The sequence below is a fragment of the Orcinus orca genome, chromosome 3, assembly GCF_937001465.1.
Source record: "Orcinus orca chromosome 3, mOrcOrc1.1, whole genome shotgun sequence".
In the NCBI taxonomy this organism is placed as follows: domain Eukaryota; kingdom Metazoa; phylum Chordata; class Mammalia; order Artiodactyla; family Delphinidae; genus Orcinus; species Orcinus orca.
In genome coordinates, this window is record NC_064561.1 from 108,583,461 (window position 1) to 108,727,639 (window position 144,179).

At 39.3% G+C, this 144,179-nt stretch overlaps 2 protein-coding genes and 1 pseudogene across 2 annotated transcripts; 1 reads left to right on the plus strand and 2 right to left on the minus strand.

Moving 5' to 3' along the window:
• Positions 1 to 340: 340 nt before the first annotated feature.
• On the minus strand, positions 341 to 49,565 carry FAM81B (family with sequence similarity 81 member B). The gene is made up of 9 exons (XM_004263525.2): positions 49,462 to 49,565; positions 46,522 to 46,586; positions 33,595 to 33,838; positions 27,846 to 27,964; positions 17,808 to 17,937; positions 11,796 to 11,902; positions 4,123 to 4,258; positions 2,320 to 2,515; positions 341 to 634 (listed from the first exon to the last, which is right to left on the minus strand). The coding sequence occupies exons 2-9, from the start codon at positions 46,563 to 46,565 to the stop codon at positions 501 to 503; spliced, it is 1,110 nt and encodes a 369-aa protein (XP_004263573.2). The 5' UTR covers positions 46,566 to 46,586; positions 49,462 to 49,565; the 3' UTR covers positions 341 to 500.
• Positions 49,566 to 61,441: 11,876 nt separating this feature from the next.
• LOC101281120 (mitochondrial import inner membrane translocase subunit Tim17-A-like) lies at positions 61,442 to 67,327 on the plus strand. Its single transcript, XM_012535396.1, is given in 4 exon segments — positions 61,442 to 61,652; positions 62,025 to 62,121; positions 64,321 to 64,456; positions 66,824 to 67,327. Coding segments are annotated over 4 exon segments (948 nt in total).
• Positions 67,328 to 107,621: 40,294 nt separating this feature from the next.
• On the minus strand, positions 107,622 to 108,132 carry LOC117195594 (60S ribosomal protein L13a-like; annotated as a pseudogene).
• Positions 108,133 to 144,179: the final 36,047 nt, after the last annotated feature.

The following is a 144,179-nucleotide window of genomic DNA, read 5'->3' on the forward strand; positions in this document are numbered from 1 at the left end:
TCCCTCACAGTTTAAGAACTATTTTGCACTAGTTGCTAATGCTTATAAATGGTTTCATATAAAATCAGATTTCTGGTTTCTTTTGAAAACTAAAATTTTTGGCAATAATGGATTTTATGCATGTAAATAATGGACTGGAACTGCATAGTTGCTATTATTTTTAGACAGGTAAGTGGTCTCCAATTTTCCACAGTTTCCGCCATTCTTTAATATATTACACCAGGCCTGCTTCACTCGTTTATGTACAACATTCAGATTTGTGGGCAAATAAAAATATAAAATGCATGTATGGAAAGAAATTCCTTAATTTTTTCACTAATAAATTAATGAAGACATAATAAAGCTTCTTTGCTTTATTGGGTTTCCTGGTGCATTCATCTCCTTAAAAAGGTGGTAAGAAATAGAAGCAGTAAACATCCCAGAGATATTAGCTTTCTTCTTCCCAACTTTTGCCAACAAACCACTCCACTGGCTGGTGTAAAGGAAGATGACTGGAAAGTTTATACTTCCTGGAGTTCCACTATCTTACGCTGCAATTTCTTTAGGTCTTTCTGTACTTTATATTTCTCTAAATCCATCTTTGTTTTCTGGATTCGTTGGAGGGAGTTGAGTGAGTCATGAATCGATTTAAATCCTAGAAGAGGATATGAAAATAGGTATACTGAAACTAAACAATGCATTGGAACTTTTAAACATTTTAACAAAAGTTGCTAATCAGCAGTCCTGCCATAATTGATCATTGTTTAATTCAAAGCATATTAAATTCCATTAAGACCAGTCTAAAAATGTACAATAATTTATTTCTTGTATGTCATGAAGATGCATTAGCAACAGTGTTTCAACTTATATCTGGCTTCATTGTGAAAATTCAATTCCTGTCCTTCCCCTCCATCCCAATATATTGCATAATGAAATAATTCTATATTTCAAGAGAGAAATTTTAAATATCTTCTTTCTATACACTTTGACAAGAAATTTGGATGATCTTTTTATTCTTGTTACCAAATTGAAGGTAAAGGCCACATGAGATTTTAAACCTGAAAGCAACCTGTTTGAAGGACCTAAGGAATGGTCCCTCGCTGGCTGCTGCCCTGCCCCTGGCGCCAGCACTTTGTATCTCTCTTATGCAAGTCTAGCCACTCATGACCACAGCCTACCAGACCTCAAGCTTCGTAGGGTACAGCCCATATCTTATTCACTGGAGGCTTTCACAGGGTCATTTCTCAACACATTTTTATTAAAGGCATAAAAGAGCAAACTATTAGTTGGGAGTCCTCATTTGCTAAACTCACAGTAAAACGCAGAAACATGTAGATTGCAAATTGATCTTCAGTTCATCCTGGGGTTGTACTAGAATGAGTAAATTCAACTTCTGGTAGCTAAGTAACAAGCAGGGCCCTGAAAGAATGGTTAAGTTAAGTTTGGGGCAGGATTCCTGGCCAGATAATTCATTCTTTTGATTTGGTGGTGGAAGTTGGTGGGGAAGGGTGGCGAGGGTCTGATTTCTAGGCAGGAAATATTCCTTATATGCTTGGAACATCTGGCAGATTGAGACCATATCTTTCTAAGACACCTCCAAGGCATCTCCATACAGGACCATTTCCATGAATTTTTCTGAGATCTAGAGGACAGAGAATGAGTTGGGGCTGCCTCTCGTAAAGGAACCTTCTGATTCGTGGTAATTCTCTCAGAATTGTGGCCCGGGACACATGGTTGCTCCACAGCACTTGTCCCCCCCACCCTCTCCAACCCCCGTCCTTCCCTTTGACAAATTAGATGAGCCTTTCAAATTAATCCTCTTTGATGTTAGCTCAGCTTGACACTGCTGCCATTAGCTTCTTTAAGAAGAAAAGCAGTCATTATACTGGACTTTGTTCATTCATCTCTCTTTCTTACTTCTAAAGGTCAGGTCTCCAGTTTGACAACTATCCAGGCTCATTACCTGCAGTTCAATGAGGGACATTTGATTTAGGCTCCTAATTTCATGATATACCTACAGATCAGGTCTTGATGATCTCCAAGGACTTTCCAAGTCTAACAGTTTTATGATTCTATGATCTTGGTTAAAAAAAATCTCACAGCAATGGCAAGCCTGTGACACTGCCAAGTGTGAATGAGAAAGGGAATCTACATATTCACCCACCTTCTGGTGGTATGCTCACATTCTATGAGATATTTAGGAAAGGTGGATTAAATACAAAGGATGTCGCTTCGCTAATGACAAGATTGCTCCCTGGCCATTAGCTCAAAGTAGAAAACCCTGAGGGACTGGATAGGAAAGGACTGACGTTCTTTACTTAATCAAAGGTATCTGCTCACCTGATTGATATTCATTCTGCATTTTCTCTAATTCACCCCAGATGTGCTTTTCCAGTTGGTTCATCTTTTTGGACAGTTCATTTTCTATATGCTTTACTTTGTTTAGATCTGCTTCCTGTTTCTGCCTGTTAATGAAATTCTCTAATTTGCTTGAAAGCTTCAGTAATTTTTCTTCCATTTTTTTTTCAGACATATCCTACAAAAGATATCATGTGATAAAGCTTCAGAACACCTTTGTGGATTTGACTTTCAGCTTAGAGAATGCTTTTTAACAAGTTTGGATTTCTGTGCTAAACATGAGAATTCAAACCAAGTTCCCTTGTATCTAAAGCTATTCACAAGCGGAAGTTTGGCCTTTGTTTGGCCTTGTTAGTTTCTGGAATTCTACATGCTATGGGAGAAAAGAAAGGGCTGTGGTATTTATGAAATGCCTGAGGATTTGGAATTTTAGCGTTTAAAGAAGTGTAGCCAAGGAAGGCGTTTTAGATACTGCTTGACCAGAGCTCCTTGGATGTGCTGGTGTGTTAGATGTCATTCCCTCAAGCTGCCTATCTCTACGTGGACAGGCTTCAGGTAGAAGTGCTTCTCTTAACCCTGCTGTCTATTAGAATCACCTGGCCCATAACTCCCCTACCAGCACCTCCCCACCTCCACAATTCTGATTTAATTGGTCTGCGATGGAGCCCGGGGAATCGATGGCATTTAAAAGCTCCCCAGGTGATTCTGATGGGCAGCAGGTTGGGGTCTGTAGAGGCGGCCTGACGCTAATTAGCTTCTTTGCTCCTCCTGGCTCCTGTGCGGGCAATTTACCAGCAGGGCCTGAGACTGACTTGGCCCCTTTGATCCTCTTTGGTCCCACCTGTCTGAAGAACGGTGGATTCCGGTCTCTCTCTTCCTTGGGATGGGCGGCTTCTGCCTGCAGATGACCCTGTGGTCACCTAGGTCTGCCTAGAACTGGTGGAGGAGTCTGCCTAAATCCGGAGCAGGACCAACAGGCCCACTTGGCTGCAGATCTGACCACACATCCTTCAACAGCCTGTCAGTGAGAAAGCTGTAACGTTTACCTCCCTCTCTTGGACTCCTGCTTCTATCAGTTTGAACAAACTCAGGTGGGGTAACTGGAGCGTCGTTTACTGGCTGCCTAAAGCCCCTCTACTGAAGTTCCAGAAACATCTGAATCATCTGCAAGACTGGCAGCCACTGGTGAGACTCAGGGCCCTGTGCTGTCCTGCCATCAGGGCTCAGCAGCGTGCTGGCTGTGCTGGCTGGCGTGGGAGAAGGGAGCCTGCGACGGGTCTCCTGTATGTCCCGGTCACCTCACCCCAAAGCGTGGGGGCGTCTCTACAAGGTCTGACCTGGAAAAGGAGTTTTGATAAACCTTTGATCTACCAGTGGATCTCCGGAGAGGTAAAACGACTTGTTTAAGGCAGTTTTCAGGCTTTATTGTATCGAAGCATCACCCAGGGAGCTTGTCCAGGAGCACAGATTCCCAGGGAAGGCCCTGGAGGGTCTGATGCTTCAGCTCTGGGTTGGGACCAGGAATCTGTACTTTTAAAAACTCTCTTTGGGTTATTCTGGTACAGGCAGAGCCCGTTCTGAGAAGTGTGGGTTCACAGAGCTGGGGAGTAGCAAACAGGACCAGAAGACAGGCCTCTGGATTCCTATTCCAGTGCTAAGAAATCAGTGACTGGCGCAGGGAGGGTCACTGTGAATTTTTAAGTGTGGCTTTCGAGACTGACTCGTGGCTCACATCTAGACAGTGGCTGTGCGGCTGTTAACTTCATGAGCAACACAACCCCTTACCAGTTTCTCCTGCAGGAGCTTCAGACACTGATTTATGTGGCCAAGGTGGTCTTGTTCACATCTGATGGACTGGTTTTCTGCCCATTTTTGATGGTTCTCCATTTCCTTATATAGGCTCGTTGAAAGGGCGTTAAATCTAGGGGGGAAAGTGGTTTGTTCTATCTTAATAAGTAAATTTAAACCTAAACCCAAAATTTATTGAAAAGTCTGCAGTTTTTTCGGATGAGGGTCCATGTGCCCAGCAAGCACTTATGGGGTGAAGGGGGGGTGAGGGAGGACATGCTGTGTCCCTGCCCCAAGCTGGTGTTCAGCCCACCTGCTGACGACACCCATCTGCACCGCCCAAAATGCAAGTCCACACAGTGGCAGGAGCACGCGCACGCAGAAAGGCCTGTGTCATCCACGCAGGCTTCCTCTCGGGGCCCAGGGCGCAGTGAGTGTGTGCAGAAAAATTACTTCGACAAGTCACTTAGCATGGTGTTACTCTATGGTAGAGGTTAGCACGCTTTTTCTGTAAGGGTTAGATAGTAAATAGTTGAGGCTTTTCAGGCCATGTAGTCTCTTTTGCAACCCCTCCACTGCCAGTGTAGTGGGAAAGCAGCCACAGATGACACAAATTAGCCTGGCTGTTTATAAAGAAACAATGAGCATGGCTGTGGTCTGATCAAACTTTATGTACACTGAAATTTAAATTTCATATAATATTCACATGTCATGAGGTATAATTTTCTTTTCTTTAAAAAAATGATTAGAAAGTGTAAAAGCCATTCTTAGCTACGGGAAGACTGGCTAAGGGCGGTAGTTTGCCGAATCTTTGCTCTACAAGGGCCACTATGAGGTTGGGGAGGAGCTAGGCCAGAGAGGACTTGCGTTGTCTAGTAAAGGAGAGAACAGTCAGAGGGAGAAGCGGGGAGGGGAGAAAGAAGAGAGCCCCAGAAGGAATCTGGGGAAGCAGTGTGTCCAAGGGAGACACTTCTTGGCTGTCATCTCTGCTTTAGGCAAAATCTTCAGTAAAGTCCCCATGGTCACCAATGGATCTCTGTGAGTGGATTCTTTTGGGGGTGTTGGGGGGACTTAAAGAGATGCTGAGTTACTCATGTGAGGCAAAATCAGAAATAACAAGAGGTGTGCAGGAAGGACTTGCTGGCATCAAGTTGATGCAGCCTAGGCGTGTTAAATAACAGAGAACGAAGGATTCTCAACAACAGAGGTAGATGGTATTACAGAGGTTAAAATGATTGGAATCATGTACCAGCAATTTGAAAATTCACTGTGGAGAGGTTGAGAGTGTGAGAGGGGAATCCTCATCTGCAATGACAGAAATACGGGATTGAGAAGAGGTGGGAGGGGGACTGGCAGGTAGTTTCTGTGTATGTTTTCTGCTTGGGACCTGCTCTTGGTAAGAAGTTAATTTCAGACTCCCTTTTAGACTCGGCTAAATATTAGATTGGCAGGAACAATGCATGTTGTTTGTTGTTGAAAATATTCAGGACTCCCTTACAATGCGGGGTGACTTGAAATAATTTACTCTAATGATCAGGAAAAGTTACATGCAGCTAATTTAACTTGTGATATTTATCACTGGAAATTGCCTAAGGCATGCTGGACATATACTGCATGGATACACTTCTTTAGCTCTCCTGAAAAAGTGTTTGGACTAATAGTTGGAAAAGACAAGTGATGTGAGGCCACTTCCATTTTTATTTAGACTCTGGGTCACTCTGCAGTGTCTGCAGTCATTTCTGATTGTCACAAATAGGAGGTGCTACTGACCTGTGGTGGGTAGAGGCCAGGATTCTGCTAAACATCCTACAGTGCACAGGGCAGCTCCACTACTAAGAATTATCCAGCCCAAATGCTAATAGTGCCAAGGTTGAGAAACTGGGATTTGGATGATGAAAGTAAGGAATGGAAAGGTAGTTACTTTTCCAATACTTATATTTGTTGTAGTATGATAGTTAAATTCCGATCTTCATTTTTCACCTAGAAGGCATACCTGATGCAGATGAGTATCTCAACATTGAAGAAGATGAAGTTGGTTACTCTTCCTGTTCTTAGTCTCATCATGACTTTTAAACACTTGTGCTGCTGGCTGACAACAGGTGTTGGATCTCAGACAAATAAGCCCCCAGCTGATAGGTGGACAACCTCTTTTTAGCCAACTGTTACCTCTATCTGGAACATTCTTCTTTGGAATATACAATGGCTCCTGCCCTAATTTCATTCAGATTTATAGTCAAGCACCACCTTATCACAGAAGCTTTTCTTGTTTTTGACAACATTAAAAAAAAAAAATGTGTCCAACCTGACACTCCCTATTCCTTTACCCTTCTTTATTTTTCTCCAAAATGCTCATCATCATGTGATATATATTATATATAAATCTTCTCCACTAGCACATGAAAGCAAGGATTTTGCTTTGTTCATGGCTGTGTCTAATGCCTGGAATATAGAAAGTGCTCAGTGAGGTAGAGGTTGAATAAATGATTTATTATTTTTCATTGAATACCTTTTATTAGGACCATTCACAAATAACAAATCATAGACTTGTCAAGCTATTTAGAGACCTAATCTTTGATTTTCATCTTCCCTGGTCTCTGGTGGAAGAATTAATTAATAGTGATGGTTAAGGGGGACAGTAAATCTCCAGATCTCTAAGAGGTGGCTTTACAATCAAGAATCCGTCCTTCAGTGCTCACCTTCCCTGTGTAGATAAATGAGGGCATTTACTCTCATCACTGATAAAAATTAAAATCCCTCTGAAAATCAAGGAACCGTTAAGTGTACCCAGGGAATGTCTCTAGAGGGACATGGCAGAAATTGAAACTCTGAAATTAAAATAAACCATAAAGACTGAATTACTTCTTATGATCCTTATTACAAGGTTTTGCCTGCAATTGGAGACTCACTTTGCTGATGACAATCAGAAGTCAGATTCTGTCTGCTGGTAGGTTATTAAAATATGAAAGCATTATTTAAAAAGCATTCTCCTTGAAAGGTATAAAGCATAAAAACAGAGGTTTATGTAAATCTTTGTCTCTCTTTATACTTTTTCCTAACATAGTGGACATGATTTACTAGGTAAGAATGATTTTTCTGTTAATTATAACATACAGTTATTGTGTTAATTGTATGTTAATTTTAACATAGAGTTAAAATCTCAATAGGATGAATTTATCTAGTATGACGCTCACATTTTAGTTCCCAAATCTCCTATACAAGTGGTTATGGGATCACTTCAGTCAGATATAGTTAGATACAGATAGGTAGCTAGGTAGATAGATGGCTAGGTAGATAGATTGATAGATAGCTTTTTCTTTCCTTTTTCCTCTAAACACAAGTCAGACTTTTAAATTATAACCAGAGACCTCACTATGATAAATGTGAGATAGAGGCTGGTTTTTTTAAAAAAAATTTCATACTAATGGTATCAGGTTAAAATGTACACCAAGTTCAATTATAAGGGAGAAAGTTACAGAAAACTAAAAGAAAATTTAACAGGGCTCTATAGACATAACCGGAGCCCAGGGTAGAGAGCTGTGGCGAGAGTGAATGGTGAGGGCAGTGTATGGGGCTTGGAATATTCCAGTGACCTCCCTGGTTCTGGATGACATACATAAATGAGGACATAGCTCCATCCTGGGCTAGTTTTACCAGTTCACTTATGTCTCAAACCCAGTTGTCTTGCATTCAGCAATCTGTTGCATGAACTTTTTTAGAAGACATGAACATTTTGAATTCTTGGAAACTGTTACTATTACCAGGCTCTCAAGAATTCAGATGGTGGCTCTCACCAAATGGGAATATAAAAAGATTTAGTGCTCTTTGATGGGCTGTAAACACAGAAAATGTTTTCATTTTTTGTAATCATATCTGAAAAAGGGCTTTAGACTTGGTACTATTGCTTCTTTAGAGATTGAGTCTAAGAGTCTTAGTTTCATGTCAGAAGCAAGAAATAAATTTCAAGAAACTTTTTTCTACTAAGTTTATACCAATATATCTTAAATTAATTTCTTCTCAATGTTCTGTGATTTCTAATTAGTGAGACTAATTAAAAAGCAATTCCAACTCCACTCTGATACAAAGACTTTTGTTAATTGTTCATTCTAAATTGTACTTGAGTTTAAATATCAGTACCTTTATAGCCTCATACCATCATAGTTTTGAGCACATGTGATTTTTCCCTTCCCTAAATTTCTGTAGCACAGTTAGTTTACTACAGTAGGTGGAATTATGAGATGGAGACATCACAAACTGACAAAAATAACCTGAGATTTGGAGTCAGAGACTTTCTAGCTGTGTGACTTTGGGTAAATTGTTTAATTTCCATGACTATAAGTTTCCTTGTCTTTAAAGATAAGACCCAGACTGCAGAGCTGGGTGTACCTGCACATCTTGAGCACTTAGGGATCGGTAGGCATTTAAAAATGGCAATGAATATTTATTATTTCTGCCTACTGATATATCTCATTTAACACCATCTCAAATTTTACTTTACCTGTTATGAGCGTGTCACTTATTTATGTGTTTTCTCCCCCACTGTATATGGCCATGATTATGTCTTTGGATATTCCAAAACACAACTTACATATTATAGGTGCTCTAAACATACGTTCATTCACTGGCTTCTATTTGTGTCTGAATGTGCTGGGTGTGAAGGATACAAAGATAAATGAGACAGGTCCTTGCTCTGGTCCACTTTCTACTGTGGTAGCATTTTCAAAGCTGTGTGGTAAGGTTTGACTCTATGCATTTGCTTCATTCACCGAATGCTTTTTCTTATAAATCACTATCAACTGAACAGCGTCAGCAACAAGAGCTATCCAGGGAGTGACTGGTCGGTGCTGACCTGCCCACCCCTTGCTGAAAGACAGCCGTAGTTCATGATGGCTGAGACTCTTGCTCTATAAGCACTCAGTTTTCAGCTTAGGACATTACTTAGCTGAACATCTGACTAAGGCCCTTCTGGAAAGAGAAGGCTCAGTGCAGGGGTCCAGTTGCACAGCCTGTGCATTTTCTTTGTCAAGTCTAGTGATCAGTGCCAAAGTCCCAAAGATTCACTAGAAAACCCCAAGAGAGTATTGTGGCTTTTAAGTTCAATATAAAATATGTTCAGTTGACCATTAAACTTGAATTTGTTAAAGTTTCTAAATGGGAAAATTGCTCAGTTAAACTTACACTTTAATGTTATCAAAAGAGTTTAATCCCTTTGTTCAGAAACAGTTGTTTCTTAAAAAAGTAAAGCAAATTCTATACCCCATCCACTTTGCTTTGAGAAGTGCTCTGACTGAAAAGAAGGAAAAAAAAAAAAGAGCCCTACCTGCCTTACTTTCTCTTTGAGCAAAATACTTTGCAATACATAGCTCAGTCAAAGGGTTAATATCCCTAATGTGAAGGAATCCTACCAATTGATAAGAAAGTGATGAAGATAAATGGTAAGAATGGGCAATTCACAGAAAAGGAAATTCAAAGGGTGAAGGGAATGCAAATGAAAACAAGAGATGCTATTTTTTATCCTTTAATTGGCAAATATTAAGACTATCCATTGTGGATGAGAATGTACAGAAAGGTCTTCTCATGCATTGCTGGTGTGAGTAAATTGCTACAACATTTTTAGAAAGAAATTTATAAAAATTAATAAAAACATAAACTCAGACCTAAGAATCTTGCCTGTAGAAATAAAAGCACCTATATCTAAGGAAATTTAAGGATATGCACACAATAATTTTTGTTTGTGGTAGCTATAAACTGGAAAGAATTTATTCATCAATAAGATAAATGAGTGAATTAATTATGACATATCTGTAAGTTAAAATATTATGCAGCTGTAAAAAATAATGCTAGAAAAATATTCACTGATCTAGAGAGAGATATCCAAGATGTCCTGGAAAAACACAAATTATTGAGTAATGTGTATAGGATTTATTTTAAAAACCCATGCTCTCTCTTTGTATATAATGTATGTTATATATATTATATATGTATATACATAAAATCTCCCTTTTCTGTTACATATTTATATTAATGAGGGGGAAAGTGAGGAAGGATACACCCCTGGTGTTAGCATTGGTTACATTACGAAGCTTGAATGGTGACCTCTATTTTCAACTTTGCCTTATTTTATTTGTTATAATGAATGCATATTACTTTCTAATTTAAAAGAGTCAATTGTGTAATTGAATTACTAGAGCTTATAAGTGTTTGCCTGGGGAAAAAAATCTCGTTTATAAATTCACTACTACCTACTGTAATACTAATGAAATTTTAAGACTTCATTATTTAAAGTGAGAGAAAGATTCCAGTTTATACTGTTACAAAAGTGTCCAGATGCAGATTTAACTATTTAGATGATTCATCTGTAAGCCGATTTCCCACTGGACTGCAGGTGGGAAAAGTATGCAGCACCTGCAGTGAAGCAGTCAGCCCTAGATCTCAAACATTTCCTTTTCCCCTCTTTTCCATTTGTTAATATTCTTGATCCCTTTAAGCCAGTCTTCCACTCCAGATTATAAGTCCCTTTCCTCCCCCAGTAAAATCCCTTCTTAAATTATACTTCTAGAAAAAGTTTACTTTTCTGTTTCTCCTTTGGACACTTTTCTCTATCTTAATTCTAAGCTAAAGGGATTAGATCAATCATGACACAGATATTTACTGAGCACCCTCATTGTGCTAGAATTTAAGAACCTGCTTTTTTAGAATATGAAGAAAGTAGGTATTTTCTGTTTACCCAAGACACCTACTTCTCTGAGTTTTAGTGATGACTACTGTTGTTCATCAATTTCTAAGACACACGTTTTTCCTAACTTAACATCTCGGAAATTGGGAGGTGTCATAAAATGATAGCATGCTATGGTTTAATTGTTAGCTTCATGCCTTCGAGGTACAAGAATGTAATGGTATATCTTATAGTCAATGGCACTTAGACTTAATGAGATACGGTAGAGATGGGGAAAAATGGAGAAAGAGTATGCTCAGAATACGATTTGACCAAGGCATTAAGCTCAAGTGATGTGGGACAGAGAGGAAAAGAACAAGAATAGAAGGAGCAGTAAGGTGGTATCATCTAAGTGCCTAGAATTTCCCTTTGCCTGAACCATGGTGTCAGGAAATGGTGGTCATTTAAATAAGAAAGGAGGATTTGAGGATAAGGAGGCCAGTAATCTGAATGTTTGTGGCATCTTGTCTCCTTAGTTGCTCTCTCCATTGTACAGGGGAAAACTCAGTGTAATGTGGGATAGAGACCAGTATTAAAATAGGGATACTGTAAAGAACTAAGGAAAGGGTCTTAGAAGAAATCATTAAAAAAAACACTTGTGAATCAAAGTTTTTAAAAAATTATTTGATAATCTTGTGGAATCAGTGTATGTTCAATAGTGCTTTACATTGAGGCATTTTAATGTACGATTGATAAGTTAAAATTATACTCTATCAGAAAGTATCATTTTAGTTGAGATATTATACAAAAAAAAAGAATGACAAATTAATATATATATTTTAAAATTAAGAATATTGTATAAATTACTTTAGTGTAAAATATTCTCTGCATCAGTTTGTTGCTTTAATTCTTGGACAGGTTCAAATTCCTGGGATAGGATTTTATTTAATGCCAATGCTTTCATTAAGCAAAACCCTTTGGAATGCATTAAACAATTAAAAATCTTCCATTCACTTACTTGAACTCCAAAAGGTTCATTTCTTGGTGATAATCCCTCTGGACCATCTTTAAATTTGAGATTTGCTCAGAACTGGAAGCCTCTATCTTTCCTAAGAGCTGCATTACCTAATGAATGTACAAAAGGCAGATTTTTGTGTGTGAACAAAACCACTAGCACTTACGTTAATTATACTTTATTCCTAAAGGAGCCCAGAATAAAAGTCCAGCTTTGAGCCTAAAGCATGTCTGCATTTGAAAATTATTTTTTTCAAAGGAACGATTCAACAGTTATAGCACTATCTTCAGGGAAAGAACAATAGGGGAGTGTTCCATTCTGCTGTCTATAATATTCTTTCTGATAATAGATTATCTGATGATGTGACAAAAACATGCTATTGACATTAGCTTATCAGTTTGTTAATTTGATTATTTCTTTACTTTCTGTCTCCCCAGTTACAATGTAAGCCACTCTAGCCTGTACCACCACTGTATCCTCAGTGCACATTAGATGACCAATGGTAGATGCTCACTAAATGCTATTGAATAAATGCTTAAGTGCACAAGTGTGCTCTGCAAAGAAAACACCTGAGTGGCCTAAGATCAGACCTCAGGAATTTCCAGGTAGGATTCTGACAGGAGCACAAGTAAATCCCAAGTGAAATGACTTATGGCATTTTAAACATAGGAAAAAACAAGCTCATGTTTGGAAGTTAGGGTAAGAGCACCTTCCACATTGCCGGAAGCATTGAAGAAGTTCTTTAGGTAAAAGGACTGGATTGGGAAATAGATGCATGATTATGCAGCCCATAATCATGTCAAAAGTAATCGCTGTCAAGGGGAATGAAACTACATGATTGCTTTTGGCCAAACTCAAGTGCTGAAAGAGATGGTCATGTGGGGGTGAGTGGGTACTTAAAATCCAAGTTCTCTTAGAAAAGAAAGAGGTGAATAATAGAAGGATTTGAATAGGTAAATGTTGGGTGGGCAACCAACAGCACACGATTGGTTATTTATACGAGATACACGTAAAACAGGCTACTTATAGAAAGTACACTGAAAAGCAGAATTGTTAACAATGAAGCATGGGCAAATTAAGCATGGCCAAAGCAAAGGAAAAGAAAGCAGGCAAGCAACATCATTAGATAAAATGTTATTCAAGGCAAAATACGTAAAAGGGAACAAAGATGATCATTTTATAGGTAAAAATCATTCTTTTTAAAATACACAGTGAAAAATAGTTTTGAAACTTTACCTTATATATTGAGCAGTTGTAGAATTACAAGGATAAACTAACAGAGACAATGTATTACAGATTTTAAATGACTTCTCTTGACTTACTGGTCAAATAAGTAAAATATAAATAAGTATATAAAAAGATAAGACAAATATAGTTTATTTATACATTTACATGCCAAACAATCAAACTTGCAAACAGAAAACACTCATTCTTTCCCAGTGCCCACTGAGCATTTGCAACTAAGTACACATGTGACTACAAAGAAACTCTCAAATTATTCCAAAAAGCAGGAAAAGCAACTAACTACACTGCATTTACACTAGAAATTAATAAGAAAAGTATAAAGAAACAAGAATCTAAACATTTGAGTAAAAAAAACTTTAAAAATTCTATTGTTTAATTCCCCAGTGTTTCACATGAAAATGCCTCTCAGGTCACCTACAATAAAGAGCATATTATGGCCAAGGGCCTTGACTGCTGTGCTCAAAACCCATCACCATCCCTTTCCCACCAAATCATCAGGCCCTGACACTTTCAGAAGTAAAGCTACCAAATCCTTAATGAATAGATAATTATAATGCTCTTTAAACTGTTACAGAGCATAGAAAAAGAAGAGAAATTTCCAAATTATCTTAATCAAATCCGTGCAACATTGATTCCAAAATCTGAAAAAGATTGCACAAAAAATGCCCCTGGAGACTAATCTCATTTGTAAATATTGATGCCAAATTCTTAAATAAAATATCAGCAAACAGTGTTCAGCAGCCCAGTGGAAAACACATCATAATCAAGTGCAACTGATTCTTTTTTTAAAGTAAGGATGGTTTAATAATAGGAAATTTAGGGCTTCCCTGGTGGCGCAGTGGTTGAGAGTCCGCCTGCCGATGCAGGGGACACGGGTTCGTGCCCCGGTCCGGGAAGATCCCACATGCCGCGGAGCGGCTGGGCCCGTGAGCCATGGCCGCTGAGCGTGCGCGTCCAGAGCCTGTGCTCCGCAACGGGAGAGGCCACAACAGTGAGAGGCCCCCATACCGCAAAAAAAAAAAAAAAAAAAGGAAATTTATTAATACAAATAATTATGCTAGTATAGGAGAAAACTGACATTATTTGCACAAATGCTACAAAGTTATTTAACATAATTCATAATTACTTTTTAAAATTGAGATATGATTGACATTTAACATTGTGTTAGCTTTAGTTGTAGAGCATGATTTGATATATGTATATACTATAAAATGAGCACCACAATAACTTAACATCCATCACCTTACAATTTTTTTTCTTGTGATGAGAACTTTGAAGATCCACTCTCTTAGCAACTTTCAAATACACAATACAGTATTGTTAACTATAGTCATTATGCTGTACATTATATCTACAAGACTAATTTATTTTTATAATCTTTCTTGATTTTCACAACCTTAGTAAAATAGGAACAATTGCATATTAAACAGACTTATTGAGAAAACTTACTTCCTCCACCACAGGAGAGACACTAGGAACATTTCTGTTAAAGTCAGGAACAAGACCAGGATGCCCACTATCGCTGCATTACTATTTAATATTGCACCAGAGTTATTATTCAAAACAATTAGAAAAAAGAAATTATGTGTATAAAATGGAAAAAGATGAGGTCAAATTATTATTGTTTAAAAATCATATGATTGTGTGCCTGGAAAAACCAAAACCAACTGAAAAATTATTATAATCAAGAGAATTCACTGAAGTATAAAATTAATACAGCCTTTATAACACACAACTAACAACTAGTTAGAAGATATAATGAAACCCCCATTACAGTAAACTAAAAAAAAAGATGATGAAATCTCAAAATACATTTAAGGTGTTGCCTAACCCACATGAGGAAAATTTGAAACCACTCCTGAAGGATATAAAAGTGAACCTGAACAAACAGGAAGTATGCTGTCTGTGTTCTTGGATAAAACACTCAGCATTATGACTATATCAGTTCTAAAATTAATTTATAAATTTAACATGATTTCAATAAAAATTAAGGCAGAGTTATTTGTTGATTTATTTGCTGGAACTAGACAGGCTGATTTTAAAATCATATGCAAAAACAAACAATTATCACCAGGAAAAGGCAAAAAGGAAAGCAGTGGAAGGGACTAGCCCTACTGGATAGTAAAAATACTACAAGGTCTCAGTAATTAAAATAATAATTAAGACACATCCTATTCTAGGGAAAACTCCAAACTCCAAGAATTTAAATATAAACAATAAAGCCATGAAAGTGCTTGAAGAAAATATGAGCAATTCTTTCAAGCCTTTGTGTGGGGAAGCTCAGTCTAAATGTGACTTAAAATTCCAGAAGCCACATACACAAAAAAAGACTGATAAATTTGGCTACAAATAGAGAACATATGCATATCAAAAGTCAAAAGACAACACACTGGAAAAATGTATTTGCAGCTCATATCATCTCCCTAACATATAAAGAGCTCCTAGAAATTGAAAAGAAAAATAACCCAATAGAGAAATGAATAAAAGCTATGAACAGACAGCTCACTGGAAAAGAAATACAAATAGTTCTTGAATATATGAAAAGATGTAATAAGAAAGGCTAATTAAAATACAGAGATGCTATCTTTTTCCTTTAAAAAAGGGCAAAATTCAAAAGTCAAACACTCATTGATGAGGCAATGGGGATATAGGACATTTTATATATTGTCGGTGGATATGCAATATGGTAAAAGCCCTGCAGAGAGCAAGATCTTTCAAAATAACAAACACAGGTACCTTTGGCCCAGCAATCCCACTTCTGCGTATTTATTCTACAGACATACCTACAGACACACTAAATAACATAAGTGCAGCAATCCCACTTCTGGGTATTTATTCTACAGACATAACTACAGACACACTAAATAACATAAGTGCAAGTTTATACATTGCAGCAATGTTTGAAAGAGCAAATTAGTGAAAAGAATCCAAATGTTCATCTATGAGAGACTGGTTAAATGAGGCATCATACACAAAGGGAGAGTACACAGCTGTGAAAAAGAATGAGGAAACTATGTATTGATAGGGTGGATCTCTAGGATATGTTTGTTTAGTTAAAAAAACAAACAGGTGCATAGTAATACACATATGTTTTGTGTAAAAAGGAAAAAAATATATATTTGTTTTTGCTTCTATCTTTTTAAAGGCATACTGAAAGGATTCACAACAGACTAATAAAAAATGTTACCTGTGAGGGGCATGAATGTTTGTGATAACTGGTGACAGAAGTGCGAGTGAAAATTCTTGGGGTGTATTTTCTCGTATAGTTTTGATTTTGAATCATATGTATGTATAATCTTAGAAAAACTAAGGAGAGGGAACTAGAGTCTAATATCACCTTTGAAGTTAGATGCAAAATTAAATACTGAATTATTACAAAGACTGTATAGCTTTCATTATAGAAATTCCAGAATGTTTCAGCATTGGGAAATGCTCTGACATAGCACATTAGAAGGCCGAAGAAATAAATAAGCTAACAAACAGAAAGCCAAACCAAAACACAACCATGCTGAGTTAGGCATTTGTTAATGTCCAAAAGGTGTTTTATAAAATTAAATGTTCAGTTCTAATAAAAACTAAGTAAAGTAGGATTGATGGATACTTCCTTAATTGTTGGATACTTACTTAATACTTCCTTAATAAGTCTGATAAAAATATATCAAACCAGTAGCCAACAGCAAACAACAAAGACATTTCCAGTGTAATCAGGAACAAGATAAGCTGCCTTCTTTGACCTCTTTTATGTAACAGTGTTCCAGAAGTTCTGGTCAAGGCCTTAAGAAAAAAGTCATGAAGTTTTACCAGAAAACTAGAGATAAACTGTTATGATTTGTTGTTGATATGATTATCTTGAAAAACTGAGGGAATCGACCCAAAAACTATTAGGACTAATGAGATGGGTTTGTAGGAGGATGGACAAGCCTGGTAGGGCTGGAGTGAACTGTGTGCCCCTGTGCACCTTCCACTCTTGATAAACTGGCTCCATGAACAAATAAACAGCAAGAGTTCATCTCCCCCAATTCCCAAAGGATTTCCACTTTGTTCTGCCCAAATGACTTCAGAGGAGATGTGTTTGCCTCACATAAAGTACGTGACAAAGTGGGGCATGGAAGAGTTTGCATTGGCTCCTTTCAGTAAACCATTGCCTGGGAAGGTGAAAAAGGGGGAGAGACATTTCAGGCAAAAAGAGCACAGAGAACATGGATGCAGTGCAGTATCTTGGAGTGAGTGGGACCTACCTACAGGTAGCTCAGTGTCACTGGGTCTAAAGGGTGAGCCAGGAAGCCTGAGGGTGAGCTGTAGAGAAAAGCAGGGGCCAGTGTAGAGATGGCCTTTAAAATCCAGGCCAAAGGACTTGTGTATTATTTTGTAAGAGACGTAACCCATTGCAGGGATATAACGTGATCAACTGACATTAATGCTGAACCTTTAATGGTATTATAATAGCTTCCATAGGAAATTCCTTTGCTTATTCTCTCTAGTTACACAGCCTTTGAGAAGAACCCAGAGAGTAAGGAAATAATGGCAACAGTGGAATCAAGTAGCATATGCTTACAAGGGCCGGCCGTTCTGGAACATCGGAGGCACTCATCCAATATTTGTTGATTACCCTGGCAGTACTCATGGTGTATATACATGAGCTGTCGTATTTAAACCTTTTGGAGGAAAAGAGTTCTTTTGAACAATTACCTCTTGACTGAGCTTTTTGATAAGCTATAATGATCTTACTTCCGGCAGTAACACATAAGAGTTCCAAATATTTTCAGTTACCTTCATATCCAAGTTTTTAGAAACAGTTTCTAGGGCGGACATGAGCTCTTGAATTGTTTTCTCAAGTCGCCGGTGCTCATGCCTGATGAAGTGAATGTCTCCAGAAAGCTTCATGATGCTGGAATCACATCTAGTGGCAAGATGAAAATTGATTGTGAGATTGATAGGCTTATACAATTTTTAATACTATAGTAGAATCCGTGCATTCATTTGATGGCAAAAGTTCTAAAGTTCTTTGAATAGTGAGTTGGCAGATGTAGGAGCATATACAGAAATCTCCCTCATCTTCCTCTTTTTTTCCAGAGGGAGAGAAACCAGGTTGGATAATGATACACTGAGATGGAGTAGATGAAGACTTTGGGGGAAATTGGGTAAAATTTTAGATTTTTGGCCTCATACATTAATTCAGTCATAGGAGTTCCAACAGATTTTGATGTTTTGGGCATAACTCCCTGCTGCCCATGGTTAGGGCATTGTGTTCTGAGTCCTCTTTCCTCCCTTTAGCCTCTTCCCTTGGCTCCCAGACTGTCAGTTCTCCTTTGGCTAAAAGAAGTGTCCCAACACACCAAAGTCTTCCATCCCATCGTCAAAGGACAACGTCCTTTCTCTTAGCCCCAGTGAAAACTCGCGCTCCTTGAGTGGTGTCAATCAAGTGTTGTCTTAGGTTAGGACAAAAATAATCCACACTAACGTGTGTATTGAGCTTTGGCCCATTAGGTGGCATTTGGTATTTCCAGGAAGGAACCCTGATGAAATGGGGTTGGAGTTCAGATTAACAATCTTCCCAGCATGTCAGGGAACCCCACCCACTATCCCAACTCACGGCTTCCCTTGGGAGAGAACAGGCTACATACTGTATTACCAGTTTCAATACACTCATATTTGCATGAAGGATAGGGCGGAGAGCGCTGTCGTGTTGTCTTTTGTATATGAGTCACTAGAGATCACTTTGAAGTTTGTCATCCTATAAAATAACTGTTTTGACTATCATCGAGTAATATTTATGAGGAATTATATTTTCATATTGTCATGCTAAGTGCTATAAATATTGTTTTATGACTGTCAACATTTTTTAGGCTCTAGAAGTGAATTTCTTAAGATTTTTGGTGCCAAAGTTGAGCCAAAGGTGAGCTAAGGATGGTAATTTTCCTGAGAAACCTCTTGAAAGGGATACCAGATAAATGGTGAGGGGTGGGGACACTGCTGGGAGGAAAAATTAGGAAGTATTCTGATAAAAAAAGGGAGCACCAAAGTCATGGGCGAAAGCCATTTCACACGTTTGTATATATAAACTGTTATTGTCAGAACAACCTCTACTGTTGGTTAGAATATTCTTACGTGAGTTCACATTAAGACACCCAAAGGCTACGCGGGAGTAGTTGCTGCTGCCCCCTCTCCCTGCCGCCTCTCACCCAGCGCCACCTGCTCCCATGCTCAGGGACCGCTGGTCTGTGCGTTGTAGGCTAGTGGTTGAGGATTTAGTCAGATAGATGCGTCTTTGAGTCTGGCTTTGTTTGTGATCTGGGACAATTTTCTTAACATCTGTAAGTTTCAGTTTTCCTTATCTGAGAAAAGGGGGTAACGATGCTGAGGTCACTGCATGTAGCTGCACAGTTTGTCCCCTGCACAACTCCAGGGCGTGCCAGACATATGGTGAGGGGGACCATGTGAACAATGTCTCCCGGAGTGCTGTGTGCTCAGCTTTCCAAACCATAAGCGGCTGTCTTGAAGGGTGGACCTGCCTAGGGTTATTGAAGGATGAAGGAGGTAATGAATGCAAAATGTTTAGCCAGTGGCTGGCACAGAGGAAGAACCCACACAGGATCAGCAGCTACTGTTTATTTCCTCAAATAAATAAACAGTTGAGAGTTGCCACCTTTTCATTCTCACCCCACCTCACCAGCTTAACCCCACACGTTGAAGTCAAGGGTTAGTGGTTTTTCAAAGCTGCACTCCATATTTCAAAAGGAAGTTTCTCTCTCTCTCCTTTGAAGTGATTTTATTGTTTCTTTTAAAATAACACATGCTCGTTATAAAAAAATTACACATAATACAAAAAGAAAAGAACAAAGAAGAGAGTTAACATCATCCCAAATTCCACTTTTCAGAGATAGTCATTGCTAATATTTGGTTATTATTTCATTCACCATTATACAAAATACACATATTATATAGATATGATGTGTGGTTATATGTATATATATGTATATATATTACACATGGAGAGAGGAAGAAAGAAATATAATAAATTAATTTTAGAATATTAGGATTATAGGTACCAGTTTTAGTTAAAAACCTTACATTGAATTTTTTTTTTTTTTTTTTTCCGGTACACGGGCCTCTCTCACTGTTGTGGCCTCTCCGGTTGCGGAGCACAGGCTCTGGACGCGCAGGCTCAGCGGCCATGGCTCACGGGCCCAGCCGCTCCACGGCATGTGGGATCTTCCCGGACCGGGGCATGAACCCGCATCCCCTGCATCGGCAGGTGGACTCTCAACCACTGCGCCACCAGGGAAGCCCCCTTACATTGAATTTTAATTTAACCTAAGGAAAGGAAACTGTAGTGAAAAATTGCTGAACTTTAAATATATATATATATCTCCTCACTACAAGAGCTATTTCTAAAGAATGAAGTTATAAAAAGCTAACATAGATTGGAATCATTATACTTTTTACAACTGCCATTTCAACTTTAGAAATTATCTATTGGCCATATGCCAAAAAGTGAGCAACTAAATGTTTATATCCTTGCTCTTTCAACAGTTTTTGTTAATACTTTTCTATTTTAAAAATAACAGTTTTTATGACATTTACAGTGCGTTCTGCAACTAAATTTCCCACTCTTATTGAATCTTCATTCTATATTTAGAGTCTATGTTCAATGACAGTCCTTTAAAACTATGATTTCTTATCTGAAATCCTTATTTTGATTTTTTTTTGGCTGCGTTGGTTCTTTGTTGCTGCCCGTGGGCTTTCTCTAGTTGCAGTGAGCGGGGGCTACTCTTTGTTGAGGTGCTCAGGCTTCTCATTGCAGTGGCTTCTCTTGTTGAGGAGTGTGGGCTCTAGGTGCATGGACTTCAGTAGTTGTGGCATGCAGGCTCAGTAGTTGTAGCGCATGGGCTTAGTTGCTCCACAGCATGTGGGATCTTCCCAGACTCGAACCTCTGTCCCGTGCATTGGCAGGCGGATTCTTAACCACTGCGCCACCAGAGATGTCCCCCCTTATTTTGATTTAATTCTTTGGTTGGCCAGATTTTGTCATCCAGATTTCAAAAGAAGGATCCAGGAAGTATTGGAATCTTTACATTCATGAATACTTGAGAATGTCTGTTCTCTTATACTTGAAAAGTAATTTGGTTAAGAAGACATTATTGGGTCACTTTTTGTTTTGTTCAGAACATGATAGACATTGCTCCATTCTTACCTGGCACGGTTTGAGGTGGAGAAGTCTGAGATGACTATGTTTTTTCATTATTCTTTTATGTAATCTGTTTTGTCTACCTAGATGTCTAATGATTCTTTTTGGTTTTTCTTTTTCCTTCTATTGATTCTTTATCCTTGACATTCAGTAACTTCAACCAGGTATCTTGGTTTAATTGTTCTTATGTACATTTTTCTGGGGTTGCAGTTTTCCTTTTGATCTACAGATTCAAATCTCTTGTTTCAAGAAAGCTTTCTCTCTTATAAGCATAAATATTTTTTTCTTCTGAAGAATTTGTTCTTTTTCTTCTTTAGGAGCTCCTCTTATGTCTCTGTTGAATGAGGTCTGTGTTGTCTTCCCTGTACATCATTTCTCTAACCATTTTTATATAGAAAAGCATTTTTGTTTTGTACAGTTTGTTCATGCCTTTTTTAAAAAAATAACTTATTTTCACTTGTATGTATCCTCTTTTGGGGACTTCTAAAGTAGATTGAACCCCTGTAATATTTTAATGTTTTCTTTCACCTATCCCTGAGCAATTCCAGTTCATCTATCTCCTTTTGTTATTTGATAATCTCTTTTGGGGGGGGAACCCTTTTATCTCTTATTTTTATCAAAGTAAAACATGTTTATAGTTTAAAAGTCAATAATAACAAGAAGGCTAATAACACACTGCAGTGGTTCTTGCCTCTGCCTCTCCCTACTTCTCTCAGTTCCTCTCCCAGGAGGCAAGAGCCCACCTTCACCCACACTCTCAGAGGTGCCTGGCCCAGCCCTCCTAAGCCTGTGAGAGGTCTGTGGTGTAAAACCAGGTCATTCTCAGCTTATCCCACAGCTTTAAAACTGGTCTCATTACATCTGCTCAGTCAGTTTCCACATGTCTGTCTTCTAGGTTCCAGTGTTTCTAGGCTGATATCCCCTGTCTTTGTGCGTTTATGTTTTAAAGAGAAAACTCTTTTTTACTGTAGACTTAGTGGGGCTTTTGGAAGGAGCAAAATGACATGCGACAGTTCAATCAGCAATCTTCTTTTATCTCTTTTGTTTACTCTTAATTTCTTTGAAACCAGGAGAACTTTAATTTGAACTCTTCCTCTGTTTTTCTGGGTAATTCCTGTCATGAGATATATTCATCAGTCTTACACTTTTATCTACCTACGTACCTATCTATCGATCTATCGATCGATCGACGGTGGTGGTGGTTTTCACGCACAGGCCAGATTCTTCCTAAGTCCCACTTTCACATCTTCCTGAGATTCTGGCCACTGGCCTATGAGTGAGAGTATATATATATATATATTTTTTTTTTATTAAATAATTTTTATTGGAGTAGAGTTGATTTCCACTGTTGTGTTAATTTCAGGTGTACAGCAAAGTGAGTCAGTTATACATATACATATCTCCACTCTTTTTTAGATTCTTTTTCCGTATAGGTCATTACAGAGTATTGATTAGAGTTCCCTGTGCTATACCGTAGGTCCTTATTATCTATTTTATATACAGTTGTGTGTATATGTCAGTCCCAATCTCCCAGTTTATCCCTCCCTGCCCCCCTTACTGCCAGGTAACCATGAGTTTGTTTTCTACATCTGTAACTCTATTTCTGTTTTGTAGATAAATTCATTTGTAACCTTTTTTTAGATTCCACATATAAGCAATATCATATGATATTTGTTTTTCTCTGCCTGACTTACTTCACTCAGCATGACAATCCCTAGGTCCATCCATGTTGCTGTAAATGGCCTTGTTTCATTCCTTTTTTATGGCCGAATAACATTCCATTGTATATATGTGAGTTAGTGTGTGTTTGGTGGAGAGTAGATCACTTCCTCTACTCAGCCTTATCGTTATCAAATCTGTTGTTTCTTTAGGCCCAGGGAAGAGGGCACATCTCCCCGTTTTCTCCTCAAAAACCAGATTGGTGTATCTCACAGCAAATCATCATGATAGATTCTTTCATGTGATGTTATCGCCTCCTCTCCTTCCTCAGCCCGTTGCGCCCCAGCTGGTTTCTCTCAGGCATGAAGTGGCAAGAAGGGAGGCCCCAGAAGATAAATAGCACGATTGCATCTTCAGCTCTACCCACTCTGCTCTTCTGTGTTGCTGACCTGAATCTCTCAAGGGACGTTTCCTATCTCTCCTGTGACTCACCCCATCCCCTAGGTAACATTGCTATATTCAAAATATTTGGTCTATGCCTTTCTGAATTATGCCTCTTGATTTGGAGGAAATCATTATGTTTAAGGTCTAAGGAGAACACTATCAGTCCAAATATCTCAGTATTTGCTAAGTGTGCTCTGTTTGAAGTTCGTGGTTATGGCAACTTCCATGTTCTAGTAAAGATGAAGTTTTTTGTTTCCTTCCTTTTATTTTTACTGGCATTGAGATGTCTCAAGTGGAGTAAAAATATCTTTAACGAGAAGTCCCCACTCTTTTCAAAAGTTGACAGTATCCAAATAATATCATTATTGTTTCTCCAAAGGACATGACTTATGCTTTTAATCCCACATCAACACAACATTTTTTTTTCATCTGCAGATCTGCCTTGGGGTCCCAAATAGTCAAGTGCGGATAGAGGGCTGGCCTCCTCTGGCTGCTTCTACAGATTGTAAGCCGTCTGTGTGGCTGCCTTTTACATACCTGCCTTTTTCTTTCTTTGCACATGAGACTAATCTATCAAATACAGTACAGAGTGTCAAAAACAGGCCAGACAACTTCGAGAACCTCATCTCATTGGAAGTATTTGCTTTTAAACTGCCACTATATTGGAGTGGAAAATAAGATATAAAATTCAAAGTACATTGTTGTTATTCAAATATTGAGTTTGATTTATGAAGCAGTAAAAGGTTTGCTAGGAATTATGTTAAAATAATCAACTTAGGACTTCCCTGGTGGCGCAGTGGTTGAGAGTCCGCCTGCCGATGCAGGGGACACGGGTTCGTGCCCTGGTCTGGGAAGATCCCACATGCCGCGGAGCAGCTAGGCCCATGAGCCATGGCTGCTGAACCTGCGCGTCCGGAGCCTGTGCTCCGCAACGGGAGAGGCCACAACAGTGAGAGGCCCACGTACTGCAAAAAAAAAAAAAAAAAATCAACTTTGTTTCACTTATGCCAAAATGCTAACTGGAATTAAGGTCAATATATGTGGGAAAAAAGTAATTAATCTGCCTCAGCTGGTCCATGGGTCGTTTGCCTGCAAAAATACGGAAAAGAAAAAATGGAAGTGTGAATTTAAATCTCATGGGTTTTAGCCAGAATCTGTCTCAAATCACTAGATTTAAGAAAGTTTCATAAAAGGGAGACATTTGAAGGAAAAATAAGACCTTGTCCTAAAATCACTGCTTCATATTAAAGGGGAAGGTAAGTAAGCAATCAGAGAGCAAGTTGGAGGAAGAGGGGGCTGTTGATTTTTCCCTCCTCCCTCAGATGCACCAAATAACCAGCAAAATGTGGATCAAGTCCCTCTGAGTAAAATTCAGAAACTGGTTTAGAGACTTCTACACATCAGGCAACTAATACCCACATCAAACTGGGTGGAAAAAGTTGAGACACACATGCCATAAGCCCCATCCCTGGTGCAGCACCTTACTGTTGGGAGGAAACCCCCAAATCCGATTCTCCATGGGGAGCAAAGGGTGTGGACCATACATCTAGCTGCCACCCAAGAGACTGGCTCCCAAATCACCAAGCCCTGAGACCCGATGGGGCTCATCTGTGAGTCCCTTGGGATCACAGAAAACAAAGAGGGGGTTTTAAATGGTCACATGATTTAAAAAAATGGGCAAAAACCTGAACAGATATTTGTCCATAGATGATGTACAAATGGCCAACAGGTACATGAAAAAGAGCTCTATATTACTAATCAGGGAAATGCAAATCAAAACCATATCACCTCATACCTGTTAAGATGAGAATTATCAAACAAATAAAAGATAACAAGTATTGGTGCAGATGTGGAGAAAAGGGAATCCTTCTACACTGTTAACAGGAATGTAAATTGGTATAGCCATTATACAAAACAGAATGGAGGTTCTTTTAAAAATTAAAAATAGAACTGTTATATCATCCAGAAATCCCCCCTCTGGATACATATCCAAAGGAAATGAAATGAATACCTGGAAGAAATATGTACTTTCATGTTCATTGCAGCAATATTCATAATAACCAGGATATGGAAACAACCTAAGTGTCTTTGGATGAATAGATAAAGAAATTGTGATACACACACACACACACACACTCTGAAATTTTCAGCCTCAGAAAAGGAGACATTGCCATTTGCAACAACATGGATGAACCTGGAGGACATTATGCTCAGTAAAAAAAGCCAGACACAGGAGGAAAAAACTGCATCATTTCATTTATATGTGGAACCTAAAAAAGTCAAATACATAGAAACAGAGAGGAGAACAGTGGTTATTAGGGGTGAGGAGGTGGGGGAAATGGGGAGACGTCGATCAAGGGCACAAAGTGGCCGTTCTGTAGGCTGCATAAGTCTAGAGACCTAATGCACCGTGTGATGACTACAGTGAATAATGCTGTATTGAAGAATGGAAATATGCTAAGAGAGTAGATTTCAGGTGCTCTCATCAGACACACATAAACGTAACTCTGTGAGGAGAAGATATGCTAATTAGCTTGACTATAGTAATCATTTTAGTATGTATAGGTATATCAAATCATCGTGTACACCTTAAATACATACAACATTTTGTAAAAAGGAAACAAAAAAAAGAAACTGGAGCAGAACAAAAATAGTTGCACATCTTTTCCTTGATATTATTCCATTCATCTCTTGACTTCATCTGAATCTGTTTGTGACTTTGTCTTGTATGTAAGAGAGGATTTACAAGAATGAAATAGTAGGGTCTTAAGTGGTTTGCAGAAAAAAAAAATAGTTGAAGTGTCATCAGCACCAAGTTGAACCAAATTCCATTCAAGAGATTTTTGGTGTTTATCTTCTTTGTAAAATCATGGCACATCTAAGTAGGGTGATGGGTTTGCTGGGGTTTGTTTTATTATCTTGCTTCATAGCTTACCCAAATATTATAAAAATTCTTTTCCATGTATCAAATATTATAGAATCAAATATACAATTTTATATATTTTAAAATATGTATACATATAATATATAATTATATATGTATGTTTATGTTTGTGTATACACACACACACACACATATGTACTAATCCTGTAGATTCTGTTTTCTGAATGTCTGTTACGTGCTCTGGACTTGCACGGCCAGTGCTTTAGTTTAGACATTTCTCACCTTGATTGCTACAATAGCTTCCTTTCACCTTCATGCCTTCTTTCTGTACCCCACCAATTTGGCTACTACTAGACGGTCACTAAATGTCATCCCCTTACTTAAAATCTTCCCATGGCTATTTATAACTTTCTACATAAAGTTTAAACTTTTTACCTTGGCCAAAGATCCTCATCACCCAACTCTGGACCATTTCTCTAGCTTCATCTCCCAATCTCCCATCTCTCCCTAAGTGCAAATCCAAAATAACATAACTAAAATACTCTTCTCACAGGTAGCCCCTGAACATGTCACAGTAATTTACCCCTCAGTTCTTTTGCACATATCTTGCCTCCTATGTGAAGTGCCTTTCCTTTCCTTCCCTGTCTAGTTAACTGCTACAAACCTTTCAAAATTCATGTCAAGTGTCACCTCCTCCAGGAAACCATCTTTATGACCCCATCTGATTTGGATATTCCCATAGCACCCCAGGCTTTCATTATAGTGGTCACCTCATTGATTTATGTTTTCCCAGGTAGACTTTGAATTTACAGGAAAGGGACCATGTTGCTGAAACTCTGAATACTAGCACACTGCCTGGCATATAGAAGTGTTTAATACTTTTTTTGTCGTTGTTGTTGAATGGACGGATACCCTAGAAGAGGTTTGTCTTAGGTGTTAATCACCTAATTATTATTGGTCATTAATTATAATTATTGGTCATTAACACTTGAGAGCAGATTAATGAGATGAAGGTGGGGGTATTTCAGGAGAGAGGAGAGAGGTGCTGGCAGAAGATGTAAAGGTGGAAAGGTGTCCACGCTCAGCCACTCACAAGTCATCTTTCATGTGTCAACCAGAGCGGTCCTGCCATTGTCAATGCCTACAAATTTTTGCTGAACTGTACACCATGAATTCTTCCAACTTACAAGTCTCATACAAAGGATATCATTCAAAATTTTATTCACTTGACCATTAAATCCCTTTTGCTAGGCTTCTATATGTAATTATTGTATATTTTAAATGTTTTAATCCCTAGATTTGATACATCTGGGGATTTTGTGGTTTTTGAGGTTTCAAGGGTATGTCTTTGTATAGATGTTGGCATTTGGACAGCTGAGGGCTGTAAAGACAAGACTTGTCATTTGCAGATGAAACCAAATGGGGCATTCTGTATGAGAGGTCCTTTATAGAACCCTTGGATCTCACAGGGAGCATGAGGCTTTCAAATTTCATGATACACTTTCTCAGTTACTATCTCATCATTTAGCTTAAAGGTAGTATCTTGTTTTCTACAATATGGGACTTGTTTAGGGATGAGAACTCAGTGGCCAGCAACTGACCACTAAGCATTAGTTAACACGCTGCTTCTCACCTGGCTACTCTTCCTCGAAGATCTCCAACTCCTTGAAGGTGTTTGGTGTTTAGGTCCTGTACTGCAAAATTAATTCCTGTGGCTGCCACGTCTCGAGCTTTTATTTGTTCCTCCAACATCTGCAATATTTGAGTTAAAATTCCCATTAATTTCCCATCAGACATGGTAAGAAAATATCATTTAAAGTAGAGGTTACAAAATTGGGTGCATTTCCTAGTTAGGCTGATAGTGTAAGTGAGTGAGAGGGTCCTGTATCAGAGAGAAGGCATCTTTGCTTTATTTGAGGGAGATAGTGATGGCATTGAGTCCTGCCGATTGTTGCCAGGTGGGCATGATGGTTCAACGATGTCTCAACAGAAGCCAGAAATCCAGATTTTATGTTAAGTTTCTCATTTTAAAATATTGACATCTTATTTAAATTCTTTTACAGACACCATATGGGCCAAACAAAACATATTTATTGTGTTATTATGGCCATGGCCATCATCGACATAAAAGCTTTTCACAAAAACCTCTTTCAGAATTGGTGGTACAGTTTAGAAGAAGGAACTTTTCATATGGCATCAAGCAAGGCCCTTTACAGATTGAATCAGAACCACAATGAAGCTAATACAATTAACACAAGCAAATCTGAATCAAACTGTTTCACATACATGGAGTGAAAAACATTTATTGTTTTAGATTTTTTAGAGAACATGAGAAATGTATGGCTTGAGTGTGTTCAGATTTTGCCGAGTATCCTTTATCATGCCTTCATTATGTCTTGGTGTTCTGAAATGAAGCTGACTGTCCTATACCACCAGGTCGGTGTTCCCCCAAACAGTGGGTTTTAATTTTTGGCACTCATACATAAAAATTAAAAAATTTTGCTTGTCTATAGAAAAAATTTATATCTTGCTTGACATTCAAACAGATTTCAAAGTAAAGACATAAAAATTAATTTATGTTTACTCAGAAAACCGTTTAGAGGATGGAAAACACAAACAACTTTTTGATTTACCAAAACATTAAAGGTTAATTGCTATATTTTACCAAGGCCTGAACCATGTTAAATTTGTGATTATGAATTTTTGGAGGAAAAGAAGGAATTTTATAGGAAATGAATTATAGAAATTTCAAAGACTATATACAGAATCTTACCCATTTGTAAACTGGCAGATTGAGACAATCCAAGAACAAATATAGCTTTAACTGGAGACATAAAAGTGTCAAGAACACTAGCTAGAGGTGTTTTTGTTTTAGCTTGTTTGTTGGCTTTTGCATGCCTATAGGTGTTTTAGTTCATTCGGGCCACTATGAAAAAATACCACAGACTGAGCAGCTTATAAACAACAGAGATTTATTTCTCACTATTCTGGAGGCTGGAAGTGCAAGATCGGGGTGCCCGCATGGTTGGGTTCCGGGGAGAGCCTTCTTCTGGGCTGCAGACTGCTCACTTCCTGCTGCATCTTCACATAGTGGAAGGAGCCAGGGAGCTCTGTGAGATCTCTTTTATGAAGGCACTAATCCCATTTATGAGGACTCCACTCTCATGACCCAAATACCTCCCTAAGCCCTCCTGATACCATCACATTGGGCAGTAGGATTTCACATATGAGTTTTGAATGCGGACACAAATGTTCAGACCATAACAGTAGGTGTTGTTTTGCTTTGTTTTGTAAGGAATAGTGATAAAAAGGAACTTGCCCTATTAAATAGTAAAGCATTTTGTAAAAACGAGGATAAGTAATTGAGTGTAGCTAAATAGCTGAGTGTAGCTAAATAGCTGTGTGTAGCTAAATCAATCATTGTAATTTAATGAAGATCTTTGTAAATGTAAGAAAGAAATATGCTATATATGAGACTCAAAATCCCTGGGGAAGGAATTTCACAAATGCTGTTGAGATTTTTGGTTACTTATTCAGAAAACAGTTTAGATCCTTACCTTACACCATACATGAATATAGATTTTAGAAAAAAATAGATTTAGAATATTAAAAAAGTTAAGCCATAAAACTAACAGATAATAGAGATTATTTCATCTTTGAAATTTCTAAAGGAAATTTCTATTCTTGAAAGTAATGAGGGAAGTCACAAACCAAAATATTGGAACATTTAACTTTATCTAAAACTTGTAAAAAACAATATAAATATAATTAAGATATAAACAACCAACTGGAAAAACATTTATAATAAATGTTACTGCCAAGGGTTTCAATGGTGTGTTGCAATCATTTATACACCTGTCCTTGAGAGCCGATTGTGCATGTACATCTCTTCCCATCTTTGTGTTTAGTAACATCAGTTGGTTTTCTAAATCAATCATAGTGAGAGTATTTACACCATGGAAATAGGCAAACACTATAAACCAGGTATTTTATCCCTCAGAAAAAAAACTGATTGCTGATTGTTAAATATTTACCAAAGCATCACTGCTTATTATTCTTTTTTTAAAATAAATTTATTTATTTATTTTTGGCTACATTGGGTCTTTGTTGCTGTGCACGGGCTTTCTCTAGTTGTAGTGAGTGGGGGGCTACCTTTGTTGAGGTGCACGGGCTTCTTGTTGCAGTGGCTTCTCTTGTTGCAGAGCACAGGCTCTAGAGCGCAGGCTCAGTAGTTGTGGCACATGGGCTTAGTTGCTCCGCGGCATGTGGGATCTTCCCAGACCAGGGCTTGATCCCATGTCCCCTGCATTGGCAGGCGGATTCTTAACAACTGTGCCACCAGAGAAGTCCCACTGCTTATTTTTCTTAATAAAAAAAACTCATAAATAAAAACTAAAAAGCACTAAAATCCAAAAATACAAATTGGCAAAAGACATTAGATAGATTATTGACAGAGAAAATGTAAATTGTTATAGTCACTTTTAAAAAGTGAAAAAAAGGGAAAGATCTCATTTCTATCTCATCAAATTAGCAATAATTAAAACAATAAATCTCAATGCTGGGATAGGTGCAGTGAAAAAATCACTCTCATATAAGGCTAATGGAAGTGTAAATAGACCAATGTGGCAATATGTGTAAAGAGCTTTTATAGTGTTCTTACCCTGCTAATTCCATTTCCAAGAACGTATACAATAGGAATAATCCAAATGTGGACACATTTATGCACAACGATATTTCAATATTAGGAGAATAATTAAGCAAACCATAATGTACACACCATGCAAAGAGCTTTTAATGACATACAAAAGTGTTTATGATATAATTTTATATTAAAAATTGTGCTTACAAATGTAGTCTCAGCTTCCTAAAGGGAATGCCTGGAAAGACCAGAGGGAGATGCATCTAGGTATTTGTAGAGAATGCCATTTGGTGGTGAAATTGTGAGAACTTTTTCCTAGGTTTTAAAATTGTTTCCTAAACTTCCAAATAATTACAGTGAACAAGTATTGCTTTTATAAGTTGGAGGAAAAAGATGCAATTAAGCAATGTTGTACATGAAATGCTCTTTTCCTGAATTAAAAATAAATTAATTTTCAAACTTTAATTAGCTGCCAGCTTAAAAAATAAATATTTTGATTTAAAAAGGAACAAGCAACTTAACACAACATTGTAAAGCAACTATACTCCAACAAAAATTAATTTAAAAAAAAATAAAATAAAAAGGAACAAGAAACTTAACTGCTACAATTATTGTTGATTAAACAAAAAAATCTTTTTTTCATTTCTTTTAAAAACCAAGTCAAGCTTCTGCTCACACTTGGATCTAACTTGCTGGCTAATTTACAAATGGGCTGATCTGATTAAAGAGTTTAGGTTTTTAAAAAATACTTGGATAGCATCCATTTCTCTATAAATGCTTATTACTTTATAGTCTTAGTTATTTACTAATGGTAGTTTAATACTTTCTTCTTCATAATGTTTTAACTTCATATCTATAGTCTTTAAATACTTCCTAATTCCGTTTTCTGCACAATCAGACCAGTCCTTGTCATTTTCCCTATATATGCCAAACCCTTAACAGGATTGCAAATATTTTGAGATTTTTATGGTATTTGGAAAATGCTTTGGCTTTGTCTTTTTTCAGAGCTAATCTAAGGTAGTTATTATAGGAAAAGAAGCTCTTAGCAAGATTTCAGATATCTGGAAACTTTCTTCCCCTTAAAGCTAATAGTATTTTATTGGGGTATAATTAATATGTATTAAAATATATAAATCAAAATATATCTCTGGATGGATTTTGACAAATATAATCAACTATGTAACAAACACTGAAATCAAAATATAGAACATTCTAGAAGCATTTTGATATTTCTGAGAATGCTGTTCTCTTTTCAATTACCAAGAAGTTTTGACTCCTAAATTAGGATCTTATTTTAGTCCTGGTGCTGTATTTGATTTTCTCATCATCTCAGAGGCACTGAGCCATGTGTCTCTTGTCACTTTCATGAAAGTTCATTATGCCTGGAAACACCTTTGACCACTTTGAGAAGTAACATTGACTCTTTAGGTCCTGCTGTCAATTCAATATGTGCTAAATACCAAAAAAGTGCCTTTTAAAAGCTCACCAAGATTTTTTAACTTTCCACAGTCCCTCAAATGCAGTATGGCATTATGGGGTCTACAGATAGAAAATAAATTAACAAATATCCTTAGCCTTAAATGTATAGTCGTGAGTAAATCATTGCTGGGTCAATCTCATGGTTTTTGTTTTTTTGTCTAATCCACTATTCTATCTGATAGGAGAAAAGGACATTATTGTGTGAGGGCACTGTTGTCAATTCTCACAATTCCACACGTTTTGGGCCAGATTTTTAAACTGTATTCTCTGGAACTTTTGCCTGAAAGTTGCTACCCCAGAGTCATAATGCTCATTAGTACTTTAAAAACTCTGAAAGACCTGTAATAAGAATCTACTTGTCTTGGTTTAACCCAAGCATTTCATTTTTTGATCAGAAGCTCTATTTTTCCTTTAGCACCTTAAACATCATTCATTCATTCATTTATCTGTTCAAGAAATATTTACAGATTGCTGACTGCCTCTCATACACTGTCATCAGTTTGATGTGGGATTTAGCAGTGAACAAAATGAAGTCCCTGTCCTCACAGAGATTATATTTTAGAAGGGAAACACACTAAACAAATAAAGACCATGGTCATTTGCAATAAGTGCTATAGATAAAAATAATGTAGGGTTTAAGGGAGGTTGTGACTGTTGGGGTGAGGAGGGGGTATTTTATGGCATGTCAAGGAACCACCCTCTGATATGATGATTTTTGAGCAGGGACTGAAGGAATGAAGAATACTTTATAGAAGCATCTAGGGGAAGATGATCCACCCAGAATACACAGCAAGTGCAAAGGCCCTGAAGCCTGAGCATGTTTGGGGTGTTCTAAGAAGAGCTGGGAGCCCAGTGTGGCCAGAGTGAAGGAGAAAGGGGTAGGAGATGGGGTCAGAGTGTGATGGGCCTATGAACTAGCATTCCCACCGCCTAATGAAGACCTCTGTTTGAAATGATTATATTAATAGAATCTTGGAGATTAAGATGAAAATAAGCACCTTAGCACAATGTCTGACATTTAATGTTAGACAGTTGCCTTTTCTGTCACAGAGACATTCAACAAACATTTTCTGAACGTAGAATTTCCTTCTACTTTTTGGCAGAAATGAGAAGTTGAAATATTGACTATTTCCCTCTGAGGCAACTAAACTAAAATCATTTAAACTTAAGTAATAGTGACTCATTTCTCTAGTTGAAAAATGACGCTGGTGCTTGATAAACTTTGTCAAGCAATGATGCCAACATATGGGAAATAAAGAACTACCTCAATGTTCTGGCTGAGTGTTTTGACGATGCTGGTGATGGTCTGGATGTGGTTTTCCAGAAGCTTCCTGGCAAGTGACTCCTCCTTTTGAAAGCCATGCGTCCCCTGAAGACAGGCAGAGATATCCTCCTTGATGTGGAAAGCTTGTTCAAGGAGGAAAGCTATGGTGCGACCCTGGTTGTTCAGTCTGTCTTCTAGCTGACTTCTCTGGGTGTTTGGAATGGCAGGAAGAAAAGAATGACCCCTGGTCCGGAAAAGGAAACAACACCGCGGGTGTTACAAGGATGAACTGGACGAGCCAGAACCAGATCTTGCATCCGCACTCCTACTCCTGTATATATAAAATCCATATATATAAAATCCTATATTTTCTCCCCTGTGAGAAGTCTGTCTGTTAGGCCTTTAAACTCTGTGTAGTTAGAATCTCGGTTTATGTCTCATCTGAGAACTGGATCTGACTTATGCCCTGATCTTGTATCATGTATTTTTCCTGTTTCCCAAGCAGGAATTGTTCTACATTTTACCCGCTATTCTAACAAGCCAAGTTGGAGCTACGTAAATTTCATGCCTGATGATTCTATACTGAGGAGAGAGCTGCTTTCTAATTACTGGAAGAAATAATAGCTCAAAGGCAAAGATTAACAAAAGAGTCAGAAGGTCAACAAAAAGTAAAAAAAAATAAATTAGAAAAGGAAAATACAAAGACTAGGGCTATTTAGTATTCGGGCAAAGAAACATATAAAATCCCAATAGCTCCTACTGGCATTAGCAAATTACTCCTTCCCTTCACAGATGAACTTCTTGGAGAACAAGTTACTTTTGTTGTGTCTTTTTCTTTATTTAATTTACTTTGCTTATTTTTGTGACCTAATCTCGAAGTCATACACCATAACTTTTGCTTTAGTCCATTCCCTAGAAGCAAGTCTCTAAGTTGTGCCTATATTCAAAGCAAGGGGAGTTAGTCTCCACTTCTTGAAAAATGGAGTGTCAGAGAATTTGTGGTCATTTAAAAACCACCACACTGTCACAGTCATCTGACTGGCTTCTCAGGAATATCAAAATGCTTCTAGCATGTTTTATATTTTGATTTGGGTGGTTGTTAATAATTGATTATATTTGTCAAAATCCATCCAGATACATACTTTGTATATTTTAGGACATATTAATTATACCCCAATAAAATACTCTTAGTATTAAGAGGAAAAAAGTTTCTGGATCTCTAGAAATCTTGCTAAGAGCTTCTTTTCCTATAATAATTGATTATCCTAGATTGGCTCTGAAAAAAGACAAAGCCAAAACATTTTCCAAATACTATAAGATCTCACTACATCCACATGTCCCAGGGGTGGGAAAGCAACTGCTCTTCTAGTGTTGCTTCTTCCCGAGGAGCAAAAGGAGAAGACCTGACAGGAGAGGTTATTCTGTAGGATGGGGAGTGGCTGACTACAGTTTTACTGTGTCTGGGGCTTATCCACACCCCACCTCTCAAGCTCATTGGAGCTGACAACACTTCATTGGCGACCAGGCTCTGACTGAAATCTTCAGGGAAAGATGAACTCACAGGCCAAAATATCAGGACATTTGAGGAGCACAGTCTTTTTAAAAGCAAATTAGCCAACAAATAAACAATCTATTGGATTATCAATTCCTACGAAAGAGAATTACTGAAATATATGCAATGAGAAATTTTTTAAAGAGCTAATAAAGGTGTTAAAATGGAAGATATGGGAAGATATTAGCAAAATGAAAACAACTAGAAAACATAAACAAGTAGAAATATTAGGCATGAAAAATATAATAGTTGAAATAAAGAAACATAAAAGATGGGATAGCTATGACACAATAAATAGCTGCAGAATGAATTAGTGATTTAGGAGAGAAGATTGAGAAAATTTACCAGACAGAAGAAGGAGCGGTCACACAACTTGGAGATGCCAAGAGTCAGAATTCAAAACTCACGTCTGTCTGACTCCAAAATCAAATGTTAACCTTTACTCCCATATATTCCTGTCATTCTACGAGATAATAAGCAGAAGCAGGAGACACGCTTTGATTAACGCTACTGATGTGGCCTAATAGAGTGACAGCAGAAATGACAAACAGAAGGGTCCTCAGGCTTCAAAGCTTCTCTTTCCAGAGTTCTTTCTTCTCTTCTCAGTCCTGGCCACCGTTATCCCCTCCACTTTCGCCTCCTAACAAAGAGTGCATCTTCCACACAACAGCTAGAGTGATCTTTCTAAAAGTGTGACGATAGAACTTGCCTACTGAAAACCCTCTGATGGCTCCTCCATTCTCCGGAAATAAAATCCTGGCTCTCCTTTCCAGCCTCATCTCCTCCCACTCTTCCCTACACAGACCAATGTCTTTCTGCTCCTCAAACACGTCAAGCAGTTCCTAGCTCAGAGCCTCGGGATCTGCTGTTCCTTCTGCTTAGAGTGCAGTCTCTTCATGGCTGCCTGCTTCCCATCCTTTAAGTATCAACTTCAATATCCCCTCCTCAGGCAAACCTTCCGCTCAGTCACTTTCTATCATAATACCCCATTTCACCTTCTCCATAACATTTGTCATTACCTAAAATCATCATATTTACTTGTTTGTGTTTATTTTCTGCCCTTCATCACTAGAATGAAAGTTCCCTGCAGGCAGGCACTTTATCTAACTTGTTCTGCACCGTTTCCCCAACACTGAGAAGAGTGCCTGACACATAGCAGGTGGTCAATAAATATTTGTTGACTGACTGCTGTAGCTGGACTGTTTCCTTAAGTCTCAGTTGTTAGAAAATTGGAGGAAAAAATGGTTCCACAAAGCTCCAAGTTGTTAGAGCCTGAAAGTTTTCAGTTTCCTTTCTCGAGCAGTATAAAATAGCTTCAGCCTGGGTGAGATTCATCTTTCCTGTCACCTGCACATCTGAGGAACAGAGATGGCTTAGCTAAGTGTTTCAGTAGTAAGATTCCATCCACCACTCATTTGGCTCAAAAATGTTCTTCTGGAAAACTACCAAATGGAGCCTCATATATATAAAATCCATTTTTCTCAAACCCCAGCATGCTGACAGTGCTACCCTGGATGGGATGTATGAGTCACAGGCAGAAGGGAAGAGGATGTCAGGCCCTGCTGATGGTGACACGTAGCCTAGCAGTGGATTGCAGATTTACTCATTGTTTTCCTCGAGCTGGTGCTTCTTTCTGGACTCCAGACAATCTGCGGCCTGGATTTGCCGGTGAGAGAGGTCTTCATTTGTTCTGTACAGACCCTTGTAAATCATGCTGAATTCCTCTCCAAGTTTAGAATTTGTTCTCTCTTAGGTGTTCTCATTGTGGCAGACACAGTTGGTTAACTTCTTCTTTTTTTTTTTTTTTTTAAATTTTTTAATTTATTTTTGGCTGTGTTGGGTCTTCGTTTCTGTGCGAGGGCTTTCTCTAGTTGTGGCAAGCGGAGGCCACTCTTCATCGCGGTGCACGGGCCTCTCACTATCGTGGCCTCTCTTGTTGCGGAGCACAGGCTCCAGACGCGCAGGCTCAGTAGTTGTGGCTCACAGGCCTAGTTGCTCCGCGGCATGTGGGATCTTCCCAGACCAGGGCTCGAACCCCTGTCCCCTGCATTGGCAGGCGGACTCTCAACCACTGCGCCACCAGGGAAGCCCTGGTTAACTTCTTAATAGCCATCCCTGCTTCTGCCTGACTCGGTACGTCCTCCTGTCCCCCATGTCCTTCAGGGTGGGGTGGGGCGCAAGCTAACCATGGTGGTCCCATTCTTCTGGGCTGAGATGCAGTTGGTTTAGGTAGGAGCACGTGAAGCAATACTGGCCAATGAGATGCAAAGGGAAACCTACTGTGGGGCTTCTGGGTAAGGTTGCTTTGCCTTTAAGAAGACATACCCAAGGAGAACCTTCTCTCTTTTTTGCTGGATGTAGTCATGTCTGTGTGTGATGCCTGGAACTGCTGAATCTACCTGTGATCATGAGGGGAAAGAGGATGGCTGGGAAGAAGGATAGAAAACACCTGGGTGTTTGATGATGTTGTTAAGCCTCCAAATTAACCAAATTCTAGATTTTTGATGTGAACTAATGAACGACCTTACATTTAAGCTGTTTTGGTTGGAGTTTTCATGGGTAGCTGAAAGCACTGTATCTGTATCTAGTAACTTACCAATAAAAATGTCAGTTGAAATAGAAATGGATCAGTAAATATTTACTAAATGTCTACTCTAGTCCATGTACAATATATAAAGGTCCTGTCCCTCCAGTAACTTAGTCTGATTCAGTGTTTCTTGTGAAGAAACTTGCATTAGTATCATGGGGGTGGAGAAGGGAGGGAAGTCGCTAAAATGCAGATTCCGTGGCACAACTATAGACTTACTAAATCATAATTTTGGGGGTGAGGGGAAGAACAAGAATATGTATTTTAAATAAGCACTTAGATGAATCTAATATATTCTTAGGACTAAACATCACTGATTTATTTAAGACTGGTCATATGAGTCATGACCAGTCTTGAAGGCATAAAGGTAAAGAACATATAATGAGGTGCTGAGGTGTGAAATGTGGACTCTGAGATTTCAAATCATGCAGATATTCAGAGGCAGCTTGGCAAGTTGGAAGGCAAGGTAGACCAAGGGTAGAATACAGGTTCCACCACTTACCAACCAAATATTTCTGTTCATTCATTTTAGACAGAGGTAATGGGGCCACTTTGCCACATGGCCGTTAAGTTCTGAGATCACATGTAGAAGCAGGTGGTAGGGAGCAGTGAGACCAGTGAGACCTGCACTGCCATCCAGGCTCACACGGGGCCTATGTGCACTCAGTCTTCGGGTGTGTTGTTGGCTGGTATCAGGATTGTATCCAGAAAGAGCATTGTATCCAGAAAGATCTGAGGAAACAGACCTAAGCCAGTAGATGGGCCAGTGGAACAGGGCTGCCACCTCTGCTCAGATGCCAGCCTGTGGTCCTGCCTTCAGAGTTGGCCTCAATGTTGTTGCTCTTTGGCACATGGAAGGAAGCCTTGCAGGGCAGCACCTAGCGCTATGTGAATGTATTTGCCTGCAACCATGGGACATTAAATGGCACATAAATGATGGACTGTAGTTACTTATTTTCTTTTAGCTCTTAACATTTATTTTTAAAAGTTATTTTATATTTAAGTGGAGAATGTTCCTTTTTGAAATGTCTTTTCATGTCTGAGATTTAGTAATGGACTATTATTATTGTTGTTTATTAATGACGCTTAATGAAGCAACAAATCATGCTCTGTTTAGTTCTATTTGCATGATTCCTACAGGATGAAGATAGAGCTTATATATATGTTTCCTATTTTTTGCTGTAAGGAAATAGAATATTATTTTCCAATTGACTTTTCTAAATCAGTGACTGGAATAACATTCAACACACGAACATTCTCAGTCTTCTAAGAGAGATTCCTAGTAATACTGTTGTTCAAAACATCAGATCATCCACAAGTTTAAAAACTGAGGCTTTTCATTAGTAGCGAGATGTGGCTACCATGAATTTTAAAAATTCACTGCTTTATTAGCATATCATAGCAGTGGGACTTATATATCTAAATTTAACTGTGAAAGAAAGATATAACGAATATTCCAGACTCGTGCAGATGGAGTTACTAACCACAGGAGGAAGTATTCCTAGGGGGCCTTTTCAGAGGGATATTTGGACTTTATATAAATCATTGATTATGTAGCTGACAACTGAATCTGAACAGATTTTCCACAAACTGAGTTCTATTTCTCTGCAACTCAATGTGACTTACACCAGCTGTGCTGTTGCTGGCAGATGCATTGGTACATAGTAACTCTCACTTCTCTGCCCGTTCTGTTCTTGCGACTAGAGCACTAAATTTACTTAGATTTTAATAACCATTTCGGCAACCTGTATTATTCAAGAGACAAAAATTTGAAAATTTAAGCCCCTTTCTAGAACACAAAAGGGCATAACTGAAGAGAATTTTCATTTCCGTGAGATATATTCTATGACTAGTTACATTCTCAGTGCATAGAGTCCTGCAAAAAAAAAAAAAAATTAGAAAGTGGCATTTCAGAGAATATTTTGCTGCCTCACAAAAATAATCTGTGAGTGTGTGCGTAGAGTGGTGGAACTGAAAATGTCTTTTCTATTGTTTCTCCATTGCTTGTTCCTAAGCGTTACCCTGGCAGATGGTTTTGGTGGCTCTAGAAGGCTCCATTGCTGAGTTTTACACAGGGCTGAATGCTGTAGGTGGCTGAGGGAGGCATCTCCTGTTTTAAATAACACATAACAGGAAGAAGCAGCCCAGCGGGGCTGGGTCAGCATGGGGTCTTCGTGGAGGAGCTAGGAAAGGGAAGGTCTCCAAATAATGACCTGGCCGAGAAGAGACTGGCTGTGGATCTTTTCCAGAGGCAAGTTATGTAATATGTGAGGCAAACTCCCCGTGTTCAGTAACATTTTCAATACAATTACAGAATTAGTAATGTACCTATTGTGATTGGCTTTCTGGTAGAGGCATTCGGGTTGGCAGGTGTTCCTGAGTCCCTGTGTGAATGGGGGCTCGGTGGACACCTGGGTGACACAGGGGCAACATGTAAATGGCAGCAGCAAGTTGTTTTGAGGGTGTTTGGAGTTCTTACAGCGTTTTCTAGGGCTCTTGAGATGCTTACCTATATTACCTTGCTAATGTTGGGCTCTGAGAGTTATTTATGTGAGTCTCTAGGGGAAAGAACGCTCTACTTGGAGTTGGAAGACTGGGGGCTCGAGCTCTGCCTCTGCCACTTAGTACCCTTAACCCGTATTAAGCTGTCCAGAAGCGAGCTCCTTATTTGTCCTGTGGAGATGACTCCTGCCCTACTTATTTGGCTGAAGGTTTTCAATTTACATAATGTATCTGAAGTGCTTTGTAATGTCTACAAGGGTCACGTACGTGTGTTCTTCTTCTAATTATTAGTAATGATTCGATGGTGCCATGGGCTGAATTGTGTCCCCACAAAAAGATATGTTGAAGTCCTAACCCCCCCTCCCAGCCCCGTACCACAGAATGTGACCTTAGAGGTCATTGCGGATGTGATTAGTCATACCTACTGAGGTCTTACAGGGTTGGTGGGCCCCTAATCCAGTATGACTGATATCCTTGTAAGAAGATGGCTGTGTGATGGCAGAGACACAAGGAGGAGACCACGTGAAGGTGGAGGCAGAGACTGGAGTGAGGCAGTTACAAATCAAGGAACACCAGGCCTGCTGGCTGTCACCAGAAGCTAAGAGAGACCAATGGGACATGTTCTCCCCAGAGCCCTCAGAAGGAATCAACCTGCAGACACCTTGATTTCAGACTTCTAACCTCCAGGATTGTGAGATAATACTGTTTGAAGCCACCCAGTTTGAGGTACTGTATTGTGGCAGCCCTAGGAAACTAATACAAATGGTAAATTATTTGAGGGGAGCTTCTAGCCCAAGAGAAATGTAAGGAATCTATTATTATTACTGTTTTATCTCTCCATGATGCTTATAGTCAACATAGCACTTTCATAAACATGATTTCATTTCATCCCCACAACTTGTCCTTGGCATAAGTAAAATTTTTCTCAATTTAGGTGGAAACTAAAGCTTAAAGATGATCAGTAATCCAGCTGGGAAACATTTCAACCTGCCCCCTTGACTCTTTTTCCCTACACCACAGCACATTTGTTTAGACCAGTTAGTAATTCTGCCTGTTATATTTGAATTTTTCTCAGAGAGATAAGATATATTGATTCCTCTGCATATATTTATATAAATATAAATATATATTCAAGGTATATATATTTATAGGTATAAAGTTATGTACATATAACTGGCATATATATTTACACATGTATATTCCTCTGCATATATAAATATGTATTCAAGATGCATATGTTTATATATAATGTTATATATAACTTGTATATATAAATATATTCCTCTGCATTTACATATATATATATACACACACACACACACACACACACATATATATATATATATATATATATATATATATATATATAAAACTTGCTTCCAACATCATGTAATTTTTCACCCCAGTTACCTTTGCTTGGCTCACATCTCTCCGTGGAGCACTAAGTGTCCTCTTTGTGGCCCAAAGGTTGGAGGGGCTCCCTCTCTGCTCTAGTGAACTGAGACTAGCCTCGGCCTCACCTCAGCACAGTTCTCACACTTGAGCAGAAACTCTCAGGTGTGGGAAGAATTCAGTCCCTCCTGGAGTGGGAGGAACTAAGCTTCATGTGGGCAGCTCCTGCCTGGACTGATATGGGAGTGCTGTGGGTAATGCCCAGTTCCTGTAGCTGTGTCCACCCCCAGCACAGTGAGATGATGCCAGAGAGAGAGTAAAAGACTGCACTGTGGCTGATGGTAGTGCCTCCCAGGCTGCCTACATCCCACACAGGGACACCCATGGAGGAAGATCAGATATGGCTGCCTTCACATCTTCCATGCTGCGAGGGATGGGCTGGAGGTGACGATGTCCCAGGCTCTATGTGTGTGTGTGTTGAGAAGATAGCTGGCAGGGGGTGTGGATAGAGAGTGGTTAAGAAAATAGGCTTTGGAATAACGTAGACACAGATTTCTGTGTTAGAATCTTGGTCTGTCATTGCACTGTGTGACCTTGGGCAAGTATTTGACTTCTCTGTGAACCCCAGTGACTTCATCTTTAAAATAGTGACACTCTCCACCTCTTAGGGTTATTGTGAGGATTAAATGAGATGATTAACACGGAGTAAGAGCTGGAAACGTTAACACTGAATGCGGTCAGTGGGGCTAGAGAACTGTGCAGGGTGGGAGGGGGTCTGTCAGGTAATAAGTAACTTGCTAACATCCCAGAGTGCCCCATGTATCTTTTTTTTAGAAGCTATGCAGACTATTTTGAGCTTTCTCACCTGGAAGCTAGTTGCCCTTGAAGATGGATACGATACTGCAAAATAAAACCCAAGAGATCTCCAACCTAACACGACCTACCATAAAAAGCTCAACCAACAGTGTTTGGTCTTCCTTTCCTGTGTACTCTAATGTGAAATATGTGTCTTCATGTAGCAACAAAAGCAATGCATCACAGTATAATAAAATGGCTGCCACGGTACTAAGACAAAAACCTTGAAAATGAATACTTCCCAGACCCTGAATGCCCTATTCTACTTACAAGTAGAGATCATTACTAATTTATTATTTTGCCCGTTTGACTCACTGATAGTTTTACACATCCAAATTTTGCATACTATTCTTTGGCTGTCAGCCAGACCCGCATCTTCCCAAAATGTACTCCTGAGAGAATTCCTGAGATGTATATTGGCTGTAGCCCAGCCTGGACAACTCTTCAGTACAAAACAATTTCATTTTCTTGGCCCAGATAGCATTACAGTTCGGGTTTATACTTCCCTCCTTTTTATTCCAGTCCTTTTTGCCCCTGTGTTGTTTCTGCCTCACCACAGGAGTGTTCCTGCCTTAGAAACTTAGCTTTCCCCTGTATGTCCCCATGGCCCACTTTCTCATCTCCTGGTTTGTGCTCAAATGCTAACTTCTCAATGAACTCTGCCCTGGCCAGACCACCTAACAATGTGTATCCCCTCCTCTTACTAGAACAAAAGCTCCATGAGGACAGGGTCTTTGTTTTGTTCACTGAAAACCCTCCAAGTGCCTGGCATAGTGCCTGGCATGTAGTAGATTGTCAATAAATATTTGTTAAGTGAATAAATGGTTATAACCAGTTTTTGAAGACCAAAGAATCTAAGAGAGGGAAGAGACCTTAGAAATTATTTGATTCGGTGGTGAGAAACTTATTTTTTTCAGGAGAGTCAACTGAAGGAGAATAAAAAGTAATTTATGGGCAGTATTTGTTTTCTACACCATATGAAATCCTGTGGGGGAATAACATATGTTCTTAAATCTTAACCACTTACTTTATTACATAAAAGAGTGTTTATGAGTTTAAACTGTGGGCAGAGTTGAGAAATAGAAAGTAGTGGTGGCTCTGATCTGCATTCTGGAAATGAATTCTGGGTCTTACCTTGAACAAAGCAGCCCTTGGGACTCAGGCACCTAAAACCCCACTCCATTTTATAGAGGAGGCAGAGATTGCCTGGAGAAGCAAAGACATTTTAGTTTTCTCAAGGTCACATAGCTGATTACAGGCAGATTCAAGAGTGGACCTAGGTGCCTAGCCTCCATGCCATGCTCCTTCTACCAGCAGAAGAAAAAGAAGAAAAAGAAAAAGCCTCTGGCGCTTTTCTGCTTAATTAAGCTTAAGTGAGCATTGACTACACCATCATGAACTCAGCAGACATCTGTTCATTGTGAATCTATAAACACATGTGGAAATCAGAATTATTTACTGCCTTTAATATAATGTCACCATAATTGTCCTAGAAATGATTGCAAGCATTCTGCCTGCCCCTGCTGCATGGATTATTAATATGACCTAACATTTAGCAAGTGTGGGTGATGCTCCAGCTGCCTGAGGCTGAGAAGGGCTCTGTACGTGCTCAGTCTGCCTTTCTTTTTAATGTGCTCATCTCTAGACAAACCTTGTTCATAGACTAGGCATCATCTCTTTTGTTGCTGAATTTTTACTCTTTTCAGTTGTTTTTATTATTTGTTTTTAGTATTGCCTATAAGTATGCCCACATAGATCTATAAGGCAGAACCTCTGAGAGTATGCAACATACATTCAGGCTGTTTAATGAATCGATAATGACTTTTACTTGTGTGAGTACCCCACTTGCATATCAATACATTTGTTGCCATTCGATACATACTATGACTGTGAGGAAGAAGTTATTTTTAAAATTATTGTTTTTTATGTTTATTTTGTTGGATTCGATATGTCAATTCAAAATATCTGCACTGATGATTGAAATGCCCAAATGCCATTTTGCTTTTCCAGTTAATCAGCTACCCAGGAGTCTGCTGCTCTAAGCAGAGCCCTAAAGATTCAATTGCTCCACCATTATTCTCCATTAAATCTGTCAACTACAGTTCCTTAGGAATTGATATTCAATGCATCATGATAGGCTACTGTAGGGGTATCAGAAAGCATTAAGGACAGAGAGTCCCTGCCTTTAGGGAGTTTGCAGCCTGCTCTGGGATTAGAGGAGTGAGACCAAAGGAAAACCAGCCATCTTAGGCAGTACATAGAAAGTTCTTAGATATATGACTTGGACAAAAAGAGAAGGGATGTGGGAGGGATCACGGCGGAAATGAATGTTGGGGTCATCATGCTTTTGCTCTGAACTATAGACTACTTCTTTCCCTTTGTCTTAATTTTAGTTTCTCTGGAATCCAAGAAATGGCAAAAATTTCCTTGGATTTCGTTTTAAGCTTGTTGCCATCTTCCAGGAATTTTCTCTCATTTCCTATGATGTAAGTCACCATCCTGAGCTAAAGAAATCCACTTGGGTTCATACTGGAATTTGACAGATCAGAAGAACCATTTCTATTTTGTTTGTCATGTGGAGAGTCAGGTGGGAATAGGTCTTTGTGTTCTCCTTGGATGGCAAGGTTAGCCAATACATCTTTATAATAATTATTTTTGTGCATACCACATTCATTGTACTTAACTAAGAAAAAATGCCATTGATCCAAATGTCTCATTTCTAAACATTAAAAAAATCTTTCAGGCTTCCCTGGTGGTGCAGTGGTTGAGAGTCCGCCTGCCGATGCAGGGGACGCGGGTTCGTGCCCCGGTCTGGGAAGATCCCATATGCCGCAGAGCGGTTAGGCTCGTGAGCCATGGCCACTGAGCCTGTGCGTCCAGAGCCTGTGCTCCGCAACGGGAGAGGCCACAACAGTGAGAGGCCCACGTACCGCAAAACAAAAACAAAAAAAAACCTTTCCCCTTGTTTGGTTCCATTCTCTAAATTACAGCCTCATTGTCACATAAGCAAATACAAATCATGGGTAGCATGAAAAGAGGGGCTGAAATACTGTGGTTGAACTTTTTGGAATGCCTTAAGTTCAGCTGGCTAAGGAACAGGGAAATTCTTAATTGTGAACATACTGTAATATTAGTGATTTTTAAAACTTTGTCATCTTCATTGTTAAAAGTAATTTTAAAAATGAAAATCCATTTTCTTTTCATGTTGAATCATTTTCTTTGTTTGGTCAATTTTTTTCACTGTGGTCATGATGTATATTTTAGAATCAGAATTATTTTAAAGATACAGTGAGTGGGTCTTAGAGAGTTTCTAGTTCAGCCTCTTCATCTGGCAAATGAGAGAACAAGCCCAGAGACATATGGGACTGCGTGAAGTCATGCAGAAAATTACTGGAAAGCCTGAGACTAACTCCCAAGTGCCCTGAGAACATTAATGCGCACATCAGACCGAATCCCCCTCTGACATACTCAAATAGAAACTCAAACTAATATGCCTTGCCCTGTATCCTTCCTTTACAAATTGGAATTCTAGGATCTTTTGGACAGTGTGCATGTTATCAATTGTATGCTATATTTCCAAGTCCCCGGAGCTCTCCCCCTTTTGTAGACCTTCCCTGGATAAGCTCCAGGTGTGACACTGTAAATAGCAGAAACAAAAACGTTCTGATGATTAGTTTAATATATTTCAAAATTTCCTGAGTTTTCATCATGAAATGTTAACATATTTATTTGATTTATTTTGAAAGTCACAGTTAACTATATCTGATCTTGTCATATGTCATTCATTGCCTATGTTGTGTTATTCATAAATCTATAGGAACCTATGGAGGTTACTTAAAGAGGAAACAGTAAAATTGGCTTCTTCTGTTAATCAGAGAGGAATAAGAGAGGTTCGTCTTCTTGAGATGTTTTAATGCAGTCCTTCTGAAAACAGAGAACTAGTTTAGATGAACTCAAAGATCTCATTCAGGCACTTTAATTTCTAACGTAATCATCAAGTATAGTAAATAGTTAAAACTGTTGTAATTCACAGACTTACTTGTCAACGTATTCAACTAGATCTGTAGAATTCTTGGTTGACATTTTGGCTGGAGATAATCTTACCTAAAACAAAGGTCATGGGTTTAAAATGTATCATTAGCTACTTTACAGGGAAATCTTATCCATCTTATAATGTTTTAACTGAAAACAAAATATGTGCTATAGATCATAGATCACCAGCCCAGTTAATCTTGCACATACCCCTATTTGTACTGCTCAAGGCTAAAATCAAAATCAAGTTCTGGGAAGATTCTAGAGTGTTGCATTTCATAGATTTGGTATCATAGTTAAGAAAAATTTTCAGGAAAAGTCAAAGCCATAGATTATTCTTGGATAATTTTTTAATGAAATAGCAAATGATTATTGGCGGAGTTACTAAAGATGTCCTCATAGAGTGAATTATTCCTGACATGATGAATTCTGAGGGGAATCAGCTAATTTTTGAAAACAAAGCCAAAACCTAGAAAAGTAGTCTATTCAAATAATTTTGTTTTCTAAGAAATCTGGATGTCAGTTTCTTATAGTCAATGAGAAATAAAAGTACAGAGCACAGTTACATACATAACTTCTAGTGTTAAACATAGTTGGCCGTATGAACACAACTAATTCAATAAAATGGTACTGGAAAGTTCTACTTGCATGAAAATTCATAATTTTGTAGCATTTCTAGGAGGAAAGAGGTTACAAAATGTACTCACTATTTTGCTTATGCTGAAAATGTTTTAACCTCTAATGTTCTCTTATTTAAGTTTAAAAAACAAGACAGATTTACCTGCATTTTAATAGCCTCTCGCTGAATTGGATTCAATAGGGAGAGTATGAGTTGTATTCCACCTCAGTTAAAAACTTAAGCAAAATATGTTTCTAGGATATTTTTTCTTGGTTTACGTTATTATATACTAGAATGATGAGCAGAATATGTTAAGACCCACTACAGAAATCATTCCTTTTGCAAATGCCTTAGGAACGACCACATTTTGCTTCTTAATTTAGGGCCAAAGAAGCTTAATTGGAACCCCTCTCCTCCAATAAAAGTTAAAGAAAACAAGTAAGGTAAGTTTCTTATCAAAGAAGCTAATATAGGACACCTGACAATAATCAGGCTCTCCTGACCAGCCCACTCCATGGTGGGAATCAGAAAAAGCTTGAGGTTGCTCAGATGGAGCCAGTGAGCTGCTGTGACTGTGCTTTAGATCCTCTCTCCCCAGTGCTGAGTGGGCTTTGCAATGGGTCTGATGCTCTGAAGCCAGGTCTTCCCTTAGAGAGTAGATTTACTAATACACTGGGCACCCAGGTGTCCACGTTATGGAAACCATCCTAACTCCCTAGAGAATGGGATTGGTCCTCTGCCCTGGTTCCTGTTTTCACTCTGGATTCCAGCTGCCCTGGGCTCCTCACCTACTTAATGGCAGCTCTTTCCTTCTCATCTCTCCGCTGCTACAGTCTGGCCTGTGGGAGATTGTGGGCTGGTCCCTGGCCTTGTATGTTTGGAACCTAGTAGTCCTTTGTGAGTACTTGTGGAATGAAAGGGTGTGATGAATACTGTGTCCAAGGGCACTACGTTACTGGCCTGTTGTCTTCTTTTCTCCTTCCGAGGTGAAGCAATTGGATATGCCTGTTTTATTTATTTGTTTTATTTTTATTTTGTTCATTTTTAAGTCTTATTTGGAAGACTATAAATAGCATCCTCTTAAAAGCACACCTACAACTCACATACGTGTAAAGTAACAAATGCGAAACCTGACAATGCAAGGAAGTTTGGAAAAATATAGAAAAAGTAAAAGGTACAGAAAAAAAATTCTCGTCAATTCTAAAGCAAAAGCTGTTAACATTGTGGCATATTTATTTACTCTTCGTGCAATTTTTTGATGTATCTAAGACTAAATTTTTATATTTTTGCTGACTGAATATGTCAGCTCTTCCATCCCTATTCTTACAGACTAAGCATAATTATATCAAATTTGTTTCACAAACAACTTTAAGATTATTATGGAACATTTTACATGTATTAGTTTTCATCTGTTTCATAATAATGCATTATGGCTTAATGGACTATAAAATACTTTCACATATATGATGTGATTTCATTCTTGAAACAGCCCTTTAAGGTGGGAATCATTACCTTTAACTTATGGATAACAATAGTTACCTTAAGTAACTGAAATCTTTATTACAGAAAGAACTTAAGATAATTATTTTTATAGGTGAGGAATCTGAGGATCAGAGAAGGAACTTACTTAAAATCATATAGATTATGATAATAATCAGACTATGTCCTTCCTACCTGCTAAGTCCTTTATCTTAGTGGCTCATTCAAACTCCACATCTTTATCTGATAGGCCAAATTAGCCCATTTCACCGGAGAGGAAACAGGAGAGTTTAAGTAATTGTCCAAGTCACACAGCCAATATGTGGTACAGCCAATAGATAACAAAAATCAATCCTTGACATTGTGCTAGCTTTCCAGTCCTCTTCCCATCACAAGAGGCTGCATCTGCTGGTCAGGTGTTTGAGAATTACAATGCAAAGTCTAAAAACCCTGCTTATTTGAATGTTCTTTTTCATTAATGGGGAAGATATGACAAGTCCATACCAATAAAAATTCTAGTTAGCTATTCTCTGTTTTATGTTAGAGATAATGTCTCCACTTGGAGTTTATCATCTTTCCTTTTAAATCTTCACAAAAATAATTGTCAAATTCTTGTTAATTTTTATCTCCACATGTTAAAAGTCAGTGCAATGAACGTATCGACACATTTTTCTTTGCAGCTTGTGCTGGCATCAGTCACTTTTGCAAAGCAGGACAAACAGGAGACGTGGGAGAGTGAAAAGAAAAGCAACTCTTCCAGGACTCCTTAGATCTCTCTAAGCAACATTAAACTTTGAAGAAGCTGAGCAAAATATTCTATTTTGAATATGAATATCTAAAAGTACTTGCTTTCTTTTCTTGGTCACTGGCTGAGCCAACAAGGGGGCCATCAGGTTCATCTGGCTCTTCCTCGGCAGTGGCAGTCGGGGAGGAACTTTTGTGTACATCCGTATCTAGGCAACCAGAACGCTGAGTCAGATTCGGAAGTATGGCAAGTGAATTTTTGCAGTGGTGGCAATTTTCTACTTTTTTAAATTGAGGGCAGTTTCTATACATACAGTGAAATTTAAAGGGAGGCTTCCAATTTCTTTTAAACTTCTTCCCTTCTCCCCACCCCAGTTCTCTCCCAGGTCCCCATCACACCTACAGAAAGAGCTTATCACCTCAGGTACTGCCATGAGACAGTCAGGAAACTGTTAAGATGCACTCATTTAGATCAAGCTGTTCTAAAATAATAGGAAATGATTCCTCACCCTGTTGTGCCGAAGCCATCTGAGGATCTTCTTTGGGATTTGCTACCTTGTTTGTATGTAAGAAGAAATACAAGTAAGATAGCAAAGTATGAGAAATTTAGAGTCCTTGAGTAATCCATGAGATAAATACCTGAACTCCTGATGCCTGATTTCCTGACTTTATTTTTTTGTTGATTGGATTTTTTTTGAAAGGGCACAGATATTTTTAATTTTCTCTCCCAGAAAGCCAAAGTACTAAGGAGTCTTGATCGCATCCAGACTAAAGTCTTCATGTTTCTGGGGCATCTTCCTGGGGTGGCCCAGCAACACTGTGACTGCAGGAAGGATCTGTGATGTCAGTGGGGTTGGTTCTCACTCTTTAAGTCGTTGAGTCCCTGGATTTAGGAGCTTCAAGTATTTTCCTTAATGCTCAGTGTTGTAAAAATCACTGGGTCCTTCAACACCTCTTTGTCTCAATGGATGGGAAGTGGTTATTTTTAAACTGATATTTCACACCCTTCCCCTGATCTCACCTTCACCGTTTGGTAAGAGACCACTTTCCATCAAATTAGACAAAGAAGATGAGATGCTGCCATACTCTGGAATCTTCCTCTAAGTATACTAGTTAAGGCAGCTAACTTTTCTAGGCCACCAGGGAGAGCATCACGAAGAATGCAGCCATGACAGGTGGGTGGGTGAACTTGGGCTTTGTAGACAAAATTTTGTTCAGTGATTTGGCTTGTTTAAAAAAGATGTGGATTGTTTTAGCTCTGAAATATTTTCGTGAGTTTTAAAATTAGAATTTGCGTACTTTGCTAATACCACTTGACCCTCACATACAGAAATGATGTTATTGGCTGAGTCACTTTTCAAATGATGGTGCTGAGTTTGCCTTGCTCCGAGGACATGCAGGAGGTACAGGATGCTGCATGACAAATTTTGATCCCACAGATAAAAGAACACATGATTTTTGGCTTCGATGGTGTGTCTTCAAGTGTTAAGCTAAGTACCTAAAACTTAGAGATACAATATTTCACGGTCTGCAAGCAGTCTAAAACGCTCATGACACCACTGTAATTGTCATTTTATAGAGTGCCAAGTGAGACGGACACACCAGTGACTGAGCGCAGGTGGATATGGGTGCTAAGGGAATTGGTTAGGACCCTGACTTCTCAGCCTTCTGGCTATTTACTTTGGGCAAAATTACCTCCCTTCTTCAAGCCTCAGTTTTCTCATCTGTTAGGGGGAGCTAATAATATCGATCTCATAAGGTGGTTGAGAGGATTCAATGCGATGATACACTTAGAGTACCCAGCTGAGTGCCAGGCTAGGTATCCACTAAATGGTAGCTATTATCAGTGATTATATCACAAGGTGGCAATTATCCAAGAAATGGATAGAGTCTGTGAGAAAGGAAAACTGGATTTGACCTTTTGCTAAACAACTTCTTATGATTCTTTCTTTCCTTAACTTGAGCTTCTAATCCATAGGATTTGGCTAGAAAAATGGGCCCCAGTGAAATGAGAGTCTAACTTGTTTGTTCTCTAAATGGCTGCTTGGCTTTTTACAAAATTTTTTTAATGTATTTATTTTTATTTATTTTATCTTTGGCTGCGTTGGGTCCTCGTTGATGCGCACGGGCTTTCTTCAGTTGCGGCGAGCGGGGGCTACGCTTCGTTGCGGTGCGTGGGCTTCTCATTGCCGTGGATTCTCTTGTCGTGGAGCACAGGCTCTAGGCACACGGGCTTCAGTAGCTGCAGCACATGGGCTCAGTAGTTGTGGCACATGGACTTAGTTTCTTCACAGCATGTGGGATCTTCCCAGGCCAGGGCTCAAACCCATGTTCCCTGCATTGGCAGGAGGATCCTTAACCACTGCGCCACCAGGGAAGACCTGGCTTCTTGGCTTTTAATAGGACAGTGCACGTAAAATATATGTACCACTGAATTCCCACCTGCCGAATGTGTATGAAAATCCTTCCTGGAAGTCAATGGTCTTCAAAGAGCCCTCCTAATCCAGGGCTACCAAGAGTATAGCCTAAAGCAAAGAAGCCAATGATGTTCAATTTCCACCTTAAAAACTTAAAATGACATTATTTTCTGATATTACTGTAAATATAGGCATAAAGGAATAATCTTGAGATGGTGGTCAGTGAAGTGGGTTTGTTAGTGCTGAGGGTCAGCGGAGACAGTATTGCTGTGTGCTGTTGTGCACTACACAACCCTAGGGGGCACCATGCACACAATAACAGTGCAGATTTTCATGTTTGTTAGGCCTAACAAAATTTTCAATTTGTTGCCTGAAAAATTTTCAAGTGTAGGTCAAGAAAATATTCTAATACGGTAAGTATACTTGGCCAGTTTTCTCATGAGTGGAAGTAAAGGAAGGGTCTTGAGAAAGGGGTGCCTATTTCTAACTCACACAAGAGTGTCAATGGGTCAGTGGCAGCCCTGACTCTGGGTGTCTGCTGAATGCTGTGTCCTCAGCTAAACTAGCCTCACCAGCGCTGGGCCACAGTAGCCAGTACTCATTGGTAATGTCCTCCTTGACTTCCTTTTCTTTTCATGTCACCTCTCACCTGTTGTCCTAAGTGCCCTCAGGCCATCTTTCCTGGAAAGACCTCATTTGGACCTGAGGACCCCTTAGGGCCCTTCACCTTTCCTTGGGCTATTCTAATTTTACCCAGTCTAGTCTTCTAGTAATCTCTGAAGTGTTTAGCACTTGACATTTTAGAAGATATTCTTCATGTTCCATCTCATGGTTCTTATGAGGAAGCCAGTTCAGGTGTGAATATCCTGATTTCACAGGCAAAAATACAAGGAGGTTCAGATAGGTTAAGTGACTTATATTAAGTGAATGATGAAACTGATTGACCAGACCCCAAGTCTTCTGATCATTCCTTGGGCACCATCCATCCTGGGATGCATTATACTAAATTATGCTAAGGTGTGAGTGTTTACTTCTAGTCTAAAGGGGAGTTCAATGCTAAGTGGATCCTTAATGCTCCCTGGCAATTATATGTCATTTCCTTAGTCCATCACTCTCCCATTCTCCTAAATTACTCTCATATTTTTTCCTCTGAACTCAAACTGTCAGCTGACGACCTTTTTTTTCTATTTCACCATGAATATAGAAGTAAATAGGAGGGAATTTTGGTAAGCCCACCCAATGCGTTTATAGACCTGTGTGCATTTGGGTCCATAAATTCTGACTCCACTTGTTCAATGGATGAACAATCTGTGCCCTCATTCAGGTCCATCCCCCAATTGTCCTGAGTCCCACTTTCTCTCACCTATTCAAGGACCCTTCTTCCCTCTACTAGATAACTCCCATTGGCATTAAACATACTTTTTTTTTTTTTGGTCTTCCACCCACCTAAAAACACATAACTTTCATTTGATTCTATATACTCTTCTAGCTACCATTCACTTTTTCCCTTTTCTGCACAGGAAAAGATCCTGAAATGTTGTTTTGCTCTTTCCAATTTCTTTCTTTGCTGTGGTCTGAATTGTGTCCTCCCCCCCACCCACCCACCCCCACCAATTTCATATGTTGAAGCCCTAACCCCCAAGTGTGACTGTATTTGGAGATAGTGTCTTTAGGATATAACTAAGGTTAAATGAAGTCATGGGTTGGGGTCCTAATCTGATAGGATTGGTGGCCTTATAAGAAGAGAAAGTGATCTCAATCTTTTTCTTTCCCTTTCTCTCTCTCTCTCTCTCTGCACACACACACAATGATGAAAGTGTGAGGACACAGTGAGAATGCAGCTTTCTGCAAGCCAGCAAGAGGGTTCTCACCAGGAAGCAAATCTCTTAGCGCCTTGATCTTGGACTTCCTAGCCTTCAGAACTGTGAGAAAGAAACTTCTGCTGTTTAAGCCACACAGCCTATGGTATTCTGTTACAGCAGCATGAACAGACAAAGACACTACTCTTGAATCACTAAAATCAGGCTTTCTGCCCCTTGCACCTTCCATTAAAATTGCTCTTGTCAAGGTCCCTGGTGACCTCTCTGTGGCTAAATCCAGGGCTCAATTCTCAATTCTGGCCCCATCAGCAGCATTCGACAGAGTTGAGAGCTATCTTCTACTTGAAGCTCATTCTTTACTTGGCTCTCAGGGCTATGAGTCTCCCATGACCCTGCTCTGCCTTTTCAGGGGTTTCTCATTCATCTCTCTGACTCTGAGCCAGGTGATCAACCATCTCAGTTTGCTTAGAGCTTTCCTGAAAGTCCCGTGTCCTGGGAACCCTCAGCCCTGGGCAAAGCAGAACAGTCGGTCACCCTACCTCTGAGGGATGAAGTGTCCCAGAGCTCAGTCCTTGTACCTCTAGACTCACTACCTTCATGATCTCACCCAATCTCATGGCTATCAGCTGATGATTCCCCCAAATCCCTGTTTCCCCAAACATGACCCCTCCACATCCAAGCTTCCCCATTGCAGTAAATGGCAGTAGGCTTTTTCCAGTTGCTCAGGCCCCCAAACTTGGAATTCTCCTTCACTCCTCTCTTTCTCTCTTACCCTACCTGTTCATCCCACCTTCAAAATATATCCAGAATGGGTCACTTCTCCCCACCTCCTCTGCTGCCACATTGGTCTAAACTATCACTGTTTTTTCTTATATTATTGCAGTGGCTTCCTAAAACCAATATCCTTTCTGCCAAACTTCCCCCACCTCCCCAACCAACTATTCTCAACAAAATAGCCAGTGACGATGTCGAATTTAAGACTCACCATGGAACTTATCTGCTCAAAATCCTTCAGTAGTTTTCCATCTTATAAAGGACAAAACCTTTCTAATAGCTACAAAAGCTTTCTGAGATCTATGTGATGGGGTACTTCCATAGCCATCTGACTTCATCTCCTATATCTCTTTCCCTTGTTTACTCTCCTCCAGCCACAAAGGCCACCTTGGTACCCCTTGAACAAGCCCTTGCCTCCGGGCCTTTGATCTTGCTGTTGCTTCTGCTTAAATGCACTTTCCCTGGAGAGACCCTCTGCTCACCCCCTTGCTTTTCTCTGGTCTTAATTCAAATATCACTTTCTTGAAGAGGCCTTCCCTATCTAAAACTTATAATTTCCTCTTATGTACACACACTTCCTCTTACTCTTTCCTGCTCTACTCCCCCCTTAGCATTTATCTATCTAATATGCATTTACTTTTCTTACTAATTGTTTCCCCTGCTAGAATCTAAGTTCCATGGGGCAGAAATTTCTATCTCCTTTGTTCATTGCTCTGCCCCGGTGTCTAGAATAGTGTCTGGCACATGGTAAGTGCACAGTAAGTATATGGTAAATAAATGAATAAAAGAACTCCGTAAAGATGTGTAGACAGAATTCTACAGGGGAGCTCAGAAATACGGGTGACAGTGGATGACTGTGATGTGAGTTGGGAGGAGCTGGCATTTACCTGAGCTTTGCAAAATGCACAGACTTGTGGTCCCTAAAGTCTGAGTGGCAACCGCAGGAGTTTGACTCTTCTCTTGCCGCCCTAACAGGCCTAGAGACACCTCCAGGAGCTCTTACTGCCTAGGACTCTCCTGACACTTGGAGAGAGGAAAGGCCTCTCTCTCTATCACCGAACGTTCCTTGTCCTATCCTCTGCCTGTGTTTCAGCCAGTTATCTATCAGAAAGGATCTAATAAATTCAGCATGGCCTTCACACCCAACAAGGGATAATACCCTAGTCCAGGCATTTTAAACATTAGTGTGTATAAAACTTGCCTGGAGAGCCTCTTAAACTGTAGACTCCTGGGACCCACCTGCACAAGTTTCAAACAGCTGGTTTTGATCCAGAGATCCAAGGACCACACGTTGAACAACTCAAAGAACAGAATTTCTAAAGGTGACATCCCTGCAAACCTACAGGGAGCATACTTTTCATTGGGGAGATCTCCTTCATGTTCGTAAAATTGCTACTATATTCCTGTAAGCAATCAGCTGTCTGTCTACCCTCCTGTCCGTCTGCCTATGCATCCATCAGCATCTTAGATTCTGTGTCTATGTGGATTTTCCTACACTGTAGTGGTACTGGAGGAGTTTTCCCTTTCAAAACAACTTCCTTGGGTCGTATTTACCATCTGCACCTCCACATCCTACCGGGTTGTGGTTCATCCTACCACATACTGCCCTCAGGTGCCAATGGGCAACTTGCTGTCATCCCTACCTTGTGTTTATACCTTGCTACTCCTCCCATCTGTCAGCGAGGCTCTCTTTTTCCATTCCTGGTTCCCTGTTACCACTTATGTCTCGCCCACCTCGGAACAGACAGCTTCTCCCCAGATACCTAATCGTAGGCAAGCTGCTATAGTGAATTCCCACCTCCCTCTGCTATGTTTCATGCCTCCGGACTCCTACTGCCTTTTACCGGGCTTCGGCTAATATCAGCCAAATTAATTGACTCACCACATTATGAAGTGCAACACATTAAAATATAGTAACTTTGGACTTCCCTGGTGGCATAGTGGTTAAGAATCCACCTGCCAATGCAGGGGACATGGGTTCGAACCTTGGTCCGGGAAGATCCCACATGCCACAGGCAACAAAGCCCAGGTGCCACAACTACCGAGCCTGCTCTCTAGAGCCCGCCAGCCACAACTACTGATCCCACGTGCCTAGAGCCCATGCTCTGCAACAAGAGAAGCCACAGCAATGAAAAGCCGGTGCACTGCAACTAAGAGTAGCCCCTGCTCTCTGCAGCTAGATAAAGCCTGCACCCAGCAACGAAGACCCAATGCAGCCAAAAATAAAATAAATAAACAAAATAAATAAATAAATAAAATAGGTAAAATATAGTAACTTTGATCATTTACAATGAAATAAAATACCAAGGGAAAAAATACGCCCTGGGGACATGAATTCACCTTTGTATACAGTCTGCCACACGTACTCACATGTGCAGAGTCCAGGACAAACAAAACACAGCAACTAAAAAAAAAAACGCCATGGTTTATAATGACAAAGGTAGATAAACTAATAATTCAAAGACAATAACAATTCGAGTGGCTAGTTATTATGTTGCCATCCGATACAGAAACCATGAGTTTTTGTGGAGGCAATAAAAGCTTGTGCTCATTGTTAAATTAGTTTACAGAATCGCTATGAGACTGGGAACGGCAATATTTATTCTAGCTGCTCTAGTCCCATGGCTTATTTCCCTCATTTCTCTGCAAAGATCTCTTCTGCTACAAGGAAGTTTCTTGCTCGGCAAGGTGAGTGAGCCTTGTGCCTTTAGCAGCCTGCTCGGAAAGACCTCAGTTCCACATCCCTGAGGGTGTCAGCTCGCCAGGCACAGGTGCTGGTGGGCAGCCATCCCACTTGCTGATCTGATGATCTCCAAGAGCCTTTTTGCTGTGTAATAAGACCAGTGTCCCCAGCCATCCAGCCTCACACAAGCACCAGCACTTCAAGGTGAACGGAAATATCTTTTTGAAAAGCATGTAAGTAGATTCTAATCCCCAAATCAATGAATGTATTTTTGGCCCTCGACATCCACATGTTTAGCCAAATGGCTCTAGGACAGAATTTAATATTGCATCTGTTTGTCTCATCAGTAGAAAGGGTAATGAAATCCATAAGAGGGAAGTTTTTCCTTGCTCTGGGAATACCTTTATGTCCCACCATTAAAATATATGAGATTCTGTTCTGTACAAAACTTACCTCTGGGGCTCATTCCTTCAGTATGTACTACAGACTCACATCCTCTTATGGTCAGGATGCCTAACCTTGCAAGAGTTTGGGCACCTTCCCTTTGCCCTTCTTCTAGCTTGGCTAGCTTTTAAAATGAAAGTGAAAATAATTTTGTCCAGCACATTCTTTTCCCTAGAAAATTTGTAATCGGCTTTTCATGGTTATAGAAATAACTAGACCAAACTATAACCTAAGAGGATGGGAAAACATTTACTGAGTGCCTATTATGTTCAGGGCACAGTGTAGGTGTATTTATTTATAGTTCAGTTAATTCTCACAACAACTAAATGAGCATAGTATCCCATTTTACAGGTACAAGTTGAGGAACTTTCTCAAAGTCATATAGCAGTGTGGCTGACTAAAGTCTATGCTCTTTCCACATTGCCAAGCTGCTTATCTTTGACGTCTCTATATATCTTCATCCTTTTCTGCCCCCTTCTTCTTTATGGCATCTCTTCTGCCTCTTTCTGTTGAATTCATTCAATCATCAATCACTCATTTATTCTCTCAGTCAGTTACATAAGCATTCAAACGTTTATTGGGTAATTTCTAAGTTCTTTCCTAGACATACAGCAGTGAGTGAAACAGAAAAAAGTTTTCTCTGATGTTATTCTAAAAGGCAATGTACAATAAGTACACAGTCATTTAAGATGAAGTATGGTGAGTGTGATTATAGAGGAAAGCAGAGGTGCTGGGCAGCCCAGCAGAATTCTTGTATACTCATCCCCTCTGAAATTATTATTGAAATAATCATTACACACTTTGATGTGTCTTTAGCCTTTCTTCTATGAACATATGCATATATATGTATGTGTCATATATATACATGTGTGTGTGCATATGTATACTAAACATCATGTTATACATATAATTTTATATCATGACTTTTCCATTTAGTCTTAATGATATGCTATATTTTGACATTTTACCTGTTTTTTTTTGAAAATAGGATTTCAATAATTGGCTAATCATAATTCTATTTCACTGCTTTTTTATTTTTGGATCTTTAGATTGTGGCCAACTTGTTTTGGTAACAGTAATAATACTGTGATAATATTTTACACAAAATCATTTCATATACCTCTGATTGTTCTCTAAGGAAATGATGGATCAAAGGGTAGGAATATTTATGAGAATCTTGATACACATTGCCAAACTGCCCCCCCCAAAAAATTATATTTTTGCAAGGCAAATTGAAAATATGTAACAAGAGACATAAAATTTCTATACCCAAATGTAGAATTTGTACATCTTAAAATATATTCCAGGGAACTATCCTAAAATACAGAAAAAGACATACAAACACATTCACCATACTGTTAAAATAACTAAAAATTGGTGTTTGTCTTAATTGTCCAAGATGAGGGAAATACTAAGAGTAATATTCTGTAGGACTTAATTATGGCAACCATTAAAAAATAGTTTTATTAATGATTACTTATGATATGTTAAATGTATATATTACAATGTTAAGTGGAAAGCTGAGATACAAAATGTTAGACACAGTTTGATTTCAACTACGTTAAGAGAAATTCCGAAAGGAATTTTATCAAAGCTTTAATGGGTTTGAGGAGGTAAGATTATGGATAATTTGTTTTCCTTCTTTCTAGTTTACTATATTTTTATTAATATGAATTGCTTCTATATTTTAAAAACGACTAAGGCAACTCTTCCTTTGTTGTGCAATTATGTTTTTTCCCCCAGATTTCCTTACCAATGTCAATATGGGGACAAAATTTCAGCCATATTTTCATTTTCTAATGGCGTGCACCAGTTTTTACATTTTGTTAAGAAGTCATACTAGAAATCACAAGTTTCCTGGCTGCAGGCTGCTTTGAAGTGAGCAGGCTGAAAATGCCTGCTAATTCCAGATGCTTTCACAGAATCCACCCGACAGAGATGGGGATGGGGTGTAAGATGAGGAATTCTGGTTGCGTTCACGACTTGCTCAGTTCCCGCATCTCTTAGAAAGCAGCAGCAGCAGGGAAGGTTCCTATCTGATCTGCTATTGATCCCTAGAGAAGCAGGCAGGGAAGCACTTTCAGAGCAGAAGATTCAGCTTCAGGCTGAGAAAGCACTTTTCAGTGCAGATCTCAGACTCGATTTCCATCCGTCAATAACTGTTTTAGACTTTAGTTTGTGTTTATTTTTTAAGATGGAAGAGAACATTATTTGATCTGACATAGAATAAGAAATGTTTTGAAGAGGATTCACTAGGAGGCATTTAACATTTTTCTAAGAATTGAGGTGTCTCTGTGGTTATTTCTTATATTTTAAATTCAATATCCATATATATCCATATACACTTTTACAACAAATGCATAAACCTGACATATTTTTCAAGTGAAGTCTTTTTTTCTTTCTATTTTTACTTCCTCCTTCCCTCAACCCTCTCACCCATGTTAACTACCTACCATGTAGCCTTTGTAGGAGATCTTTGTATCTTCAGAATATGTCAGGTAGATTAAAACATCTCTTTCCTACTCAGATTTTTGGGGGAATGTTAAACATCAAATGTTAGCCAGGTTTGAGAGCTCTGTGGCTCTCATTAGTAGCTAGTCTGTGCTAAAACTATACTTAGAGAAGTGTTATCTGATTTTATGTTAAGAATCAAAGATTTGAATGTTGTTTTTGGCAAGTGAACAGATTCTTTTTTATGCTACCTCAACTTTAAAATGTTCAAATAAATGTCCTATGACTTAAGAAATAAAAAAAATACTTCCAGTGGGCATTTACAGGGAAGGGCACCAGGGAAATTTCTGGAATGGTAGAAATCTTCTATGTCTTGACCAGAGTAAGTCCAGTTACCATCTGCCACCATACAAAGTTGTCACAATATTATTGACTATATTCTAAAATTGATGCACTTTATAGTAGGTAAACTATACACAAATAATGTTTATAAGACAAAAGCACTTCTGTTTATCTAAACTCTGAGTTTTTAGAATTTGCCACGAAGACATTGTTGCTTACCACTACAGTCCTCACCCCTCTCCCACCTGTGGTGATATGTGGATTTCAGATGATTTATTATATGGGGCTATTTATGGACTGGGAAGTGATGAAGAGGCAAAAGTGGCTCTGCAGGTGACAGGTGTCACTCAAGGAAATGTCACCAGAGCTGTTTGCAGAAGCTGAGATAGGCTTAGTTCTTTCATGAGCATCTCCCAGGTGGTGGTGAAAGATGTAGAAGGAGGCATCTTGACTTGATGTCATGGAGACAGAATCCAATTCTCTGTGCATATTTATCTCTCTCTGCTCCCTTTCTCATTACTGTATCAGAGGTCAGGCAGAACGATAGGTACCAGTTAATAAAACAAACATCATTATTTCTGAACCAGGCAACTCTCCAACTGCTTGTTATAATCTCTCTAAAGGCAATTTGGGGCTAAACTTTATTGTGGCTTAATTCTACTGTTTAATTATGGTGGTGACTAAATTATTTTTTAAAGAAACAGCTTCATAATGCATCTAACTCTAAATTGCTCTTGGTTAGAAACAGTGAAATTTAGACTATGAAATGGCCAATGTAGATAATTTCCTTTCCTTATTCCCCAACATTTGGCCTTCTTTTGTAAACGCTTTTTAAAAAGCTCAAGTCTCAATAATAATGTTAATGCTATAAATAAAATTGAAGAAGGATATTGAAGATACTTATGAGTAAAGACTTCAACTACTTTGAAGAAAGTCAGAGGAATGGATTTATCTGTGCAGGTCTAGTATGTATTATTTATTTTATATTTTCTTCAACAAAATCTTTGGGAATTTCACTGGATAATTCTTTGTTTGCCTAGTATGTTTTAGTAATAAATAAACTCTATGTTTAAGTAATAAAACTATCCAATAATGCAATTTTTCAATTTATCCAAATTGAGAGAGAACAAGCTATTTACCTGATAACACTGAAAATGTATGATCATGTCACTGACCAAGCGGTGAAGACTGTAGAAAGTCATCCAAACATCCAGTTGGAGTTTACTTTTTACCATCTCCCCAGGCAGTATGTCTCAGTGGATGGGCCGGGCATGCTGCCACACCTGGTGGAAGGGGTGGGGATGGCGTTGCCTCTCTCTAGGCCTCAGTTCCTGCAGGGGTCCTTCCCCTGCCAGACTGGGTGTGGTGAGTATATCTCAAGAAGGAGCCAACCACTTATTAAAGGAAAATGCCTCCATTATCCACTGGGGAGCGTGTCCACTAGTGCCCTGGCTTCAGGGAGGAGGGGAAGAGCTGCTCTGCAGGAAGCCAGTGAGGACATTTGCTCCTGGAGGGAAGAGAATTGCTGGGATGTGTGTGCAAGAGTGAGGATACAGCTTCACTTAAAGAGTGTGGACCATTTGGGGCTTGAGGCGACCCCTCCTTGGACTGCAAATCTTCAGCTGTTTCTAGAAGCATTAAATGCTTAGGAAGAATAGTATATATATTTTTTCTTTTTATTATTTTTTTAACGTCTTTATTGGAATAAGAATAGTATTTGTGTTTGTTTGTTTTTAGAAACCAGTGAACAGGCAGAGTTTTGTGACCGGTTTACACTTGTGGAACAGAGATCTGAGCACAGATGTAGGAGCTGGACACAAGGGAGTATCAGGAAGTAAGCCCTGAGGATTTCACACAACCCAGTTTGAGACAAAAACCAAACCCCTGCCGGGGGTAATGGTTCCAGTCTTAGGATGAAGCAAAACCATGAAAGGCAGAGCAGACGATGAAAACAATATGAGATCCTGGGTGACTTCCTTGAACACTAAGTCAAACATCTTTTGCAAATGTCCCTATTAGACTTTCAAGTTTTATGAAATAATACAATTCCTTTTTGAATAAATCAGTTGGAAGAGGATTGTATATTACTTGCAATAGAAACAACCTAATTGATATAAGTAATATAAAAGAGTATTATTACCATATATGTAAATCATACTCTTTAGAGTTTAGATATACAAATAAGTAAATGATAGTTTAATTTTAAAAAGCTTTGAACAAGCAAATCAAAGATGTAAAACAGGCCACTGACTTAGCAGTATGTGAAATGGATATTAAATCACTTGATGTGGAATAGTTTTTAATGTTTTAAATATCTTTTATGGAAGGTTAGTTGAACACTAAAAAGCATAAAAAATTTACAACATCTTGGCAACATGTTTAGGTCTCAACTCCAAGTTTATGTTTATATTTTCATAGTTTTTTTATATACAGATAAAGGATGATAAATCTAGTCTGGGATAAACTTAAATTAACTCTCTCTACAAAAGCAAATTTTTTTGTGTGTGTGGTATGCGGGCCTCTCACTGTTGTGGCCTCTCCCGTTGCGGAGCACAGGCCCCGGACGCGCAGGCTCAGTGGCCATGGCTCACGGGCCCAGCCGCTCCATGGCATGTAGGATCTTCCCAGACCGGGGCACAAACCCATGTCCCCTGCATCGGCAGGCGGACTCTCAACCACTGCGCCACCAGGGAAGCCCTACAAAAGCAAATTTATTTCATATTATTCATAGTTGCTCACAGACCTGTGGTGTTGAAGAGATGTGGAACAATTTCCCCAAAGTGTGAACTTAATCATTTTTTTCCTGTACCCTTTGTAATAATTCAGGTTTTTAAAGCTTCAGAAATGAAAATGTTCCAAGTAACAAAAGAGTTCTTATGGTGAGAACATAGATCAAATCTTATCACGTCAAGTAGAGCAATTTAATTATAGACCATTTGAACAAAGCTTGAAATATTAATATAGATGGCTGAAGGTACAGATTCCAGTCCTTATGAAAAAGTTTCAGAATATCACTTCTTTTCATGTAAACCCATCTTTCTTGTCCCTTCGATATTTTCACCTCCAAACAGGAGGAGCAGTCCTGGGAACATGAACCCAGATCCATTTTCCCTGCAGCAACTTTCTTTAACCTTGAAGACTCTTTTTCTTCATTGACTGAAGAACCGTGACTTGTCCTATTGGAATCGTGCTCTTGCAGCACGTCTCTGTTACTGTTCCTAGTCCGGGAGGCTTGCTGTAAGGGACAAAGAAATGGTGCTTTGTGACCACCTAGAGGGGTGGGATAGGGAGGGTGGGAGGGAGGGAGACGCAAGAGGGAAGAGATATGGGAACATATGTGTATGTATAACTGATTCACTTTGTTATAAAGCAGAAACTAACACACCATTGTAAAGCAATTATACTCCAATAAAGATGTAAAAAAGAAAAAGAAATGGAGAGGGAGAAGTTGACATATATGCTCATTCAGTTTTCTCTATTCCGTATGCACTCTTTGAAAGAACATGGATATGTATTTCTCTGTGTAAATGGGGAAGGGTGGATTCAGCAAGCTGTGAGTCAGCCAGACAATTCTGGAAGGACTGTATCAGACCAGGAAGGTTTATTAACCCAACTGGTCACAACTAACAGCCAGGTGGAAAAAGCACTGGCGTTCCTGCCGGGAGATGGATGTGCCAGCCGTCCTCACGGGGCATCTGACTCTGCCGGTTCTGTTCAGACTCAAGGGAGATAAAGTATCTAGGTGACTCTCCTAACTAGAATGAGCTGCCAATAAGGCATGATAAAGGAAATGATAAACTAAAGTGGGGCATTCTGTGACCAAGACTTGAAGGACACAGGGATAGAAAGAGGAGGCTTCGGGGGGAGTTGGAGGTGATGAAGGGGAGGAGAGAGGGAGACAGGAGCAAGCATCCACACTGAGTCATTATCTTGGCCTGGCTACAGCTGGTTGCTAGCTCCCCAAAGGCGAGGGCGTTCAAGTGAGAATCTCATGAAAGGCGGTTCTGCAACCCTGACCCCGTGCTCCTACTAGGAAAGACTGCTGTCCAGGTGGTTTCTTTGAGAACGGAGTGACCAGTGTCAGTCTGCCCAGAACTTTCCTGCCTTTTGCACTGAAAGTCCCGCACTGCTTGGTCGCCCTGGGGTCCTGGGAAATTCGATGCAGGCTGGTGGGTAGGACTTTGCAGGCAGTGGTGCTCTCTTGGACACAGTATTACTATCCAGGGCAGGTCAAAGGAGGAGCAATGGAAGCAAATCTGAAAAGCATGGTTCACATAGGAAATTTACTTTTCTGTCATTTTAATTTGGGTTCTAGGATCCCTTGATTCAGAGAAAGAAGCACAAAACTGTTACTACTGAGGTTCTAGATAACGCTCAGGTATCAGGAGGCCAACAAACCTGGTTCAGGGGACAGAAATAAAGAGATTAGAAATATGAGGTACAGGGGCTGACAGTAGAGGCCTGGCTATGGAGTACGTTTCTTTTACCTTCCACCTCTACCATGGCAAGAAGCTGGCTGTTCATTTAACTTTACCATAGTTCCTATTGGAAGAAGCCCTCACTATATGAAAATAACCATGGGAGAGGCAACTAAATTACATAGAAAAAAAATTCCACTGATTTCAATTCAAAATATGTGTACACATAGCAAAAACCCCTGGAGGAAATGTATAAGGAGGTTAAAATAATGCCATGGAACGTGTTAGCTACCTGTCCTTTTGCAGGAATTAGAAAATAAAACAATTATATTACGTTCTATTGAAAAGGCTTTCCAACACATGGGCTGAGTACCTGTTGATGTTAATCCATCAGGACACAGAGCTGAAGAGGTAAAAGAATCTGGAGGGTTGTCAGTAAGAAGCTGTGCAGGTCCGTGGTGACCTAAATGGGAAGGAAATCCAAAAAAGAGGGGATCTATGTACACGTATAGCTGATTCACTTTGCTGTACAGCAGAAACTAACACAACATTGTAAAGCAACTATACTCCAATAAAAAATAATAATAAAAAAAGTAGCTGTGCACGTAACAGTGGGGCAGGACATAGAGAATGAGATGATTTACGTTTGAAGCTACCTCAGCGGCTTCAAATTCTTCACTGAGACATTTCATCATTTTTCCTTAAAAGGAGAGTTCATGGTCAAGTAAGTTTGGGAAACTGTTTCCCTTTGCTCCCTCTTCAGCAGGTACTTTAGCAGGTCGAACTGCTTAACTTTGTTTAGGTATAGTATTTCCCACAGTTATAGAACCAAGTAATCTTATTTTATTTTCAATTGAGAAACAATTATTATCATCCTAGGGAAATAGTGAACCACAGAACATACTTCAGAAAAACTGCTTCAGAGAGTTTGTTCCTGAGAATACTCCCAGTGACATTCTTTTCAAGGTCAATGGCATCTTCAGTTGGAATATGTGGCCTTTCCGAAAAGAAGCATTGTCTTAATTAACTGGAGCACTGCATGATTGTATCTTTGTGAATCTTCTCTTTGAAACGACATCTAAGATCCAAAATATAAAACGAGACCAGTCTTTTGGAAATGCTGTAAACAAGACAAGAGTTAAAAAGGCAAATATGAAAACTAAAGTGGCCATTTGAAGATCAGAATGATATTTCAATTAAAATCATTCAAAACAGGTGTTGAAATTCTTGCTAAAATTTGGATGGAATTAAACGTAAAAATTAATGAGTAAGGGCCCATTGGGAAAAGATTGCTGTTTACTTGAGAAAATGGCTGAACTAGAAAAAATACAAACATAGTTCGTACCCAAACACTACCCTTTCAATTGCAAACCTGTTGAAAGTGCAAAACATAGGAAAATTATAAATATTTTATAACTAGAGGACATTTTAGCTGAGCAGCCTAAACATAGGCTTTTAGGCTAGAAGCAATATACTTTCGTTTTAATATGATATAAATAGGTCATCCATCTTTACCGGAGAACATTATTTTGCACTGAGTCAAAAAAAAGGGAGGCTTTATTCAGATGTGAGGAAACAACAGGCATTCATTAAGAATATTTAGAAAAAGGGTGTGGGGGGAGGAATAAATTAGGAGTATGGAATTAACAGATACACACGATTATATATAAAATAGATAAGCAACAAGGATTTACTGTGGAGCACAGGGAACTATATTCAGTATCTTGTAATAACCGGTAATGGAAAATAATCTGAAAAAAATATAACGGAATCACTTTGCTGTATACCTGAAACTAAAACAATATTGTAAATCAACTATACTTCAATTTAAAAAAAAGAAAAAGGGGGCTTCCCTGGTGGTGCAGTGGTTGAGAGTCCGCCTGCCGGTGCGGAGGACGTGGGTTCGTGCCCCGGTCCGGGAGGATGCCACGTGCCGCGGAGCGGCTGGGCCCGTGAGCCATGGCCGCTGAGCCTGTGCGTCCGGAGCCTGTGCTCCGCAACGGGAGAGACCACAACAGTGAGAGGCCCGCGTACCGCAAAAAAAAAAAAAAGAAGAGGCTCGGTCCCTGCATCGCGGCGAGGCGGAGTCCAGAGGGCGGAGTCCAGAGGGAGGAGTAGGTGTGCGAGCCCCGCCCCTGGCGCCTCGCGGATGTCTGTGGTGGCGCCTTTACCACGCGCACTGTAGGTGGTGGTTTCTTTCAAACCCTCAGAGGTTTTCGCAGTTCTCGGGTGGGAGAAAACCACAAACTGGGAGGGAGTTTGACAGATCTTAAAGCCAGGGCTCCGCAGTTGGGAGGTAGCTTTGCAGTCTGGGGAGTTCAGTTTTCCATGACTGACCGCAGTGTGGTTCAAGTCAGAGGGAAAGAAGATCCCTGAAATTCCATCACAAGTGGTGCCTGAAAAGGAGCCATTCTGGCATCAAGAAACGGACCAGTGGTTATGGTTGGGTCAGCCGTGATGGCTGGCGTTTTCCGAGCTCTAATTGAAGGAGCTGGTATCTTGTTGGCAGGACTTGCCTTCGCACAATTCCCCAACAGTCCTCCGTTTGCTGAAGACTTCTCCCAGTTGCCTTCAACCCAGTTACCATACTCACCTTTCAGAGACTATGGACGAAACCAATAGGACTTCTTTCCCAGGATTTCTTTAATGGAGTGAGCTGTAGTTCAAGGAAGGATTTCAGAAAATCAAGTTACAGTCTGTTTTTAAAGCCATAGGTGGGACAACTATGGCCAAATAGGCTATGAAGAGACATTTGGCTCCTTTTTCTATTTAAAGGAAGATGGTGGGAGGGGGGTTCTTAAAAGATAATACATTTATTTATTCATACTTGGCTTGCATTTGTGATCCAAATAGATGTCTAAAATCTTTAAAAGGAAATACAGTAAGTCCTTAGAAGATGAAGGACCAAACGCCAAACGGCAATGAAGCACAACCATCATTTCCTTGGGGACTTCTCCGCCTGGTTTTGTTGTTAGTCAAACAATATAAAACACCTGGAGATTGCTCTTTATTTAAAAGGAAAAGAGAAGAGGTTTGGATGAGACAGATGACCCTTGAGGCACGTCTCTGGTGAGTCTGTGGCTCTGACTCCCCCAAGTAAGGTATGGTCACTTTAAGGGGCTTGTGCATCCATCCCAAGAAGTACATTTAAATGATACACATTTTTTGTGACATAACTGGCAGTCCTGTATGAGAATATTTGTGGGTTTGTGGGCTTTTCTAGGCCTTACTTTTGTCTCTAGGACAATGGTTCTTAAACTTGAGCCGGCATCAGAATCACCTGGAACGGTGTTAGAATAGAGACAGCTGGGCCCCAGCCCAGGATTCCTCATTCAGCGGGTCAGGGTGGGGCTGGAGAAATTAACGTTTGGAACAAGTTCCAGGTGATGCTGGTGACCTGGAAGAACCCGCCTGAAGAAAATAACATGGTTGGGGGAAGGCATTTCTCATGTCTGTAAGTATCTTGGATTTCTGTTTTTTCCCCTTTCCAAAATTCTTAGAGAAGTGTTCTGAAGGTTATGCAAGGATATCTTCAAGACAATTTTATTTTAAAACTTCCTACAAAAACAATGAAAACATTATTCCTCTGGATGCTCTAAGTAGGAGCAAATGAAGAGATTAATGAGAGGCTTGGGTCTGAGGGTGGTCTGAGGAAGAGAGAGTGTGTTGTTAGGTTGACTAGAGTCTCCTGTACCTAGAAGGCACACAGTTTCTTTGATGAATTCGACAAGAAAGTGAGACGGTTTTCTCTGTGGAGCATGTTTAACCTAAATACCAAGATGGGCTCAGGATGTCACAGTTACTTGATTGGTACCTGGATAAGCCCTCATAGACATTTCCCCTGTCTTGTTACTCAACTTACAGAATCAATAGCATCTATGGGTGTGAACATCAGAGTCGGCAAACTCAGGCAAGGACGCTGATGAGGCAGCCTCCTCTGCCTGTGGAACTAGTTCCCATTCCAGGAATAAATCATGTATTGTCACTTCCCATATCTTTTGCACACACACCATCCCATCTACCTATAGTGCCTCAGACTAAGCTACTTGTTTGCTGTTGTCCTACTAGCCCTCAGTGAGTGACTTGACCATGGAACTTGTCACATCTTACTGTCATTGTTCAATGATGTGCTGCTTCTTCCGTGGAACTGGAAGTATCTTGAGTACACAGCTGGTCTTGGATTCATCTCTATCTCCAGAACCTAGTAGAGCATTGGACAAATGTTTTCTGTTGAAAATAGGGCCGTGAATATTCACAGGCAGAATTTTATCTTTAATATGAGTAAAATGATCAATAAAACAAGACCATAACGCAAAAGTAGGCAAACGGAGTGTGAAAGATCAAATCTCTTTGTACTTTCTCCATGTTCAAACTAACAAACCAACAAACTTCCCCTAGTTTCCAAACACTCTCGGCTCTCAGCCTCTCCTGGTCTCTGTCTGCTCCAGGATCTGCCAGGGCTCTTCTGGAAATTTTAGAAATCCACCTTGGATTTCTCACCTGACTTCTCTCCTGCACTCTCTGAAGGAGATTACTGCTTGTTTTTTCTCCTTAAAGACAAATCAGAGCCCTGATATTTCCACAAATAAATAAAATGGAGGCTAAAGTACTTCATGCTTAGAAAGAAGCTTGGAGGTATTCGATGCTACGTTAGATTTTATTCTTGCTTTTAAAAGAAAGAATTTGATATTTCTCTCTATTTTTCTATCTAGCTATTCAGTATTTAAACCAGCTATATTTATACTTGTTTGTATGTATAGAAAAGTGTTTGAAATGATGTTTACCTGCTCATAATTATGGATAATTTATATAGTGGGATTCAAGTGGCTTTTAAAACACTGTTCTTTATCCTGGTCAGTATTGATTCTTAAAAAAAAATAAGCATTCATGATTTTTACAATTGCTATTCCAAAATAATTGCCTCTACAAATATTTAGAAGATCCCATGCCTCGTATAATGTCAAACCATGGATTCATCTGTTCTGTTTCTTAAAAGACACAAATGTCAAGATGCATAGACTCAAGTTACCAAAGCCCAGAGCAGAAAGGCGAGTTGTTTTTGTGTATAAATAATTCTGCAGAACTGACCTTTTGTGACTTTTCAACCTGCAGTACATGGAGCATTCTTTGGGGGAAGGAATCTGACACTATTACAGGTAGATCAAGGAGGGAGTTATTTCAGGCAGCCAAGGTGGTTCTGTCTTTAGAGTGAGTCAAGGCAATGCTGTTTGGCAAGTTTACCCCAAAAAGGCATGTAACCTCAGAGATGAGAAATAGAGCACAAGGTGATCATGACCTGACTGTTCTCCTGGTGAGACATGATGAAGGGCTGTTCTAAATGTGAATGGTAAAGAATCTTCTAATTTTTTGTCTGGATGACTTTATGGGGTTTTGGTGTTGCTACAGGCTAGCTATATGTCCTTGCTGGGACAGGAAATTAAAATGGAATTTTTGGCTGAATTCTCTGCTGATAGATTGCAGATAACAATGTGAGCTGTGAGACAGAGCATCCTATAGGAATTTCCAAGTTAATATCCCCAAATCAGTTACATGATTCTAACACATCTCATCCACCTCAAGGATAAAAAAGGGTCCAGTTGTTGGGGATCAAGGAGAATTTGTGAGAAGGATTTCCTTGGAGATCAAAGCTTCCAGGGGACAAGGTTTATATGTGTGTGTCAGGGCACTTCTCTTGCAGAAAGCGGGGAGTTCCCTGGTGGCCTAGTGGTGAGGATTCTGGGCTTTCATTGTCATGGCCCAGTTTCAATCCCTGGTCGGGGAACTGAGATCCCACAAGCTGTGTGGCACAGCCAAAACAAACAAACAGACAAACAAATAAAGAGAAAGGGGCTTCAGGGCTTCCACGGGATCACGTGGAGAACTTGATATGTGACACAGTCCAACCGCTACCTAGGAAATGTTCAGGGTGAGAGATGGGCTGACTGCTGGCTGTGGTCTGATTGAGTCTATGGGGTGGGATAAAAGCACTGGTCAGGATGGGAAGGAATAAAGACGGCCTGGAGGCAGAGCTCTGTGGGCTCCCATTGGGTTAGTGGCAGAACATCCTCCCTCAGGAAGTGGAATCCCACGACAATAGCCACTCCAGTACTAGGATCCAATGCAAGCAATGTCCTACTCCAAACCAGGGATGACAGGCCAAAGGCAGGATATGACAGCAGGTCGATCAAGTCATGAGTTTTTAAGGTATGTTAAGGTATAGTTAGCATAAGTCAGAATTATGGCCCCAGTTACTTCACGTGTCCACATGTGACCTCTTACATAATGACTGAAACATGAATTGGTCCCACTCCTGCTGAAGAAAGCACTGCCCTGAAGTGGAAATTAAAACAACCTCAACAGTGAACCAAGCAACCAAAAAACAAAAACTGCCTCCTGGCAGTTCACGTGGTCATTTTGAATTGAATTTTCTATGAATTACAACAAAGAGAATGGGTACATGTATGTGTATAACTGAATCACTTTGCTGTACACCCGAAATTAACACAACATTGTTAATCAACTATACCCCACTATAAGATAAAAATTAAAATATAAAAAATTTTCTTATAAAAAAATGACAACAAAGAGAATTCTGAATAATAGACAAGTGGTGAGGCCCATATGAGTCAAGGAAATCCTCTGGGTCTCAATCAAATGTTGAACAATTAGAAGTGGGGGGAAGGCAGATGATTAGCCTGACCTGGGACACCGCATGTCATCGTTCAGCCTTGTGCCTGGGACTCTTGACTCATATGGTTTGGTCCTAAGGTCACCGTTCCACTCTGTGGAGTCATCCCTCATTCCTAAAACCTATCCCACATCCTGCTTGCCTCACAGAGAAAACACAAGATTAGGGCATTTTAAGTCCAGACTTGTAAGATTGGAAAATTATAAGCCCTATTTTATTTAAATCAATGTTGGTTAGAAGGTATAACTGAATTTGATGGATTTCCACGTCCCACTAGAAATTGTTTATGAAGAACCAGGAAAGAATGAGAGTCTGTTGACGCATCAGGTTTGAAAAGACAAGACTCAAATCAGCCTTTACATCTTGAATAAAGTGAAAGTGACAAATACTTTCAGAACAGTTACTATAAAATTTAAGTTAAATATAAACTTATTCTATATCTTGTCATCATAAAAATGAATATTTCTGTCTGTTTATTATGAAGGACCTTCAGTTTTCCTAGTGTATTGAGATGCTGACTTGAGTAGTTTCAAGGATTGTTATAAGTTCCAGAATAGACTATGATATACACAGAAATCCAATTTATTAGAACGTTTGTGCAGAAAACTGTGTTCTTTTCTACAGTTGAAAGCTGTTTTTCTTGGGAGGTTCATTTACCTTGGGAGGTTAAGTGTTAGATAACGGACGGTATCGTTGATCTAGTGCAAATTAACTCAATTAGAAAAAAAGGACTGTAGATTGTCTTAAAATTAGGAACATAATTAAAGGCATACTTCTTCTTTGAGATGTTTGTTTACAACTAAAATAGTCTAACACATTTACTTTGAAACACTATGAGAATCTCAATTTCTTTTCCATAGCTTATAGTAACCTTTACCCCTATTGATTCAACCAAGTCTACCCCAAGTGTAGGGGCAGAAACAGATCTGACCCTGAGACCCAGAGGATTTCCTTAACTCATATGGGCCTCACCACTTGTCTATTACTCAGAATTCTCTTTGTTGTAATTTTTTTTTGATAAGAATTTTTTTTTATATTTTAATTTTTATTTTATATTGGGGTATAGTTGCTTAACAATGTTGTATTAGTTTCGGGTGTACAGAAAAGTGATTCAGTTAAGCATATACATGTATCTATTCTCTTTGTTGTAGCTTATAGAAAATTCAACTCAAAATGACTCAAGCAAAAAAATTATTCGCTCCCACAACTGTAAATTCTAGGTAATATGTGAGGCAAGATCCAGCAGTCATAGGATGCCATTAGGATTGCCTCGCTTAATCCTGGTTCTGCTTCCTCTATGTTGGCAGCTTCTCCCCTCATATGGTCAGATGACTACCAGCAGGTCTGGGTTTTCATTTGATCAGTTTAGCAATCGCAGTGGAAACAGAGCTTATCTGAAGAATATTGGTTCTGATTGGCCCAGTTTGGTCCACCCCAAACCAATCACTATTTTAGAGGGATGCAGGCTCCAACTGGCAAGGCCTGGGGTACGTCCACCCTCCCTGCCAACAAGAGGGGAGTCAGATAGACCTAGAGTGTGTGCGTGCAAGGTTGGGGGCAGCGGGGATGTTTCAAGTAAGGAAAAAATCTCCCTCATCTTTGTCCAGCCCTCTTTCATTCTTTTCCTCCCGGGTGGAGTTTTTCAGGGTGCCCACTTCACACTCTATGCCTGGCCCTCTACCTTCTCCGTCTCTTCGTCATGCCTAAGCCCGCTAGCCTCATAATCATAGCCCCACTTTAGAAGCTACACAGGGCACTTTAACTTTGAAAATTACTGGTGTCCAGGCCCCATCCCTTGAGATTCTAGTTCAGTTGGTCTAAGGTAGAGTCCTTTCGGTTGTGTCTTGTAAAAGCTTTGCAGGCGATTTCAGTGTGCAGGCTGGGTTGAGAACCGCTGCTGCCAGTTAAACTTGATGCTGGGAAGCACCTGCCCATCCTCCATACAGAGCAAGATGAAGTTTGAGTCCTCATCCTCCCTGGGTATTGCATTTAGCCATATCCAGCCCTGCCGCTAAAGGAATGAAGCAATAATGATGACATGTCAATCAGTTACTAAAACAGAGAAAGCAGTTGGAGAAGCATCAGGGCCTTTCATTACTCCTGCAATAATACGAGAAGGATCCCTCAGTTTGCCCTCGCATATGGTTTACCCAGTTTATAATTAATCTGACTGAGATGAGCTACCAAAGGGATGTTGTTTATTGATTTTTAGAATAAGAGATGCTTTAAAGTGCAGGGGGGTGTGTGTATGTTTCCTTCATCAAAAAAAAAAAATGATTCTCTTAAAGAGAGAAATTTTCTGTCTGTACCACTGGGTTTTTCTACAGCTCCTTTTTGCATTTTCTCTGCCACAGGATTGAATTGTCATTGCTTGGCTCTCAAGAAACAACTTGTATATTTTCTGCTGCATGAATCATTATAAACAACAGCTTTGGGAAGGCATTCTAGGGCCAGTAATTATACTGATGAAACAGAAAGACTGTATTCCAAGTGAGGTTAATTTTAGCAGAAGTCAGATGAAAATGTTGTTGACTAACAGCAAATATGCTGGCAATAGAGCCCAAATCACTGGTGCCAGTGACTTGTTGTTTGGGCTGAAAAGTACCCAGGGTTACCACAGAAAGCCAGATTGCACCTCTGGGCAGGCTTCAGTTGCTTAAAAGTTTGAAGTAGACATATTGAGCTGATTACATAATAACTCTGAGAAATCACAAGTAAAAAGTAATCCTAAATTAGAAATGTGACTGAGAATATAGAATGCTAACAATTTAAAGTCTCTGTGTGTGTGTTGTGTGTGTGTGCACACGTGTGTGCGAGAGTGAGTGTCGGGGTGGAGAGAGGCTCGTAACCTATGTAGTTGATAACTGACACAAACATGTTTATTTCTCCACAGAGTAAGCTCTTCGGTGAAGGAAATTTCCAAATGGAGAAAAAAATATATTGCATCTTATTATGAAAGCAATTTAGATGTCTTTAAAAAAATCCATGTTTAAATTTTGTTCAGAATTCTGTTTTCTACAAAGAATACAATTCTTTTAGGAAATCAGCTAGGCTCCTTGTAGCCAGCATCTCAACTCAGTTTGCAGAAATGAGTGTTACCAGATGATTCAACAAATGAGTCCTTCTAGAAAAAAAATTAAGGCAGAAAACACAAAGGTAATTGGTAAAGAAGTCTGCAACTAAAGAGAACTTTGGCATAAGGAGGAAAAATGCAGTTATATTCTCATTGGAAATATGCCACATGTAGCTTTTCTCTTCCTTTTTTCTCACGTGGAGAAAAGAAGCAGAAACTCTGACCACAAAAATCTTGAGTACAAAAGAATGTTTTCCCTACGGTTAGTTTGAATCAGTTAGGCCAGGGTAGTATACTGACTTGGCATCTGGTCTAGAGATTAGAGATCAGTCGACAGAAAAACAATTTATTAGTAAGAAAAAAAATTCAAATTAATCAAAAAAAGAAGGAATGAACCATGGTACAGAGCTATTTGTGGGTGGAAACACTATTTCAGAATCTACTGGATAAGGAACCTTTAAGGATATTACTAGGGGTCTGGCCCTCCCCATCCTCTCCCACACACTCATTCATTCCTTGCTTCTGATTTTTCCAGACTGACTTAAATCTGCTTCAGTCTCTTTCCATGTGTCAGGCAAAATGGCCATGTGTTAGATAAACAAAACTGGTAGAAAGAGATTAAATTTCTCCACATCCACGTATCAACCTTAGACAATTCTTTACTTGTCTCTTATTGGGCTATAGGCTCATTCTTGAAAAAGCTTTGTGGCCAGGGCTATTGATACTTGGACTGGCCCAGTGTAGTAGGCTGAACCACTGGGCTCTGTGAATATGTTGCCATAAAACGCAAAAGGGACTATGCAGATGTGATTAAGTTAAGGATTTTGAGATGGGGAGAGTATCCTGGGTTATTTTGATAGGCCCAATGTAGTCACAAGATTCCCTATAAGGAGGAAGGCAGAAGGATTAGAGTCAGAGAGAAGGCGATGTAACAATGGAAATCAAGGTCAGAGAGAAGGAGAGTCTGGAAGAGACTAGGCTTCTGGCTTTGAAGATGGAGGATGTGGCCATGGGCTAGTGAGTTCAAGGCAGACTCTAGAAGCTAGAACAAGCAAGGAAATGAATTCTCCCTGTAACCTTCAGAAGGGTTGCAGTCTTGTGACACTTCGATTTGAATATTTCTGACCTCCAGCACTGTATGAGAATAATTTGGATTGTTTGGGCCACTAAATTTTTGTTAATTTTTTGCAGCAGCAATGGGAAACTCATGTACCCAGTCTGTGCCCAAACTACTAGGGGAACCAGGGCACAGTGATTGGTAGCCCAACTAGGAACCCATGAAGGATGGGGGAGAGGTGATTTTTCCAGAGGGACCCTGGAAAACAAAAACAACATATATATCATATTAATCAAGAAAATTTGATGCTGAGCAATCCGAAAGTTGGGGAGAAAACTTTAGAAGTGCAATTGGAAGAAAGGAACCAGGACCCTTACAAATGAAATTAATGGAATCCATTTGTAAAGCCCCTTCAGAGCTTGTTTTCTCTGGACTTTGCCCATCTTTTGCTCGTGTCTTCCCCTGGGAGTGAGGATCTTTTGGAATGGTTTGCATTATTTTGGTGGACATATTAGGATGAATCAGTGATACTTATCCTTGCAAGGAAGAATCAGTCACATTTGTCTTTGTAAGGCATATCTCTATGAACTAATATATTTAAATTAATAGCTGTTCCTAAAGTGTTCATTTCTTATGTTTGGCTATATGGCTCGGAGAAATGAATCATGATAGGCAGATATGTTTATTCAGTGTAGTCTGAAGATACTAGCTGGCTTAAAGCTAGGGCTCAAGATGAAGAATTAATTTATATTTTGAATAAAGCCAAAAAAAGGAGTATCTCTCCCACTTATCTATGTTCCCTACCATCATTTGTAAAAATTCAGTTTCTTCTAACTACAGTTATTTGTGAAAGCTATCAATGATTTTTGCCACATTTAAACACTACCTTTTCTCTTGTTAATGCTTATTTATTTATTTTTATTGAGGTATAGTTGATTTTCAACATTAGTTTCAGGTGTACAACATAGTGATTCAAAATTTTTATAGATTATACTCCATTTAAAGTTATAAAATATTGGCTATATTCCCTGTGCTGTATATTATATCCTTGTAGCTTATTTATTTTATCCATAGTAGTTTGTTCCTTTTAATCCCATACCCCTGTCTTGCCCGTCCCCACTGGTAACCACTAGTTTATTCTCTATATCTGTGAGCCTGTTGCTGTTTTCCTATATTCATCTGTTTGTTTTATTTTTCAGATTCTGCATATTAGTGATTAACATGCAATATTTGTCTTCCTCTGTCTGACTTATTTCACTAAGATTAATACCCTCCAGGTCAATCCATGTTGTTGCAAACAGCAAAATTTCCTTCTTTTTTATGGCTGACTAGTATTCCACTGAAAAAAAATATATATATCACTTCTTCTTTGTCTATTCATCTGTTGATGGACACTTAGGTTGCTTCCATATCTTGGCTATTGTAAATAGTGCTGCTATTAACATTGAGTTGTATGTAACTTTTCAAATTAGTATTTTCATTTTCTTCAAATATATACCCAGGAGTGGAATTGCTGGATCATGTAGTATTGGGTTGGCCAAAGGTTTGTTCAGGTTTTTCCGTAACGTCTTATGGAAAAACCCGAACAAACTTTTTGGCCAACCCTATAGTCTATTTTTTAATTTTTTTTTTTTTTTTTTTTTTGCAATACGTGGACCTCTCACTGTTGTGGCCTCTCCCGTTGCAGAGCACAGGCTCCGGATGCGCAGGCTCAGTGGCCATGGCTCACAGGCCCAGCGGCTCTGCGGCACGTGGGATCCTCCGAGACCAGGGCACAAACTCGTGTCCCTTGCATCAGCAGACGGACTCTCAACAACTGTGCCACCAGGGAAGCCCTATTTTTAATTTTTTGAGGAACCTCCATACTGTTTTCCACAGTGGCTGTACCAATTTACATTCCCACCAACAGTGTACAAGGGTTCCGTTTTCTCCACATCCTTGATAACATTTGCTATTTGTGGTCTTTTTGATGATAGCTATTTTGACATGTGTTAGGTGATATCTCACTATGGTTTTGATTTGCATTTCTCTTATGGTTAGCATCTTTTCATGTTCCTGTTGGACATCTGTATGTTTTCTTTGGAAAAATGTCTATTCAGGTGTACTGCCTATTATTTAATTAGGTTGTTTGCTTTTTTGATATTGAGTTTTATGAGCTGTTTATATATTTTGGATATTAATCCCTTATTGGTCATATCATTTGCAAATATTTTCTTCTTATTTAGAAGGTTGTATTTTCATTTTGTTGATGGTTTCCTTTGCTGTGCAAAACTTTTAAGTTTAAGTAGGTTCAATTTGTTTATTTTTGCTTTTGCTTCCTTTGCCTTAGGAGGCAGATTAAAAAAAATATTGCTACATCAAAAAGTGTTCTGCTTATATTTTCTTCCAGGAATTTTATGGTTTCTGGTCTTACATTTAGGTCTTTAATCCACTTTGAGTTTGTTTTTGTATATGATGTGAGAAAATGTTCTAATTTCATTCTTTTACATGTAACTGTCAGTTTTCTCAGCATCACTTATTGAAGAGACCGTGTTTTCTCCATTGTATATTCTTGCCTTCTTTGTCATAGATTAATTGACCATAAGTGCATAGGTTTATTTCTGGGCTCTCTATTCTAGTCCATTGATCTATGTGTCTGTTTTGTTTTTTCTTTTTGCCAGTACCATACAGTTTTGATTACTGTAGCTTTATACTATAGCCTGAAGTCTGAGAGCATGATACTTCCAGCTCTGTTTTGCTTTCTCAAGATTGTCTTGGCTTTGTAGGGTCTTTTGTGTTTCTATACAAAATTTAAAATGATTTATTCTAATTCTGTGAAAAATGCCCTTGGTATTTTGTAAAGGATTGCAAAAATTGAATCTGTAGATGGCCTTGGGTAGTATGGTTATTTTGACAATAGTAACTCTTCCAGTCCATGAACATGGTATATCTTTCCATCTGTTTGTGTTTTCTTCAATTTCTTTCATCAGTGTCTTACGGTTTTATGAGTAGAGGTCTTTTACCTCCTTAGCTGGATTTATTCCTAGGGTTTTTTTTTTTTTTGATGTGATTGTAAATGGGATTGTTTCTTTAATTTCTCTTTCTGATAGTTCATTTCATTAATACTTTTCTTTAAATAACTCATTTTTAACTTTCCACAAAGAAAAGGAAATTTAAAAATTAATACATAACTGTTAAAATTAAAAAGTTCACTTGTCACCTAAAATCATTTCATATACCACTAGTTTTTCAGATTTAAAACTTTTGAGTACTCTTTTTGTTCACAGAGAGAATAGCGTTAGTTAACTTTCACCCTAACTATGCTAGTAATCTAAAAGCATAGACATCAGCCTTTGGCTTCTAATAAAGGCAGAGTAACATTCCTATGAGTAATGGGACTAACATTCCCATTAAGAACAATGAAAACTTCGGGAGAAAATAATCTTTTTGAAGGCATCATAGAGCTACCGAGTCTGCAAAGAATTGTAGGACTAAGATTCAGGACAGGTAAACCCAGAAAGATGAGCTCAGAATTTGGGGCTGCTTTTCCTACAGTGATACTTGCCAAATCCAGAAATGTTGGTTGAGAACCTGTAAAGCTGAGCAGATGTTTCAAAAGACTCGTGTGGCCAGGGGGAAGGAAGGAAGGAGGTCTCTGATAAACTTCTAGGTGTTGGGTTGGTATCTCATAGATCCATCCACTACCCAAGTAAGGGTGTATAGAAATTAGGCCAGTGCTCTCAGGTACTGAAGCCCAGCTTCAAAAAATTTTCATCCCTTGTTTTATTAAGCAAATCCAGAATTGCAGTGTTCATGGTCCCTACCAGAAATAAAGGTAAATTCTCTTCGGAGAAAGATAACATCATCATGGGGCTCAAGTTACATCTGTTATTTTCAATTGACAATATCTGGCACTCAGTAAGAAAAGGCATATGAGGAAACTAGACAATATAACTAAAAACTATAAACAGAAACAGATCCACAGGGGAGCTACATAATAGAATTCAAAACTATATGCATAATTTGATTAAGGAAATAAAAGAGAGGATCTAGAACTTTTGCAAAGAGCTGGAAATAAAATGAAAAGAAATGAGAAATATAATGTCTAAAACTAATGGCTCGAAGTTTGCACTTAACAGAAGATCAGATACCACTGAATGGAGAATTGATATCAGAAGAAGGTATCTAGAATGAAGCACAAAGGAACAAAACATTGGAAATACTGAAAAAAATGAAAGACACAAAGGAGATATAGAAAAAAGTAATATATATATTGTTAAAGTTACAGAAGCAGGAGAAACAGGACAGAAGAAATATTTGAAGAGATAATGGCTAAAGATTTTTCCAAAGCTGATGAAAGACATCGAGCATTTGTTTGAGAAGCATTACAAACAAACCTCAAACAAGGTAAATACAAAGAAAATCACACCTAGAGGCATCATGGTAAAACTGCTGAAAAGAAGTGATCAAGATAAAAAAAATTTTTTTTAAGTAGCCAGGGTAAAAAGGTAAAAATTAGAAAACAATGGACTTCAGAAGACAATGAATAGTATTTTCCAAATCACTGGAAGAAAATAATTTCCAACCTAGAGAAAATGAATATAAGATAAAGACTTTTTCAGACAAATAGAAACTGACAGAATTCATCACCAGAAGTTCTGCACTAAAGGAAATAGTAGAATTATTCAGGTAGAAGAAGATCTCAGATGAAAGCTCAGAGGTGCAGGAAGAAATAATGAGCACTGAAAGGGGTAAATCTCAATGAATACTGACAGTATGAAAAAATAATACTATATAAACATATAAATAAAATGCATACACTTTTAAATTATGTAAGATGATTTAAGTTGAGAGAAGGGATGAGTGAAATCAGATTGTTGTAAGGTCCTTGCATTATCTGGAAGGCGATGAAATACTTTTTTATATTAGGCTTTGCTAGTCAAAGACAATTGTTATGACCTCTAGCAACCACTGAAAGGACATTAAAATACTGTTAAAACTATGAAATTAATAAAGGTGGGAGTTAAAATTTTAAAAAATCAGTCCAAAATAAGAATGGAAATACAAAAAAAGGAATATAAAATAGTTCTACAACCAACCCAACAGCAATGAATACTTTTAGTTCTCAGATTGTGATATCTAAGTACCATTTCCCTTTGAAGGAATAAGAGCATCGTGCAGAAATATCTGGTTCAAGGAAACACTCAAGACTAGCCTTGTTACAGCAAACAACAAGTAAAGCTACCAAAGGCTACTGAGGTTGTGTCAAATGAACTCAAGAGCCAACCTGAACTGATCTTCACCGGTTTAAGTTGGAAAAATTGCTAATAAATAAGAATAAAATCAAATATATTAAAATCCATCAGTTCAAAACAGTATTTTTTAAAAGTCTCCAATAAACTAAGAGGTTGCCTTTCCAGGACACAAGGGCACCAACTTATTCTAAATACTGATAAATACAGGAAAAGAATCAAGCATTTGTGGTATCTTTCCTACAAGGACCATACCTCAGTGTGACCAAGTGGTTGATAAAGAGAAATCACTCCTTATAAAAGTATATTAACTAATCAAGAAGGAATGATAAATAGAATTAGCAAACCACATTTTAAACCCTTAATGAATTAATGGACCTATGAACCAACTATCAATGCTTCCTAGCATTACATGAAAAAAGGCAACCGGATATCGTGTTCCTTCTAATGGAAGCACACAGCAACTCTGATGAAGTTGTCTTGCAAAAACAAACAAACAGGGCTTCCCTGGTGGCGCAGTGGTTGAGAGTCCACCTGCCGATGCAGGGGACACGGGTTCGTGCCCCGGTCCGGGAAGATCCCACATGCCGCGGAGCAGCTGGGACCGTGAGCCATGGCCGCTGAGCCTGCGCTCTGCAACGGGAGAGGCCACAACAGTGAGAGGCCCGCGTGCAGCAAAAACAAACAAACAAACCCCCCAAAAAACCCAACCTGAATGAGATTAGGCTTCTAGATATTACTATCAATTTGTAGGAAAAAAAGAGACAAGAACATGTTAAAAAGACACCTTGAGGATACAAATGGCTGAAGTCAGACTGGGAAACTCCATAACAAACAACCTGGTTTCTTCAGCAATACAATTTCAAGGAAAAAGTAATTAGATATAGTCGGGAGCTGTAAATTATTACAGATGTAAAAGTCATATTAACTAATTGTAATTATTAACTAATTGTAACTAATTGTAAAAAAAAAAGGAAAAGAAAGTTTGGGTAGATCAGAAATCATAAATGTAATTAAATGAGTCTAGAAAGCAAGTCCTATCTGGGGAAAGAAGAGGAAATATGGAGAGAACAGCACTGCAGTGACTCAGCTCCAGCCTAGATTATTCTCCTAGGTTCCTGCTTTCTCTCTGACACAGCTAAAGTTGTTCTTTATGCACTGACGATTTCAATGTTAAAAGTAACTTCAGGCAGAAAACAGAGTATAATGTAATCCATCCAGGTAGCTTGTGTTATTGGGTGTCTACATAAGCCAGGCACAGTTCTAGGCACTGAGCATCCACCTGTGGCCAAGGCTAGACCTTGCCTCTGCCCTTACTGGGCTTACAGTTTAAAAAGGCGCTTGTTGTTGGGTGGGGTGGGACGGATCCAAAAATGTTAGCTAACTAATTAATTAACATCTACAATTGTGATATGCGCTACAAAGAAAATAAGCAAGGAACTGAAAGAGAATAACGAGGAATGATGACCTCAATGGTGATGATAAGGAGTGGAGGAAGCAGGGCCAGGCTTTGTGGATTTGCTCAGCACTGCATGCTTAGAAGGGTCCCAAGCTTGGTGGAAAGCACTGCTGTCTCCATCTTCAAATTCTCAGTAAGTTTTTTTTTTTTTTTTTTGCAGTACACGGGCCTCTCACTGTTGTGGCCTCTCCCGTTGCGGAGCACAGGTTGCGGACGCGCAGGCCCAGCGGCCATGGCTCACAGGCCCAGCCGCTCTGCGGCATGTGGGATCTTCCCGGACCGGGGCACGAACCCGTGTCCCCTGCATCGGCAGGCGGGCTCTCAACCACTGCGCCACCAGGGAAGCCCTCTCAGTAAGTAACAAGAACCCCTGCCTGCATTTTAATTTTGCCCTGGGCCCTGCAAAGTATAGAACTGGTTCTGGGGAAAAGCATTCCAGTTAGAAAGAACAGCCTGTGCTCAGACTTGAGTCGGGGAAGAGCAGGTTGTATGAGAAGGAAGGACAGGAAGGCTGAGGGGAAGGAGAAAGGAGCAGGGTAGGACGAGGTGAGGTTAGAGGCAGGCAGAAGCTCTGGCAGCTGTGGGAGTGGACTCTCTGCCATTGCCATAAACTCAAGTGTTTCCAGTGGCTCAGGGACACTCCCTTGAGAAGTTCTCCTGGAGATGCCTTTCCAGAGAACCCATCACTAAACTGGGGCTCAAGTCCTGGGATGCGGGCCAACAGTAGATAGCGGTTGGAAGGCAGCCAGTGACTTGAGGCTTCCCGTTGATGTTCTCATCTCCAGGCAGAGGCAGCTAGGTCCGGAGGCAGAGCCCACTGTGGTCAGTGCCAGGATCCAGCCTTTGGAGGCCTATCATCAGGGGCCCAGGAAGCTGTGAGCACCAAGTAGAAGGATCTTCAAAATGCTTAGGAATTCTTTTTCTCCATGTTCTTGCTTTAAAGTAACGTTTCAAGTCCTGGGTTCGTGCTTTGTAAGAAATCTGACATTTTAATTGAGTCTGTTTTGATTTGAAGAAACTTTTTTGTAAAGCTGGTTGGCTGTTACTGTTACTTTTTGGAATAGCAAATAGCGCCATCAAGTGATGAGTACCTGAAATCATTTGTAAGTTTCAAGTGTTTTTCACTGTATCCAGGACAGGACATTCTAGACTTTTTTATCATGTGAAAAGCAGCTACTGTACTTTTTATTTCTTTCAAACTGTGAGATGGCCAGATATCCAGGAGACAGGGTTTTAACAGAGCTATCTTAGAATTGGTGGGGGAAGGGAAGTTGCTATCAACTGCTTTCTCTTCCCCTTGGGAATCCAGGAGACCCTTGGAGAGAAGGCACAGGGCAGTAAGAAGGTCGTGCTGGAATCATCCTGCAAGGTATTTCTCTAACACGTCTAAATCTGAGACCCCTCAGCATTGGGAACCCCAGTCCCATGGTTCTACTGAGGTCCCTCGCCTTAGGCAAAGGGGACAGGGTAGCAACTGAGCTGGTACAAGATGGCCTTGGTAGGTTGGTGGACTTATATACCCTCAACCCCTGCCATATCTCTATGGAAATGGGGAATTGCTTGGGGGGTGTTCCTCTACTCACCTGAAAAATGAAGTTTATTATTAAGACTAATGAAAAAGATACCTGCTATTGTTGAACAACTACTATGTGCCACACACTTTAAACACATTCTTGTACTTAATTCTCACAACAAGTCAAATAAGTAGTTATTACAATTTTCTACAGTTGCTAAAAGCAAAGCTTGGAGAGGTTAGGTAAGTTACATAGGGACTGAGGTCTTAATGGCTGGCAGTGGCAGCCTAGAATTTGTACTCAAGTCTTCCTCATGTCAAAGTCCATCCTCTCTTTGTTTACCCCATTCCTTGCCAAGGAAGCCTCTTTTCCCAATTGTCACAGAGCTGGAGCAGAGCTGGGGCAGCACTCAGCATTTTGTCCTCTTTAGATCTGCTGAGTCCTAGTTGGCTCCGTGCTTACAGGAAGCAGATGGAAGAGACGCTAGGATCCTGCTGAGCTGAAAAGAGGCAATCAAGCCCTGCTCCTTCCGTCCTTTTCACATGACATTTTGTTAGGCAGTTTGAAATGTTATTAAAACCTGGTCCCTAAAAGGCAAAGATGAGTCCAGCCTAGTTCAATGGATGTATGCATTTAAAACCTAGATTGGTTGCATTATGTTTTAAAATGCTGACCAGTTCTGCACAATAGGTTTTGTTTTAAATACCAGATGGCTACCAATACCCAGCCAGATTCTCTCAGAGTATACAGGATTTCTTGGCAGTAAACTGGACGTTTTGGAAAGTGTGTTAACTCTTTCTGACCACTGGAGTGGTAGCTGATGCTTTCAACACATTCACTCTCAAAAGGCTTCTCCAGTGTTGAAGACAGACTCATTCAGAAAATTCAAAACTACTTAACTGTATAAGAAAAAAAAGTCATTACTAAAGTTAAGGAAGAAGTTATGTTCCAGGAAATTAAAATGGTGCATTAGACACAAGAAATAATGTCTCTAAATTGGGTTTAACGGTGATCAATAAGGTGAGTGAAAATAATGATCCAGCTAGACGGGCCTCCTTTCTATGCCCTGGCCTTGGTGAACCCTTACCAGACTCTAGACTTGTACATATGTGTTCCCTCTGCCTGGAGGGTTGTTCCCCTACACCTCCATGGTGTGGTTGTCTTTTACTCTTCCCCTTGGCCTCACTGCACTTGCTATGTCCTCAGAGAGGACTTCCGTGAGTGTTCTGGTCACTGGCTACTCCTTTACCTGGTTTGTTTCTCACAACACGACATTCTGTTTTTGCCCATGTGTTTATTTCCTGCCTCCTTCTCTGGAACAGGACGTCCGTGAGGGCAGCATCTAGCATTTGGTTCAGTGCTGTGTCCTCGTCTCCTAGACCATAATGACTGGCACATTCAGGGGATCAATAAATATTTGTTAAAAGAATGAATGGTTGACTATGTCTCGATAGTTGATGGTACTTTAAAATCATGATGTCTCTTTAGAAAAAACTCCAATTTTATCTTTACATTTGATCTTCATCTTAATAATTGTGAATGCTTTATTTCTAAAACAGAAGTTGACCCACACATTATGATACATTAGAGATAGCAAGCAGATGTGTGGGACTATAGATTTTTTTCTCTTTTTGAGGGAAAAAAAATGAAAGTACAGTGTAACATGGTGATTCAGGGCAGAAATAGCCTTGAAGCAATAAAGACAGGAATCAGCCTTCACATTTGCCTGAGAGAGAAAAATGAGGACAGAAAGAACAGAAACAAATCTATTACTATGTTGAGAATTCATATTGAAGGGCTCTTGACTGAATTAATGAGAGCAGAGATGAAAAGTAGTCTGAAAAACACTGGGGAATGGAGGATAATATTGTGGTTTTTACGTGAACTAGGTTTGAAAATTCTTCAGAGTCCAGTTATTTCTGGAAGATATATGCTGGGTTGCATTTTATGAGACTAGGCTAGATTATTGGAAATAGAAAAATAAGTTCAACATTCTAGATGAAGAGAAAAAGAAAAAGGCAAATCCAGGAGAGGACAGGAGGCCATCTGAGCCCAGCTCTGCTGCTTCTGTGACCAGGGCCACCCAGGGCCCGCCCTCCGTGGTTGTTGGATGATTACCCAAAAGCAAGGGGCAGAAGACAGGCGACGTCCCTGTGTCCGGTGCAAATTCCTGTGAAATATGCCTAGAAGTATTCAAATCCAAAAATGTACGTGTGCTGAAATGTGGGCACAAATTTCACAAAGGGTGCTTCAAGCAATGGCTTAGGGAGCAGAGCACTTGCCCAGCCTGGCCTGACTCGTGATCTCCCGTCAGAGGAGTAGCCTGCCCTTCTGGGAGAGGCCCACCCACTATTCTAGGTAGTTACAATTCACTAAAGAGTATATACTGTTTGTTGAGTTGGAAGAATAACAATATACTACCTTTGATACAAAAAGCAACATGTGAAGATTCTTTGCACCGTGTTTCACAGTGCTAATAAATGGAAATCTTTAATACAGTTGACAGTAAGTAATTTCCCAACTCTGACTAGCTACTTAATAATCGCCCAATGGTGGCTGATAAAGTTATGTGTGACCACATCCTTATGTTGCTGGGGCTGCTGCAGAGGTGCTCTCTGAGATGGAAGGAAAATATGGTGAGTGCCTCAAAGCAGGACTTAAATTATAAGCAGCCTTGATCTTTTAAAGTGCCCCACGTTAAAGTTTTTTGAGATCAGTATTCCTAAACAAATGCCTACATTTTTCCTTAAAGATTCTGCGTTTTAAAATATGGGCTTAAGCAAACCACATTTGAATAGGTTGTAGCTGATGTTAAAATATTGGCTGATTCAGACCAAAAGATTCCTTCAGATCTCCTTCCTCTTCATGTGATTTTGATTTTTCATTTCATTATTTTATTTCTCCCCAGTAGATTTATAAGTGCTTGTTTTTCACATTTTAAAGACATAATGATTTTTGAAAATCACACGAAAAACTTATTAACACCTGCCAAGACTTTTTTTAACCCCTAAAACTGAGGCTCCATATCCATTATCCCAGCCCCACACTGGGAACTTACTCTGAATACTTTTCTATTCTCATTCGTGATGTCGTCCCTCTTTATGAGTTAGACCACAAGTGTTTGGGTGTCTCTGTCTAGCACACAGTGGGCACTTTCCTTATCCTACCACCAAAAAGAGACACTTGTGTACTTAGACAGTCCTGAGGAGTCCCTGTTACAATTGTTCGGTGTTTGACATTTGTGTAAAGTAACGCATGCTCTCTTGTACTGTGGCCTGAGAACAAAACTGTAACTGCATTAGAAACTGTTAAAAAAATTAGTTCTCTTTAGTGACTTCATAGGCAGTAGTAGTAAATACAGAAACATGAATTCTGGACACATTCCATTGCTCTCAAACAGGAAGGGTCAAAAAATGTTTTTCCGTGTGTTCTTTGTTACCCCCTAGAAGCTCACAGTCCCAAGTTCATGAGCTGATTTGGTCGCTTCCCTCTGCCTTGGTTCCCTGTGAGTTTTGATGTCTTAGTGACTTAGTGCATAGAAGCTTCCTCCATATTTTGAAGCAGGTCCCTAAAACATTGTCTGCATGTTCAGAATAACTGAGAACTTGTGGATATGAAGATACACAGGGCCCAGTTTGTAGCAGCAGGTACAAAGGGAAAGAAGAGCAGCTGGAGAGGAAGAGAACGTGTTTTGTACATAACTTCAAACAAATACTTGTGAACATGCCTTACACATGTCCTGTAAGTGTTGAAATAAAAAGCATTCTAAAATAAAAAAAGAAAAAGAAAAATAAGTTCAGCATCCTGGTATAATTAGAATAAGAGAAACCAAAACAATGGCACAGGTCTTTCAAAAGATTTGGAGAGATACAGAATTCTGTAGGACTTGGATTGAAAGCCTGAAACTTTGTACTAATCTAGGTAAAGTAAAAGCATATTGAATTATACTAAGAATCACCAAGTTAAGAAAGAAGGAGGGCAATACATTTCAGAAGAAAAAATTATGTGACCTTGATAATACTAAGTGCTGGATGTCTTTATTTTGAATCTTTTGTCACAGATGGATTGACACCAATAGCATATAAAAATATTATGATAGATGGGGAAACCGAGTTTTTAATTATCCCAAATTTATCTCATTTAAAAAAAGTTAATTAATTTTTGGCTGCATTGGGTCTTCGTTGCTGCACAGGGGTTTTTCTCTAGTTGCGACAAGTGGGGTCTACTCTTTGTTGCTCTGCACAAGCTTCTCATTGCGGTGGCTTCTCTTGTTGTGGAGCACGGGCTCTAGGCACTCGGGTTTCAGTAGTTGTGGCATGAGGGCTCACTAGTTGTGGCTTGTGGGCTCCAGAGTGCAAGCTCAGTAGTTGTGGTGCACAGACTAAGTTGCTCTGAGGTATCTTCCTGGACCAGGGCTTGAACCCATGTCCCCTGCATTGGCAGGCGGATTCTTAACCACTGTGCCACCAGGGAAGTCTCTCTCATTTGTTCTTATATTCTTATTAAAAAACAGTTTACATTTTAAATTAATAAGCTTGCCTTAGCCCAAGAATTTGGCATCTGGATCTATCTTGGTATGGATAAGAACACATTTTATTTGAAATATGTTGCCTGCTTGATTATTTTTTATTTTCCCTTGATCTTCAAAGTGCTTCATTGAAAACCAATTCCTCTCCCATGTTTTGTTTTAAATCCCACTGAAAATCTGGGCAGAGTTCTTGCTTAAGGTCTTCTGCAGCATTTTGGCACCCAAGTGTGAGGAATACCATAGGCTATGATGATATTCTCTAAGCTTCTTCATGGCAGGTTGCCTCAGTCACAAATAGGATTTCAGAGCTGGAGAGGCATTGGAAGTTGATGTAGGTATCTGTCGTTTTGACCACATGAAGCTCATCCTCCTATCTTCAGGTAACAGAGCATGCACATTTTCCTTGAGGAACCAGCCCTTGATGTGACCCATGCCTGGCCACACCCACACATGCTGTCTTCCTGGCTGCAGTGTTTGGTTCGGGTGGGCACATGACACAAGCTGATCCAATCAGGACTGATCCTGAGACTTTTCAAGCAGCCACAGGCTTTTATTCTTACTGGACCTGGAGCTATGCTCATGATAGCCTGGAGAAATGAAGCCCACATGAGAACTGAGCCTGCTGGAAATGAAGCAACACAGAGATGGAGACAGGCTGCTTCCTGACAACTTTATTTGAGCAAGTGAATTCAGCCTGCTAGTTGAGTTCTCATTGAATGGAGAGTCATCTGTCCTAGAGCTTCAGGGTTGGTTCATGGACCAATGCCTATCAATAATGAAGTTTTCACTTATTCATGGTGAAATGAGAAAAATCAGGTTTAAGGCAATGAGTTTTTCAGAGAGCTGCCTTTCCAATCTGAAGGACTGATCCTGTTTCTAAGGTTGTATGCTTCCTACAATTTTGATGTTAAAATGTCCTTTCTTTGTGATAGTAGATGATTTTTTAAAATATCCTTACCTGCTATATAAGCTGCTGTAATTCCCGAATATCAATGGATTAACCCAATACATTTCATGTCTTCCTTAAGTAAAATCTGAATATAGGAAAAATTACTCATTCTGGAACGTCCTGTTCCAGTTCACTCAGGGATCCAGGCTGCTTCCTTCTGTGGTTCTGCTCTCATCTAGATCCCAAAGTGTTCTCCATCCAGCTGGAAATGTAGAAAGAGAAGGAAGACTTCAGGAGGGAGGTTTTTATTGGCCATGCCTGGAACTGCAGCACATCACTTCTATTTCCATTTCATTGGCCAGAACTCACTATGTGGCCAAACTTAACAGCAAATGTTGCTGAGAAATATAGGTTAGCTATGTGCTCAGGAGGACAAAGAAGCAGGATTAGTGACAAATTAGCCAATCCCTGCCCCATTTGGCAAAATTAAGTTTCAAGCCTTGTCATGTCTCCTTTTGTTCTTTGAAAATTTAGTACTGCATAAAGTCCAGAAAACTTGGTAGCCACTGATCTAGTTCAATTTCTTCATGTTATAAATAAGAAAATAAGTTATAGAAGGTTAAATGACTTGCCAAGATAACACAGCTAAAGAATAGCACATCTGTACTTAAATGAACCGAAGCCAGGATGGACAGTTCCCATTGAGCCAGTGCTACCCAAACTTCAGTCATTTAAGTCATTCCTTTGTTATTGCATGGATTGTGCCTCCCCCTTCAAAAGATGTGTTGAAGTCTCCCAATACCTCAGAATGTGACCTTATTTGGAAATAAGGTCTTTACAAGAGTGATCCAGTTAAAATGAGGTTATTAAGGTTGGCTCTAATCCAATATGACTGGTGTCCTATGCTAACACATATATATGGAATCTAAGGAAAAAGAAAAAAGGTCATGAAGAACCCAGGGGTAAGACAGGAATAAAGACACAGACCTACTAGAGAATGGACTTGAGGATGTGGGGAGGGGGAAGGGTAAGCTGTGACAAAGCGAGAGAGAGGCATGGACATATATACACTACCAAATGTAAAATAGATAGCTAGTGGGAAGCAGCTGCATAGCACAGGGAGATCAGCTCGGTGCTTTGTGACGACCTAGAGGGGTGGGATAGGGAGGGTGGGAGGGAGGGAGACGCAAGAGGGAAGACATATGGGAACATATGTATATGTATAACTGATTCACTTTGTTATAAAGCAGATACTAACACACCATTGTAAAGCAATTATACTCCAATAAAGATGTTAAAAAAAAAGGGGATATTTACACACAGAGACAGACATGAATAGGGGGAAGATGATGTAAAGACACAGGGAGAATGCCATCTACAAGCCAAGGCATGCCTGAGGCTATCAGAAGCTAGGAGAGAGGCATAGAACAGATCTCCTTCACAATCCTCAGAAGGAATCAACCTTGCCGTCAACTTGATTTTTGAAACTCCAGCTTCCAGAACTGAGAGGCAATAAATTTCTGTTGTTAAGCCACTCAGTTTGTGGTACTTTGTTATGGCTGCTCTAGACAACTAATATAACCTTCATGATTTTTGCCACGTGAACTTCTTGCAGTTATAAATTAATACTTATAGTTTTTTCCCAAGATGACTCACTTTTAAAATTGAAATAAATGTAGTACCCTTAGTCCCTTGCCATATAGCTGGGGCCTGTCTGCGTCTTCATGGGCCCATGTCTTCCGCGTGGGTGACAGCCCGCACCTGGCCTCCTTCCCTCACAGAGCGGGGTAGTGGGAAGGGAGTTGCCTCAGTAATGGGGGGAAATTAAGTACAATGGCTGACTGCAGAAGACAGGCATGGTGCAGGGGATGCCTTACCCCTGCTTGTTTCAGGTAAGTCTGGCATCTCCTTACCTGTGTGGTTTTTAACTGGTAAAATATAAAATTAGTTTCCTTGTATCAACTAAAATCATGTAGTGCCTCTGCTGTTACATGGTCCACACTTCGGAAATATTGCTGCAAGCCAACAGCTCCTGGCCAAATGTGGTTCAGATTTTCTATTCTCTATACCTTTGCTCACACTGTCGCTTCCACCTGCAGTGTCCTCACCTCTTCACTACATTATCCAAATCCTTGAGTGCTCAACAGTGCCTCTTCCTTCAGGAAACCTTCCCAGACCTGGAGGACCACAGTAGCGTCCTCCTCTTCTGGGCCACAGCACCTACTGTTCTCCCCACTCATTGACTCTTATGGTGGGACTGTACTGCTTCACCTTCAGCACCCTGCTCTTGGGTTATTATTTACTTTTTCATTGCCCCATATCATACATGTCTCTATATCTTTATGCCCATTTTTATGATTAAACATTTATTGAACTGCAAGGGCACGAGAGATGTGGTAAATGGAAAGCAAGAGAAAAAAAGGAGTGACATCTCAATTTTTTTTTTTTTTTGTAAAAGAACCAGCACTCGTAAAGATGGAAAGGTACTTAGGAGGCAGGTCATCTGAGAACTGAAGTAGAAAATACCAGATGGGTTCAAACCTATTCCAGTATCTTAAGCCTCCAAACGGATTCTAAAAATGGTCCGGAAGATGGAGAGGTGAAGGACGGTAAGTCGTACGTAAAGGGAGATGGCTTTACTTATAAAGAAAAATCGGAATAATAATTGGAAATATAATAAAATCAAATTACTCTGTCCGTCCTCCCAACCTCTTGGATTATTGGATTTGTCGCTTTGTTGGCCTCATCTCTTTGCTGGAACATTTCCTTGCTTGTTGGCACTTCAATCAGGGAATTTCTTTTTGCAGCTTAAAAATGGCAGTAAAAGTCAGGTGAGAGAGGAGGCTGAGTTCATGCAATGATGTGAGTTGGGCTCTGCAGGGAGAGAGTTCACCTTGTTCCCTTTTGGGAGGTTCCCTTTTGGGAGGTTCCCTTTGGGGAGGTACAGAGGTTTCTCAAGCCCGTTTTCTCATTTCTAGTGTCCTTGAGTTCACTTAGGGTTTGAAATGGGTTTTTTTTTTTAAAGAATCAGAATCTGCTGAGAGATACAGTATTGTATTTCATTTTCTGCAACTGATGCCACAGGGAAATATATATATAATTTTTAACTGGCAGATTTACTGTTTATTTTATTTAAACTAGGGATTTGAAATTATTGAGGAAATTAGTAAAGGGTTAAAATTTATACATTTAGTTTTAAAATGATTTAGGTGCGGGGGGGTTGGATAAGGAGTGAAGAATGAAAGCTAAGAGTTTTTCAACACTTAGTTTAATGCCAGATATTGTGATTCATCCATCCATCCATGTATCCATGTATCCATCCATTCTTTATCAAATAGGCAATACGTTTGATGGTTTAAAATGTGAAAAGTACAAAAGGGTACACAGGGAGTTTCCCTCCCACCTCTGTCCTCCAGATTCCCAGTTTCCCTGCTCAGAGGTCACCAAAGTGATATGATCCTTGTGTGTCCTTACAGAAATATTTTCTGCATATTAAAACTAATATTTTTCTTTAAAAAAACACACAAATGGTGGTATGTTACATACTTTCTGTATGTTGGTTTTTCACTGAACAAGTTGTCGTGGAGATCATTCCATATAAGTACTCAAAAACTTCCTCATTTTTCTTATAGCTCTGTAATTTTCTTTTGTATGGATGTGAATTTTTGAGCCAGTGCCTGATTTTTGTGTGATTTGGTTATTTCTAAACCTCTGTACTATCCTGTAATGAACAACCATGCGTGTGATGTCATTTCCTAATTTTGTGAAGCTGTGTGATACATTTCTTGAAGTGGAATTGCTTGTTCAAAGACTGTGTCCACTTTATGAGATAGATGTTGCCACGTGTCTCTCCTCAGATGCTGTACCAGTTTCTATTCCCACCAGCAGAGTAGTAGGATTTACTATCATAGTTTATTTATTTATTTAATTTTATTTTTGGCTGCATCGGGTCTTAGTTGCAGCACGTGGGACCTTTTGTTGCGGCGCGCGGGCTTCTCTCTAGTTGTGGTGTGCAGGTTTTTCTCTCTCTAGTTGTGCCACGCAGGCTCCAGGGCCCATGGGCTCTGTAGTTGTGGCGCATGGGTTCCAGAGCCGGTGGGCTCTGTAGTTTGCGGCACGTGGGCTCTAGTTGAGGTGCTCGAGCTCAGTAGTTGTGGCGCAAGGGCTTAGTTGCCCCACGGCATGTGGGATTTTAATTCCCTGACCAGGGATGGAACCCACATCCCCTGCCTTATAAGGCGGATTCTTTACCACTGGACCACCAGGGAAGTCCCTACTATCATATTTTTTAAATTAATTAATTAATTAATTTATCAGTCGTATCTTCATAAACTTTATTAGCATTTTAAATAAGACTCTGTGTGAGAGTGCTTATTTATATTGAAAAGAACTTGAGAAACAATGGATATAATTTATCTGGAAACAATATTACCTCTTCATAGATGTTCATGTGGAATAATCTATTAGTTATATGTCATTATGACCACATAACTTTAGTTTGAATTTGGAAGAGTTAAGTGATGGTGGTGGGATTTACATTTAATGAATTTACATTTAAATTTGAATAATTTACCTCCTAAAGATGTTTTCACTCTTATTTTCAACACCTTAGGAATTTGGGGTTTTCTAAAGAAACCTGCAATACGGTTCCTGGAACAATTACTTGCCTCCCAGCTTGTCTCTAGATGCAAATATGTCTACGCTGAGAATAGCGTTGGGTGACACTCTGACACAGGTCATGTCTGATTTGTCCCTGCCCTCACTCCAACTGCAGGAGCAGCTCATCTCTCAAATTAAGATGGTTACAAGAGTGATTTCCTGTATATTCCTCTCCCCATGTTCTGGGCCTTGTTTGATCAGCAGGTAATATGAAACTGTTTCCGTACATCTTCATTAACAAAACATTCTTTGGGCGTTATCACATAGCAAGCTGTACCTACTTAGTATTTAGCTCCTGAAAATATTCTCTTCCAGTTCCTTTTTTATATTTCATTTATTTGGTAACTGTTAGATCACCTTGGGTTTCTTTCTTCCTTTTCTTTTCTTTTTTTTTAAATTATCTAGATGGTTCTAGCCACATTTCTGTGACAAAACAATGAAGAAAATTAGGTGGGGTCAAGTAAAGGAGCCTTGGGAAAGAGAAGTATCAAGGACTCCTGCCAGTCAAAGTGAGAATACAGAGTTTTTCTACTGATACAGCATGTAAAAGCTGTATTGTCTTTTATGGGATCCACAGAATATTTAGACTGAGAGGGACTTGATATCTTCCACACTGGTACGCGGGCCTCTCACTGTTGTGGCCTCTCCCGTTGCGGAGCACAGGCTCCGGACGCGCAGGCTCAGCGGCCATGGCTCATGGGCCCAGCCACTCCGCGACATGTGGGATCCTCCCGGACCGGGTCACGAACCCGTGTCCCCTGCATCGGCATGCGGACTCTCAAACACTGCACCACCAGAGAAGCCCCAAAGTCATTCTTATCAGAGCAGGAACTAGAACACATCACTGACTTGTCACCCTGCTCTTTCTCCCACAGCTGGAAGATGCGTGCCTAGGAATTTTTCTAAACAGGGTTAGAAAACCCAATGCGTAATGCTCAGTAGCCAAAGTAATAAGCTATCCTTTCTTTTAGAAACTGGGGTTTAAGAAGAAATTTACACACATGTATGGTTTTATTGTGCAGGCAGGATTATTAAAAGGGTAAACCATCTCTTGGAAAAAACTGAGTATAGACATTAATCTCCTTATCTGTAAGTATGGAATTTAGACCAACATCTTAAGAACAAGTTTTGCACGTTGGGCAGGAACTGGTTATTAGAATCAGGCTTGCACTAGAAATGCACTGAACACCTTTTATCTGTGTGACTTAGTGTAATCCCTTAACCCTTCTGAAAGGGTAATAACCCAGGACAAGGCTGTGAGGATCAAAAGAGAGCAGGTATAGTAAGTAATCAGTGACTGGCTTATATTAAGAACTCATCCGGTGGCATATTTCCTAACTTTCAATGATGGTCTCCTAGTAGAGATGATAGATTATGTTGAAAAATTCACATATCCAGTTCTCTATGGAATATATAACATATACTTGTACAGTCCTGCATCATCTTTTACTACAAAATAGGTTGAATATAACTAGGCTGCCCACGTTTAAATCTATCACTCTCTTGATGGAATTACATTTTAGGACAATCTGGGCTGTCAACAATAGGCTCTTTTTCTTTTTTTTTTATAGTCATCATAATTTTTATTTTAGAATAAAATAACAGAAATATTTTTGGAAAATGATATAAATTAGTTTCATCAAAAAGGAAGTTAGGTTGAGTTATTTTTCCTGTTTTCATAGAAGTAGAATGTAAGAGACTAAGAAACCATATTGCCTTAAACAGAGGAAGGAAGAAAAAAATGCTCTTCATCAACTACTATGAAGCAAGGGCTTACATTTGTCCTGTAATTTTTCCAACAGCTTTATGAATAGGCATTATCTCTAATGTACATGTAAGGTAACAAGCTCACAGAGGTTAAGTAATGGTTCCAAGGCAATGGTTCCAAGTGAGGAACTGGTATTCCACTGAAGAGAAATTTGTGAAAGAAAGGAAAATATTAGTGACCTCACAATTTCGTGCAGGTCTGGCTGTTCTATATGACATTTTTTTTTCACACACACACACACACACACACACACACACACTATATTTTATTTTTTCAAGAGATAAATAAACTGACACCAAGGATTGTAAATGGATGACAACAACAAAAGCAACAATGAGTGCAATTATGAAACACGAAACACACTCATACTATGCCATAATATTGACATTCATTCCAGTAATCCTCTGCTGTAACAGCTCCTTTACTTTGCAGTGAAAATTGATTTCTATATTTTTTGCCTCGGAGTCCTTGTGGGATTTTTTTTTATTCAAACAGAAAGTCACAAAAATTATAATCATCCTCATCAGTTCATTCAATCCTATGTAATTAATTTTTTTAACCTTGATCTTTTATGAATTCATCAGTTTTCCATTAGAGTTCTGAAAATGCTTATTCATTCAGTTCATCAGTATAGTCAGTTACTAGAAACCTGTACTTGTCAGAGTCTTTTCCATGAATTCCTTGAAGATGAAACCCTTTTATAGGAACATATTTGCAAAAGCATCAGAGTACACCCAGAAATGTCTGTAAATGACCACAGTTAAAGATTTGATGAAAGTTCATAATAATGCAATTGACAAGGAAATTTAGTAATTTCTGAGATATACATTTTAAAGTAATAACTAGAATTATAACTTATAACATTATACCAGAACATACAAGATTTTTAGAAATTTTATGTAATGTCTGAAACATTTATATTAACGTATTTCCATATAAATAACCCAGAGAAAGTTTAGTATTAGTTATTTTGTTTGTTTGTTTGTTTGTTTTTTTATACTGCAGGTTCTTATTAGTCATCAGTTTTATACACATCAGTGTATACATGTCAATCCAATCACCCAATTCAACACACCACCATCCCCACCCCACCATGGCTTTCCCCCTTTGGTGTCCATACATTTGTTCTCTATATCTGTGTCTCAACTTCTGCCCTGCCAACTGGTTCATCTGTACCATTTTTCTAGGTTCCACATACGTGCGTTAATGTACGATATTTTTCTCTTTCTGACTTACTTCACTGTGTATGACAGTCTCTAGATCCATCCACGTCTCAACAAATGACTCAGTTTCGTTCCTTTTTATGGCTGAGTAATATTCCATTGTATATATGTACCACATCTTCTTTATCCATTCGTCTGTTGATGGGCATGTAGGTTTCTTCCATGACCTGGCTATTGTAAATAGTGCTGCAATGAACATTGGTGTGCATGTGTCTTTTTTTGAATTATGGTTTTCTCTGGGTATATGCCCAGTAGTGGGATTGCTGGATCATATGGTATTTCTATTTTTCATTTTTTAATGAACCTCCATACAGTTCTCCATAGTGGCTGTATCAATTTATATTCCCACCAACAGTGCAAGAGGGTTCCTTTTTCTCTGCACCCTTTCCAGCATTTGATGTTTGTAGATTTTCTGATGATGCCCATTCTAACTGGTGTGAGGTGATACCTCATTGTAGTTTTGATTTGCATTTCTCTAATAATTAGTGATGTTGAGCAGCTTTTCATGTGCTTCTTTGCCATCTGTATGTCTCCTTTGAAGAAATGTCTATTTAGGTCTTCTGCCCATTTTTGGATTGGGTTGTTTGTTTAATATTGAGCTGCATGAGCTGCTTATATATTTTGAGGATTAATCCTTTGTCCATTGATTCGTTTGCAAATATTTTCTCCCATTCTGAGGGTTGTCTTTTCATCTTGTTTGTGGTTTCCTTAGCTGTACAAAAGCTTTGAAGTTTCATTAGGTCTCATCTGTTTATTTTTGTTTTTTTTCCCATTACTCTAGGAGGTGGATCAGAAAAGATCTTGCTGTGATTTATGTCAAAGAGTGTTCTTCCTATGTTTTCCTCTAAGTGTTTTATAGTGTCCAGTCTTACATTTAGGTCTCTTATCCATTTTGAGTTTATTTTGTGTATGGTGTTAGGGAGTGTTCTAATTTCATTCTTTTACATGTAGCTGCCCAGTTTTCCCAGCACCACTTATTGAAGAGACTGTCTTTTCTATATTGTACAGCCTTGCCTCCTTTGTCATAGATTAGTTGACCATAGGTCCGTTGGTTTATCTCTGGGCTTTCTATCTTGTTCCATTGATCTCTGTTTCTGTTTTTGTGCCAGTACCATATTGTCTTGATTACTGTAGCTTTGTAGTATAGTCTGAAGTCAGGGATTCTGATTCCTCCAGCTCCGTTTTTCTCCCTCAAGATTGCTTTGGCTATTCGGGGTCTTTTGTGTCTCCATACAAATTTTAAGATGATTTGTTCTAGTTCTGTAAGAAATGCCATTGGTAATTTGATAGGGATTGCATTGAATCTGTAGAATGCTTTGGGTAGTATAGTCATTTTCACAATATTGATTCTTCCAATCCAAGAACATGGTATGTCTCTCCATCTGTTGGTATCAACTTTAATTTCTTTCATCAGTGTCTTATATTTTTCTGCATACAGGTCTTTTGTCTCCCTAGGTAGGTTTCTTCTTAGGTATTTTATTCTTTTTGTTGCAGTGGTAAATGGGAGTGTTTCCTTAATTTCTATTTCAGATTTTTCACCATTAGTGTATAGGAATGCAAGGGATTTCTGTGCATTAATTTTGTATCCTGCAGTATTAGCAAATTCATTGATTAGCTCTAGTAGTTTTCTGGTGGCTTTCTTAGGATTCTCTATGTGTAGTATCATGTCATCTGCAAACAGTGACAGTTTTACTTCTTCTTTTCCAGTTTGTATTCCTTTTATTTCTTTTTCTTCTCTGATTGCAATGGTTAGGACTTCCAAAACTATGTTGAATAATTGTGGTGAGAGTGGACATCCTTGTCTCGTTCCTGATCTTAAAGGAAATGCTTAATTTTTTCACCATTGAGAATGATGTTTGCTGTGGGTTTGTCGTATATGGCCTTTATTATGTTGAGGCAGGTTCCCTCTGTGTCCACTTTCTGGAGAGTTTTTATCATAAGTGAGTGTTGAATTTTGTCAAAAGCTTTTTCTGCATCTATTGAGATGATCACATGGTTTTCTTCTTCAATTTGTTAATATGGTGTATCACATTGATTGATTTGCGTACATTGAAGAATCCTTTCATCCCTGGGATAAATCCCACTTGATCGTGGTCTATGATCCTTTTAATGTGTTGTTGGATTCTGTTTGCTAATATTTTGTTGAGGATTTTTGCGTCTATATTCATCAGTGATAGTGGTCTGTAATTTTCTTTTTTTGTAGTATCTTTGTCTGGTTTTGGTATCAGCGTGATGGTGGCCTCATGGAATGAGTTTGGGAGTGTTCCTTCCCCTGCAATTTTCTGGAAGAGTTTGAGAAGGATGGGTGTTAGCTTGTCTCTAAATGTTTGATAGAATTTACCTGTGAAGCCATCTGGTCCTGGAGTTTTGTTTGTTGGAAGAATTTTAATCACAGTTTCAATTTCATTACTTGTGATTGGTCTGTTCATATTTTCTGTTTCTTCCTGGTTCAGTCTTTGAAGGTTACACCTTTCTAAGAATTTTTCCATTTCTTCTAGGTTGTCCATTTTATTGGCATAGAGTTGCTTGTAGTAGTCTCTTAGAATGCTTTGTATCTCTGCAGTGTCTGTTGTAACTTCTCCTTTTTCATTTCTAATTTTATTGATTTGAGTCCTGTCCCTCTTTTTCTTGATGAGTCTGGCTAATGGTTTATCAATTTTGTTTATCTTCTCAAAGAACCAGCTTTTAGTCTTACTGATCTTTGCTATTGTTTTCTTTGTTTCTATTTCATTTATTTTTGCTCTGATCTTTATGATTTCTTTCCTTCTGCTAACTTTGGGTTTTGTTTTTTCTTCTTTCTCTAGTCCCTTTAGGTGTAAGGTTAGATTGCTTACTTGAGATTTTTCTTGTTTCTTGAGGTAGGCTTGTATAGCTATAAGATTCCCTCCTAGAACTGCTTTTGCTGCATCCCATAGGTTTTGGATTGTTGTGTTTTCATTGTCATTTTTCTCTAGGTATTTTTTGACTTCCTCTTTGATTTCTTCAGCGATCTCTTGGTTATTCAGTAACGTATTGTTTAGCCTCTATGTGTTTGTGTTTTTTTCCATTTTTTTCCGTGTAATTGATTTCTAATCTCATAGCGTTGCGGTCAGAAAAGATGCTTGATATGATTTCAATTTTTTAAAATTTACTGACGCTTGATTTGTGACCCAAGATATGATCTATCCTGGAGAATGTTCTGTGTGCACTTGAAAAGGAAGTGTTATTTGCTATTTTTGGATGGAATTTCCTATAAATATCAATTAAATCTATCTGGTCTGTTGTGCCATTTAAAGCTTCTGTTTCCTTATTTATTTTCATTTTGAATGATCTTTCCATTGGTGTAAGTGAGGTGTTAAAGTCCCCCACTATTATTGTGTTACTGTCGATTTCCTCTTTGATAGCTGTTAGCAGTTGCCTTATGTATTGAGGTGCTCCTATGTTGGGTGCATATATATTTATAATTGTTATATCTTCTTCTTGGATTGATCCATTGATCATTATGTAGTGTCGTTCCTTGTCTCTTGTAACATTCTTTATTTTAAAGTCTATCTTGTCTGATATAGGTATTGCTACTCCAGCTTTCTTTTGATTTCCCTTTGCATGGAATATGTTTTTCCATCCCCTCACTTTCAGTCTGTATGTGTCCCTGGGTCTGAATTGGGTCTCTTGTAGACAGAATATATATGGATCTTGTTTCTGTATCAATTCAGCAAGCCTGTGTCTTTTGGTTGGAGCATTTAATCCATTCACGTTTAAGGTAATTATCAATATGTATGTTCCTATTACCATTTTCTTAATTGTTTTGGGTTTGTTTTTGTAGGTCCTTTTCTTCTCTTGTGTTTTCCACTTAGAGAAGTTCCTTTACCATTTGTTGTAGAGTTGGTTTGGTGGTGCTGAATTTTCTTAGGTTTGCTTGTCTGTAAAGCTTTGATTTCTCCATCAAATCTGAATGAGATCCTTGCCCAGTAGAGTAATCTTGGTTGTAGGTTCTTCCCTATCATCACTTTAAGTATATCATGCCACTCCCTTCTGGCTTGTAGAGTTTCTGCTGAGAAATCAGCTGTTAACCTTATGGGAGTTCCCTTGTATGTCATTTGTCATTTTTCCCTTGTTGCTTTCAATAATTTTTCTTCGTCTTTAATTTTTGCGAATTTGATTACTCTGTGTCTCGGTGTGTTTCTCCTTGGGTTTCTCCTGTTTGGGACTCTCTGCACTTCCTGGACCTGGGTGGCTATTTCCTTTCCCATATTAGGGAAGTTTTTGACTATAATCTCTTCAAATATTTTCTCTGGTCCTTCTTCTCTCTCTTCTCTTTCTGGGACCCCCATAATGTGAATGTTGTTGCGTTTAATGTTGTCCCAGGGGTCTCTTAGGCTGTCTTCATTTCTTTTCATTCTTTTTTCTTTAGTCTGTTCCGCACCAGTGAATTCCACCATTCTGTCTTCCAGGTCACTTATCCGTTCTTCTGCCTCAGTTTTTCTGCTATTGATTCCTTCTAGTGTAGTTTTCATTTCAGTTATTGTACTGTTCATCTCTGTTTGTTTGTTCTTTAATTCCTCTAGGTCTTTGTTAAACATTTCTTGCATCTTCTCGATCTTTGCCTCCATTCTTTTTCTGAGGTCCTGGATCATCTTCACTATCATTATTCTGAATTATTTTTCTGGAAGGTTGCCTATCTCCACTTCATTTAGTTGTTTTTGTGGGGTTTTATCTTGTTTCTTCATCTGGTATATAGCCCTCTGCCTTTTCATCTTGTCTGTCTTTCTTTGAATGTGGTTTTTATTGCACAGGCTGCAGGATTGTAGTTCTCCTTGCTTCTTCTGTCTGCCTTCTGGTGGATGAGGCTATCTAAGAGGCTTGATGGAAGCGACTGGTGGTGGGTAGAGCTGACTGTTGCTCTGGTGGGCAGAGCTCAGTAAAACTTTAATCCGCTTGACTGTTGATGGGTGGGGCTGGGTTCCCTCCCTGTTGGCTGTTTGGCCTGAGGCAACCCTACACTGGAGCCTACCTGGGCTCTTTGGTGGGGCTAATAACAGACTCTGGGAGGGCTCATGCCAAGCAGTACTTCCCAGAACTTCTGCTGCCAGTGTCCTTGTCCCCATGGTAAAACAAAGCCACTCCCCGCCTCTGCAGGAGACCCTCCAACACTAGCAGGTAGGTCTGGTTCAGTCTCCCCTGGGGTCACTGCTCCTTCCCCTGGGTCCTGATGCGCACACTACTTTGTGTGTACCCTCCAAGCGTGGAGTCTGTGTTTCTCCCAGTCCTGTCAAAGTCCTGCAATCAATTCCCACTAGGCTTCAAAATCTGATTATCTAGGAATCCCTCCTCCCGTTGCCAGACCCCCAGGTTGGGAAGCCTGATGAGGGGCTCAGAACCTTCACTCCAGTGGGTGGACTTCTGTGGTTTAAGTGTTCGCCAGTCTGTGAGTCACCCACCCACCAGTTATGGGATTTGATTTTACTGTGATTGCACCCCTCCTACCATCTCATTGTGGCTTCTCCTTCATCTTTGGATGTGGGGTATCTTTTTTGGTGAGTGCCAGTGTCTTCCTGTTGATGTTTGTCCAGCAGCTAGTTGTGATTCTGGTGTTCTCGCAAGAGGGAGTGAGAGCATGTCCTTCTACTCCACCATCTTGATCCCTCCAAAAACCCTACTATCATATTTTAATTAATCTTTCCAACAGTCCTATGAGGCTAGTATTATTATCCCATTTTATAGGTGAAGAAACAGAGGTTCAAAAGAATGAAGTTACTTGACAGATGACACAGACAATAACAAACAGAGCCGAAGTTTGAACCCAAGCTTGTCTGGCTACAAATATACCTTTTTTGTGCCACACTATGCTCTTGCATCTTATTATTTGTATTGAATTATTAAGCACAAACTCCTTTACAAATGTTTATTAAATTCACATACTTGTAATAAGAATACTCATCATAGTATTTTTTTATTGCTTTACAATGTTGTGTTAGTTTCTGCTGAACAGTGAAGTGAATCAGCTGTATGTATACCTATATCCCCTCTCCCTTGGACCTCCCTCCCCCCCACCCCTCCTTCCACCCATCTAGGTCATCACAGAGCACAGAGCTGAGCTTCCTGTGCTTTATAGCTATCTATTTTACGCATGGTAGTGTGTATATGTCAATCCTAATCTCCCAATTCATCCCACCCTCCCCTTCCCCCACTGTGTCCACATGTCCGTTCTCTATGTCTATATCTCTGTTCCTGCCCTGCAAATAGGTTCGTCTTTACCAGTTTCCTAGATTCCACTTATATATTAAAAAAAACCCCACAGAATATTTGGTTACTTGTATAAGATCACACAACGAGCTAGTGCTAGAAATGGGACTAGAAACACTTTTCAACTATTCAGCCCTGTGTTAGACATGAGGTGTGCCAGGGGCTGACCCTGCCTTGAGCTCCAGCAGCAGGAAACAAGCAAGCAAGAACCAAGTGCAGCCATTGCTCTTCTCATTAGGTGGCAATGATCCTTGAACCTCTGAATTCAGGATAGACAATCACTTGTGAGTTAATAATGCTCTTTAATTAACAATTTTTTAAAAATTTAAGTGCATACAGTTTGATTTTTTCCATAAAAAGGGGTGACAGACTTCTAAGCATGGAGGAGTGAGAGACTGTGGTTACAGTGCAAGATATAAGAAATAGCTAAGTGACCACAGAAGGCTACAACCTCCTTAAAGCAGAAATTAGTTGTTTCTTTTTAAAATAAATATTTGATACACCAAAAGAACGTAAGTAGAGTATATGTATGTTATAAACATAATAAGAGAACGAACACCTGAGGACCTACCATCCATACCTTTGGGATTACCTGCATACTCCTTGCGCATCCCACCTCTGCCTCTCCCAGAGGTGACACTTTTCTAAATTTTGTGGGTTTTAAAAATCAATTTAATCACATGTATATATGTTCCTAAACAATATGTGATTTAGCTTTTGAGGGAGATTCATAATTCCTGGAACATTGCATGAGCTTAACAAACATTTGTTGAAAGAATGAATACATGAATGACTGAATGGCAAGCCAGAAAGCTCAATCCATTCTCTTTCACCTACCATTGAAATTAACAAAGATGTAGTCCATGACTAATACATCTTTTCTAAACAATGCTCTGTGGTATTTTTTTATGTATATTGCTGTCAATCATAATAAAAGAGCTTCCTGTTATTAATCACCATTAAGAGTATAAGGGTGGGACTCTTCAAACTAATGCAAAACCAGCTCTTTTTTATGCTTTGTATGCATGAAGATGGATTTTGTTTAGGGTTGTGATCTCTTAGGGGATCTCAGAACTTATTAAAAATAAAAGGACTTTATGTACCTAACAAAATTTTTCTCTTTTGAAAATGTAAATTAAGTTAATCAAATACTGAAAACACATTACATTTCTCAAATAAAAGGGCTAGATGTACTGTAAACACACCAAATATATCAAACACAGTATACTTCAAAAAGAATTAAAAGTTCAGAAACTGCCAAAATCTGTAATGAGAGTCAGGTCATTGGCAAGTGTGGTTAATTTTATCCCATTGTCATGGTGCACCCTTAAGCTGACAAGCTAATCAGAGAATGCACTTTCACTCAGTTGTATCAAGAACTGAAATGACTGTGTTTATTTCAGGGTCTTGGCTTAAAATGCAAACTCATCAACCAGCAGCATTATAATTAAGTCCTCAAGAAGTAAGAAAGTACTTTTAAAATATGGTGTTAGCACAGCTTCTTCTAGCATGTTAGAAACGAGCAAGATGAGTTAGATGTTCACAGCTGAAAACAACATCCTAAGAAGGTACTCCAGGCAATTCAGGATCTTAAAGCTGTTAAACATTTAGTAGGCATTTTTCCTGTGCTATTTAAATGGATGTAGGAAAAACATGATTTGCAGTATGGTTCTCAGGTGAACTCTCATGATAAAAATCAAAGAGGAAGGTAAATACAAAACAACAATAGCAATATTTAACATTTCTTGAGCATTTACTATGTATCTGGCATTATTCTAAATGGTATATGTATTATCTTATTTAATCCTCAAGTAGATAGTATCGTTAGTCTCATTTTACAGATAAATAAACAGGAATAGAAAAATTAATTAACATTCCATAAGTCCCACCAGTGACAAATGATAGTCAGGATTTGAACAGTGTAGTCAGTATTAGTTTTCTCCGGCTGCCATAACAAATTGCCACGAATTTAGCGGGTGAAACAATACAAATTCATTATATTCCTATAGGTCACGAGTCTGACAAAGGTCTCACTGGACTAGAATCAAGGTGTCAGCAGGGCTGCATTCCTTTTTGGAGGCTCCAGGGGAGAATTCGTTTCCTTGCCTTTTCCAGCTTCTAGATGCTGCCTGCATTCCTTGGCTCCTGGCCCCTTTCCTCCAACTTCAAAGCCAGCAAAGGCAAGTTGAGTCCTTCTCACATTGCATCACTGCACCTCCTCCCTTTCTTTCCTCGTATGCTTTTAAGGGCCTTTGTGATAACATTGCCTACCTGTATAATCCAGGATAATACCCCTATTTTAAGTTCAGCTGATTAGCAATCTTAATTCTATCTGCAACTTTAATTTCCCTTTGCCATGTAAGATAACACCTTCACAGTTTCTAGCGTTAAGACGTGGAGTTTTGTTTCTGGGTGGAGGGACTTGACTGCATACCACACAATCTTATTCCAATTGCTCTTAACAATTTCACCCTACTAATGGAATGCACAAATACTAGCATTTATTATTTTGGGAAATCTGATTTGTAGATTTTGGGTTATGTATTGCACAAAATGAATATGCCTTAAGAGAAAAATCATAGTAATTAACTTGGTAATGTTACGTCAATGTTATTTTATATAGAAATGTTGATTTGTTGTAGGCATGCTAGCCTTAACTGTTTTCTGAGTGTAGTCCATTAAGTAGAGGGATGGGGCTCTCACTACTGAGTAGAAAGCCTGGGGAAGCCAAGTTCTGCTGTGAGAGAGTGGCCTGTCTGTCTACTGAACAAGAGCAATCATGCACAACCAAGTTATAGAGGATTCAACTCTGCACCTCCTTGCTGGGTTAATTGGACTGAATCCCCTCTCTACGGCTTCCCTGGGACTTTGACTCAACTTGTACAGTACATTTATCCCTACAGATTTGTCCTCTACCTGATGCTTCTCCAACTTCTTGGCATGTACCCAACTTCACTGACTGGTATTGGCAACTGGATCCTGTTTAAATAATGGATCTCCCTCCCCAGTACTCCCTGCCCCACTCCCACATGCCTCTGGTCCATGCTTTATCATGTCCTTTAGCTGGTTTAACCCACTACCTGGCTGAGCATTAAATGTGGACATGACATGTGTAGGCTATTCTCAAAAGGTGTGAAGTAAAAAAGGAAAGAAACAGGGAAATAACTTGAAGAGTTATTTTAAGAAAAGGGATTGGGTTCAACCTGGGGGTGTCTGTAGACTAAAGAAAGGAGCCCGTAACTGAGCATACAGAAAGATTAAATTTTGAAAGAGGCAGAAAGGGATTAGAGCACTAAGGGTAAATCTGAGAAATTCTAAGAAAGGTCACTGTAGCTATGCATATGGTAGGGGAGTTTAGGGTTGAAGCCAATGGAAGATATGTGGGAGGAGGCAGAACATCTCTGAAGTCAGGGCAAAGCTCAGTTGCAGAGAGAGCTAGATAAAGGAATGGGAGAAGTTACTAGTGGCACGTAGAAAGTATTATTGTTTCAGTTACTTATTGGTTGGTGGCAAACCACCCACAGCAGTGGCTTAAAAGAACAGCCACGTATTATCTGTGATTCTGTATTCTGGGCTAGGCTCAGCTGGGCAGTTCTCCACGTGGAGATGGTTTCTGCGTTCTTTTGTCTGGTGCCTCAGCTGGGATGCCTGGAACAGCTCAGACTCGTTCACAGCGTGCTGGTCTCAGGATAGTCAGACTCCGTCCATGGTAGCTGGCTACCGAGAGGGAGCAAGCAGGAGCTGCTTAAAGGGCAGGCCTGGGATCGGCACAGTGTCGCTTCCATCTTACTCTGTTGGTCAGAGCAAGTGACGAGGCCAGCCCAGATTTAAGGGGCGCGGAAAATAGATTCTACCTGTTGATGTGGAGAACAGCCGATGCATACAGGGAGGGGAGGAATTGATTAACAGTCATGGTTGAAGTCTCTCCACCACAATTTCTGAGAGTTTGCAGACTCATCTGAAGTTAGAAACGATTAGTTTCCTACTGCCACTGGAACAAATTACTGCAAACTTGGTGGGCTTAAAACAAAGCTTATTTATTTATTTACTTACTTACTTATACTTTATTCAACTCTGGTTGCAAAATACCGGGAAGCAACAAGGGCGATGCCTCTAACCGCTTGGTTGCTCACGTCTTTCCCGTCTCCATCTGTAAATGACTCTGTGCGACACTAGGCTCATGCTGTCCCATGGCGTCTCTCACGCTCTAACAGCTGCAGAGGATGATATATGACCATGTAAGAAGTTGAAACAGATGCCTCATTCACAATTCAGTGTTCTCCTTCAATTAGTTTTCCAGCTCACTTGTGCAAATATTGGAACTAAAGTTGTTCCTACTGTTGGTGTTTAAAAACTCTGTCATGAACCAGTGGATTGTAGACAGATTTTGTCTGCACAACCGTTAGAGCTGTGTAAAGTAAATTTTTAAAAGACAGGCCTTTCTTAAACTGTAACAGTGACTAAGGTCCCTTCTGTGCCCCCAGCTTCCTAAGTCCCAGGCTGTCTTGTCCCCTGGATGGCTGCCCCTGGATCCCCACATCCAGGGCAGTGATGAAGGAAGGGCAGGCCAGGCCAAGCATGAGGAATAAACAGTCTTTACTGGACTCAGACCAGTAGTCCATGGTTCTCGATCACCTCTGTGTATTCGTTGATTTTCTTTACGTGTTCTTTTCATCCTGTTTCCATAGCCTCATGAGCTGTTTTCTCTTTCAGTAATGGACCTTGGCCTTTTCCTTTCTCTTCTCCTTCCGGGTGGCCGTCACTGCCTGGTACTTCCAGCCAATCACATGGCACCCCAGGTAGGCAAATATTCGTATAGACTTCAGATGCATAACCTAGAGGGCAGCAGGAATCATCATCCACCTTTCCTTGTCATAGGGCAGCAGGATCCCATCAAACACCTTGTGGTGGTCCAGGGACCCTAGCCTCGCTTGGTCTTGGGGGGCAGCATACCTCGAATGGTCTGCCCTTGTTTCTGTAGAAATTGCTGGAAATGCTGATGCCCTCTCAGCGTACAAACACCACCTTCTGGCCCAGCAGTACCTCCTTGGTCGTGATGCCCCTGGTTGGCCAGTAGATGGCATCAGCCATCGAGCTCCATCTGCCCCTCTGCCATCTTCGGCAGCCACCTGGGAAAGCCACATACTTATTAGCTTACAGTTCTGGGCAACAGAAGTCTGAAATGAGTCTTATGGGACTAGAATTAAGGTGTCTGCAGGGCTCTGCTGCTTCTGGAAGATAGAGAGGAGAATTTGTATCCTTGCCTTTTCCAGCTTCTAGAGGACACCTGCAGCGTTTGGTTCATGGTCCTCTCCTCCATCTTCAAAGCACATCACTCCCTCTCTGCTTCTATTGTCCCACCTTTTCTGTTGATTGACCCTTGGGCCTACTTGGATAATCCAGGATAATCTAATTTCAAGACCCTTAACTTAATCACACCTGTAAAGTTCCTTTTGCCATATAAGGTCACATGTTCCTAGATTCTGGGGGTTGGCACGTGACATCCTTGTGGGGAGTGTTATTCTGTCTACAGAAGCTTGACGTATGTAATACTGCCGCCAGGTGAAGCTGTGAGATTTCACCAGTAGTACTCAGCTTTGTAGCAGTAATGGTAGAGAAAGTAAACTGTTGAACTGATCCAAGTTTAGAGATCGATAGGGTAGGATTAAGGTATAAGGACATTGAGGTAAGAGAATTAGGGAAGCTGGTACAGGTGATTGAGTTGACTGATCAAGGGGCCTGCTAGGGAGGGAAGGAAACCCAGGGGGAGTTTGATAGATTGGGAGAAGAGTGAGCTTCTTCCTTCAACTTCTTAACTCTGTTTCCTCTTTGATATGGCTTTTGCACATCATTAGCCTCCCCCTTGAGGGGGTTTCTGAATGGCTGCAGTGAAAGACCTTTATCTGATTCCCATTACCGAATCTTTCCCCTGTGTTAGTAACACCCAACATTACTGTATTCACGTAGTGGCAACCAGTGTTTGAATTCATGGGTAATTTCTGTGGGGGAATCATGTAGGATGAGAGATTACATACTCTACTCAGGGTGGATTTCACCGTGTCCCAAGAAGACCAATGGACATCAGACAGGGGAACATAAGTTCTTTTGTGGGACATGAGGTTAACTCTCCTTACAGAATTTTCCTGAATAAATAAAACTAAGGGTTTTTATTCCTCTTAGGAGGAAATCCAGTGAAACGACAACATTGACAGAGATTTTGTGATTGTAAAAAATGGCAGTTTGCTTGATCAAGGTCTTGATCGAGGTGGCCTTAAAGTTCCCTTTAGCTTTAAGCAGGTTTCCGCCTGATTTGGTGCCCCTGACCTACCTTTTCGTAGAGCATTTACTTCAGAAAACTTGTCATTATGAGTCCTTTCTCGGCCCTTTGAGAAATAAATCTTTTAAAAAGCCTCTTGCCTGTTTTACAACCCAGGAATGTCTTTCTCAAGGACCTGGGAGCCTTCACTTTGAAATGTAATCATTGAAGGAGATAGAGCCCCTCTCTCGTGGTCTCAGTGGGAGGGTAGGAGCCTACCCTCAGACTCCTTGATCCAAGTTGTAAAACTATCTCTTGTCATGAAGATCAGAGGAAGTTTACTTTTCCTTTGGGTAAGGCCAATTAGCAAACACAGGTGGCCTATGATCCCCCCATCCCAACTCTCCAGCCCTTTGTTTCTACGGAGCCAGGCATCTAGACATGGTCTGTGCTCTCTCTCCTGTTGCTGGCAATAGTATCAGAAAAAAATAAACTCTCTGTAAGATTTTTTCTTTAACAACCTTCCAACAGTGTCAAATTCAACAACCACAAGGGAAGAAGGTATGAAGAGAATGAGGGATTGGATTTTTTTTAATTTACATGTTATTACTATTACTTTATTTTATTATTTTATTGGAGTATGGTTGCTTTACAATGTGGTGTAAGTGGTCGGATTGAGTTGTAAGTAACAAGCAGGTAACAAAGAGCTATGATTTCTAATTCAAGTCACAAGATGACTGCACTCTGATTTACTTCACCTATTACAAGGGCAGGTGGAATATTATGCAACTTAATGAGTATGGGCTTTGCTAGGGAAGGAGTAGCTAAGGAATACATATATATATATATATATTTTTGGCTCGGATTTTTGGGAAGAGTAGATTTGTATAGAAGAGTGATATCTTAGATATATCACAACCTTAGTTGCAAATGACAGAAATCTGACTCCAAATGGCTTACCCATAAAAGGTAATTTATTGGTCCATATAATTGAAAAGCCGGGGGATAATGCTGTATCTGGGGCTCAGACAATATGTTCTACGAATATTTACCAAGTGCCTCCTACGTGTGAAATATAGTTACAGGCACATGCGATACAAATTGTTGTCAATAAAGCAGGTAACATTCTGTGCCGTCATGGAGCTTAGGGTCTAGTGTTCATGTCATTGGGACTTTGTCCCTCTCCCTGTCATCAGGGCCTCTTCATTCTCCATTTGCTGGGTGGGTTCTGTGTTGCCTTCTGCTGGTTCATGAGAGGAAGAGAAGCTGGCCTGTGCAGGATGGGGAAAGGGACGACCAGGAGCCCTAGCTTCTTAAGCAGACTTTCAGGCTGCCTTTCTGTTGCTGGTCCCCTTCGTCTATTCCAGAGGTGCCTCGTGCTGTTAATTCCTGAGTCTTTGGGAGAATCTGTGATGTAGATCCTGTTCCTTTTTGGCTTTCCCCGGTACCTATTTAGAATTCAGCTTCCTCAAGTCTGTGCAGTCTGTTATCAATGATCCATGTGCTTTCCAGCTTCCAAAAGTTTGTGGCTATTGCTGCTTCCCCTTTTGCCCTTTGTTCTTGTAGTTTTATGCCTTAAAACATTCCCTTTACTGTCATTTTAGTGGGGTTTCAGGAGGGAATGATATACATGCATTTGTTAAATTTGTGATAGTAATCAAAATGACCAATTATTTTCATAAAATAAAATTTATTGTGTATTTTACTATGATGAGATCAATAGATGCTTATTGTAGGTAATGCAGAACTGTATAAAGAAAAGGAAATCCTTTTAAATTCCAGAAATACCATAGTTATATGACCACTCAGTGGCTGAACATTTAGGTTATTTCCAATTTTCTGATATTGCAAGTAGCATGTGTTGAAAGTCTTTACAGCTAAATCTTGATGAACATCTACAAATATTCCTTTGGAAGCAATTTCTATAAAAGAACTTCAGAGGCAAGAGACTGCATAATTTTACTGCTTTCAAGAAAGACTCTACCATGCATTAACATCTAATGGTAGAAGTTCTAAACCAATAGCGGATGGGGAGCAACAGCAAATAACACACAAGATCAATGTGTTTTTATTTTTGAACTTAACTTTTTGTAAATTTTTTTATGCAGTGGTATATTTAAAAATTATTCTGAATAAGAAGGAATTTCAAATGATTATTATTAACTGAAAGAAAGGAAGCTATATGTTTTAGTAGAAGCAGTTAGAATAAAATAGAAACATAGATGAATATTTCAACTTTTATGTTTTAATTCTTCATTAATTACTAGCCACAAGGTAAACTTTACCCCACTTTTCCTCTAGTAAGTTACCTTTGTTTATTTGAGGAGCAGAACTTTTCAGCCAGGAGTGAGGACAGGATGAGTGGAATCTGTGCCCTTAGTGGAATGTGAATATCTTAATAGATTGTCTTTTCTGTTAGTCAGGGGCTGTGTTGCTGCCTTCTTCATCAGCACTGTTATCATTACCATCACCACTATTTTCAACATGACCCCTTACAATTTACTTTCACAATCACTATCTCATTTTATTTTATTTTATTTATATCTTTATTAGAGTATAGTTGCTTTACAATGTTGTGTTGGTTTCTGCTGTATAACAAAGTGAATCAGCTATACGTATACATATATCCCCATATCCCCTCCCTCTTGCATCTCCCTCCCACCCTCCCTATCCCACCCCTTAGGTCTTCACAAAGCACTGAGCTGATCTCCCTGTACTATACAGAAGCTTCCCACTAGCCATCCATTTTACATTTGGTAGTGTATATATGTCAGTGCTACTTTCTCACTTCGTCCTAGCTTCCCCTTCCCCCTCTGTGTCCTCAAGTCCGTTCTCTACATCTGCGTCTTTTTCCCTGCCCTGCCACTAGGTTCATCAGTACCGTTTTTTTTAGATTCCATATACATGCGTTAGCATACGGTATTTGTTTTTCTCTTTCTTATTTATTTCACTCTGTATGACAGACTCTAGGTCCATCCACCTCATTACAAATAGTTTCGTTCCTTTCTATCACCATCTCATTTTAATCTTCAGAGCAATTTCGTGAAGTAGGTAGGACAGATTCTTTTATCCTTCCTGTTATACAAATGGGGATCATGAAGGACTAGGTTTAAGGGACTGGTTTCCCCAGCTGGAAAGAAGCAGAGGAAGGATTTTTTTTTTAATTTTTATTTTATTTATTTTTTTATATAGCAGGTTCTTATTAGTTATCCATTTATACATATTAGTGTATATATGTCAATCCCAATCTCCCAATTAATCCCACCACCAACACAAACATCCCCCCCCACTACTTTCCCCCCTTGGTGTCCATATGTTTGTTCTCTACATCTGTGTCTCTATGTCTCTATTTCTGCCCTGCAAACTGGTTCTTCTGTACCATTTTTCTAGGTTCCACATATATGCGTTAATATACGATATTTGTTTTTCTCTTTCTGACTTACTTCACTCTGTATGACAGTCTCTAACTCCATCCATGTCTCTACAAATGACCCAATTTCGTTCCTTTTTATGGTTAAGTTATATTCCATTGCATATATGTACTACATCTTCTTTATCCATTTGTCTGTCAATGGGCATTTAGGTTGCTTCCATGACCTGGCTATTGTAAATAGTGCTGCAATGAACATTGGGGTGCATGTGTCTTTTTGAATTATGGTTTTCTCTGGGTATATGCCCAGTAGTGAGATTGCTGGGTCATATGGTAGTTCTATTTTTAGTTTTTTAAGGAACCTCCATACCTTTCACCATAGTGGCTGTGTCAATTTACATTCCCACCAACAGTGCAAGAGGGTTCCCTTTTCTCCACACCCTCTCCAGCATTTGTTGTTTGTAGATTTTCTGATGATGGCTATTCTGACTGATGTGAGGTGATATCTCATTGTAGTTTTGATTTGCATTTCTCTAATGATTAATGATGTTGAGCATTCTTTCATGTGTTTGTTGGCCATGTGTATGTCTTCTTTGGAAAAATGTCTATTTAGGTCTTCTGCCCATTTTTGGATTGGGTTGTTTGTTTTTTTAATATCGAGCTGCATGAACTGTTTATATATTTTGGAGATTACTCCTTTGTTGATTCGTTTGCAAATATTTTCTCCCATTCTGAGCGTTGTTCTTTCATCTTGTTTGTGGTTTCCTTTGCTGTGCAAAAGCTTTTAAGTTTCATTAGGTCTCATTTGTTTATTTTTGGTTTTAATTCCTTTACTCTAGGAGGTGGATCAAAAAAGATCTTGCTGTGATTTATGTCAAACAGTGTTCTTCCTATGTTTTCCTCTAAGAGTTTTACAGTGTCCGGTCTTACATTTAGGTCTCTAATCCGTTTTGAGTTTATTTTTGTGTATGGTGTTAGGGAGTGTTCTAATTTCATTCTTTTACATGTAGCTGTCCAGTTTTCCCAGCACCACTTATTGAAGAGACTGTCTTTTCTCTATTGTATATCCTTGCCTCCTTTGTCATAGATTAGTTGACCATAGGTCCGTTGGTATATCTCTGGGCTTTCTATCCTGTTCCATTGATCTATAGCTCTGTTTTTGTGCCAGTACCATATTGTCTTGATTACTGTAGCTTTGTAGTATAGTCTGAAGTCAGGGAGTCTGATTCCCCCAGCTCTGTTTTTTTCCCTCTAGACTGCTGTGGCTCTTTCGGGTCTTTTGTGTCTTCATACAATTTTAAGATTTTTTTGTTCTAGTTCTGTAAAAAATACAATTGGTAATTTGATAGGGATAGCACTGAATCTGTAGATTGCTTTGGGTAGTATAGTCACTTTCACAGTGTTGACTCTTCTAATCCAAGAACATGGTATATCTCTCCATCTGTTTGTATCATCTTTAATTTATTTCATGAGTGCCTTATAGTTTTCTGCATACAGGTCTTTTGTCTCCTTAGGTAGGTTTATTCCTAGGTATTTTATTCTTTTTGTTGCAGTGGTAAATGGGAGTGTTTCCTTAATTTCTCTTTCAGGTTTTTCATCATTAGTGTATAGGAATGCAAGAGATTTCTGTGCATTAATTTTGTATCCTGCAACTTTACCTAATTCATTGATTAGCTCTAGTAGTTTTCTGGTGGCATCTTTGGGATTCTCTATGTATAGCATCATGTCATCCGCAAACAGTGACAGTTTTACTTCTTCTTTTCCAATTTGTATTTTTTTTCTTCTCCGATTACTGTGGCTAGGACTTCCAAAACTATGTTAAATAATAGTGGCTAGAGTGGACATCCTTGTCTCGTTCCTGATCTTAGAGAAAATGTTTTCAGTTTTTCACCATTGAGAATGATGTGTGCTGTGGGTTTGTCGTATATGGCCTTTATTATGTTGAGGTAGGTTCCTCTATGGGTCCTCTATGCCCACTTTCTGGACAGTTTTTATCACAAATGGGTGTTGAATTTTGTCAAAAGCTTTTTCTGCATCTATTGAGATAATCATATGGTTTTTCTCCTTCAATTTGTTAATATGGTGTATCACATTGATTGATTTGCATATATTGAAGAATCCTTGCATCCCTGAGATAAATCCCATTTGATTATGGTGTATGATCCTTTTAATGTGTTGTTGGATTCTGTTTGCTAGTATTTTGTTGAGGATTTTTGCGTCTATATTCATCAGTGATATTGGTCTGTAATTTTCTTTTTTTGTATTATCTTTGTCTGGTTTTGGTATCAGCGTGATGATGGCCTCATGGAATGAGTTTGGGAGTGTTCGTTCCCCTGCAATTTTTTGGAAGAGTTTGAGAAGGATGGGTGTTAGCTTGTCTCTAAATGTTTGATAGAATTCACCTGTGAAGCCATCTGGTCCTGGACTTTTGTTTGTTGGAAGAATTTTAATCACAGTTTCAATTTCATTACTTGTGATTGGTCTGTTCATATTTTCTGTTTCTTCCTGGTTCAGTCTTGGAAGGTTATACCTTTCTAAGAATTTGTCCATTTCTTCCAGGTTGTCCATTTTATTGGCATAGAGATGCTTGTAGTAGTCTCTTAGGATGCTTTGTATCTCTGCAGTGTCTGTTGTAACTTCTCCTTTTTCATTTCTAATTTTATTGATTTGAGTCCTCTCCTCTTTTTTTTTTTTTTTTTTTTTTTGCAGTACGTGGGCCGCTCACTGCTGTGGCCTCTCCTGCTGTGGAGCAAAGGCTGCAGACGTGCAGGCCCAGTGGCCTTGGCTCACGGGCCCAGCCGCTCCACGACACGTGGGATCCTCCTGGACCGGGGCACGAACCCACGTCCCCTGCATTGGCAGGCGAACCCCCAACCACTGCGTCACCAGGGAAGCCCCTCTCCCTCTTTTTCTTGATGAGTCTGGCTAATGGTTTATCAATTTTGTTTATCTTCTCAAAGAACCAGCTTTAAGTTTTATTGATCTTTGCTATTGTTTTCTTTGTTTCCATTTCATTTATTTCTGCTCTGATCTTTATGATTTCTTTCCTTCTGCTAACTTTGGGTTTTGTTTTTTCTTCTTTCTCTAGTTCCTTTAGGTGTAATGTTAGATTGTTTACTTGAGATTTTTCTTGTTTCTTGAGGTAGGCTTGTATAGCTATAAACTTCCCTCTTATAACTGCTTTTGCTGCATCCCATAGGTTTTGGATTGTCGTGTTTTCATTGTCATTTGTCTCTAGATGTTTTTTGATTTCCTCTTTGATTTCTTCAGTGATCTCTTGGTTATGTAGATACGTATTGTTTAGCCTCCATTTGTTTGTTTTTTTGCGTTTTTTTCCCTGTAATTGATTTCTAATCCCATAGTGTTGTGGTCAGAAAAGATGCTTTATATGATTTCAATTTTCTTAAATTTACTGAGACTTGATTTGTGACCCAAGATGTGATCTATCCTGGAGAATATTCCGTGTGCACTTAAGAAGAAAGTGTAATCTGCTGTTTTTGGATGGAATGTCCTATAAATATCAATTAAATCTATCTGGTCTGTTGTGTCATTTAAAGCTTGTGTTTCCTTATTTATTTTCATTTTGGATGATCTGTCCATTGGTATAAGTGAGGTGTTAAAAGTCCCCCACTATTATTGTGTTACTGTCGATTTCCTCTTTGATAGCTATTAGCAGGTGCTTTGTGTATTGAGGTGCTCCTATGTTGGGTGCATATATATTTATAATTGTTATATATTCTTCTTGGATTGGTCCATTGATCATTATGTACTGTCCTTCCTTGTCTCTTGTGACATTCTTTATTTTAAAGTCTATTTTATCTGGTATGAGTATTGCTACTCCCGCTTTCTTTTGATTTCCGTTTGCATAGAATATCTTTTTGCATACCCTCACTTTCAGTCTGTATGTGTCCCTAGGTCTGAAATGGGTCTCTTGTAGACAGCATATATATGGGTCTTGTTTTTGTATCCATTCAGCGAGACTGTGTCTTTTGGTTCGAGCATTTAATCCATTCATGTTTAAGGTAATTATTTATATTTATATTCCTATTACCATTTTCTTAATTGTTATGGGTTTGTTTTTGTAGGTCCTTTTCTTCAGAGGAAGGATTTGATTTTATTATTTTTTTTTTGCGGTACATAGGCCCCTCACTGCTGTGGCCTCTTTCGCCACAGAGCACAGGCTCCAGACGCGCAGGCTCAGCAGCCATGGCTCAGGGGCCCAGCCACTCTGCAGCATGTGGGATCCTCCCAGATCGGGGCACGAACCCGTTTCCCCTGCATCGGCAGGCGGACTCCCAACCACTGGGCCACCAGGGAAGCCCCCAAGAGGAAGGATTTTAATCTGAATCTTCTGGCTTCGAAAGCCACTGCTATTTCTTCTATGCAGTGTATGCTCTGTACTGTCCAGCACTAGAGCTTCAGATAATAATATTTGAGTGAATAATTTTGAAAGATCCAGAGTCAGAACTGGTATTCAAAAAGCAATAACCATCAGAAAAAAAAGTGAAACAGTGTCACACATTAAACTGTACAGTGTTTTTTCTGGCATCTCTATTCCAAATGACTGTCTGTAATGACTCCAGGAATAATATCATATTTCCTAGCAAATGGTTGAAACCGAAATTACTGCAAATTTTATGCAGAGCTTTGCCCTGAATGGTAGGAGAAATGCATATTTTCTCATTTGATTATGTTTGTTCATTTAAGTTGTCTGGAAGGAGAATCCATTTTTACAGAAACTAACTGTTGTACTGAATTTGCTGTGCTGAACAATTTTTCTGGTTGGTTACCAGTTCCTAAAAAGTGAGAATTTATCAAGGCTGTCCTTCTCTTTGGATTTGTCTAGACTGCAAAGTGTTTTTCGTTCTTTACCACTGATTAATAGGTAATTGGTGGCAATGGATGAATGTCCGAAACGTAACTATTATTGGGGGGATTGGGCCCTAGATTCACTGTCAGAGAGCTTCTCAGGAATAAAGATATAAAACTTAAAAAACCCTTTGAATATTTCTCATGGATGATTGATTATTTATTGATTTGACTTGAATCTAGTTCACCTTGACTAGTTTGATAAATTTCTCGAAATATTAATACTACCAATTCACAGCTGCATACCAGGTCAATCATTATGCCTGGAGTTTGAATAACAAAAACAAAGGGACCGAGTTCCTTCACTTTGACACTGATTTTTGTTTTTATCAATTCCAAATAAACAATCATTACAATAGGCTAGGGATCCATTTCTCCTCAAGGCAAGCATCCTTGGATAAATGAGTTAGTGAATAAATAGAGCAGTTTTTATGAGTCATTTCTATAAACGTTTAAATGTTTTATTGTGATAAAAATAACAAAATTTATCATTTAAACCATTTTAAAGTGTAAAATTCAGTGCCATTTAGTACATTTACAATGTTGTGCGACCATCAGCATTATATAGTCCCCATCATCCCAAACGGAAACTCTGTCCTCATTAAGCAATCACACTCTATACCCCTCATCCTAGTCCTTGGCAACCACTAAACTGCCCTCTAGGTCTACTGATCTGCCTATTCTGGATATTTCGTATAAGTGAAATCATACAATATGTGGCTTTTTGTCTGGCTTAGTTCAATAAGCATAATCTTTTCAAAGTCCATTCATGGGGTAGCATATATCAAAGTTTCATTCCTTCTTATGGCTGAACAGTATTCCATTGTATATCTATACCATGTTTTGTTTAGCTGTTCTTCTACTGATGGACATTTGGTTTGTTTCCACCTTTTGGCTATTGTGAATAGTGCTGCTATTAACACTGGCGTACAGATATTTGTTCAAGTCCTTCCTTTCAGTTCTTTTGTATATATGCTTAGGAGTGGAATTGCTGAGTCATATGGTAGTTGTATGTTTAACTCTTTGAGAAACTACAGTGGCTCTACCATTTTACGTTCCTACTAGCAATGCATGAACGTTCTGATTTCTCTATATCTTGCCATCACTTGTTATTTTCCGCTTTTTGTTTTGTTTTGTTTTGTTTTTAGCGATACGCGGGCCTCTCACTGTTGTGGCTTCTCCCGTTGCGGAGCACAGGCTCCGGACGCGCCGGCTCAGCGGCCATGGCTCACGGGCCCAGCCGCTCTGCGGCATGTGGGATCTTCCCGGACCGGGGCACGAACCCGTGTCCCCTGCATCGGCAGGCGGACTCTCAACCACTGCGCCATCAGGGAAGCCCCTATTTTCCACTTTTTTGATTATAGCAATCCTAGTAGGTGTGAAGTGGTATCTCACTACGGTAAGTTTCTATTGCTTTTTTTTTTTTTTGGCTGTGCCATGTGGCATGTGGGATCTTAGTTCTCTGACTAGGGATCGAACCCATGCCTCCTGCATTGGGAGCATAGAGTCTTAACCACTGGGCCACCAGAGAAGTCCCTGTTGCTTTTTTTTTTTTTTTTTTTTTTTTTTTGCAGTACGCAGACCTCTCACTGTTGTGGCCTCTCCCGTTGTGGAGCACAGACTCCGGACGCACAGGCTCAGCGGCCATGGCTCACGGGCCCAGCCGTTCCGCGGCATGTGGGATCTTCCCAGACCGGGACACGAACCCGTGTCCCCTGCATCGGTAGGCGGACTCTCAACCACTGCACCACCAGGGAAGCCCCCTTGTTGCTTTTTATTACAGAGAAATTTACTCTCACTTCAATCCTGAACCCGGACATGTTATTTTATTTTTATTTTTTAAATACATTTATTATTTATTTATTTTTGGTTGCGTTGTGTCTTCGTTGCTGCGTGTGGGCTTTCTCTAGTTGCAGTGAGCCGGGGCTACTCTTTGTTGTGGTGCTCAGGCTTCTCATTGTGGTGGCTTCTCTTGTTGCAGAGCAAAGGCTCTAGGCATGTGGGCTTCAGTAGTTGTGGCACACGAGCTCAGTAGTTGTGGCATGTGGGCTATAGAGTGCAGGCTCAGTAGTTGTGGCGTGTGGCTTAGTTGCTCTGCGGTATGTGGGATCTTCCCGGACCAGGGATCGAACCCGTGTCCCCTGAATTGGCAGGCAGATTCTTAACCACTGGGCCACGAGGGAAGTCCCTAGGACATTTTAAATTGTAGAATAAAGGCTCAGGGCATGTGAGCTTCGTCTTGAGTGCTTTTGCTTGACTGGGAGGCCATCTAGGTGTGAGGATGGGTGGAAGATGAAACGGAAACATTACACTGGGACCAAATTGTACAGGGACTTCAAAGCTAAGCAGAGACACTTCAGAGGGTAAAAGGACAGTTTTAAGAAAACAAATGCCATAATGAGAGTTGGCCATTAGAACAATAAAGGGCATGATGATGTAAGCTGAACTGGAAAGAACAAGGGTTGAGAATGATTACTCCATTGTTGAGGTGGTGCCTAGGGCTCAAAATATATGAATTGCTCGTGTTTTACTGGATAGCACCTTATAATTTATCAAATTAGCCAAAAATTGTGGACTATCTCTGCCTTCCACAGGAATGCCACACTATCCCCAGTTTGGTAGAGATAAATATATTTGGAAGTATTTTAGACAGTGAGCAGTTCACACTACGAATTCTAGAGTTCTTTGAGTCTAAGTAGAAATCTTTTTTGAGCTAATGGTTGACGGTCTCACACACGGTAAATTTTGTGGTGAAAAACATGAGACTTGACATCTGACAGACCTGGATTTGAATCCTGTCTATTCACTTACTGATTGTGTGGTCATGTTCAAGTACCTTTCCGTCTCTGAGTATCAGTCTTCTGTTTTAAAGCACAATGATATCTATCTCATTGTGTTGCTGAGAAAATAATTGAGATTATGCATGTGAAGCATGTAGCAGAGAGCCTGGCACATAGCTGGTGCACAGTACATGTACCACCAAGGCAAAAGTACTGAGGCCACCTCCTTTGTAAGTGGGCACTTGAGTTATGGTTCAGGGGAAGGTCTGTGAGAGTAGGAATCATCTTGGAACTTGTATAAAGTGTGTGTGTGAGAGGGAGAGAGAGATTTTTGCCCAGAGAAAGACTTGAGTCACTTTGATGTGAGGATAACCTGGGAACAAGGATTAGGCAAATAGGACCTAATTCAAGCCTACCCCCTGGTATTTGCCTTAAACTTGACTTTTTCATTGACATTAATTCAATTCATTGACATTAACTGACATTAACTCATCTGTTGACCGAAATGATTTGCAGATTATCTACAGACCAACTTTTATTTCACAGGGAAATTAAAATCCTTGTAAAACTGTACTGCAGTCTGTTCTCAGAGCAGACACATGGTGGCAGGCAATGGATCACAGAAGTGTGTAGCACATAGCTGGGCCTCTGTCCAGCTCTGTGCTCCTCTCTGAGAGGAAGACATAAACAACATAAGCAAGCTAGAATACCATCACTTGCTATTGGGAGATGGTAGTGATATTTTTTAGCTCTTGGATGAGATGATTTGCCCAATATTACTAGCTATGTATTTTCTTGAAAACATGGTGCCCAGGGGATCAGGATACCAGAGTGTGGTATCTCAGCTTCAGTCTGGCACGTCAGCTACTGGCTGTGAGTGTTGGCAAATACTACCCAAGTGGTTGTTATTAATTACCCTTTCCAGTGGAAATTTATGATGCTTAATAACATCAGCAGCTACCATTTGGCAAGTATTATGCTGGGCTTTTACATTTCATCTTCATAACAACCAGATGAATAGGTGACTAAACTGAGGCTCAGCTGAATTAATTGTCTTGTACACATTCGTGTGGCTACTGTCATGTAAAGGAAAAAAATGCTATTTAAAAGGACGACTGTGGTTGTTGCATTAAAATTCCAGGATAGCAATATAATTAATTTCAGGGGTAGAGAGCTTGTTTTTGGCTATTTAAAGGACCCAACAAGCAGTCTAAGATGGAGTTTGAGAAACCAAATGGCTCTGCATAATCAAGTAACTGAAATGCTTAGATTGCACACTAGTGACTTGAGAGGAGGACAGGATTTCTGGAAGACATAGGAATGAAGAGAATGGAGAGAGTGCTTGGAAACCGTGTAGGGACAGGCACCCAGTGGCAAGTCAGAACCTGAAGAAGAAAGACCATCTGATTGAAAATGGTCAAAGCATTTTTAGGCACAGTGAGATATGCATTGAATTCAAAGCTCTTTTTTGCACCATGTTGGATTGTTCTGGGTTGCAGTCAAAACTTAGTGAAACCTAGTTACACTTAAGAGTCTTGCATTGAAAGTGCTTTGGTTGTGTGGCCCATGTTTAGGGTGAAGTGAGGAAGAAGGAGGAGAGTGGTTACAGGAGAGAAGATATGAGTGGGGATGGAGAATTGAATTTGGAGTAAGAATTTAGAGCAAGAAAGAGTGGGAACGTGAATGTCTCTCCTCCTAAGATCCTCAGAAATATTGGGAAGGTGCTGGACTGTGAGTCATTTTGTTTAGATCGTAAAAGAAAGGATAATTCTAGGAAGTGAGAGTCTTGGGGCTTTTTATCACATAAGTGGGTGACAGAGAAGAATCTTGAGGCCAGGTTTGCCGGACCCTACAGCCCAGTTCCTTCCTAGTTGCAAACTGCCCTGCACTGCACTGACAGCATTCACACTGAAGGAAGGGCAGGAGATTCAAATGGATAGTCTCATACTCTGTCTTGACGTCCTAGACTGGAAAGGACCTACCACTGAGGACTCTCTTTTCCTCAGAGCTTGTGAGAATTCTTGTTCTTTTACACATCACTCCCACATCAGTTTTCATTAGAGCAACTTCCTGGTGTCAAGGAATTTCTATTGCAGGGCAGTGAAAAACTAAAGAAATAATTATAGCTCAACAGCCACAAAGTTCTCAGATTAGCTAAAAGTAGATTTATTGGCTAAAAGTGGATTTGCTGTCTCCGAGACTACTTTAAAGCTGAGTTTGTTCTATTCTATTTCGAGCAGAATCCCTATGTCTCAGTTAAATATGAACTGACACTATGCAATATGCAGTGGATGGACTAAGAAGCATGGTCGTGACTTGATGACAGTATTGTGTGAATAACAATAATGTCACAAGAGTAGGGTTGATGACAAATATGGGTTGGACATTATGAGTTATTGTCATATCTTTGTAAAGACTTTACTGAGAAAATCTTTGTAAAAATGAATGTCGCTCTCTCTGTAAAGCGAGGTTATGTAGCAATAGCATCTAACCATTTTTAAAATTTAGTAGATATCTTTTAAGTTACATGTCCTCTAAATGACTATTACAGTTATCCCTCACTTATTCCACATTTATGTGGATAAAAATACTTCTTTGAAGCTCAGCTAGGAGTCAGAAAATAAAGCAAGCAAGGTCTGTGAGTAGCCAAAATAGATGCAGCTCAGGCCTTTTCTCTGAGTGATAGCCTGGAGAAAACTCAAATACATGTTGGTTGAATGAAGAAATGAATAAATAAGCCTATTTATGCACTTATTTTAAAGAGGGTTCTAATAAACTTGCATGTTTATCTTCTGAATCAACAGGAAATTAGAAAAAATACCTTAGAAGGAATAAAAGGAATTAGAAGACTAAGCTCGTTAGGGACAGGTATACTGATAACGGACACCTAAGACCAGATGCTGATGGACTACAAAATGCAGGCATAAGAATGAAGAAAGAAAGGGACAGCTATCTGAGATCACTGAGTACAGTCTGTGCTTCTCACAGTGTGATGCCTGGACCAGCAGCATCAGGACCACTTGTTAATTTAGAAATACGAGTACTCAGGCCCAACCCCAGACTGACTGAATCAGAAACTCTGAGGGTGGAGCTCAGCAATGGAACAAGCCCTCTGGTGATTGTGATGCCGACTAGGGTGTGAAGTCCAGTGGTGTAGCAGTACAGAATACGCTAAATCCAGAGGGCATCACTGCATTTCAACAGAGTGAAATGAGTGTTCATGACTTGGATCATAGTGGGAAAGTTACTTTATATAGAATACCCCATCCAAGAACGTAGGAGAGTTACTGTGGGTAACCATACATCTGGTTTTACTGGGATAGTCCTGGTTTACACAAGCCCTGGCACTGTTAAAAATAGCATTCCCTTTCATTCTTGAAAGTGTCCCCATTGGTTTGGTAAATTATATGGTCACCCTACTAATAGGCTTAGAAAGATTATAGTCAAAATAGTTAAAATCAAGAGATGTGTTGGAGTTTAGATGAGGGTTGAGTTATTTGGTAAATTTCCACCCCTCATCCTGTGATAACGATAGATAATAAGATTTTAGCTTCTCAGTACTTTTCTTGCCCAGACTTATTACCAACTTTATTTGGTTAAAGGTGGATTCTCACCATTCTCTAAGCCAGGTTTTAGGCTGTTCTTATCCTTTGCAGAACAGTACTTCGATCTCTTGTGAACCATGGCATCTATGCAGATCTGTTGAGAACTAAAATATCTGGGTTTAGGGCCAGTTTCTTTTGCCTTCCAGCCTCTTTGTTACCCACTTTTTAACCCCTGATGGTGAAGTAATCTCTTCTCTTTTCTCATCAAAATTTTATCTGAGGAAAGTGTCTATAAACTCATGTACACTGAAGAAAAACTGAATACACTCTCACCTTGGGATGTTTGCATTTGAACAACAGAGACTGTATTGAGTTACTGAAATAAACTGTAGGTATTGCTCACTGAGTGGAATAGTTGTGAGTCTCAGGAAGTGATGCAGTAACAGGGGGCATAAGACCAAGGCTTTGTGCCTAATCTCCTAACTTTACTTAAGGTATCATGAGGCCAGCGATGGGATCTGACCTCAGAGAGTGTCCCAGCACTCAAACCTACTGTCAATGTAGAGAAGGACCAACAATCACTGCATCTTGCCCATCTCAATTTGTTCCAAATCCCAAATATAAATTTACTTTCTTGCAAGTAAATGCAGTCACTGAATTCTTCTTTCTCTTAAGTCTCCAATTTCCTACTTCCTCCCCACAGCCTGATCAAAGTCTTCCTAATGTCAAGGCAGAGACTGACTTACTGAGTCTGTAAGTGAAGTTGTTTCAGTGAATTTGCTGTTAAAAATTATTTATTTTAGTGTTGTGGATTTTTATAGCTAGAGGGATGGCGCTCAAAATGAGGGAAGTCTAATTCCCTCATTTTGCAGATGTGGAAACTGAGGCCCAGAGAGGTTAATGACCACACAGATGGTTGTTTCAAGAGTTGAGGTAGGGCTTCCCTGGTGGCGCAGTGGTTGAGAGTCCGCCTGCCGATGCAGGGGACGCGGGTTCGTGCCCCGGTCCGGGAAAATCCCACATGTCGCGGAGCGGCTGGGCCCGTGAGCCGTGGCCGCTGAGCCTGCGCGTCCGGAGCCTGTGCTCCGCAACGGGAGAGGCCACAACAGTGAGAGGCCCGCGTACAGAAAAAAAAAAAAAAGAGGTAAAGACCCAGATTTCCTGACACAATTTCCTTACTTCTTGTTCCTTTTTGGATACCCAAGGTTGAGGGTGGGGGAAATTTCATGGTTACCTCAATTCTGGTTTAGACCTTGAAATGAGGAATAAAGCGAAGACTTTGGGATTGCTTTTGTGGGTGATGATATGAGAATACTTTTCTGAAGCCTCTTTTGGAGACGATAAAAGTGGAAACATCATTAAGTAGAGTCTCATTTTAAAAATTCCCTGCTGCTGTTTAAAGACAGCACACTGTGTAGTCCAGGTGACTTTCATGTTCAAGTGAAACAATAGAAAAAGTTTATTCATGCACAATTTTACATCTTGCTTTATAATAACAGGAATCCTATTTTAGTCAAATGCTTTTTTCAAACTTATGAGCAACTTCCTCCTGTTTCAAGTAGAAAAGGAGACTGCCAATTTCACAGTCAATGCTGAGAGAATGGGGTGGTTTGGTACTCCATTTGTACTTGCAGTTCCCCCCACCTCGTTCTGGGTCTAGGAGGAAGGGCAACTGTTCCTGGAGAGAGCTGTCACTCTGGGCACTTTTCTTCCTCATAGGTAGTAAGAGACAGTGCAAGGACATTACCCTGCACTGATAGAGAAGAAAGACTCAGGAGCAGGGATGATGACAAAAACATGTTCAAGGTGCAGAGTTTTGAATAACAAAATTTTCTATTTTGCTTTATGAGAAAATACAGATATTGAATTGCAATTTATTATAAAATTTGAACCCTTATTAATGGATAAAAAGTGTTATTATTGAAGTGCTCATTCTTCATTAAGTTTTAAAACATCATCAATCTAACAAAGTATATTGAAATAATCAACTAATATAGAGGGAGAGAAATGTTTTTTTCAAAGAAGTACATTTCTCAAGTTGACTTTTCTTTCAACAGAAATATCACTGGTTAAAATATATTTTGTTATATTACTCTATGCTATTTCTTATAACTTCTTATAAGAGATAGAGCAATATAAATTGTTGTATTTTTTAGCATATGCTCAACTGAAGACAAGTTTCATCTCTGCAGGGAAACTTAGAGTTTATTTCTTCAACACTTTATTACCAAAAAAAAAAAAAAAAAACACCCAGAAGCAAAAAAACAAGGCCAGGGAGGTTGAGTGCCCAATACTGGAGAACAAAAGAGAACTGGGATCCATCCTGGGACTGTGGTGCCCAAACAAGACTCAACTAGACTTTACTGTAGGGTGAATCGTTAGAGTCCCTTTTGTTCTTATCATTTTTATTTCCAAAAGATTAAACATGGTAATTGATTTAATTTTAACCCCAAGTTCTCTATTTAATTTCTGTTTTTAAAATACGACATAGAGGAGAATATAAAAACAAAAGAGTAATAACAGGAAAGATAGCGAAAGGAAAGGAGAGCCAAGAATGCCTCAGCATCTAGTTTATTGGCAATGATATAAACAAATGTGTTATTCCCCTCATGAATATCCTTTGATTTTATTAAATGTAGAGAAACATAGTAAAGATTTGTTCTTTTTTTTTTTACATCTTTATTGGAGTATAATTGCTTTACAATGGTGTGTTTGTTTCTGCTTTATAAAAAAGTGAATCAGTTATACATATACATATGTCCCCATATCTCTTCCCTCTTGCATCTCCCTCCTCCCACCCTCCCTATCCCACCCCTCCAGGCAGTCACAAAGCACCGAGCTGATCTCCCTGTGCTATGCGGCTGCTTCCCACTAGCTATCTACCTTACGTTTGGTAGTGTATATATGTCCATGCCTCTCTCTCGCTTTGTCACAGTTCACCCTTCCCCCTCCCCGCATCCTCAAGGCCATTCTCCAGTAGGTCTGTGTCTTTATTACTGTCTTACCCCTAGGTTCTTCATGACATTTTTTTTCCTTAAATTCCATATATATGTGTTAGCATACGGTATTTGTCTTTCTCTTTCTGACTTACTTCACTCTGTATGACAGACTCTAGGTCTATCCACCTCATTATAAATAGCTCAATTTCATTTCTTTTTATGGCTGAGTAATATTCCATTGTATATATGTGCTACATCTTCTTTATCCATTCATCCAATGATGGACACTTAGGTTGTTTCCATCTCCAGGCTATTGTAAATAGAGCTGCAATGAACATTTTGGTACATGACTCTTTGAATTTCTCAGGGTACATGCCCAGTAGTGGGATTGCTGGGTCATATGGTAGATTTGTTCTTGTTGCTACAAATATTGAAGCAACTCAGAAAATATTTTAAAAATATCGGTAAATAGTCAAAAAGAGACAAGGATGATGTGAGCACTAGGACAAGGAAACCAGCCACTATGACCAACTCCAGTGAGGAAAGAGTCAGGGCATGAGGAACTGCCTCACCAAGACATCCACTTACAACCTACAGGATAGTTCCTCATAGAAGTGAAAAGACTATTTTTTAAAAAGTAAAAGAGGGAGACCTTCAAGATGGTGGAGGAGTAAGATGTGGAGATCACCTTCTTCCACACAAATACATCAAAAATACATCTACATGTGGAACAACTCCTACAGGACACCTACTGAATGCTGGCATAAGGCTTCAGACTTCCCAAAAGGCAAGAAAATAACCACGTACCTGGGTAGGGCAAAAGAAAAAACAGAAACAAAAGTATAGGGATATGACCTACACCTCTGGGAGGGAGCTGTGAAGGAGGAAAAGTTTCCACACACTAGGAAGCCCTTTCACTGGCAGGGCCAGGGGTGGGCTAGGGGGAAGCTTCAGACCCACGGAGGAGAGCGCAGCAACTGGTGTGCAGAGAGCAAAGCAGATAGATTCCCACACAGGATCGGTGCTGACCAGCACTCACCAACTTGAGATGCTTGTCTGCTCACCCGCTGAGGTGGGTGGGGGCTGGAAGCTGAGGCTCGGGCTTTGGAGGTCAGACCCCAGGGAGAGGACTGTGTTTGGCTGCGTGAAGACGGCCTGAAAAGGGCTAGTTTGCCACAGCTAGCCAGGAGGGAGTCTGGGAAAAAGTCTGGACCTGCCAAAGAGTCAAGAGACCATTGTTTCGGGGTGCGCGAGGAGAGGGGATTCCTGCTCCATGTACCCACAGAAGGCGGAGCACCACCTAAACGAGCTCCAGAGATGGGCACAAGCCATGGCTATCAGCTTGGACCCCAGAGACAGGCATGAAACACTAATGCTGCTGCCGCTTCTACCAAGAATCTGTGCACAAGCACAGGTCACTACCCACAACCCCCCCAGGAGCCTGTGCAGCTCGCCACTGGCAGGGTCCCGAGAACAAGGGACAACTTCCCCAGGAGAACATGTGGCACACCTCAGCTTGTTGCAATGTGACACTGGCCTCTGATGCCACAGGCTTGCCCCGCATTCCAATGATGACTATTGTACCCCTCCCTCTCCCTGGCCTGAGTGAGCAAGAAAGCCCTAATCAGCCGCTGTTTTAACCCCCTCCTGCCTGGGCAGGGAACATGGCTGAGGCAGCCTACATGCAGAGGCAGGGCCAAAACCAAAGCTGAACCCCAGGAGCTGTACAAAGAAGAGAAAGGGAAATTTCTCTGTGCAGCCTCAGGATCAGCAGATTAAATTTCCACAATCAACTTGATGAACCCTACATCTGTGGAATACCTGAATAGACAATGAATGTTCCCAAAATTGAGGCAGTGGACTTTGGGAGCAACTGTAGACTTGGGATTTGCTTTCTGTATGTGACTTGTTTCTGGTTTTTCTGTTTCTCTTAGTTTAGTTTTTAGTGCTTATTATCATTGGTGGATTTTTTTTATTGGTTTTTCTCTTTTTAAAATTTTTTTATTTTATTTTTAAAAAATTTTATCTTTTAAATTAAAATTTTTTTTTTCCTTTTTCTCCTCTTTTTGTGAGTGTATATTTCTTTCTGTGATTTTGTCTATTTGGGTTTGCTTTTACCATTTGTCCTAGGGTTCTGACTGTTCGTTTTTGTTTTATCTTGTTTTTGTTTGTTTTCTTTTTATGAGTGTGTGTTTGTACGTTTCTTTGGATGACTTGGTTTAGTTTTTGCTTTTACCATTTGGTTTGGGGTTCTATCTGCTTGTTTTTTCCTTCCTTTTCTTCTGAGCCGTGTGGCTGTCAGTGTCTCGGTGCTCTGGCCGGGTGTCAGGCCTGAGGCTCCGAGGTGGGAGAGCTGAGTCCAGGATATTGGACCACCAGAGACCTCCCGGCCCCACGTAATATCAATCGGCGAAAGCTCTCCCAGAGATCTCTGTTTCAACAAAAAGACCAGCTCCACCCAATGGCCAGCAAGCTCCAGTGCTGGATGCCCTATGCCAAACAACTAGCAAGATGGGAACACAACCCCACCCATTAGCAGAGAGGCTACCTAAAGTCATACTAAGTTAACAGACACCCCAAAATGCACCACTGGACGTGGCCCTGCTCACCAGAAGGACAAGATCCAGTCCCACCCACCAGAACACAGGCACCAGTCCCCTCCACCTGGAAGCCTACACAAGCCACTGAACCAACCTCACCCACTGGGGGCAGACATCAAAGACAATGGGAACTATGAACCTGCAACCTGTGAAAAGGAGACCCCAAACACAGTAAGTTAAACAAAATGAGAAGACAGAAAAACACACAGCAGATGAAGGAGCAAGGTAAAAACCCACCAGACCTAATAAATGAAGAGGAAATACGCAGTCTACCTGAAAAATAATTCAGAGTAATGATAGTAAAGATGATCCAAAATCTTGGAAATAGAATAGACAAAATACAAGAAACATTTAACAAGAACCTAGAAGAACTAAATAGCAAACAATGATGAACAACACAATAAATGAAATTAAAAATTCTCTGGAAGGAATCAATAGCAGAATAACTGAGGCAGAAGAATGGATAAGTGACCTGGAAGATAAAGTAGTGGAAATAATTACCACAGAGCAGAATAAAGAAGAAAGAATGAAAAGAATTGAGAACAGTCTCAGAGACCTCTGGGACAACATTAAACACCCCAACATTCGAGTAATAGGGGTCCCAGAAGAAGAAGAGAAAAAGAAAGGGACTGAGAAAATATTTGAAGAGATTATAGTTGAAAACTTCCCTAACATGGGAAAGGAAATTGTCAGTCAAATCCAGGAAGCACAGAGAGTCCCATACAGGATAAATGCAAGGCAAGACACATATTAATCAAACTATCAAAAATTAAATACAAAGAAAAAATATTAAAAGCAGCAAGGGAAAAGCAACAAATAACATACAAGGGAAGCCGCAAAAGGTTAACAGCTGATCTATCAGCAGAAACTCTGCAAGCCAGAAGGGAGTGGCAGGACATATTTAAAGTGATGAAAGGGAAAAACCTACAACCAAGATTACTCTACCCAGCAAGGATCTCATTCAGATTCAATGCAGAAATTAAAAGCTTTACAGACAAGCAAAATTTAAGAGAATTCAGCACCACCAAACCAGCTATACAACAAATGCTAAAGGAACTTCTCTAGGCAGGAAACACGAGAGAAGGAAAAGACCTACAAACATTAACCCAAAACAATTAAGTAAATGGTAATAGGAATATACATATCGATAATTACCTTAAATGTAAATGGATTAAATGCTCCAACCAAAAAAGACACAGACTGGCTGAAGGGATATAAAAACAAGACCCATATAATGCTGTCAACAAGAGACCCACTTCAGACCTAGGGACACATACAGACTGAAAGTGAGGGAATGGAAAAAGATATTCCATGCAAATGAAAATCAAAAGAAAGCTGGAGTAGCAATACTGATATTAGACAAGATAGACCTTAAAATAAAGACTATCACAAGAGACAGAGAAGCACACTACATAATGATCAATGGATCAATCCAAGAGGAAGATAAAACAATTAAAAATATTTATGCATCCAACACAGGAACACCTCAATACATAAGGCAAATGCTAACAGCCATAAAAGGGGAAATGGACAGTAACACAATCATAGTAGGGGACTTTAACACCCCACTTTCACCAATGGACAGATCATCCAAAATGAAAATAAATAAGAAAACACAAGCTTTAAATGTTACATTAAACAAGATGAACTTAATTGATATTTATAGGACATTACACCCAATAACAACAGAATACACTTTCTTCTCAAGTGCTCACGGATCATTCTCCAGGGTAGATCATATCTTGGGTCACAAATCAAGCCTTGGTAAATTTAAGAAAATTGAAATCATATCAAGTATCTTTTCTGACCACAACGCTATGAGCTAGATATCAATTACAGGAAAAAACACTATAAAAAATACAAACACATGGAGGCTAAAAAATATGCTACTAAATAACCAAGAGATCACTGAAGAAATCAAAGAAGAAATCAGAAAATACCTAGAGACAAATGACAATGAAAACACAATGACCCAAATGCAGCAAAAGCAGTTCTAAGAGGGAAGTTTAAAGCAATACAATCCTACCTCAAAAAACAAGAAAAATCTCAAACAACCTAACCTTACACTAAAGCAATTAGAGAAAGAAAAACAAAAAAGCCCCAAGTTTGCAGAATGAAAGAAATCATAAAGATCAGATAAGAAATAAATGAAGGAAACAGTAGCAAAGATCAATAAAACTAAAAGCTGGTTCCTTGAGAAGATAAACAAAATTGATAAACCATTAGCCAGACTCACCAAGAAACAAAGGGAGAAGACTCAAATCAATAGAATTAGAAATGAAAAAGGAGAAGTAACACTGCACATTGTCAATGTTACAGTGTCACAAGTAACATTGACACTGCAGAAATGCAAAGGATCGTGAGAGATTACTATAAGCAACTATATGCCAATAAAATGGACAACCGGGAAGAAATGGACAAATTCTTAGAAAAGTACAATCTTCTAAGACTGAACCAGGAAGAAATGGAAAATATAAACAGACAAATCACAAGCACTGAAATTGAAACTGTGATTAAAAATCTTCCAACAAACAAAAGCCCAGGACCAGATGGCTTCACAGGCAAATTCTATCAAACATTTAGAGAACAGCTAACACCTCTCCTTCTCAAGGTCTTCCAAAATATAGTAGAGGGAGGAACACTCTCAAACTCATTCTACGAGGCCACCATCAGCCTGATACCAAAACCAGACAAAGATGTCACAAAAAAAGAAAACTACAGGCCAATATCACTGATGAACATAGATGCAAAAATCCTCAACAAAATACTAGCAAACAGAATCCAACAGCACATTAAAAGGATCATACACAACGATCAAGTGGAGTTTATCCCAGGGATGAAAGGATTCTTCAGTATATGCAAATCAGTCAATGTGATACACCATATTAACAAATTGAAGGACAAAAACCATATGATAATCTCAATAGATGCAGAAAAAGCTTTTGACAAAATTCAATACCCATTTATGATAAAAAACCTTCCAGAAAGTAGGCATAGAGGGAACCTACCTGAACATAATAAAGGCCATATATGAGAAACCCACAGCCAACATTGTTCTCAATGGTGAAAAACTGAAACCATTTCCTCTAAGATCAGGAACAAGACAAGGGTGCCCACTCTTACCACTCTCATTCAACATAGTTTTGGAAGTTTTAGCCACAGCAATCAGAGAAGAAAAAGAAATAAAAGAAATCCAAATCGGAAAAGATGAAGTAAAACTGTCACTGTTTGCAGATGACCTGATACTATACATAGAGAATCCTAAATATGCTACCAGAAAACTACTAGAGATAATCAATGAATTTGGTAAAGTAGCAGGATACAAAATTAATGCACAGAAATCCCTTGCATTCCTATACACTAATGATGAAAAATCTGAAAGAGAAATTAAGGAAACACTCCCATTTACCATTGCAACAAAAAGAATAAAACACCTGGGAATAAACCTACCTAAGGAGACAAGAGAGCTGTATGCAGAAAACTATAAGACTCATGAAAGAAATTAAAGATGATACAAATAGATGGAGAGTTACACCATGTTCTTGGGTTGGAAGAATCAACATTGTGAAAATGACTCTACTACCCAAAGCAATCTACAGATTCAGTGCAATCCCTATCAAATTACCAATGGCATTTTTTTACAGAACTAGAACAAAAAATCTTAAAATTTGTATGGGAACAATAAAGACCCCGAATAGCCAAAGCAGTCTTGAGAAAGAAAAATGGAGCTGGAGGAATCAGGCTCCCTGACTTCAGACAATACTACAAAGCTACAGTAATCAAGAAAGGATGGTACTGGCACAAAAACAGAAATATAGATAAATGGAACAGGATAGAAAGCCCAGAGATAAACCCATGCACAAATGGTCACCTTATCTTTGACAAAGGAGGCAAGAATATACAATGGAGAAAAGACAGCCTCTTCAATAAGTGGTGCTAGGAAAACTGGATAGTTATATGTAAAAGAATGAAATTAGAAAACTTCCTAAAACCATACACAAAAATAAAATGGATTAAAGACCTAAATATAAGGCCAGACACTATAAAACTCTTAGAGAAAAACATAGGCAGAACATGACATAAATCACAGCAAGATCCTTTTTGACCCACCTCCTAGAGGAATTGAAATAAAAACAAAAGTAAACAAATGGGACCTAATGAAACTTATAAGCTTTTGCACAGCAAAGGAAAACATATACAAGACAAAAAGACAACCTCCAGAATGGGAGAAAATATTTGCAAATGAAGCAACAGACAAAGGATTAATCTCCAAAATATATAAGCAGCTCATGCAGCTCAATATCAAAAAAACAACCCAATCCAAAAATGGGCAAGAGACCTAAATCGACATTTCTCCAAAGACATGCAGGTTTGCAACAAACACATGAAAGGATGTTCAACATCACTAATCATTAGAGAAATGCAAATCACAACCACAATGAAACAATTATGCTCCAATAAAGAATGTTAAAAAAAAAAACCACAATGAGGTATCACCTCACACCACTCAGAATGGCCATCATCAAAAAATCTACAAACAACAAATGCTGGAGACGATGTGGAGAAAAGGGAACCCTCTTGCACTGTTGGTGTGAATTTAAATTGATACCGCCACTGTGGAGAACAGTATGCATGTTCCTTAAGAAACTAAAAATAGAATTACCATATGACCCAGTAATCCCACTAATGGGCATATACCCTAAGAAAACCATAATTCAAAAAGAGTCCTTTATCACAATGTTCATTGCAGCTCTACTTACAATAGCCAGGACATGGAAGCAACCTAAGGGTCCATCGACAGATGAATGAATAAAGAAGATGTGGCACATATATACAATGGAATATTAGTCATAAAAGGAAACGAAATTGAGTTATTTGTAGTGAGGTAGATGGACCTAGAGTCTGTCATACAGAGTGACCTAAGTCAGAAAGAGAAAAACAAATACCGCATGCTAATGCACATATATGGAATCTAAAAAAATGTTTCTGATGAACCTAGGGGCAGGACAGGAATAAAGACACAGATGTAGAGAATGGACTTGAGGACACAGGGAGGGGGAAGGTTAAGCTGGGACGAAGTGAGAGTGGCATTGACATATATACACTACCAAATGTAAAATAGATAGCTAGTTGGAAGCAGCTGCATAGCACAGGGAGATCAGCTCGGTGCTTTGTGACCACCTAGAGGGGTGGGATACAGAGGGTGGGAGGGAGATGCAAGAGGGAGGGAATACGGGGATATATGTATACATATAGCTGATTCACTTTGTTACACAGCAGAAACTAACACAGCATTGTAAAGCAAGTATACTCCAATAAAGATGTTTAAAAAAAAAGTAAAAGAAAAGAAACCCCTAAGATATAATATTTATGGCTTAAAAATATCCCAAAATGTGAATTCAATTTTATTCAAAAGGAGAAGACAGTTTTCATAGATGCAATACTTAAAATAGGCCCAAAGAAATAGAAAATTACTCTAAGAACTCATGAATCAGCGCCATCAGTGTAAACTTTATCTTCCTGACACATCATGCTTTATGAAGCCATAAAAAATGGTAAAACAGTAACCAGAAAAGAGTAGCTCATGTCAGTGTTTCATATTCTTCACTTTAATGAAGATAAATGAAACGACGATTGTACTATATGTACCAAACCCCAATACGATCAGTCTTAGAAATGTAATACATCAATTAGCATGCTTTGAGGTATATTTGCAATATCAACCTAGTTTATTTGCAACAAAGAAGATCAAATAGCCTGATTCAAGCCCTTTTAAATACTTTGTTAATAGCCAACATATAATGAGTTTTATTATATTTATTGAACATTCATTATATATTTGTCACAAGGATTATGATAAATGCTTTGCATGGATTATCTCATTCAGTCCTTCCAAAAGTTCTTTGAGATAGACACTAATACATCATTATCCCAATTTTGTTAGTAAATTGATCCCCAGAGAGCTTCCAAAGATCACACAGCTCATAGTGGTAAACACAGAATTAGAACCAGCTAGCCTGACTCAAGAATCTAAATGTTGAGCCATTATTCTATCAATACTCTAAAGTGATGCCTATGATATGGTGAACAAAATGGACATGGTCCTGGCCTTCCTGGAGCTTAAAGTCTGACATATTTTTTTTTAATTGTAAAGTTTAGAGCAATAATAGTCAATTAGACCTGCCCTTTAAGACAGGCTAGAAATTAATCCATGGATCTCTTAAAGCATTTTTCATATTAAGTATAGTAAAGACCATATGTTTCAAATTTCATGGAAAGGATTAGTGTTAATCCTGATGTTGGAGGAAAAACCAAAACACCCAAAAGACAAGGAAATAAAGAAAAAGAAACAAGGGATATCCTACTTTTTCCCTGAAAAAGTCCAGGGAACTCAAGTAGATATAAATAGTCGACATTCTGGTGTTCAGGGAGATGCCTGAGACTGGTATCAATGGATTAATTCTCCTATGGTGTCTGTATGATCCAAAGATGAACTACAGTGGACACTTGCTGGGGATTATGTCATCAGGCAGATTGGGCTGCCTTATGTGAGGCCAGATGACCTCTGGCTGAACTGGGCCATACCTGCTCTTTCTCTCTCTTGAAGTCTTTGTTTTGACTCCCCACCCCTGCTGCTCTCCTTTCTTTGTTGCTTCCCTGGCATCAGAAAGACTTATTTGGAAGATGCTGAACTTACAGGCCTTCAATCTCTCCTCAGGCCTTCCAGAGGCCAAACTGGTTTTCTTTAAAGGAAAATGATGTTAATTTATTAAAGGCAAGAAACAAACCTAAGGCGACGTTGACAGTTAAATATATTAGAAGCTTTGAGTCATTTTCTTCTCATACTTAATTTGACTAAAATGCAATTAGTATGGAATAAATGCTAAGATTGTGGTGATATATATTTTAGTCTCACTTCTCTGGAACCTTTTCATTGGGTTAAAATACTTTGCTGAGGTATTGAGAAGCTTAGTTCTTGAGAGCTAGAAACATTTATTTCCTGTTAGTTGTTTTAGATTATTCAGATAAATTTCGCCCTTAATGCGATTTGCTCAGGCAATTGTAATTACCTCTAAATGTGCTGTGCTTTGTTGGAATTAGGAAAAACTTGTTTTAGCAAAGGGGGAATAAATATCCCCAAAGTGTGAAGCAGACACTAATCATTATTAGGGCATTTTTTTTCTTTCTCTTTTCTTTTTTTTTTTTTTTTTTTTTTGTAGAAGGGAGATGGGAACAGTATCTTATATATAATAGGCTGTCATATTTGTTGATTTAGATTAATGGAATTTACACTCAAAAAGAAGGTACCACAATCCAAAGAATTACACTTACACCAATGCCCTTAGTCTTCTGATGTTCAAATAATATACTCCAGAAACTAGTCTTATGAGCTCAGAATACATCTTCTCTTTCAGAGAGACAGCTTCCTTCATGAAGTTATTTTGGGCATTTTCCATGAACTGTAGCTGAAAATATTTATTATATACTTGACTTCACAGAAAAAACAACTCATGGAACATAAAACTTTATACTTCTCTAAATTAACTTCTGAACTTCACCAGCTTAGATATATGTTTTACACAGTTGTACTTTATTTTACTTTTAAAATTTCTTCTAATTTATACTTCTTCCAGTTTTATTGAAGTATAATTGACATATATCACTGTATAGGTTTAAGACGTACAGCATAATGTTTTGACTTACATATATTATGAAATGATTTCCACAATAAGTTTAATTAGCATCTATGATCTCATATAGATAAAATAGAAAGAAAAAGCAAAAAAAGAGAAAAAAATTTTCCTTGTGATGAGAGCTCTTAGGATTTATTTCATATATATTATATAGCAGTGTTAACTATAGTCATTGTTATACATTACATCCCTAGTACTTATTTATCTTATAAATGCAAGTTAATTTATATTATCTCTTATGTGTTATATATTCTTCAAAGTGACCAATTTTTTTTCTGGCAAAAGCAGAGTTTACGTAAATAAACTGTAATAATTTTAAATAGCATGTACATTATATGTTGCAGTTACTTTAAAAATGAGCACCATTTTGTATACATATTTCCACTTAAACTATTAGTATATTTTACATACTTGTAATTTGAATGAAAATGCTGTATTTCACGGGTTGATATATCATTATTTGTTTAACTGTCTTCCTCCATCCCATGGTAAAGCGTCCCATGGTGTTGCACAGATTTGGTGAAAAGAATGATGATCAACACTATTAAAAATATCTGTCATATTTAATCTTGAATTATGTACTTGAACATTTTTTCATGATGTCCTAAAAAATAGAGCCACCATGGATAGATCTTCAGCAAGGGAAAATCAAATGCTTGTATGTGCTCCTTTAGATAGAAAATGTCCTGTTTCAAATTATAAAATATGGGCATGAACTGAACTGGTATAATAGTATTGCAGGAAAAAAAAAAACTTGAAGGATAAAAGTACAGTTTCATTTTCTGGGCCTATTTGTCAAGGAGAAACTATCACACACTTATAAAATTGAACTGGGGGACTTGAAAGTCTTGGAGTGAAAATTTGTGGAATGTATATGCTCATGACGGAAAGGCTCTTGATCCTCCCTGTAATGCATTTTAAATTTCTTGGTGATTTATGGTAAATAAATGCAGTAAAGATTTCAAACGAGATGAAAATTATTTGACACATTTTACCATTGAGAAATATAATACTTCAGTGCAAGGGAGTATGGACATAATTTTTAACTCCACATGGGTTTGTTTCATTAATTGTTTTTATTTTAGCAACCATCAACACTGTCTTTCTGTTGCTATGTACAACTATAACACGGTTCCAGACTAATTACGGAAAAGATACTGTCCATAAAAGCATGTTATAGCCTAATGGTAGAAAGGAGATTTTTGCAGGTGAAAACAGCAATTACTGCCAGGTCAAATCTCAGCTGTGTGAAATCAGTCAGTGAAGGACAAGGGTAGTTGGCTCCTTTTGAACTGAGGTGTGGGTCGTCCTGTGAAGCAAAAGACTGAGAAGTAGCCAGAGAGGTCACCCTTGTACCCCGCAGGAAAGAATTATGTGCTTGTTTCCATACTGATCATCTGTTTTCATACCTAGTAATTTTGTCATCAAGGACTGGGAGAGGCTAACATTTTGGTATAAAACTGTTCCATATCCCATTATATTAATTTGTTCATCAGTGTTCAAGTATCAGTTATAAAATGATTATTGGTATTAGTTTTCCATGTTCTGACCGAATTCTTACAGTTAGAAAAAGAGCTGCCAGAGCTTTCTTGGCTGCTTGGAGGAAAGACCATTCGTCCCCAGGAGGGGTCAAGACTGACCCAGGGATTCAGAATATGCCCACCCCTTCCCATACCTCCATCAGCAGGAATGACCAAGGGGCTCCACCTTCTTTCTACCCCTCTTTCTTACGCCTCCTCAGCACGCCCAGTCTTGCCTCGCTCTGCCTTATGACATGTAGACTGTGGGCAACAGAATCACGTCGGGGGCTTGTTCCAAATGGAGAGTCCCAGGCCCCTCTCAGCATCACTGACAGGGAATTTCTGGGGAGAGATCCCTGGAATCTGCAATTTTACCAAGTGTCCCAGCTGATTTTTATGCACATAGAAGTCTGAAGCACTGCTAGATAAACACAGAGAATCTCCATATATATATATTTTACAAATGTAAAGTACTTTAAAGTGTACAAAGCACTTTTATACACCCTCTCATTAGATCCCTAGAAGAATCAAATGAGATAAACAAGGCAGGTATTGACATTTTATTTTATAAATGAGACAATGGGTATCTATAATATCCAATGTCATGGCCGAGCGGTAGTTGAGCTGAAGAACTAGCTTCTCTTAGCACAGCAGGCTGCCTGCAGATTATATTGGCCCTGGAATGGACAGATGTATAGTTTACTCCTCCTCTTATGCTATCTCCTCTATTCTCCCTAATAATCCTGTGAGGTAGATTAGGCAACTATTATTAAATCTATTTGACTGACGAGAAAACTAAGACTAGAGAGTCGAAGTGCCCAAAGTCATAAACAACAAAGGGGCAGGACCTGGACTCAAACTCAGGTTTTTCAAGTCTAAGCGCTACCTCCTGTCTACCTTTCACTATGAAGAAGTTGCAATGAAGTGTAAATATTTTAATATTTTTGATTGCTTAGTATTTAATAAATATTGCTTATGTCATAAAATGTTTCTTATGTATGTTTGGCTTTCTCACTAGTGTAGCAAATAAAATCTTTTCTGGATTCCACTGTTTTGATAACTTAGCATCATAAAACTTTTTTATGAGATAATTCCTTTAATAACTGTTCTTTTTAAGGTCATAGTAACTTTCGAAATGTAGTCAACATATCCCATTACCATTTCTTGGTTTTTATCCTCCTGTCTCTTCGCAGCACTTGACCCTGTTGATCACCCCCTTTCTTCCTGAAAAATTCTGTCTGTGAAGTGGCATACTCATGATTCTGAGCTCTCCATCTGTCCTTTTCTGGCTTCTTTTTTTCCTACTCCACCCAAGATGTGTCTGTAGTTGCCTTCCTTTTGCTTTCATCGATTTCCCCTGGTAATACATACATTTCCACAATTTCAGCTATTACAATCATTCTGATGACTCTCAAATATATTTCTTTTTTCCTGAGCTCCAGATCTACTCAGAATCTTGGACAGACTAAATACTCAATATATCTTATTTAAATTTCTATCTGTTTGCTAAACATCTCATTTATTTGATGGATATTTACTGAGTACCTACTAGGTGTCAGGCAATGTTCTACGTGCTTGGGATACATCAGTGAAGAAAACAAAGTTACCTGCCCTCACAGATCTTAGATTTTAGTGGTAGAAGACAGACAAGAAACCATAAACATGAAAAATACAAAAATTAGATTTTATGTGAGAGGCAGTATGAAAAAGGAGACAGAAGGATAGAACATGATAGAGGGAATCCAGAGTGCAGCTAGAGGATGAGAGTGCTGGTTGCACTTTTCTATAAGGTGGTCAGGGTTGGCCTTGCTGAGAAGAAACATTTGAGAAGATCTTAAAGGATGTGAGGGAGTTAGCTCTGGGGGAAATGCATTTGGGGCAGAGGAATAGCCATTGCAAAGACCTTAAGGCACAAGTGAGACTGGTATATTCAAGAAATAGTGGTAGGCGAGCAGGTCAGAGAGGAAATGAGAAGTCAGATTGTGCAGGGTCTTGCCAGCCCTTGTAAAGGCTTTGGCTTTTATCCTTTGTGAAATGCGGAGCTACTGGAGAGTTTTAAGCGGAGAATGACAAGATATTTTTTACGTGTTTAAAGGATCGTTCTGGCTACTGTGCTGAGAATAGGCTATATGGTAGTAAGGGTAGCATTGACAAGCCAATTGTGAAGCTACTGTAGTAATCTGGGCAAAGCTTGGACCAGAATGACAGGAGTGGAGTGGACAAGGTGGGCAGGTTGTGGATATATTTTGAAGATGGAGCCCTTAGAATTTCCTGATGTAGCAGATACGTTTAGCATGAAAAACTAGAAGGCTGGAGCTGTCATCAGTTGAGATTGGGAAGGCTGCAGCTAAAGGAGGAAGGTCAGGAGATCAGTTTTGCACATGTTATATTTGAGGCATCTATTTGATGTTCAGGTGAAGATGTTGGATAGGATGTGAGATTACAGAAGTCGTCTGGGATTCAGGAGTGATATTGGGCTGGAAGTGTAAATGTGACCATTGGTGGCAAATAAATTTAAATTTAAAGCCATGTCTCTGGATGAGATCACCAAGAGGAGGAGCATGGATGGAGAAGACAAAACGACCAAGGACTGAGCCTTGGGGTACTACATCATTACAGGTTTGGGGAGAAGAGGAAGGACCAGTGAAGGAGACTGAGAAGGTTATCTGTGAGGCAAGGGGAAAAGCAAGAGAGCATAAGGTCTTAGAAAGTAAGTGGAAAAGAAAATTATCAGGGAGGAGAGAAAGCACAGCTACATCAATAATGCTGCTGATAATTTAGGATGAGAATAGAGAATTGGTCATAGGATTTAACCAGGAGGCAGTTAGTGGTGACCTTCACATGAGCAGTTTTCATGCAACAGCAGGGATGAAAGTCTGATCTGAGTAAGTGAACAAGAAATAGTGACAGAAATTAGATACAATAAATATTCACAAAACTTTTGAATTGATTCAAATTCAAAGTGTCTAAAACTTTGACCATCATTTCCCACCTAAATTAATTCTTTCTCTAGGACATTTTATTTTTATTGGTGGCATCTCCATCCTCTCAATAACTCATGGCCAAAGCCATGGAGTCATCTTTCACTCCTTTCTCTTTCTTGTTCCCCCACATTAATCCACTAGTAAGTCTTGTCCATTTTACTCAAGAAGGCAGAAAGGTACATTAGAAAGCATATGCACTTTCAAATCAGACACATCTAGTTAGCAAGTCATTTAATCTCTCTTAGCCTCAGTTAAGGAGGATAATATTCCTTACCTCCTAGGATTCTTGTGAGGATTACAAATGCTCATATACAAAACATGGAGAACAAAATAAGATCTCAATGTGTGTTAGTTTCCCTCCTATGTGCCACTTGTCCCAGGTTTCAAGATCTCTTTTTAATCCAAGGCTCCAAGGCCCTTGTGACTTATCCTCTTGCCAGTGTAATCCAAAACTGTCCTCCCAGCTTCCAGTTTTGCCCGTGTCCAGTACACTCTCAGAGGAACCTCTCTAAATCACAGCTCTAACCATTTCATTTCTATGCTAAAAATTTGTTTTAGTGACTCTCCATTACTAGAATAAAGTCCAACATACTATATAAATAAAGTACAGTACTGTCCTGCTCCTACTTAATACAGAACACCACCTCCCCAATACTATTCAATATAATACTATTCAATATTATCTATGAAGAAATTCAGCCTCAGAGAAACAAAGTATTTTCCCATTATTTTTAAAATAAATTTATTTATTTATTTATTTATTTATTTATTTATTTATTTATGGCTATGTTGCGTCTCTGTTGCTGCGTGCGGGCTTTTCTGTAGCTGCGGCGAGAGGGGGCTACTCTTCGCTGAGGTGTGCAGGCTTCTCGTTTCGGTGGCTTCTCTTGTTGTGGAGCTCAGGCGCTAGGCGTGCGGACTTCACTAGTTGTGGCATGCGGTCTCAGTAGTTGTGGCCGCACGGGCTCTAGAGTGAGTGCAGGCTCAGTAGTTGTGGCCGCACGGGCTTAGTTGCTCCACGGCATACGAGATCTTCCCAGACCACGGCTCAAACCTGTGTCCCTGAATTGGCAGGCGGATTCTTAACCAATGTGCCACCAGGGAAGTCCTATTTTCCATTATTGCATAGATTCTTTTTTTTTTAAACATCTTTATTGGAGTATAATTGTTTACAATGGTGTGTTTGTTTCTGCTTTATAACAAAGTGAATCAGTTATACATATGTCCCCTTATCTCTTCCCTCTTGCATCTCCCTCCCTCCCACCCTCCTTATCCCACCCCTCTAAGTGGTCACAAAGCACCAAGCTGATCTCCCTGTGCTATGCGGCTGCTTCCCACTAGCTATCTATTTTACATTTGGTAGTGTATATATGTCTATGCCACTCTCTCGCTTTGTCACAGCTTACCCTTCTCCCTCCCCATGTCCTCAAGTCCATTCTCTAGTAGGTCTGCGTCTTTATTCCCATCTTGCCCCTAGGTTCTTCATGACATTTTTTTTTTTTTAGATTCCATATATATGTGTTAGCATACAGTATTTGTTTTTCTCTTTCTGACTTAACTTCACTCTGTATGACAGACTCTAAGTCCATCCACCTCACTACAAATAACTCAATTTCGTTTCTTTTTATGGCTGAGTAATATTCCATTGTATATATGTGCCACATCTTCTTTATTCATTCATCTGTTCATGAACACTTAGGTTGCTTCCATGTCCTGGCTATCGTAAATAGAGCTTATTGCGTAGATTCTTAAGCAGATTGTTACATAGATACGTAAAATAATGCCTACATGAGCTATTGTGAATTCAAATTTAGGGAGAACATTTTAGAGAAAAAGAAATGATTATACATATTAAAAACATATATCGGGCTTCCCTGGTGCCACAACTACTGAAGCCCGCGTGCCGAAACTACTGAAGCCTGAACACCAAAAGCCCGTGCTCCACAACGAGAGTGGCCACCACAATGAGAAGCCTGTGCATCAAAATGAAGAGTAGCCCCGCTCACCGCAACTAGAGAAAGCCCACACACGGCAACAATGACCCAATGCAGCCAAAAATAAATAAATGAAAAAAATATATATATCATACACTGCGGCTAGATATTTACTGTTTACTTATGGAGTGTGTTATAAAATGACTTTCAACATCAGAGACCTAATCAGCTCAATGCCAGCATCCCTTTTGAATGGAAGAGTCTATCATCTCTATTGTTTGCATAAGGATTTTGATTTTGGAATCTGAGTAGAAGAAATTATCATATGAAAAGCTTGTCTTCCAGACATTTGTGCCCTGTATAGAAGTAGTAAAGGGAGGTATCAGCGTTCTGTAGAAGGGAAGACAATATAGTCAACTATATATGGCATGACTAGAAAACTCCTTCTGAGGAATTTGGTGTGTCGATAGTGATTTGGAACTCTTTAAGGGCTTATCACTTGGAATATTGGCAAGAGTTCAAGTCAGAGGAGAGTCAATAGTCCTAAGATTATACCTATGAGGTCCCAGAAACAGACCAGTATTCTAATACTGTTTGCTTTTTCTTTTTTCTTACATCTTTATTGGAGTATAATTGCTTTAAAATATTATGTTAGTTTCTGCTGTACAGCAA

Excerpts from the sequence above, each read along its gene's own strand:
- FAM81B (XM_004263525.2), bottom strand. The coding sequence starts at position 46,565 with ATGTCAACCAAGAATTCTACAGATCTAGTTGAATACGTTGACAA. Across the intron at positions 11,903-17,807 it reads CTAAAAACTTGGATATGAAG|GTAATGCAGCTCTTAGGAAA; the intron begins GTAACTGAAAAT and ends TACATTCATTAG. Across the intron at positions 2,516-4,122 it reads AGCTCCTGCAGGAGAAACTG|GATATGTCTGAAAAAAAAAT; the intron begins GTAAGGGGTTGT and ends TATCTTTTGTAG.